Here is a 144179-nt window from a genome sequence, read left to right as displayed (position 1 = left end):
AATTTTATCGGGAGACCAAAACCAATTCCTCCTCTCGGTCCCTATCGTAGCCTCTTATTTATAGAGTTCTATACCCACCTATACCCACCTTCTATACCCACCCAATAGGGGCCGGCCAAGCTAGCTTGGGAACCAAGCTAGGGTCGGCCTAGGTATATTATTGGGTGGCCGGCCCTAGCTTGAACCCAAGCTAGTGGGGGCCGGCCAAATTAAATTAAAAAGGGATTTTAATTTTAATTTTTATTATTATGTGGAAGATATAATTTAAAGAGAATTAAAATTAAAATATCTCTTTTGTAAAAGATCTATATAATATTAAAGAAAGAGATTAGATCTCTTTCATTATTTGTAGATTGGAGAGATGTTTTATTTTTTCTTTAAAAATTATTCACATGTTGATAAAATTAAAATTAGAGAAATTTCCTTTTATCAACCATGAAGAGATTTTAAAGAGAAATTTTATTTTTTAAAATTTCCGGAAACAAATTAGGAAGTTTTAATTGTTGATTAAAACTTGTCCAATTTGTTCTCCAATGATGTGGCCGGCCATTGAAGATTGATTTGGAAAATTTATTTTATTTTTCTAAATTAAATCAAGTCAAGGAAATTGAGGAAATTTTATTGTAATTAAATTTCCTAATTTGCCTAGGCCAAGGAATATAAAAGAAGGGGTGAGGGTGCCTTCATGAGAGACAACCTCTATTATTTTCTCTCCCTCTTTTGTTCCTTGGTGTGGCCGGCCATCCTCTCCCTCTCTTCCTCTTGTGGTGGCCGAACCTCTCTCCCTTCCTTGGAGCTCTTGTGGTGGCCGGATACTACTTGGGGAAGAAGAAGAAGAAGGAAAGAAAGCTAGCATCTCTTGGAGCTTGGTTAGTATTTTGATTTTCTTCCTTGGTGAAGGTTCCTCTTTGTTGGCCGAACCTAGCTAGGAGGAGAACAAGGTGATTGGTGGTTTCTCATCTCGGAAGATCGTTGCCCACACAACGTCCGAGGTTAGAAGAGGAATACGGTAGAAGATCAAGAGGTTTTTTCTACAAGGTATAACTAGTAATTTTTATTTCCACATCATGCTAGTTATTTATGGAAATAATACCAAATACAAGAGACTTACGTTCTAGTATTTCGAATATGTTTTTCGATGTTGTGTTCTTTTGTTTTCTTTCTTTTCCTTGTGATTTGATTGTTCTCTTTGGTTAACCTAAAGTTATTTTAGGAAATTAAATATTAGCTTTCTATTAAAGGTTTTGTCTTGTCGGTGGTGGTTGCTCCCATATCCAAGAAGGCCATGTGCCTCGCCACGTCAGTACTGGGAACCTTTTATGGAAATTAATATTTAATGGAATTAATAACTTAAGGAGACTTGGGTCGAACGTGTTAAGTTCCGTAGGAGATCCAAGTCAAAACCTAAAAGAACAAATAGATTAAGTTTTGGATCAAACGTGTTAAGTTCCGCAGGCGATCCAAAATTTAATTTAAAAGGACACATGGTAGCTAGGAAAAGGTTCAGACCTTTGTACAAAATTTTTGTACAGTGGAACCTCTAGGTTTTCCGAGTAGCAACCAACAAAGGGAAGGAGGGAGGAGGAAGAGGAGAAAATGAATTTTCTTCTTTAATTTCCCCTTTTATTCATCATGAGAGGAGGAAGGGATAATGCACTTTTCCTTCTCCTTTCTTTTACTTCTCCTTAATGAAAAGAGGAAGCAAGAATCCTCTTTTCTTTTGAGTGGAAGAAGGCTACTCTAACTTCTCCTTCTAAATGAGAGATGTTCTTTTCTTACTCTTAACTATATTGTCACTTCTCTCTCTAACAATAACTTCTCTTGGTCTATTGGTTAACCCATACATGCATCTAGTAAGAGATCCAAGGTTCAAACCTTGGTCATCTCTTTTTGGTTCTATTTTTTATTATTTTTGCAAATTTACACATAAGGCCTATTTTTATCCATGATAAAAAAAAATGTCTAAAATCTTGCTAAGTACTCTATGGGTGTACAATGTGTATGTAAAACCTATGGAAGAATGAATCACGCTCAAGATGATTGCCCTTTGGGAGCCATTTCTGCACAAATAGATCAACTTGAGCAGTGTGACACAATAATGAGTTATAATCAGAGACAAAATCATATGTATTCCAACACATAAACCCTAGATTGAAGAATCATCCAAACTATTCTTACCGGAACAACCATGATCAAGGACCATCCACAGGGGCAAGGCCAAGTTACCAACCTGGACAACAAAGCTATCAACAACAATCATCACAAGGAAATTAACTATCTAGGATAGAAAAGTTGCTTGAGGAAAGTCTTACCAGATAAAAGGAAATGAAGAATAAAATCAAGCAGCTTACTCAAAGAATGGATAACACTGAAAAACATCAAATGATGCAAGATAGCCAAATTGTCCAGATAGCTTCATCATTTTCAAGAACACTAGAAGCATTGCCAGGCAAACCTGATGTAAATCCAGTGGAACATTATAAAAGAATAGAACTCCATAGTGAACAGACATTGGGAGATACCCAAGTGACTGCTCTAAAAGGGATTAACATTCAAGAAGAGCCCTCTCCTCCCACATCTAACCCAGTTTAGATCCAAGAAGATGAGGAGATTACCAAGAAGGTTGAAGGGACTCTTCCACTTCCATTACAAAGTCAAACAATCCCTTTTCCACAAACACTAGCAATGACACACAAGGATGAAGAATTTAGCAAATTTCTAGAGAAGGTCAAGGAGATTTGTATTGAAGTCCCTTGATGCTCTTCAATAAATGTCAAAGTTTGCTAAATTTTTGAAGGATATCATGTCAAATAGAAGAAAGAAAGGAGAGTTTGAGATCATAGCATTGAAGGAAGAATGCAACGCTTTATCCGTGGCAACCACTCCTCCAAAGCTTCAAGACCCTAGGAGCTTCTCTATCCATTGCACAATAGGCATTGAATTTATATAAAAATCTTTTTGTGATTTAGGGGTAAGTGTTAGCCTCATTCTATATTCAGTTTGTAATAAGTTAGGTCTTAAAAACTTTAAACTTACTAGTACGACATTTCAGTTAGCTTATCATTCATGAAGGTACCCAATGGGTATCATCGAAGATGTGCTGATAGAGCTGGGTGGTTGTATCATACCCATAGATTTTGTTATTTTAGACATGGAAGAAGATCCAAAGATCCCAATCATTTTGGAAAAACCTTTCCTTGTGATTGCTGAGCCATTATTGATGTGAAGAATCATAAACTATCTCTAGCCATTGGTAAGGAAAGGTTAGAATTTGATTTATCTGAATTCCCTAATGATGTCTTTTCTTGTCTTGTTAGCATTGGCGGCAAGAGTTGGGAGAAGGCCCCCAATGAATAATAAAAAGTACATATGCCCTACAAGGGCAAGAATGAAGGAAGAGTCAGCTGCACCAACCCAAGGAGGGAAAGCTACGCCTCCATGGGTATAATCTGTATCAAGGGAGATGGAGTCAAGCTAAAGACCTAAAACAAGTGCTTATTAGGAGGCAACCCAAGGGTTTTTTAGTTAGTTAAGTTTTAAAATTTCTTCTCTTAGTTAGTTTATCTAAGTGTTTATTTATTTTGTTAACAAGTTGTGAGTCATCTCCATGAGCTGGTCATGATCATCCCATGGGTGTGAATGCATTAGTGAAGTCAAAAAGGAGAAAACTCAACCCTTGTACACTTTACAGAGTCGGCCATGTGACTTCACACGGTTGTGTGACACAAATAGAGTTGGGAGAGTATCAGGACATGTCATACCACATGACCATGTTGTAACACCCGAAAATTCTCAAAGTAATTTTAGAAATATTCTATGATTTTTCTGGAATTTTAGAATATTTTTATGGAATTTTTGGAGAAGCATAAGTAGCAAAATTAAGTAAAAAAATGTAAAATAGCCTAAGCAGGAATTGAACCCGAGACCTAGCGAACTCTATGCCTTATAGATGACTTTAGTAACCAAGTGGCCCCAGCAGGGGTGTGCTGAAAGGAAAGGAGAGCAATTATATTTAAGGTTTAGTTGGGGTGTAATTATCACTTAATATAAATAGGAAATTTAAGTGGGAGATTTTATTTTTAACGACAACTTCTCCTCACCCTCAAACCCTCACCGCCGAACCTCTCTATCCCGCACCCTCTCAGCACGCCAACCTCAAGGAGACCTAGGGTTCAATCCCTAGGGTCGTAGGAACACTTTCCGGTGACAACTCCGGCACGAGAACGTTCCCCTCCACGAGAAGGAAGCATAGACGCAAGAGGATCGCCGAAATGATCATCTTCTCCGGAAATCTAGCGATGAGATTATAAGGGAAATTAGCGCAGGATGTAAGTAACCCCTCACCTGTAGTATAAGTAGCTAATTACATGTTTTATACCCCTAGTTCGTATTTATGTTCTCAGTTTAGCTATATGTAGAATTAAAGCACACCAAGTGCTTGATAAAATGCCTAGTATAGTAAAATGATACAGTAGGCATTTTGATAGCTCAGTTAAATGCCATAGGTGCATTTTAAATAGCATACTTAGTCTTGCCTCAGTTTATACGGGACTACGGTTCAATTGGTGGGCTCCCATAGTCGCCTCTAGGTTCAGATAACCTAGCTCTAGGTTCAGATAACCTAGTAAAAACAAAGATAAGATAAAACAGTTATAAACAGTATTTTACTTTATCAGTGGCATTGTACTGGACTTTAGTTGTCCTTGGGTTGGGCTCCCATAGTCGTCCCTAGGTTTAGATAACCTAGTAACCCTACTAGATTCGGGATTTGCTACCTCGGGCCTAGTTAGGGATGCGCACACATCAAGTATAGTTGCCGAGCCCATCAGCAGTATGTTTAGTATTTTTACCTATTTACGAAAATAGTTTTCAAACTTCACAAAACAGATAAGTGAATTCAGTTTAGCTTCATTTCAACTTTCTATTGATATAGCAGATAGATTTATGTTTAGTCCTTGATTGCCATGATTTACATGCTCATGTGCCATGTTTTAGCATTTCTAGTATGATTCTCAACTTGCATATCAGCATAGCATCTTTTAAAAAAGCATGATTTCTGCAAATGCATGTTTTTGTGAGGTAGATGGTTTCTTACTAAGTTCCCAAGCTTATAGTTGCATTTTCCTTATACTGCAGATAAGGGTAAAGGAAAGATGGAATAGCGGAGGCTGGAGGCAATGCGATGAAGATGTGTGTGTGAGGAGGAACCTGGAATAAAGATCCTTGGGGGAAATTAGCAAATTAAGAACTTAGTACTTCTTATAGTATTACTTTTCTGCACTTTTAGATGTTAAGTGTCTTGATTCATGAGAGTATGCACTATGTTATGCGTAGATTGTTATTTGTCATGATTGTAGATAGCTAACCATGAGTAATGGCATGCCCAGTAGTAGTGTGGTGGTTGTAGTTGAATTTCTGAAAATTATGTATGAGGTCGGGTCTGATTTCTGCGGAAATCAGAAACCCAATCGATCAGCCGATCGATTGAGCTGTCCTCAATCGATCAGCCGATCGATTGGGAGAAACTCCCCGTGCACAGAATGCTATTGAATCGATCAGCTGATCGATTAAGGAATCCTCGATCGATCAGCCGATCGATTGAGACGCGACTTTCGCGTACAGAGAGCTGTGGCATCGATCAGCTGATCGATTGACCATGGATCGATCAGCTGATCGATTGGGAATTTAATCCCGTGAACAAAGAGCATTTGAATCAATCTCTGGATCAATTGACCAGATTGGATCGATCAACCGATCGATCCAGTTTTGACCCCGTGCACAGTAGCGAGTTGAATCGATCAGTGGATCGATCAGACAACTCTAATCGATCAGCTGATTGATTGGAATGTCTAATTTCAGCTAGAAGTGCCAAAATTCAGATTTTGACCAAATAGGAAGTTAAGTTCCCTCCTTTAGCATATGTACAACTTCAGAAGTATACTCTAAGAATAATTTCCAGAGTTCTTAGTAAATAGTAAAGACTTTTATTTAGTTCAGTCTTATTCTTTTCCACACAAGAATAGTTAGCATAATGTAACCCCCGTCCTTACAGCCTAGACAGTAGGAGGCGGGGCCTTATATATTGGTATCAGAGCAAGTTCCATACTTCCTCCTCACACACATCAGCATTGAACCTGCAGCTTCCAAGTAAGAATATCCCTCACTTTAATTATGTTTCTTGCTTTCATGTTTATAGATAACTAAAGCATGTTTAGTTTATATATGATCGCATCTAACTAGATAATAGTAGTTATGTAAACATGATTGTATTAGTTATGTATGTCCTCTATTTCTGTAGAAAATGATACGAGGACGCCCAGCTAGAAAGACACCAGCTACTGAGCCCCAGCATGAGGCAGACAGCTCAGTGCCTCCCCCAGACCTTACAGCAGTAGTGGCTCAGTTACAAAAGCAACTAGCTGAACAGCAACAGGAGATAGCCACCCTAAGGGCTAATCAGCAGAACACTCCCAATGTCACTCCAGAACCTAACCTAGCAACCCCAGTAGTGATAGAGGTTCCACCAGTCCAACCTGCAGCACCAGTAGCCCCAGCAGTAGGGGCAAGGAGAGAAGCTTACCTGATCCAGTGGCAGAAAATCAAGCGAGAGAATTTCTCAGGCACCAGTGAACCATGGGATGCCCAAGCCTGGTTCAAAACACTGGAGAGTACGATGGAGCTTCTGGACTGGCCGGAGTATGAAAAGGTGAAATGCGCCTCCTTCTGCCTGACAGGAGATGCACATATGTGGTGGGAGAGGATTAAAGTGAAGTGCCCAGTGAACCAGATGACATGGGCCAACTTCGAGAGAGAATTCTTTGAAGAGTTTTTTAACATGCGGGTCACAAACCGCCACTATGACGAGTTCACTTAATTTCGTCAGGGCAACCTTTCAGTTGAGGAGGCCGTGAAGAAATTCAACAGACTGGCTCGTCTATGCCCTGAACTAGTCAGCACTGAAAGAGAACGAGTCCGATTGATGCTCAAATTGTTAAGGCCAGAAATAGCAATGAATGTGGCCAGCGGTATTCATAGGCCGCAAACTACTGAAGAACTACTAAGTAGTACTCTGACCACCGAGCATTACTAGAACAACATCAAACAGCGGAAGCAAGTCATTTCAGAGTCTAAAGACCAAGGAGGCTCAGGCACTCAGAAACACCAAGGTCACAACTCTAACTAGAAAGGGAACTTCGGTAACAAACATAAACCAGGGAGTTACCCAAAAGGTGGACCAGCTAGTAAATAGCCTAGCTATCCCAAGTGCTCTACTTGTGGGAAATTCCACCCAGGAGTCTATCGCAAGGGCACACGGGGATGCTTCGAATGTTGCCAAGAAGGGCATATGGCTAAGCCATTCCCAAACAAGACCAGTCTCCCTCCACCACAGTCGATCCAGTACGGAGGTAACCCAGCGCAGTTACATTAGATGCATGCTGCTATAGATGGACCACACATCAGTCAGGGCAGACTAGAAGCCCCCGCATGTAACGCCCCGCCCCTTCCTGCTCAAACTGACGGGGGTTACCTTTCTTTTTCTTCTTATCTTACTTACTTACTTACTTGTTAATAATCTTTTCTACTTAAAACAGCGGAAGTCTTGTTTATAGTATATTATTTTTTTTTCTTTTTAAAACTTTTCTTTTACTTTTCAAATCATCATCACTAACTACCTATCATATAAAGTCACATAGCATGCTTAACATAAATTTAAGCCATAATACTAATAAGCATGATGAAATGTCATGGAGTCATAAAAGAACGACATAAGCATAATTCTTATTAGATAAAAGCAGGTCTTTCTCTTTTAGCCGAGCCACTACTACACACGTCCTTCTTGCCCCTCCTGCTGCTCCCTTAGGACACCCATTCCTTGCCTTTATCTGTGATACAAGGAAAGTAAGCTATGAGCATACAAGGCTCAGTAAGATCCTTCCTACTCACAAAAACCGTAAAGCATAGCATATTCATAAGGCATAAAGCATAAAGATAACTCATCATATCATGTATAGAAGCATCATATCGTAACATAATCGTAAGGTATCATGGCATATCATAAAGTGCATCCTAGTATAACTTAACATAATCGTAGTATCATGGCATATCATAACATAATCATAAAGTGCATCCTAGCATAACATAACATAATCGTAGTATCATGGCATATCATAACATAATCATAAAGTGCATCCTAGCATAACATAACATAATCATAAGTATCATGGCATATCATAACATGATCATAAAGTGCATCCTAGCATAACATAACATAATCATAAGTATCATGGCATATCATAACATAATCATAAAGTGCATTCTGGCATATCATAACATAGTCATAAGTATTATGCGAGATGACTTTCTAAAACATGTATCATGAAAAATATATGCAACATGTCTTTTGAAAACTTATTACATACATACTTAAACATAATCTCAATATGATTAGGGCCCCGGCTTGTACCACATACATAAATGCGCGCGTCCTATCTAGGTCCAAGGTAGCAAGTCTCGAACCCTACAAGGCATACATACTAGGCCCGTTTCTTAGTCCATCAACCTAGGGGAACTTAGGAGCCCATCCCTAACGAGGCCCGTTTCTTAGTCCATCGACCCCGGGGCCCTTATGGAGCCCACCCTTGGTACAAGCCATATAAAGTAAAGTAGCATGACATACATATCATGGTTCTTATTATCTCATGCATATCATATTTCTTAACGTATCATATCATACAAGATTTGGGCACACAGCTCATCATAATAGCATGCATAATTTGGGCACACCGCACATCATAAATACATGCATAGTTTGGGCACATAGCTCATCATAAAAGCATACATAATTTGGCACACAGCTCATCATAAATAGCATGCATAATTTGGGCACACAGCACATCATAAGGGTTATCAACATGCATAGATCATGAGCATACATAATTAAACATAGAAGCATAGCAAGCTCTTATCATATCATGAACATTGCATGTGAGACACAAGGGAATCATATTTAGGTCTCTAACCCTAATATCATATAGTGGTCGAAACATATAGTTGTGACTTAGGTTAAAAATCAACATACAAGCATGTGAACCCTAAACCAATATCATATCATGTATCACAAGGAACATCATGAGCATGCTTAGTTTAGGTTCTAGGTTTCCTAAGCTTAGAAATCTTGTCATGGTCGAATCTTATCAAGCATTACATTGGGTAAAAAGCAACATACAAGCATGTAAACCCTAAATCAATATCATATCATAAATCATGAGGAACATCATAAGCATGTTTAGTTCAGGTTCTAGGTTTTCTAAGCTTGCAAACTCATCATGGCCGAATATCATCAAGTATCTCATTTGCTAGAAAATCAATATACAAGCATGTGAACTCTAAACTAACATCCTATCATACATCATGAGAAACAACATAAGCATGGTTAGTTTAGGTTCTAGGTTTTCTAAGTCAATAAACCCATCATGGCCGAATATCATCAAGTATCCCATTTGCTAGAAAATTTCATATACAAGCATGTGAACTATAAACTAACATCATATGATACATCATGAGAAACAACATAAGCATGTTTAGCTTAGGTTCAAGGTTTCCTAAGCTTATAAACCTACCATGGCCGAAACCTGTTAATCATGGGACTAGGTTTCATGTGGCATAAAAGCATGAAAAACCCTAAACCAATTTCATAGCATTTATTACAAGTAACATCATAAGCATAGTTAGGTTGTGTTCTTAGTTTCCTATGCCTTTAACCTAGTTGTGGCCGAAAGTTCATAAAGCATGAAAAGTTCTAATCAACCCTACAAGCATGAGCATGTCATCTTAACTTCATATTTTTGTCTTAAGGAACATCATGGCATGCTTAGTTTAGGTTTAAAGTTCTCCTAGGCCCTAAAACCTACCATGGCCGAATATTCATGAGCATGGAATAAAATTCTAATCAACATACAAGCATGAGCATATCATGTTAACTACATATCTTGTCTTAAGGAACATCATGGCATGCTTAGTTTAGGTTTAAAGTCCTTCTAGACCCTAAAACCTACCATGGCCGAATGTTCATGAGCATGAAATAAAGTTCAAATCAACATATAGGCATGAGCATATCATGTTAACAACTTTCTCATCATAAGGTACATATCATAAAACAAAAAGGAGCATGCTTGGTTTGAGTCTTAACTTACCTATTTCCTTTATTCATGCTTGGCCGAGAGTCTAGGGATATGATTCTAAGTTCTAACCAAACATCTTAACATATAAACATTAGATAAATTCCCTACCATAAGATACATGTTACAATAAACATATTGAGCATGTCAAACTTGGATCTTTACATTTCCTAGGTCCTTCTTTTCTCTTTTTTTTTTCTTGGCCGAAAGTTCCATGAAGGTATCCTAGGTTTTTTTTTTTTGGCAACCTAATCTCATAGAAAATACATAAGCTATTGTACCACAGGTGAGGGGAAACTTACCACCTTTCGCTTGTGGTTTTTCTTAAGGAAAAAGGTACCCTAGGTGCAAAGGAAGGAGAGAGCTTCTTCTTCTTGCACTTCCTTTTGTTTCTCTTGCTTGGAAGGGGTAGATCTTGAAGGCTTCTTCTCGTAAATTAGTTTTCTTGGAGAGGAAACTTAGCTTAGCTTTTGGAATAAGGAGAGGGAGGGCTCTTGGTTTCGGTGGAGAATGAAGAAGGAGAAGGAAGGAGGAAGAAGAAGAATTAAATCCCTTGCTTTTCTTCTCCCAATCCTATTTATTCCTATGTAAATGAAGCATGTCTTCATTCATTCCCTCAACTCCTCTTTTCCCTCATTCCTTTAATCCCACGAAAATAGAGGGAGGGAGGGAAGTAGGCAATTTATCTTTTGTTTGCTTCTTCTCTTAACCAAGAGGAAGGGAAGGTAAGCAACTTGGTTTTCTCTTGCTCTTTTACTTAACCATCTTCTCTCCTTTAACTACCATTTCCATTCTCTTTTATTCACTTATCATTCATTACTCTAGTGGTTACAATCCACTAATTTAACTCTATTACTTGTGGGAGGTTCAAGGTTCAATCCTTGACCTCACCTCTTCTTATTCTATTTTGGTTTCTATTTTTCCTTTTCTCTTATTCTTTTTATTTTTATGCTCTAAAGAAAATAACACCCATATACTTATCTTATAATTTTGTGGGTGTTACACCGCAGCCACAATAAATGCGAGGATCTACTCACTCACCAAAGAGGACGTAGCGAATGCCTCGACAGTTATTACATGTCATATTAGTATTTTACGGCAAAATGCAACTGTCTTATTCGATACTGGGGCAACCCATTCTTATATATCCAGGGCATTTGCCGAAAAGTTAGCAATACCTCCAGATGTACTCAGTGGCCAATTTCTGACAACACTACCATCAGGAGAAATCATGGCATCCATGCACTGGCTTCGAGCAGTGCCAGTCATTATAGCAGACAGAGAGCTTTTTGGTGATATGATAGTGCTAGATATGACTGACTACTATGTCATCTTGGGAATGGACTTTTTAATCAAGTACGGTGCCTCCATAGAATGTCGTAAATAGAGAGTTGTATTCCAACCTGAAGCAGGAGTACAGTTTGGGTACATCGGAGAACCAAAGAAAAAGGCTAAGAAGTTTCTCTCAGCTTTGAAAACATAGAAACTATTGGATTCGGGATGTACGAGATTCCTAGCACATGTAGTCAGTACCAGTCAGGACAAGGACCGGAAGCTAGAAGAGGTCCGAGTCGTATGTGACTACCCAGCAGTCTTCCCTGAGTCGTTACCAGGCTTAGCACTAGACAGAGAGATTGAATTTGAGATAGAACTTATCCCCGGTACAAATCCCATCTCCAAAGCACCCTACCGCATGGCTCCAGCAGAATTAAAGGAACTTCAGGAGCAACTACAGGAGTTGCTCGACAAGGGTTTCATACGTTCTAGTCACTCACCATGGGAGCGCCTGTATTGTTCGTGAAGAAGAAGGTCGGGAGCATGCACCTGTGTATAGACTACCGGACACTAAATCAAGTCACGATTAAGAACATATATCCTCTTCCCAGGATAGACGACCTGTTCGATCAGTTAAAGGGAGCAGCAGTGTTCTCTAAAATAGATCTCAGGTCAGGATATCACCAAGTGAGAGTTAAATAAGGTGATATACCCAAGACTACTTTCAGGACCAGGTATGGACATTATGAGTTCGTAGTCATGCCCTTTGGTGTGACGAATGCTCCAGCTACCTTCATGGACCTCATGAACAGAGTATTCAGAGAATACTTAGATAAGTTTGTCATCGTATTCATCAATGACATTCTTATTTATTCCAAAACTCAGGAAGAACATGCAGAGCACCTGAAGATAGTATTGCAGACCCTTCAGCAGAACCAGTTGTACGCCAAGTTCATGAAATGTGAATTCTGGCTTGATCAGGTATACTTTCTGGGTCACATCATCTCGAAGGATGGTATCATGGTAGACCCCAGTAAGATAGAGGCTGTGAGTAACTGGAAGAGACCTAAGAATGCCAGTGAAATAAGAAGCTTTCTAGGACTAGCAGACTATTACAGAAAATTTGTAGAGGATTTCTCCAGGATAGCCTCCCCACTGACAGCTCTCACCAGGAAGAACAGACAATTTCAGTGGATAGAGGGCTGTGAGAACAACTTCATGGAGCTCAAAAGAAGATTAACTAGTGCACCCATTCTGACTCTGCCAGAGAACACGGACAGCTTTGATATTTACAGTGATGCCTCTAAGTTGGGACTGGGAGTAGTACTGATGCAAAATGGCAAGGTGATCGCCTATGCCTCCATACAACTCAAGGATTATGAGAAGAATTACCCTACTCATGACCTTGAGCTTGCAGCAGTTGTCTTTGCCCTTAAAATTTGGAGACATTACTTATATGGAGCTCAGTGTAGAGTGTATACAGATCATCAGAGTCTGAAGTACTTCTTCACTCAGAAGGATTTGAATATGCGACAGCGCAGATGGCTCGAGCTGGTCAAAGACTACGACATAGACATCCTCTACCACCCAGGAAAAGCCAATAAGGTGGTGGACACACTTAGAAGGAAGTCCAGTGCTACCTTACTGTCCCTAACATCCATATCACCGCCCCTACAAAAGGTGATTACAGATTTCGGTCTCGAACTTATAGTAGGACGACTCTCTACTATGACCTTAGCATCTACCCTACTTGGTGACATCCAGACAGCTCAGGATCAGGACCCTGAAATTCAGAAAATCAAGCAAGGGTTAGCAGAATCAGAAAGTGGAGAGTTCAGAGTGTCCGATAGAGGGTTAGTGTATTTTGGTGACAGATTATGTGTTCCAGATCAGGAGGAACTACGAAGGAAGATCCTAGACGAGGCTCATAGGACTCCTTATGTGATGTATCCTGGTTCCACCAAAATGTACCAAGACCTAAAGAAACATTTTTGGTGGCCTGGGATGAAAAGAGACATCGCTAGATATGTCAGTACCTGTCTAACCTGTCAGAGGGTCAAGGCAGAACACCAGAGACCAGGAGGAGATCTACAGCCTATTCAGATCCCAGAATGGAAGTGGGAGGGTATTTCCATGGATTTCATAGTGGGACTACCCAGAACCACGAATGGTTTTGATGCCATTTGGGTAATAGTCGACAGATTGACTAAATCAGCCTACTTCTTAGCTATCAGGATATCCTACTCCATGGAGCAGCTAGCTCAGTTGTATCTCAAGGAGATTGTCAAATTGCATGGAGTCCTACGGACCATCATTTCAGACAGAGACAGTAGATTCACATCACACTTCTAGGAGTGTGTGCAGTCAGTATTGGGTACCAAGTTAAAGTTTAGCACAGCTTTCCATTCTCAGACAGATGGTCAGACGGAGCGAGTAAATCAGGTACTTGAGGATATGCTCCGAGCGTGTGCCTTAGACTTTAAGGGAAGTTGGTGCAAATATCTGAGTTTAGCAGAATTTGCATACAACAATAGCTATCAGGCTACCATCAGCATGGCACCCTACGAGGCTCTCTACGGTGTAGATCTCCAATCTGCTAGTATGAGAGTGGTGAACAGAAAAATCTAGAACTTCAAACAAATCTAGTAGCAAATACCACAACAACTATACAGCAGTTCCGCCAGAGGATAGAGACAGCTCAGAGCCACCAAAAAAGCTATGCTGATACACAGCGTCGACCCTTAGAGTTTTCAGTTGGGAATACAGTATTTCTCCGAGTGGCTCCCATGAAGGGAGTAATGCGTTTTGGAAAGAAGGGAAAATTAAGTCCCAAATATGTGGGACCATACCTTCTCACCAGAAGAGTTGGCAAGGTAGCATATGAGCTAGAGCTACCCCAGGAGATGTCAGCTATCCATAACGTATTTCATGTCTCTATGCTGAAGAAGCATATCCCAGATGCCACCCAGGTGATTGATCCTCAGTCGGTACAAGTCTCCGAAGACCTCAACTATGACAGTCGGCCTATTCAGATAATAGACCGAGCAGTTAAGAAATTGCGGAATAAGGAGGTACCATTAGTAAAAGTCATTCGGCAAAATCACACAACAGAAGAGGCAATTTGGGAGACAGAAGCTAGTATAAGGCAGAAGTACCCAGAGTTGTTCTAAGTTCGAGGATGAACTTTTAATAAGGTATGGGGGATTGTAACACCCGAAAATTCTCAAAGTAATTTTAGAAATATTCTATGATTTTTCTAGAATTTTAGAATATTTTTATCGAATTTTTGGAGAAGCAGAAGTAGCAAAATTAAGAAAAAAAAATGTAAAATAGCCTAAGCGGGAATTGAACCCGAGACCTAGCGAACTCTACGCCTTATAGATGACTTTAGTAACCAGGTGGCCCCAGCAGGGGTGTGCTGAAAGGAAAGGAGAGCAATTATATTTAAGGTTTAGTTGGGGTGTAATTATCACTTAATATAAATAGGGAATTTAAGTGGGAGATTTTATTTTTAACGACAACTTCTCCTCACCCTCAAACCCACACCGCCGAACCTCTCTCTCCCGCACCCTCTCAATACGCCAACCTCAAGGAGACCTAGGGTTCAATCCCTAGGGTCGTAGGAACACTTTCCGGCGACAACTCCGGCACGAGAACGTTCCCCTCCGCGAGAAGGAAGCATAGACGCAAGAGGATCATCGAAACGATCATCTTCTCCGGAAATCTAGCGAACATATTGTAAGGAAAATTAGCGCAGGATGTAAGTAACCCCTCACCTATAGTATAAGTAGCTAATTACATGTTTTATGCCCCTAGTTCACATTTATGTTCTCTGTTTAGCCATATGCAGAATTAAAGCACACCAAGTGCTTGATAAAATGCCTAGTATAGTAAAATGCTACAGTAGGCATTTTGATAGCTCAGTTAAATGCCATAGGTGCATTTTAAATAGTATACTTAGTCTTGCCTCAGTTTATATGAAACTACGGTTCAATGGATGGGCTCCCATAGTCGCCTCTAGGTTCAGATAACCTAGCTCTAGGTTCAGATAACCTAGTAAAAAGCAAGATAAGATAAAATAGTTATAAACAGTATTTTACTTTATCAGTGGCACTGTACTGGACTTCAGTTGTCCTTGGGTTGGGCTCCCATAGTCGTCCCTAGGTTTAGATAAACTAGTAACCCTACTAGATTCGGGATTTGCTACCTCGGGCCTAGTTAGGGATGCGCGCACAGTAAGTACAGTTGTCGGGCCCATCAACAGCATGTTTAGTATTTTTACCTATTTACGAAAATAGTTTTCAAACTTCACAAAACAGATAAGTGAATTCAGTTTAGCTTCAGTTCAGTTTTCTATTGATATAGCAGACAGATTTATGTTTAGTCCTTGATTGCCATGATTTACATGCTCATGTGCCATGTTTTAGCATTTCTAGTATGATTCTCAGCTTGCATATCAGCATAGCATCTTTTAAAAAAGCATGATTTCTGCAAATACATGTTTTTGTGAGGTAGATGGTTTCTTGCTAAGCTCCCAAGCTTATAGTTGCATTTTTCTTATACTGCAGATAAAGGTAAAGGAAAGATGGAATAGCAGAGGCTGGAGGCAATGCGATGAAGATGTGTGTGTGAGGAGGAACCTGGAATAAAGATCCTTGGGGGAAATTAGCAAATTAAGAACTTAGTACTTCTTATAGTATTACTTTTCTGCACTTTTAGATGTTAAGTGTCTTGATTCATGAGAGTATGCACTATGTTATGCGTAGATTGTTATTTGTCATGATAGTAGATAGCTAACCATGAGTAATGGCATGCCCAGTAGAAGTGTGGTGGTTGTAGTTGAATTTCTGAAAATTCTGTATGAGGTCGAGTCTGATTTATGTGGAAATCAGAAACTCAATCTATCAGCCGATCGATTGAGCAGTCCTCAATCGATCAGGCGATCGATTGGGAGAAACTCCCCGTGCACAGAATGCTATTGAATCGATCAGCTGATCGATTGAGGAATCCTCGATCGATCAGCCGATCGATTGAGACGCGACTTCTGCGTACAGAGAGCTGTGGGATCAATCAGTTGATCGATTGACCATGGATCGATCAGTCAATCGATCGGGAATTTAATCCCGCGAACAAAGAGCTTTTGAATCGATCTCTGGATCGATTGACCAGATTGGATCGATCAGCCGATCGATCCAGTTTTGACCCCGTGCGCAGTAGCGAGTTGAATCGATCAGTGGATCGATCAGACAACTCCAATCGATCAGCCGATCGATTGGAATGTCTGATTTCAGATAGAAGTACCAAAGTTCAGATTTTGGCCAAATAGGAAGTTAAGTTCCCTCCTCTAGCATGTGTACAACTTCAGAAGTATACTCTAAGAATAATTTCCAGAGTTCTTAGTAAATAGTAGAGACTTTTAATTAGTTCAGTCTTTTTCTTTTCCGCACAAGAATAGCTAGCATAATGTATCCCCCGGCCTTACACCCTAGACAGTAGGAGGCGGGGCGTTACACATGTGGACCTTGCGGAAAGAAAGAAGAAGGCGGCCTGTGATTTCACACGGTCGTGTGAACCCAGTCGAGAGGAAGAATGGCATGGTCGTGTGACTTCACCTAGTCGAGAGGAAGAATGAAACAAACACGCCCCATGTCAATCGACCTGACCGTGTGGATTTGTCCGAAAAGAGGAAGAAACAGGCTATGCCACCCGACACGGTCGTGTAAAGAGGCCCTTGACCGGGTCGTGTCTATAAGACACGGTTGTGCCGAGGCTGTGTCCACCACACACCCTTGCCAAGATCAACTTCTTCACTCATTCTTTCTCCCCAATCCATTTCCTCCTCAATCCCTCTTCCTCCACCTCACAAATCTAGATCTTGGACTGTTCGGTTTTTCGGGCCGCAAAAACCGTCTTTTGCGTTGCTGAAACCCCGAAATTCCCATGCCACGGATCCGTGCGAAGATTAAAATTTCGTAAAACTTCGAGTATGAGTTTTCTAACCTAGATCTAAACTAGATCTACAAAGGAGAAGAGTTTTACCCTTGATGCGAAGCCCTTCGCTTAATCCCGCTCGTCCAAAGTTCGCCGGATCTCGAGAGTATCAAAGTAGATACTCCTCTATGTGTATCCACACATGCAAGAGATGGAGAGAAACCACTAGGATGTGCTAGCTCCGTTGATTGGTTCGGCTAAAGAGGAGGAGAGGGAGAGAGGTTGAGTGCTTGAGGAAGAAGGAGGTTACTCACCAAATGAAAAACTCCCAATTGAATTAAGTGGTCGGCCACAATGAAAAGAAGGCTTTTAAACCTCCATGGGATATCAAGAGTCACAACTCTTGGTCTCCCTCATGAGGTGGCACACACATGTGCTAGCCTTCATGATGTGGCACATCATTATTGGCCCACTTAATGTCAACTCACCAATGAGGTGGCAAATGGCCAAGTCAAACTTGACCCTTCATCTTCCTCTCAAGTCAAGTCAAACTTGACCACTTCTCTCCCATGGTTGATCAAATCTAACCATTGGTTCAAGTCAATTTTAATTTAATGAATCTCTATTCATTGAATTAAATTAATTAAATGAGTCTAAGTCCAAATTAGACTCACTTAACACATGAACCAAATTGAGTCCAACTCAATTAGCTCAATTTGGATTACTCTTAATCCAATTTGGTTTATCACATGAACCTAATCCTTTAGGTTCATCAAATGAACCTAATCTCCATCTAATTTCCCTTTGTGTGTCACCCTATAGGTTCTTGTAACGTTGGCAATGCTCCTAATCCCATTTAGAAGCATAAGTAATGAGCGGTATCTAGCAACACATCATTACTACCCAAGTTACAAGAATGTTGACATCCAACATCACCTTGTGACTACTAATTGTGACTCCTCACAATATATGACATTGTCCTTCTATCCTTGACATCTAGATTGATCAATGTGAGGCATAGACCATGTCATCCTCTAATCAATCTAAATCTTGAATCCCAAGTAGACTCACTCAATCAAATGAGCTCAACATCTCATATTGACTCATTTGGGCATGACCATGCACTTAGTGGTCTCACTCTATCAAGAATATCGATGTCACTCCCGTCATATAGGAGGGATAGATCACATCTACATCACTCACATCCCTCCGCATAATTTGTTACATACCCAGTAATCACCTTTATAGTCCACCCAGTTACGGGTGACGTTTGACGAAGCCAAAGTACGTAACTCCTTATGTAGGGAACCATGGTGACATCAGGTCCAAGGACTAATAATCATATTAATAGCCACATGAGAAAGTATATGACACTCATATAACGATCCATGATACTTTCTCATGGCGGGTCATTCAGTATACATTCTCCAATGCATACCCATGTGTCAACTTGATATCTCCATATCCATGACTTGTGAGATCAAGTCATCGAGTTGACCTACATGCTAGTCTCGTCGCATTAATATTGTCCCTGAATGTTAATACTTGATTAGGAATGATTAAGAGTAGTGTTCCCTATATCATCTCACTATTAATTCAACCAATCGATTGATATAGGTAAGAACCTTCTACTTAAGGACGCTATTATACTTAGTTATTTGGCACTAATACAAGTAAGTATAATAACCAAAAACAAATGCCTTTATTTATATACAAGAATATGATACAACGAGTCCATACAATAATCATCAAATGATTGGCTCTAGGGCTCTAACTAACAATCTCCCACTAGCACTAGTGCCAATCAATGTAGGCTTTAAGGCCTAATGACCTAGTGTGACCATCATGCTTTCTCTGTGCCAAAGCCTTGGTCAAGGGATCTGCGATGTTAGCCTCTGTGGGTACTCTGCAAATCTTCACATCTCCTCTCTCGATAATCTCTCGAATGAGATGGAAGCGCCGTAGTATGTGTTTGGTCCGCTGGTGTGAGCGAGGTTCCTTAGCCTGTGTTATTGCTTCATTGTTGTCAAAATAGAGCTCTATGGGATCAGCAATGCTAGGAACCACCCTAAGCTCGGTAATGAACTTGCGGATCTAAACTGCCTCCTTTGCTGCTTCTGATGCAGCAATATACTCGGCCTCTGTCGTAGAATCATCTACTGTGTCCTTCTTCAAACTCTTCCAGCTCACAGCACCACCATTTATACAAAACATGAACCCTGACTGCGATCGATAATCATCCTGGTCGGTCTGGAAGCTGGCATCATTGTAAACCTTTACAGCTAGCTCGTCATCGCCTCCATATATCAATAAATATTCTTTAGTCCTTCTTAAGTACTTTAGAATATTCTTGACCGCTATCCAGTGACTTTCACCTGGATCTGACTGGTATCTGCTCATCATGCTCAAAGCATACGAGACATCAGGACGAGTACATAGCATGGTGTACATGATAGATCCTATGGCTGAGGCATAAGGGATCTGATCCATGCGGTCTCTCTCCTCTCTAGAAGAGGGACCTTGAGTCTTCGAAAGACTCACGCCATGTGACATCGGCAGAAATCCCTTCTTGGAGTTCTGCATGGAAAACCGAAGGAGTACCTTGTCAATATATGTACTCTGACTTAGGCCAAGGAACCTCTTTGATCTATCTTTATAGATCTGTATGCCTAGAATGTGGGATGCTTCACCTAAGTCCTTCATTGAGAAACAAGTCCCTAGCCAAGTCTTGACAGACTGTAGCAAATGGATGTCTTTCCCAATGAGTAGTATGTCATCCACATACAATATAAGGAAGACAACTGTGTTCCCTACAACCTTCTTGTAGACACAAGGTTCATCTTCATTCTTGATGAAACCAAACTATTTGATTGCATCATCGAATCAAAGATTCCAGCTCCAAGAAGCTTGATTTAGTCCATAAATGGACCTATGCAGCTTGTATACTCTGCTAGTATGCTGTGGATCTACAAAACTCTCAGGTTGTGTCATGTACACATCCTCGAGCAGGTTTCTATTCAGAAACGTGGTTTTGACATCCATCTGCTAGATCTCATAATCGTGGTACGCTGCAATAGAAAGCATGATCTGAATGGACTTAAACATCGCTATTGGAGAAAAGGTTTCATCATAGTCAATACCATGAATCTGCTTGAAACCTTTAGCTACCAAGCGACCCTTATAGATAAGTTCATCCATGTCAGTCTTTCTCTTAAAGACCCACTTACACCCTATGGGTTTGACCCCTTTAGGTGGATCAACCAAAGTCCATACTTGGTTAGTGTACATGGATTCCATCTCAGATCTCATGGACTCTAGCCATTTCTCGGAATCTGGACTCATCACAGCTTCTTGATAGGAGGTAGGGGCATCCTCAATGAGCACAACATCATCATGATCAGATGAGAGAAATGAATATCTCTCAGGCTGACGACGTACCATATCAGATCTGCGAAGAGGTAGGTCTACTTGAACTGGTTGTTGTTCCTCAACTCCTTGTGGAACAAAATCATCCACAACACTTTGTGGTTCCAGTTCAACTTCCATCGAGGCTTCAGTGATATGGTCCATATCTTGAACTTCTTCAAGATCTAACGTACTCCCACTAGTCTTTCTAGAAACAAAGTCCCTTTCTAGAAATACCCCAGTCTTAGCCACAACTACCTTGTGTTGATTGGGAATGTAAAAGTAATATCCCTTCATTTCCTTGGGATATCCAATGAAATAGCACTTGTCGGATTTGAGTCCCAATTTGTCCGAGACTTGACGTCGAACGTAAGCCTCACAACCCCAAATCCTCATAAAAGACACCTGGGCATCTCTCCCAGTCCATATCCTATATGGTATCTTTATTACAACCTTAGATGGAACAAGGTTGAGAATGAAGGTTGCTGTGTCTAGAGCATAGCCCCAAAGATACATAGGAAGATGTGTGTGACTCATCATAGATCGTACCATATCTAATAAGATATGATTCCTCCTTTCGGATACACCATTCCACTGTGGTGTTCCAGGAGGAGTGAGTTGAGATAGAATCTCACACTCAGCTAGATAGTCACGAAACTCATGGCTAAGGTATTCACCACATCGATCTGATCGAAGTATCTTAATATTTTTGCCAAGCTGGTTTTGTACTTCATTCTTGAATTCTTTGAACTTTTCAAAGGATTTTGACTTATGTGTCATCAGGTACACATAACCATATCTACTGAAGTCATCAGTAAATGTAATGAGGTACCTATAACCACCTCTAGCAGTGACATTGATAGGGCCACATACATCACTATGTGTAAGACCTAACAAGTCAGTCGCTCTCTCATTGTGTCCACTAAAGGGAGTCTTGATCATCTTACCTAGAAGGCATGACTCGTATGTCTCATATGATTCAAAATCAAATGAGTCCAGCAAACCATCTTTATGGATCTGGGATAAGCGTTTGTCATTTATATGACCTAAGCGACAGTGCCAGAGATTGATTTGGTTTATGTCATTTGACTTGAACCTCTTGGTACTAATGTTATAGATAGGGTTCTCAAGATCTAGAATATAGAGTCCGTTTATCAGAGGTGCACTACAATAGAACATTTCATTTTAATAAACTGAACAATATTTGTTCTTTATAATAAATGAAAAACCTTTCTTGTCCAAACAAGAAACTGAAATTATGTTCTTAGTTAAAGTAGGCACATAACAACATTCATCTAATTCTAATACAAGCAAGGTAGAGATGGATGATAAGTTCTTACAGCAATAGCAGCAACCCATGCTCCATTGCCTACGTGTAGGTCCACCTCGCCCTTCATCAATGGCCTGCTATTTCTCAGCGCCTGCACATTAGTACAAATGTGAGAAGCACATCCGGTATCTAATACCCATGATGAAGAAATAGATAGATTGACTTCTATAACATAGATACCTGAAGTGGAAGTCTCACTTCTCTTCTTCTTAAGATCTTTCAGGTACACTTTGCAGTTCCTCTTCCAGTGCTCGGTCTGACCGCAGTGGAAGCAGGTAGCATCCTTGGCGACCCCTCCTTTGGGTTTCAGTGCCTTGCCTTTGCCCTTGGCTTGGGACTTTCCCTTACCTTTAGGCTTGCCCTTGCCTTTGCCTTTTTGCACCATCAAAATGGAGTTGGGCTTCACCTTCTTAAGGTTGAGCTCAGCAGTTCTTAACATGCTAAGCAGCTCAGGTAGTGGCTTGTCAATTTCGTTCATGTTATAATTTAGAACGAATTGACTATAGCTATCTGGCAAGGATTGTAAGATCAGATCAGTGGCCAGCTCTTGGACAAGTGGGAATCCCAACCTCTGTAGATTTTCTATGTACCCAATCATTTTGAGTGCATATGGGCCTACGGGAGTCCCATCTTGCATCTTGCATTGAAACAGTGCCTTAGAAATCTCGAATCTCTCGTGCCTCGCTTGTCCTTGATATAGTTGACGAATATGTTCAACCATATCATAAGCGCCCATCAACTCGTGTTGCTTCTGAAGCTCAGAGTTCATGGTCGCGAGCATAAGACATGACATATCTAATGCGTCATCTTGATGCTTCTTGTAAGCATCACGGTCAGCTCGCGTGGCAGTGGCAGGGAGGTGCCTTTGGAATGGGTTGATCCAGAACGTACAGTTTACGTTCTTGTGTGAGAACGATTCTCAGGTTCTTGTACCAGTCCAGGAAATTTGCTCCGTTGATCTTGTCCTTCTCAAGGACGGAACGCAGGGAGAAAGAGTTCGTATTTGACGTCATGGTTATCTACAACAAAAAAATACAGAAAAATAAATATCATATTCTATTAATCATTTAATTAGGCCTTTTAATTAAATGATGCTCCCACTAAATTCTATAATTCATGTGGGACAAGATCCATATCATACTACGCCTTGAGTTAGCTTTGGCTAAATCGTCCAAGACTTAGTATGATCGGTAGGTAACTAATTACTAATTACATCTCTATGCAACTCTTGTTTATAGGATCAAGATCCGCATTTATATTAAAACTCGAGTTAGCTTTGGCTAATACGCCCAAGAGTTAATATAAACATGATTTTAACCTATCTACCAACCATTGGAAAATGCCTATAGTTAAACTCGATCCAATTGAGTTAACTAGTTACTCAATCTAATTGAGTTGTACTCACCCATGCGTTGATAGGCGGGACCAAAATTGTCTCTCCGTACCCTACCAAGATAATATGTGTTGCTCTGCTTTGGCAGATTCAACAACAACATGTGATCGAGGTAGTGATAGGTATCACGACATGGTAGGCATTATGAGTTGACACGATTGAGATAATCTAATCGTTAGGGTGCATCATGTATGCGATTTAGATCTAATCTAATCGTTAAGGCGCTAATTAATTACTATTCTAGCATGCATCACATATACACACACAAGCAATTAATTAAATATTTTATGATTAGTCATGGCCCTACTATGATCTTCTCAAGCCCATGAGAAGATCGGATGGTCAACCTAAGGTCAATAGCTTCTCAAGCTCCTTCCTTGACCACCTTGTGTTGCTCGCGCCCTCCTCGTAACTCCGTCTCGAGTGGATCTACCACCGCTCCAATTTGTACATTACAAAGGTGAAATTAGAGTTACATTCGAGTCTAAACTATTTACAACAAGAATATAAAAATAAGAAAGGCACGACGCGCAGGTCGCGTATCATATACAACACGCACATCACAGAAAATGGCACGCAGGCCATAATATGAATTACAACACAAATTTCCAATCTAATTGGGTCTTTTGGGCCATGACCATCACAAAATAATGCATAATTCTAAATTATGTAATTTCTATAAATTTCTATAATTTTTCTTATAATTTTTACAATTTTTATGAGTAAAAATTTCTGGCGGTCCCGTTTAGCGATTTTCGGGCGCAATCACGGAATGAATCCCCTTGCGGAGTTAGGGGCAGCACCCCTACCCGCGATATAACCATCGCGAGTGTTTCTAAGCGATCCTACAGTGCCTTAGTTCACTGTCCCAAAACGATTTGGGGCGAAAACTTGCCGTTTCGGAAATATTTTCTCGGTAGTCGAAGCCTACAAGTGTCTAAACACTTGTGCTTCGTTTCTACGAGAAAAATACCCATAAAAATACCAAAAATCATAAATTCACAGAAAGTTACAGATCTGTAATTTTCATAAAAATATAAATTAAAACTCATACTCGGTTCGCACGTGGGTATGATACCACTGTTGGGTTTTTCGGGCCGCAAAAACCGCTTTTTGCGTTACGAAAACCCCGAAATTCTCATGCCACGGATCCATGCGAAGATTAAAATTTCGTAAAACTTTGAGTATGAGTTTCCTAACCTAGATCTAAAATAGATCTACAAAGGAGAAGAGCTTTACCCTTGATGCAAAGCCCTTCACTTAATCCCGCTCGTCTAAAGTTCGCAGGATCTTGAGAGTATCAAAGTAGATAGTCCTCTATGTGTATCCACACAAGAAAGAGATGGAGAGAAACCACTAGGATGTGCTAGCACCCTTGATTGGTTCGGCCAAAGAGGAGGAGAGGGAGAGAGGTTGAGAGCTTGAGGAAGAAGAAGGAGGTTACTCACCAAATGAAAAACTCCCAATTGAATTAAGTGGTCGGCCACATTGAAAAGAAGGCTTTTAAACCTCCATGGGATACCAAGAGTCACAACTCTTGGTCTCCCTCATGAGGTGACACACACATGTGCTAGCCTTGATGATGTGGCACATCATTATTGGCTCACTTAATGCCAACTCACCAATGAAGTGGCAAATGGTCAAGTCAAACTTGACCCTTCATCTTCCTCTCAAGTCAAGTCAAACTTGACCATTTCTCTACCATGGTTGATCAAATCTAACCATTGGTTCAAGTCAATATTAATTTAATGAATCTCTATTCATTAAATTAAATTAATTAAATGAGTCTAAGTCCAAATTAAACTCACTTAACACATGAACCAAATTGAGTCCAACTCAATTAGCTCAATTTGGATTAACATGAACCTAATCCTTTAGGTTCATCAAATGAACCTAATCTCCATTTAATTGCCCTTTGTGTGTGACCCTATAGGTTCTTGTAACGTTGGCAATGCTCCTAAACCCATTTAGAAGCATAAGTAATGAGCGGTATCTAGCAACACATCATTACTACCCAAGTTACAAGAATGTTGAGATCCAACATCACCTTGTGACTACTAATTGTGACTCCTCACAATATATGACATTGTCCTTCTATCCTTGACATTTAGATTGATCAATGTGAGGCATAGACCGTGTCATCCTCTAAACAATCTAAATCTTGAATCCCAAGTAGACTCACTCAATCAAATGAGCTCAACATCTCATATTGACTCATTTGGGCATGGCCATGCACTTAGTGGTCTCACTCTATCAAGAATATCGATGTCACTCCCGTCATATAGGAGGGATAGATCCCATCTACATCACTCACATCCCTCCATATAATTTGTTACATACCCAGTAATCACCTTTATAGTCCACCCAGTTATGGGTGACGTTTGACGAAGCCAAAGTACGTAACTCCTTATGTAGGGAACCATGGTGATTTCAGGTCCAAGGACTAATAGTCATACTAATAGCCACATGAGAAAGTATATGACACTCATATAACGATCCATGATACTTTCTCATGGCGGGTCATTCAGTATACATTCTCCAATGCATATCCATGTGTCAACTTGATATCTCCATATCCATGATTTGTGAGATCAAGTCATCGAGTTGACCTACATGCTAGTCTCGTCACATTAACATTGTCCCTGAATGTTAATACTTGACTAAGAATGATTAAGAGTAGTGTTTCCTATATCATCTCACTATCCATTCAACCAATCGGTTGATATAGGTAAGAACCTTCTACTCAAGGACGCTATTATACTTAGTTATTTGGCACTAATCAAGTAAGTATAATAAACAAAAACAAATGCCTTTATTGATATACAAGAATATGATACAATGAGTCCATACAACAATCATCAAATGATTGACTCCTTTCCTTGTGATTGTTGAGCCATTATTGATGTGAAGAATCATAAACTATCTCTAGTCATTGGTAAGGAAAGGTTAGAATTTGATTTATCTGAATTTCCTAATGATGTCTCTTCTTGTCTCGTAAGCATTGGCAGCAAGGTGGATGCATATAAAACTGAGGAATAAAATTTTCATCCTTATGGGAGGCCGTTGGATGCAACACATAATTCGGCAAGGGTTGGGAGAAGGCCCCCAATGAATAATAAAAAGTACATATGCCCTACAAGGGTAAGAATGAAGGAAGAGTCAACTGCACCAACCCAAGGAGGGAAAGGTGTGCCTCCATGGGTATAATCTGTATCAAGGGAGATGGGGTCAAGCTAAAGACCTAAAACAAGTGCTTATTAGGAGGCAACCCAAGGGTTTTTTTAGTTAGTTTAGTTTTAAATTTTCTTCTCTTAGTTAGTTTATCTAAGTGTTTATTTATTTTGTTTACAAGTTGTGAGTCATTTCCATGAGCTGGCCATGATCATCCCATGGGTGTGAATGCATTAGTGAAGTCAAAAAGGAGAAAACTCAACCCTTGTACACTTTACAGAATTAGCCATGTGACTTCACACGGTTGTGTGACACAAATAGACACTACAAGAAAAACCCTCATAGACATCGGTGGAACAACAACGGTTTTAAGCAAAAACCGATGTCTTTGAGTATTTTACACCGATTTTTCTAAAAACTGGTGTCTATGAGCGCAGATTTTTGCTCATAGACATCGGTTTTTTAGCTGGTGTCTATGAGCGCCTTTTTTTTTGTTAATAGACACCGGTTTTAACAGCGGTTTTTAAAACCCGGTGTTAATGAACAAAAAAAAATAATTTAATTTTTTCACCGGCCAAAATTTACAACACTTCACAAAATTCCCTCCAAACCTAAACCAATATCGTGCCCCTTCTCTCAGCCTAAACCTAAACCTCAGCCTCATCTCCCTCTTCCCCTTCCGCCGCCTCGCCCTCGGAGATCTCTCCGTCGCCGTCCCCTTCGTCTGCAAGTCCTGGTACCGCGCCTCCCTCGACCCTAGCTGCCGGCGCCGCCTCAACTTCCGCTCCCTCGATTTCACGCCCTGGAGCCCTTTCTCCCGCGCCTTTGCGCTCCGCTACTGCCTCCACTCCCCCCTCTCCTTCTCCGCCTTCCTCCGTTTCACCCTCCACTGCTCCCGCGGCGTCGTCGACCAACTCGCCTTCCCCCTTTCCTCTGCTGTCTCCATCCACGACCTCGCCTATGCCTCTGTCAAGTGAGTCTACGCCTCCTTCTGGTTTCGTCGCCCTCATCGCTCACTACCTGTTCGACGAATTTGCTCATCGATTATTAGTGCAGATGCCTGAGATTGAAGGCGCTGGCTTTGCCGGACAACCTGATGCTGGAGGACGACCTTCGAATCCCGGAGCTGGTGCGGCGGTGGAAGGATCTGGAGCATCTGGAGATGGAGATAGTTGGCATCTTCACCCCGCCCATCCTCTCTTCCTCACGCTCCTGCAATCTGTCCTTTGCTATCCCCATCTCCCTCCCCAAACCTTTGTCTTTCGCCACCACTTCCCTCCCGCGCCTTCACTCACCTCCCTCGCGAAACCCGGGGCCTTTCCGTGCCCAAGTTAGTGTCTCCGCTGCTCAGAAGACGAAAGATAGGTTGCCAGCCAACCTCATTGTGACGGAGACCAAAGGGCCTCACTCCACTGTCTGTACCTTTCCTTTTTCTACCTTTTAAATCGTTTTTACTTCTAATTGATCTGATAGTCAAGTGGAAGTGGTAGTCTTGCTTCAAGGCTATAATTTTCTTACTTTCTACCTATCTTCTTGTATAATTTGGAAATATGTTTGTTTGTTCATCTGGCAATTGAAATGAAGAGGCAATCTTGCTTCAAGGCTATAGCTTTCTTGCTATCTCTCTTCCCCTTGCCTGAGTGCATTCAATCGATTGTTAGTCCTACAAGTTCACGAGAATCAATTTGTCCAGGAAGTATGGTTATGTCAATTCCCTGATAGCTCATCTTATTTGCAGATTAGGTTAAATGTAGAAGTTCCTCCAGCAATAAGCCAAGAATGTTACGGAGAAGTCTTAGATGAATTTTCTAAGAAGGCAAAGGTATTATTTTCAGTATGCAGTCATTTAAGGGGTCTATTACTGTTATAGGATGAATAGGAATTCATCTGTAGGATAATTTTGTACTTAAATTATTTTCCATTTTCTGTTTTGATCATTATCACTCTATAGTAATCAGAAAAATTTGAATATGCTACCTAACTTTTACTAAGCCCTCTGGGCTCTGACATATACTAATCTATATTTCTTCTTTCTTTCTTTGGAATGTCAAGGAATTCAATATTGTTCTCCCCTTTTATCTTTTCATCCGATCCAAGTTTGTTGACAGTTATGTTTTCCAGTACCTGTTATTTACTTATTTCCACTTAAAGCATGATTGGAATTGCTTGTACTGGGGTTTAGTCATTTCTATGCTGAACTAAAGTTGAGGGAAGACCATGCTAAGTAAAAATGGCCTTTTAAATGTCACTGGAAGCTTCTTCTCTTTTTCTACCTTCTGTCTCTAGTACTAGATTCTAATTCCTTTATCTACCTTTTCTTCTTGAATACTCATTATTGAAGTAGTATGTTGTGATGCCATGCAATTCCTGATAAAAAACCTTATTCATACAGGTTCCTGGCTTTCGGCAGGGAAAGAAAGTTCCAGAAAATATTCTTCTAAACTACATTGGTAGACAGAACATTCAACAAGCTGTAGTTGAGGCAACTTTGAAAAAAACTCTTCCACATGCTATGTCTTCCGTACGTGAACATAACATTAGCTTGCCAACTTGTAGTAGAAGGCAGTCATTTATCCATCCAATATTATGACAAATTTCTGTTGAAATAACGGGTAGAGATTGTTGTCATACTTTTTTATTAATCCACTAGCATAAATCTTTTAATTGGTAGAAATTACCTTCAATGTCATTATTGTTTTAAGTGCCAATCCCTAGAAGTGGCAATGGGCATGGGCTGAGCGAGATGTGGCCAGCCCGCATTCCATGCCTAATCGGAACTATTTATGTGGCCAATATTCTCGGACGTTGCTGGGGATGTAACTATTTATGTGGATGGCCAATCGTTCCTATTGCACAAGGTATACATTCTTAAACTGGCTCTGCAGACATATCTTGATATTGTTTTTCATAACTTCCTTTTCAATTTTTGCATATTGTTGTCCAAGTTCCCTCTGGTTTCACGAAGTGGAAAAATCTGGAAAATGGTAGTTGAATCCAGGGAGCCAGACCTTTCCAGATTAGAGCTTCATGAGGAGATATGACTTGCGTGTGTGAACAATTTTTATCTTCTTTGAATTTTTATATATGACTTGCGTGTCTAGCAGGTCTGGATAGAAGATATCATGTGTGAACAATTTGAATACCACTGCTTTATATGTTAATAAATTTGAAGAAATATAACAACGGCTGGCTATACATAGTATAATCTCATCATGGTCTAAGGCCTTCATCAAAAAATGGTTCAGCATCAAAATCAAAGGTCAGGAGAGCCATGTCGACGAGATTGATAGCAAAGGTATGCCTGGTTTCTTCTTCTTGTTCAATTCCAGAAACCCTAGTCGACGAGAATAAAGTGCACTTGTTTGCCTGCTTTTCTCCCTAGTCGTCTTCATCTTGTCGACAAGATGATTTATTTGTCTGTTTGCTGGAGAAAATGATACAACAGTTAGAGGAGTCTGATGTAGCTTATTGGCACTTGTTTGCCTACTTTTCTCTCATCTTTTTTCTATTCCTAGCTTTCAAAGCATTTGTCTATCTTAGACTTGTTTGTTTGACAGAATCAATATGATTTTCTTCCTTTATAAAGAACCAAGGACAATAAAAATTGTCACAAACAATTTGGTGAGGAGATCATGGCCTCTGTGAAAGCATGTGCTCCATATTTCTATATGATTGTGTCCCAGTTCGCATATGCTGGATCCAGCATCCTCGGCAAGCTTGCATTAGGACAAGGACTAAGTGCACTTGTCTTCGTAGTGTACAGGCACCTTATTGCCATGCTCATCTTGGCTCCTCTTGCTTATGTGCTCGCAAGGTTCAAGGAGCATGTCTCATTAGAATTTTTGAGAATAAGATATATGACTACAAATTGAATGTTTTTAAACTCATCTCATGGTTGTAGGAATCGAAGACCCAGCTTCTCATTTGGTGTCATGCTAAAAATATTCATTCTTGCTATGTTGGGTATAACAATTCAGCAAAATGTATACTACGTTGGACTCCATCTCATTTCTCCAACTGTTGCTAGTGCCTTGGGCAATGTCATTCCTGCTTTTACTTTCTTATTGGCAATTGTACTGAGGTTGATTCAAATATTAATTCCAAGTAATTTTACAGTGAATTTAGTTCATTCAAATATCATTCTATATTTGGTCTTTTTTTGCTCAGGATGGAAATGCTCAACTTGAAGACTGTAAGAGGGAGGGCCAAGCTTGCAGGGGTCATCTTCTGCATCACTGGTTCCCTAATCTTCACATTTTGGAAAGGTCATTTTGTTGGGGGCCTTTGTTACTTCACCTATGATCCAACTTCATTAAGAAAGTCCTGAGAAAGGCGATGCCTGGCTTAAAGGCTCTGCTCTTATGCTATTCGGCTATTTTGCATGCAGTGTATCACTTGTTGTTCAGGTATTGTGTCAATGGTGTCCCTTGTGTTGTCACATGTATCGCTTTTGATGTAAAAAGAATGTTTGGGTATTTTATGGATATTGTTGTAAGAAGATTATTTATATAATTTGTGAATATTTGTGTATTTTATGGATATTATTGAATGAAGAATATTTGTACAATTTGTGAATATTTGTGTATTTTTTTTTTTGTTATTGTCGGTTTTAAAATCAAATCTGTGCTGTTAAAATATATACATATTACATCGGTTTTCCACCGATGTAAAACCGGTGTTATAAAGTAATATTACATCGGTTTTACACCGTTGATGAAACGGTGTCGTTAAGTGATACTACACCGGTTAATAACCGATTGAAGACCGGTGTCGTTAAGTGATACTACACCGGTTTTAACCCGATGTCTAAAATGGCAGACTTTTAACATCGGCTTCATAGACATCGGTCGAAAATCAAATAGACACCGGTGGAAAACCGATGTCTATGAGCGATTTTGTTGTAGTGAGAGTTGGGAGAGTATCAAGACATGTGATACCACACAGCCATGTGGACCTTGCTAAAAGAAAGAAGAAGGCGACCTGTGATTTCACATGGCCGTGTGAACCCAGTCTAGAGGAAGAATGACATGGTCGTGTGACTTCACCCAGTCGAGAGGAAGAATGAAACAAACACGCCCCATTTCAATCGACACGACCGTGTGGATTTGTCCGAAAAGAGGAAGAAACAGGCTGTGCCACCCGACATGGTCGTGTAAAGAGGCCCTTGACCGGGTCGTGTCTATAAGACATGGTGTCCCGAGGCCTGTCCACCGCACACCCTTGCCAAGATCAACCTCTTCACTCATTCTTTCTCCCCAATCCTTTTCCTCCTCAATCCCTCTTCATCCACCTCATAAATCTAGATCTTAGACTCCCCTCTTCAAGATCCAAATATAGATCTAGACTTAAAACTCAATTTCAAATCCAAGAATCCCTCATCATCTTCTCCTCATTCTTCCTCAAGAACTACTTCTTCTCACAAGATCTTTCCTCCTTTTTCTTCAAATCAATCACTTTCCCTCACTTATCTTGCCATCATGTCTCATCTTTTGAAAAGAATTTAAAGAGAAAGTGGTAGATCTAGTGAAGGAAAAGAACTGGGAAGGGATCAAAGCAAGGAAAAATCTACATCAAAGGGCAAAGGCAAGAGGATGGCACACGATGAAGGTAACGATAATGAGCAACATATTATTTTTATAAATGATAAGCATAAATCTGGATATGATTCTCTTGTTGTTAGAAAGATTGTGTATACTAGATATATGGATCCAACTATCATGGATGTTTTGGGAATTAGGGATGATGTAGATTGGATGATTAACTCTTTTGATTGGGATGATATGATGTACTCACATCTACCAACATATCCCCGCCTTGTCCTTGAATTTCTAAATTCAATTGATGTCCACTTCTCTTCTGAAGATGATTATATTGGTAGTATCAATTTTAGATTAATGAACCAAGAATTTCAGTGGATATTTAGTGATTTTAATAATTATTTTAGATTGCCTACCGGTGGCGCTCGAAGGTTTGATTCTAGTTTTGATTGGAATAGATTTTGGACCTCTATTATTGGGTCAAACAATCCTTATGAACCTTCTAGACCTAAAGCCTCTCACATGCAAATCCCATATTCAGATACCTACACAATGTTATGAGTAAAATCATTTTTGGTAGGAGGGATAGTGACGGGATAGTTAAAAAAGTAGAACTTTACTCCCTTTGGGTTATGCTCAATAAAATGATCAATCGGATATTATGGTGGAAGAATATTAAACATCTTGGAAGATTCGAGAGGTCATCAATGGCCAACAAAGTATTAAATTAATAAAATATTAAACATATATGTAAATTTGGCCAATTGTCAATAATTGACCAAATATCAAGATGGAAGGGCACTAAGTGAAATCAAATATAGAGGTAAATTTGATTGATCATTGATATTCGATTAAATATTAAGTTCAGATGAAATTTAACATAAGAATAATTTTGTCTGGTTACAAAAGGCCGGGCAAAAGTTTTTAAATGAATAAATGATAATTGTAAAGATGATGAAATATTTCTGAACAAACAATTTAACTCTCCAACAATAAAACTCCACCAATCAAAGCCAACATTAAAAACCATATAAATTGCTGAGTATTCACTAAATATAGACAACAACAAAGAGAAATCCATGGTTATAACATCATACGGAAAAAATTAACATTCAGGATTATTCTATACTGAAAACACAGATTGAGAGCAAATTAGGGAATAGATCAGGTGGTATGGTAGTGAGTAGTTCCTGACGGTCAAGAAAGTTAGCGGGAGGATCAGAAACTAGAAGCCCTTTCATTTTTAGTTGCCTTATGCCTCCCTCAACCCCATGGGTGAAAGCTTTGGTGATGCAGGTAGCAATAGGAGCATTAAACTCAGAAGATTCCAAGAGGGCTCTTGTCCTCTTTTCAAATCACTCAACTTCCCCTGCTTGATAGGCTACTAAAGGATCTTGGGAAGTGTTTGATTCAAGCTCCTTGGAGGTCAGCTCTGCTTTAATCGAAGCTAAGGATTAACCTAGGGAAGTTAACTCAGAATTCTTAGATTCTAGAGTAGCATCCCTAGCAGCTAATTCCACACTCAACGCGTGTAGTTGGGATAACAATAGAGCATTCTCGGTAGCATATGTTGTTGGTTGCTACTCGGAAAACCCAATGGCTCCACTGTACAAAAATTTTATACGTGATCTGAACCTTTCCTAGCAAACATGTGTTCTTTTAAGTTAAACTTGTATCTCCTGCGGAACTTAACACGTTTGATTCCAAGTTTAACTTATATGTTCTTTTAGGTTTAGATTTGGATCTCCTGCGGAACTTAACACGTTTGATCCAAATCACCTAGGTTATAAATTCAATTAAATATTAGTTTCCAAAATTGGCTTCCAGTGCTGCATGGCGAGGCACTTGGCCTTCTTGGATATGGGAGCAACCACCACCGACTAGACAAAGCCTTTTAAGGAAAGTTAATATTTAATTTCCTTATATAACTCTAGGTTAACCAAAAGGAACAATCAAATCACAAGGAAAAAGAAAAAGAACACAACATCAAAATTAAATTCGAAAAACAAGAATCGAATGCCTCTTGTATTTGGTATTTATACAAAGAAAAATTAACTAGTATGATGCGGAAATTAAATACTAGTTATACCTCTTCCTTGTATGCTAAAAACCTCGAGATCTTCTGTTGTATCCCTCGCCTCCTCTTAGACGTTGTGTGGGCGATGATCCTCCAAGACGAACACCACCCGGAAAGCTTCTCCTCCTTCTCTAGAATTCGGCCACCACCACCACAAAGGAGCAAAAGAGAGCAAAGGGAAGAGAGGGAGAGGGGTCGGCCACTTGATGATCTCCAACAACACAATATCAGTTGTTATGTTTTTCAAGGCCTCCCCTTCCCCCCTTTTTATATTAGTTTCCCAACAGAAAATTATGGAAAGAGTTTTTATAAAAAATTAGACTCATTCCTATTTCCTTTTAATTTTTTCTTTTTCTTTCCTTTTAATTAATCAATCCTAGATTGATTTATTAAATAAACAACAATTTGTTGATGTTTAATTATTTGACCGGCCCCTTGCTTAGGCACCAAGCAAGGTGACCGACCACTTATTAAAAGGGAAAGAAAGAAATTTTTTTTATAAAATTTAAAAGAAGAAAACTTCTAATAAAATTTTACAAACTCTTTTTTTTTTCTAATGTGTATATTAAAAGGAAAGTTTTAAAATTTAAAACCAAGTTTTAAAATTTAAAACATCTCTAATAATATTTCTTTTTAAAAGAAAGTTTTATAAATTTTACAACTCTCTTTTAAAACCTTGTGGCCTAATTTAAATTAGGAAAATTTTATAAATTTTTAAAATCTCTATTTTTACAAATTGTAAATATCTGAGGAAATTTAAAAATTCAAAAACATCCTTCCTAATTTAAATATTACGGTCGGCCCCCTTACCCAAGGCAAGGGCCGGCCACTTCTAGAGAATATGTGGCCGACCATTGCTTGGTCACCAAGCAATGAACCGACCCCTTCTTGGACACCAAGATAGACTTTTCTTTGGATGGACTTGAGGCTTTATTGAGGCTACAACAGGGACCTAGAGGAGAAATTGGTTTTGGCCTTCCGATAAGCTTGAGTATCGCGTGCTCGCCCCGAACACACAACTCAAGTTCATCAATAATAACTCATTCCACTAGAGAGTTATTACTGCACTACCGCACCAATCCCAAATTACATTATGGGCTCCTTCTTATCATGAGTGTGTTAGTCTCCCTGTGTTTAAGATTACGAATGTCCACTAATTAAGTGAGTTACTGACAACTCATTTAATTAATATCTAGCTCCAAGAGTACTACCACTCAACTTTATTGTCATGTTGGACTAGGTCCACCTACAGGGTTTAACATGACAATCCTTATGAGCTCCTCTTGGGGACATTCTCAACCTAGATAACTAGGACACAGATTCCTTCTATAATCAACAACACATACTATAAGTAATATCATTTCCCAACTTATCGGGCATATTGATTTATCGAGCTAAACCTCACCCTTTGATAAGTCAAATAAATAAATATTAAATATACATGCTTGTTATTATATTAGGATTAAGAGCACACACTTCCATAATAACTAAGGTCTAGTTCTTTTACTAAGTCAGTACAAAAAGAACTTACCTAAATGATCCTACTCAATACACTTAAAGTGTATCAGTGTAATTTATTAGTCAAGATAAACTAATACTTAATTACACTACGTCTATTCTGATGGTTTGTTCCTTTCCATCTTAGTTGTGAGCAACTGTTTATAATTTATAGAGAACCGACAACATGATCTTCTAAGTGTGACTTCACACTCCATGTTATCTACTATATAAATTAATTGAACAATTACATTTAACAAATAAATGTAAACATTTGACCAATGTGATTCTTTATTTCAAAATAAATGTGTACAAAAGCTAAACTTTTAAGTATACACTCCAACAATCTCCCACTTATACTAAAAGTCTAAGCTGCCATATCGGTTGCCATACACCTAATTCCCATCCCCTCCACATGCCGATCAAAAGCTTTCGCCGGAAGGGCCTTAGTGAAAGGATCTGCCAAGTTATCTGTTGATGCTATCTTGGCGATGACAACTTCTCCTCGCTTGACAATGTCTCGTATCAGGTGGTACTTGCGCTCTATATGTTTACTTGCCTTATGGGCTCGTGGTTCCTTCGAGTTTGCAACTGCTCCACTATTATCACAATAAATTGTGACGATCTTGGGCAAACCAGGAATCACATCTAAGTCCATTAGAAAGTTCCTGAGCCATATAGCTTTTTTGGCTGCCTCAGAGGCTGCCACATACTCAGCTTCCATGGTTGAGTCTGAGACGCATTTCTGCTTAACACTCCTCCATGCAATGGCTCCACCTCCTAAAGTAAACACATAGCCTGATGTAGACTTACTGTTGTCCCTATCTGATTGGAAGTCCGAATCCGTGTAACCCACAGGGAGTAAATCGTCTACTTGGTAAACTAGCATATAATCTCTAGTCCTTCTCAGGTACTTTAATATATGCTTTACTGCAGTCCAATGTCCTTGTCCAGGGTTACTTTAATATCTGCTAACCATGCCCATGACAAAACAGATATCAGGTCTCGTACACAACATTACATACATAAGGCTTCCTACAACTGAAGCATAAGGAACTTCTTTCATGTCCTCAATCTCCATTGATATTTTTGGAGACATCTCTTTAGATAAGGCTACTCCATGCCTAAAAGGTAAGAAACCTTTCTTGGAGTTTTGCATGCTAAAACGAGCAAGGATTGTATCTATATATAAAGCTTGGGATAGGCACAACATTCTTTTCTTGCGATCCCTTATAACTTTGATCCCAAGGATGTGTGCACATTCTCCTAAGTCCTTCATATCAAATTGTTTGGACAACCATACCCTTACATCTGATAATATCTTGACATTGTTGCCAATTAACAAAATATCAACTACGTATAGTACAAGAAATACCACCATATTTCTGTTACACTTCTTGTATACACAAGACTCATCCGGACACTGAATAAATCCATATGACTGGATTACTTCATTAAACCGGATGTTCCAAGATCTTGAAGCTTGCTTCTGTAACACCCCACCCTCCTCGCTACTGGACTGTGAGGGCGGAGTGCTACTGGACTACTAACTTTACTTAACTATCCTTATTCACATGTTGAGAGTAATTCCTAAAACTCCCGGAGAACTCAAAACTTACAATTAACTAGCAGCGGAAGACTAAATGACTCATCTAATACATTCTTAATATATGATAATCTTAATAAATTCTTATGCTAGGTCCCAAGGCTTCTATAGTCCATGCATCACACATCCATCCGCACCTCCTTGTCGCATTCCTTTGCTATAACTTTTCCTTTCCTTTATCTGCAGTAAGAGGAAGTGCAATCTATAAGCAAAATTTGCTTAGTAAGCACTATCTAACTCACAAAATCACGAATATGCATGTATACGAAAAGAACTAGAAACTATATGCTCTAAAAAGAAATAAAGCATAAACATAACTGCTCATGTCAAACTAATAGCAAAGAAAACCTAAGGAATCTACTCATGTAATTCTAATAGCTAATCATGCTACTCATCTAATAGGTAAATATGAAAACTACTCATCCACTAGATAAACATGGTAGAATAAAGAACTAAACTTACTGATTTTCAGAACTATGTGAAAACTTATTTTACTTGTTCAAACTTAATCTTTAATACTTTATGTTTATGTAAAACTCGTTTTACTTGTTCAAAAACTTATACTTATAATACTTCAAAATAATAATCAACTTCTTCTTGGGCCCAGGCGTAGTACCATCTTAGGCGCGTTCCCTAATAGGTTGGGGTAGCGAGCCACCAATCCTAAAAGAGCAGACCTCGGTCTACCAGGGCCAAGACCTCGGATTTGAACACCTGGATTTGTTTAACGACAACCTCGGAAGTCGGGTACTAGCCTCTTCTTAAAAATAAAATACTTATAATCTTAATTACTTCTTATTTAAATGCCTTGGCATTTTAATAGGCACCTTGGGTGCCTAAAACCCCTAAAGTCTTAACTTTGGGATCTACTTAAGGCCCCGGCCTTTTCTTTCTTTTCTTTATCTTTCTTATACTTTTCTTTAAAAGAATGCTTCTTACAAAACTAAAATGTTTAAACAAATTCTAACACTGAAATGCTTAAACAAAATCTGCATACAAGTTTAAACAGAAATCTGCATATTAAGCTTAACTAAAATCTGCCTAATAAGCTTATCTAAAATCTGCATACTAAGCTTATATAAAATCTGTATACTAAGCTTATCTAAAATCTGCATACTATGCTAGTCAAAATTCTACATACTATATTAATCAAGATTCTACATTCTATGCTAGACTATTTCTGCATACTATGCAAACATAAATTCTGCACTATAATACTTATCCAAACTGCACTATAATCTTTTTCTTTAAAAACTGCACTATAAGTTCCACCAAAAATCTGTACTACAAGTTCCACCAAAAATCTGCACTATAATTTCCACCAAAAATCTGCACTACAAGCTCTAAAGAAATCTGCATTTTAAGCTCTAAGAAATCTGCACTATAAGCCTACATAAAAATCTGCACTATAAGCTTAATTAAAAATCTGCACTATAGGCTTAATTAAAAATCTGCACTATAAGCGCTTCTTATGCTTCGAATTCAAGAAGAACAAAGGTCCGAAACTACTCCTACTACAGGTGAGAAGCACTTACCTTGATTCTTGGACTCACAACCGAACAAAAAGGGCTTCTAGGACCTTGGCCGGCCGCCGGAGACGATGCCCTAACTCCCTTTCATTTTCTGCCCGGGCTCCGCCATCGTACGCAGAAGAGAAGGAGAGAATGGTTTAAGTCACGGGAAAACAGAGCATCAACTTATCCCTTTTTATAACTTAATATTTCTGTTAACTCCTTAAATAAATTCGCTATCTTTTCTAAATAGACAAATCCAACATCAACTTATCCCTTTATAATATTCTGTTAACTATCTTAAATAAATTCGCTACCTTTTCTAAACAAACAAATCCAACATCAACTTATCCCTTTTATAATCCAATATTCTGTTAACTATCTTAAATAAATTCGCTGTCTTTTCTAAATAGAAAAATCCGTTTGCCCACCTGTGTAACGACCACCCTTCTTACTACTACTACACTCTAAGGATGACCGTTACTTAACTACTAACTCTACTTAACCGGTATGATTAAAAATCACATGGAAACCCTACCGAAAAATTTCGACAGAGTCTCCCCTGTACCGGTGACCAAATCAACAATACAAACAAACTATACTCAGCCACAGGCGGCTGGAACATATATTTTCACAACCAAAAGGAATAACATCACCACGCAGTTTAATGAAATCAATGCATGCAAGTAATAAATAGCGGGAACAAAATAAAAACATACAGTTAACTAACAGCGGAAGACTAAATGACTCATCTAATACATTTTTAATAAATTCTTAAACTAAGTCCCAAGGCTTCCATAGTCCTGGCATCACACATCCCTCGAACACCTCCTTGTCGCCTTCCTTTCTATATCTTTTCCTTTCCTGTATCTGCAGTAAGAGGAAGTGTAGTCTATAAGCAAAATTTGCTTAGTAAGCGCTATCTAACTCACAAAAACTCAATATGCATGTATATAAATAAAAACATGCTAAAACTGAATGCTAACATGTAAAGCTACTCATGCTCATAAATAGCAAATAACAGTAAGCTAACTCATGCTCTTCTAATAGTAAAGAAACATACTGAAAGGCTAAACATGTAAGACAAGTCTATACTATCATGCTAGCATAAAGAATTTAACTTACTGAATTCTAAACACTTTCTGATTCTTATTAAACTCACTTAAAAACTTATTCTTTTATTTCACTTATTTAAACTTATTCTTTAATACTTGTAAACTTTTGTAAACACATTGTTTTATTAGTTCAAAATCTTATACTTATAATACTTCAAAATAATAATCAACTTCTTCTTGGGCCCAGGCGTAGTACCATCTTATGCGCGTTCCCTAATAGGTTGGGGTAGCGAGCCACCAATCCTAAAAGAGCAGACCTCGGTCTACCAGGGCCAAGACCTCGGAATTGGACACCTGGATTTGTTTAACGACAACCTCGGAAGTCGGTTACTAGCCTCTTCTTAAAAGTAAAATACTTATAATCTTAATCACTTCATCTTTAAATGCCTTGGCATTTTAATAGGCACCTTGTGTGCCAAAAATCCCTCAAGTCTTGACTTCGGGATCTACTTAAGGCCTCGGCCTTTTCTTTCTTTTCTTTATCTTTCTTATACTTTTCTTTATCTTTCTTATACTTTTCTTCATCTTTCTTATACTTTTCTTATAAAAGAATGTCTCTTACAAAACTGAAATGTTTAAACAAATTCTAACACTGAAATGCTTAAACAAAAATCTGTATACATAACATAAATCTGCATGCAAAGCTTAACAAAAATCTGCATATTAAGCTTATCTAAAATTTGCATACTAAGCTTAACAAATCTGCATACTAAGCTTATCTAAAATCTGCAAGCAATACTTGCGAAAGTCTGCATATCATACAAGCTTAAACTAAATCTCAAACTTGTTAGAACTAAAAACCTTAAATCTTGCTACAACAGAACTAAAAGAAAGAGAGCAAGGAATGCATGCTACTCAATAATCTCTAGCTATTCCAAAGCTGTACAGTGTAATCCGGAAGCAAAGAAAACAAAGCACACTAATTACTCTTAAACTTCTAGCCGTTCTAATGCTGTACAGAAAATCTAAAGCAAGGAAAACATTATAATTCAATACTACTCATGCTATTCTAGTAGTAAGGAAGCTACCCATGCTTAACTAATAACACATAGGGAAAGTCTAACAACTTGCTAGAATAAAGAGAGATTATAACCTGCTGAACTGGAAATAAGAAACTTGAAAACTGAAGCTATAAAAACTAATCACCAACTAAAAGCTAGGGTTCGGATGGAAGCAAGCCTAAGCACAATCTGATGACTAGAATTCGGATCATAGCCATTGAAACAACCAAGGTACAAACTGAAATCTAGCTTGCCAAACTACAAACTGAAAATTTGGCACAGCTGAAACTTTAAAAGAAACAATCGAATCCCTTTTAGAAATGCTACAACAGGACACTCAAATTGCAACTACTCAGCAATACATGATCCGAAAACACAAGAAAAACGATTTGCGACAGCAACCCTAATCTATCCTTCTTCACAGGACAAGTTCGGAACACAAAAGAAATAGAAATCCGAAGCTATCTTACTGCAGGTGAGTAAGCGACTTACCTTGCTGTTCTTGAGCTTACTACCGAAGGAGAAAGGTAGCTCTAGGGTTTCGGAGGAGCTCACAATCTCGGCCTCTTCCCTTCGTGTCCGCGCTCACGGGCTTCTTCTTCACTGTCGCTCGAGAGGAGAAGGCGCACGGGAGGAGGAGATAGAGGTGAAGCCCTTAGCCCTCTTCTTCGTTTCTGCCCGAGAGAAGCCGACGCCGTCGCTCGCGATCGGGAGAGGAAAGGAGAGGAAAAGGGTTTTCGGTTTTGGGAATTTACCACCTCAACTTATCCCTCTTTATAATCTTCATATTCTGTTAACTTGTTAAATAATTTTCCTACCTTTTCTAAACAGAAAATTCCGTTTGCCCACCTGGTCAGCCGGCTTTTACGCGAGTTAAAGGTCGCGTGTTCGAACTCTGCTCGGCTCCCTTTTATTTTGGTATTTCTATTCCCAAAAACTGCTTATATAGATTTTATTCCATACTATATTAACAAAACTTTCGCAGACCAGCTGGTTGGCTGAGTCCGGTTAACATCTGGTTCGGGTCTGAGGTCTTGGGTTCAAAACTCAGCTTTAACACTTTTATTTCTTCTTTTTTTTTTTTTTTAACTTCTTCCTCTTGGTAAAAATACCAAACGAACTCCAAAAATTGCATAAAAATACTCTATAAATTCCTAAAAATCTCTAGAATTTTTCTAAAATATTTATAGATTTTAATAAGGACTTTTAGGACTCCAAATCGTGAAATTTGGGGTGTTATAATTCTCCCTACCTTATAAAAAGTTCGTCCTCGAACTTAGAATAATTCTGGATATCTCTGTCTTATACTGTCCTTACGCTCCTAAGTAACTTCCTCATGCTTCTGGTTCTAAATGACTTTCACTAATGGTACTCTTTGTTCTTTAGTCTCTTAACTTCTCGGTCATCTATTATTCATATTGCATCGTATCCATTAATGGTCTTTGGAAGACTTGATATCTTCCCTATCCTTTCTAAACATACTTATGCATATGAATATAAGAGAAACAAAACTAAAATTGTCTCTATTCTTCCTAAGCATATGTATCGAAACATAGAAAATTAAAACATGAATTGTCTTCTTTCCTAAGCACATATAAGCAGGTACTCTATACTACAAATAATAAAGAAAGCATAAAAGAAAATTAAATACTTTCTTACTTGAAGACGGCAAGGATGGTGCTGATGTGTGATGCTGGAGAATGGGAACTGCTCTGATACCAACTGTAACGACCACCCTTCTTACTACTATTACACTCTAAGGATGACCGTTACTTAACTACTAACTCTACTTAACCGGTATGATTAAAAAACACATGGAAACCCTACCGAAAAATTTCGACAGAGTCTCCCCTGTACCGGTGACCAAATCAACAATACAAACAAACTATACTCAGCCACAGACGGCTGGAACATATATTTTCACAACCAAAAGGAATAACATCACCACGCAGTTTAATGAAATCAAAGCATGCAAGTAATAAATAGCGGGAACAAAATAAAAACATACAGTTAACTAACAGCGGAAGACTAAATGACTCATCTAATACATTTTTAATAAATTCTTAAACTAAGTCCCAAGGCTTCCATAGTCCTGGCATCACACATCCCTCGAACACCTCCTTGTCGCCTTCCTTTCTATATCTTTTCCTTTCCTGTATCTGCAGTAAGAGGAAGTGTAGTCTATAAGCAAAATTTGCTTAGTAAGCGCTATCTAACTCACAAAAACTCGATATTCATGTATATAAATAAAAACATGCTAAAACTGAATGCTAACATGTAAAGCTACTCATGCTCATAAATAGCAAATAACAGTAAGCTAACTCATGCTCTTCTAATAGTAAAGAAACATACTGAAAGGCTAAACAAGTAAGACAAGTCTATACTATCATGCTAGCATAAAGAATTTAACTTACTGAATTTTAAACACTTTCTGATTCTTATTAAACTCACTTAAAAACTTATTCTTTTATTTCACTTATTTAAACTTATTCTTTAATACTTGTAAACTTTTGTAAACACATTGTTTTATTAGTTCAAAATCTTATACTTATAATACTTCAAAATAATAATCAACTTCTTCTTGGGCCCAGGCGTAGTACCATCTTATGCGCGTTCCCTAATAGGTTGGGGTAGCGAGCCACCAATCCTAAAAGAGCAGACCTCGGTCTACCAGGGCCAAGACCTCGGAATTGGACACCTGGATTTGTTTAACGACAACCTCGGAAGTCGGGTACTAGCCTCTTCTTAAAAGTAAAATACTTATAATCTTAATCACTTCTTCTTTAAATGCCTTGGCATTTTAATAGGCACCTTGTGTGCCAAAAATCCCTCAAGTCTTGACTTCGGGATCTACTTAAGGCCTCGGCCTTTTCTTTCTTTTCTTTATCTTTCTTATATTTTTCTTTATCTTTCTTATACTTTTCTTCATCTTTCTTATACTTTTCTTATAAAAGAATGTCTCTTACAAAACTGAAATGTTTAAACAAATTCTAACACTGAAATGCTTACACAAAAATCTGTATACATAACATAAATCTGCATGCAAAGCTTAATAAAAATCTGCATATTAAGCTTATCTAAAATTTGCATACTAAGCTTAACAAATCTGCATACTAAGCTTATCTAAAATCTGCAAGCAATACTTGCGAAAGTCTGCATATCATACAAGCTTAAACTAAATCTCAAACTTGTTAGAACTAAAAACCTTAAATCTTGCTACAACAGAACTAAAAGAAAGAGAGCAAGGAATGCATGCTACTCAATAATCTCTAGCTATTCCAAAGCTGTACAGTGTAATCCGGAAGCAAAGAAAACAAAGCACACTAATTACTCTTAAACTTCTAGCCGTTCTAATGCTGTACAGAAAATCTAAAGCAAGGAAAACATTATAATTCAATACTACTCATGCTATTCTAGTAGTAAGGAAGCTACACATGCTTAACTAATAACACATAGGGAAAGTCTAACAACGTGCTAGAATAAAGAGAGATTATAACCTGCTGAACTGGAAATAAGAAACTTGAAAACTGAAGCTATAAAAACTAATCACCAACTAAAAGCTAGGGTTCGGATGGAAGCAAGCCTAAGCACAATCTGATGACTAGAATTCGGATCATAGCCATTGAAACAACCAAGGTACAAACTGAAATCTAGCTTGCTAAACTACAAACTGAAAATTTGGCACAGCTGAAACTTTAAAAGAAACAATCGAATCCCTTTTAGAAATGCTACAACAGGACACTCAAATTGCAACTACTCAGCAATACATGATCCGAAAACACAAGAAAAACGATTTGCGACAGCAACCCTAATCTATCCTTCTTCACAGGACAAGTTCGGAACACAAAAGAAATAGAAATCCGAAGCTATCTTACTGCAGGTGAGTAAGCGACTTACCTTGCTGTTCTTGAGCTTACTACCGAAGGAGAAAGGTAGCTCTAGGGTTTCGGAGGAGCTCACAATCTCGGCCTCTTCCCTTCGTGTCCGCGCTCACGGGCTTCTTCTTCACTGTCGCTCGAGAGGAGAAGGCGCACGGGAGGAGGAGATAGAGGTGAAGCCCTTAGCCCTCTTCTTCGTTTCTGCCCGAGAGAAGCCGACGCCGTCGCTCGCGATCGGGAGAGGAAAGGAGAGGAAAAGGGTTTTCGGTTTTCGAATTTACCATCTCAACTTATCCCTCTTTATAATCTTCATATTCTGTTAACTTGTTAAATAATTTTCCTACCTTTTCTAAACAGAAAATTCCGTTTGCCCACCTGGTCAGCCGGCTTTTACGCGAGTTAAAGGTCGCGTGTTCGAACTCTGCTCGGCTCCCTTTTATTTTGGTATTTCTATTCCCAAAAACTGCTTATATAGATTTTATTCCATACTATATTAACAAAACTTTCGCAGACCAGCTGGTTGGCTGAGTCCGGTTAACATCTGGTTCGGGTCTGAGGTCTTGGGTTCAAAACTCAGCTTTAACACTTTTATTTCTTCTTTTTTTTTTTTTAACTTCTTCCTCTTGGTAAAAATACCAAACGAACTCCAAAAATTGCATAAAAATACTCTATAAATTCCTAAAAATCTCTAGAATTTTTCTAAAATATTTATAGATTTTAATAAGGACTTTTAGGACTCCAAATCGTGAAATTTGGGGTGTTACAACCTGGTCAGCTGGGTTTTGACCAAGCCAAAGGTCTTGGGTTCAATTCTCGGCTTGGACATTTTTTTGTCGAAACTTCCTTCGTTTAATAAAAATACCAAACGAACTCCAAAAATTACATAAAAATACTCTAAAAATTTCTAAAAATCCCTAGAATATTTCTATAGCATTTTTAAATATTTTTAAATTTCTTTTAGGACTCTAATTGAGGAAATTTGGGTCGTTACAATTCCCCATATCTTATAAAAAGTTCGTCCTCGAACTTAGAATAATTCTATAGCATGTTCTCTACCTTGTAGATGCATTAGTTAGCGTCCATAATCTAATATACTAAGGAAAACCACATCAAAGGTATCTTAGGACCTCTTAACCTACATACAATGAACATAAGCATAAGTAGTGACATAAGCATGACAGCATAAATGTAAGCATGGTAGATGAACTAAACATAATGATAGACTCGATCACAAGCATGTCCATATGCATAGGCAAAAACATAACATGAACATAACGTAGACCTAAACATAAACGTAAATATAAACATAACATGACTTGAACATACTTGCATGCATACTCATAAACATACTATTGTGGTGGCCTAGTTGCACTTAGTAGTACCATAACATAAGTTGTTGATCAGACAACTACCCTAGCGCTAGGTTGGTAGGGGTCCAAACTTAGGACCGGAGTTCCCCTTTATTCTGGCGCGCTCACCGGGCTTAGGTCCCCGGATCATACCACCACCTGAATATCTTGTTTGATTCTGGCGCGCTCACTGGGCTTAGGTCCCCAGATCATACCACCATCCCAGAATATATCTTGTTTGATTCTGGCGCGCTCACTGGGCTTAGGTCTCCAGATCATACCACCATCCCAGAACATATCTTGTTTGATTCTGGCGCGCTCACCGGGCTTAGGTCCCAGGATCATACCACCATCCCAGAACACATCTTGTTTGATTCTGGCGCGCTCACTGGGCTTAGGTCCCCAGATCATACCACCATCCCAGAACATATCTTGTTTGATTCTGGCGCGCTCACCGGGCTTAGGTCCCCGGATCATACCACCATCCCAGAACATATCTTGTTATGTAAAAGAAACTAAGCTGAATTCTTAACTTTATAAGCACTTCTAAACATCTCCCTATTCTTTACATATAATCTAATACTTCTAAGGATTTCTCTTTACTGTAAAGAATAAAGAAAAGCATACTAAAAATTAAATACTTTCTTACTTGAAGACGGCAAGGTTGGTGCTAATGTGTGATGTTAGAGAATAGGAACTGCTCTGATACCAACTTGTAACACCCCACCCTCCTCACTACTGGTCTGTGAGGGTGGGGCGCTACTAGACTACTAACTTTACTTAACTAATATTGCACACATGTTGATGGTAATTCCTAAAACTCTCGGAGAACTCAAAACATACAATTAACTAGCAGCGGAGGACTAAATGACTCATCTATTACATTCTTCTCAACTCTTTGTTAATAAATTCTTATGCTAGATCCCAAGGCTTCTATAGTCCAGGCATCACACATCCATTCGCACCGCCTTGTCGTCTTCCTTTACTATAGCTTTTCCTTTCCTTTATCTGCAGTAAGAGGAAATGCATCTATAAGCAAAATTGCTTAGTAAGCGCTATCTAACTCACAAAACTCGAGTATGCATGTAAGCTGAAAGAAATCTAGAAAATGAATGCTCATCTAATAGCAAACGAAACATATAATACTGAAATACTAAACATGTAATCAAATCTAAACAACATGTCAGTATATAAGAAAGCTAAACTTGCTGAATTTTAAACTTATGTGAAGCTTATTTCTTTTGTTTGAAAACTTATACTTTAATACTTCAAAATAATAATCAACTTCTTCTTGGGCCCAGGCGTAGTACCATCTTATGCGCGTTCCCTAATAGGTTGGGGTAGCGAGCCACCAATCCTAAAAGAGCAGACCTCGGTCTACCAGGGCCAAGACCTCGGAATTGAACACCTGGATTTGTTTAACGACAACCTCGGAAGTCGGGTACTGGCCTCTTCTTAAAAGTAAAATACTTATAATCTTAATTACTTCTTCTTTAAATGCCTTGGCATTTTAATAGGCACCTTGTGTGCCTAAAACCCCTAAAGTCTAGACTTTGGGATCTACTTAAGGCCTCGGCCTTTTCTTTCTTTTCTTTATCTTTCTTATACTTTTCTTTAAAAGAATGCTTCTTACAAAATTAAAATGTTTAAACAAATTCTAACACTGAAATGCTTAAACAAAATCTGCATACAAGTTTAAACAGAAATCTGCATATTAAGCTTATCTAAAATCTGCATACTAAGCTTATCTAAAATCTGCATACTAAGCTTATCTAAAATCTGCATACTAAGCTTATCTAAAATTTGCATACTATGCTAGTCAAAATTCTGCATACTATACTAATCAAGATTCTACATTCTATGTTAAACTATTTCTGCATACTATGTAATCATAAATTCTGCACTATAATACTTAACCAAACTGCACTATACTCTTTTTCTTTAAAAACTGCACTATAAGTTCCACAAAAAATCTGTACTACAAGTTCCACAAAAAATCTGCACTATAAATTCCACCAAAAATCTGCACTATAAGCTCTAAAGAAATCTGCATTTTAAGCTCTAAGAAATCTGCACTATAAGCCTACATAAAAATCTGCACTATAAGCTTAATTAAAAATCTGCACTATAGGCTTAATTAAAAATATGCACTATAAGCGCTTCTTATGCTTCGAATTCAAGAAGAACAAAGGTCCGAAACTACTCCTACTGCAGGTGAGAAGCACTTACCTTAATTCTTGGACTCACAACCAAACAAAAAGGGCTTCTAGGACCTTGGCCGGCCGCCGGAGACGATGCCCTAACTCCCTTTCATTTTTTGCCCGGGCTCCGCCATCGTACGCAGAAGAGAAGGAGAGAATGGTTTAAGTCACGGGAAAACAGAGCATCAACTTATCCCTTTTTATAACTTAATATTTCTGTTAACTCCTTAAATAAATTTGCTATCTTTTCTAAACAGACAAATCCAACATCAATTTATCCCTTTTATAATATTCTGTTAACTATCTTAAATAAATTCGCTACCTTTTCTAAACAAACAAATCCAACATCAACTTATCCCTTTTATAATCCAATATTCTGTTAACTATCTTAAATAAATTCGCTGTCTTTTCTAAATAGAAAAATCCGTTTGCCCACCTGGTCAGCTGGGTTTTGACCAAGCCAAAGGTCTTGGGTTCAATTCTCGGCTTGGACATTTTTTTGTCGAAACTTCCTTCGTTTAATAAAAATACCAAACGACCTCCAAAAATTACATAAAAATACTCTAAAAATTTCTAAAAATCCCTACAATATTTCTATAGCATTTTTAAATATTTTTAAATTTTTTTTAGGACTCTAAATGAGGAAATTTGGGTCGTTACAGCTTCAGTCCATAAATGGACCGATTAAGCTTGCACACTAGATGCTCTTTGCCCTTTTCAATGAACCCTTCTGGTTGTGTAACACCCAAGCAATTATAGGATATGTATATGAATATTATTTTTTCCTTAGAGCATAGAAATGAAAAGAATAAGAGAAAAGGGAAAATAAAAAAAACAAAAATATAGAATAAGAAGAGGTAAGGTCAAGGATTGAACCTTGAACCTCCCACAAATGATGGAGATAAATTGATGAATGATAACCACTAGGATAAGGAGAAATATTTGGATAGAAAGGAATGAAAAATTTAGTTAAAGGAGAAAAGAAAACTAAGCAAAAAGAGCAAGAGAAAACCAAGTTGCTTACCTTCTTTACCCTCTTGGTTATGAAAAGGAGCAAGCAAAAGAAGAATTGTCTACTTCCCCCCCTCTCTCTATTTTCGTGGAAATTAAAGGAGTGAGGGAAAAGAGGAGTTGAGGGAATGAATGAAGACATGTTTCATTTGGCAAAGGGATAAATAGGTTTAGAGAAGAAAAACAAGGGATTAAATTCTTTTTCTTCTTCCTCCTTCTCCCTTCTTCATTCTTCACCGAACCAAGAAACCCTTCCCTCCCCTCATTCCAATAGCTAATTTAAGTTCTTCTCCAAGAAATCTAATTTTTGAGAAGAAACCTTCAAGTTCTAGCCCTTCCAAGCAAAGGAAACAAAAGGAGGTACAAGAAGAAGAAGCTTCCTCCTTCCTTGGCACCTAGAACACTTTTCTCTCTAAGGAAAACCACAAGCGAAAGGATGTAAGTTTCCCTCACCTGTGGTACAATAGCTCTTGTTTGTTCTATGAAGATTCGGTTACATAAAAAGAAAAAAATCTAAGAAAACTTCATGAAGAATTTCAATCAAGATAAGACCAAGGGAAGGACCTAAGGAATGTAAAGATCTAAATTTTTTACATACTCGATATGTTTCTTGAAACATGTAATTTATGGTAGGGATTTATCCCATGTTTCTATGCTAGAATGTTTAGTAGAACTTAGATCCATGGTCCTAGATTTTCGGCCAAGCAAGAATAAAAGGATTAGGTAAGTTTAAGCCTCAAACTAAAACATGCTCCTTTGTTCTTATGATAGATGCCCTATGATAATGGTATTGTTAACATTTTCTCCTACTTGTTATGTGGATTGGAACTTCATCTCAAGCTCATGAATATTCGGCCATGATAGAACTAAGGGCCTAGGAGAGCTTTAACTTAAAACTAAGCATGCCATGTTTTCCCTAAGATAAGATATGAAGCTATTATGATATGCCCATGATTGTATGTTAAGTTGAACTGTATTTCATGTCTATGAAGGTTCGGCCATGTTTAGATTTAAACCTAGGAGAGTTTAAAACAAGTCTAAGATACTCATGACCTTCTTGATGAAATGATATGAAACTAACTTAATGTTTTATGTTTATTTGTTGCATGGAAATTTGGTTATATGCTTGATAAGTTTCGGCCACATCATGTTAAGGGCCTAGGAAACTTAGAACCTAACTCAACTATGCTCATGTTATTCCTTGAAATATTTGCTATGAAAGTTGTTTAAGGTTCTCATGCTTTTAGGACACTTGAACCCTAGCTTTAAGTCCTACAAGTTTTGGCCACATCATGTTTAAGGGCCTAGGAAACTTAGAACCTAACTCAACTATGCTCATGTTATTCCTTGAATTATTTGCTATGAAAGTTGTTTAAGGTTCTCATACTTTTAGGACACTTTAACCCTAGTTTTAAGTCCTACAAGTTTCGGGCACATCATGTTTAAGGGCTTAGGAAACTTAGAACCTAACTCAACTATGCTCATGTTATTCCTTGAAGTAATTGTTATAAAAGTTGTTTAAGGTTCTTATGCTTTTAGGACACTTGAACCCTAGCTTTAAGTCCTACAAGTTTCGGCCATATCATGCTTAAGGGTCTGGGAAACTTAGAACCTAACTCAACTATGCTCATGTTATTTCCTTGAAATGTTTGCTATGGAAGTTGTTTAGGGTTCACAAGCTTGAAGGATAATTTTTAACCCAATATATGCTTGATAAGATTCGGCCATGATAAGTTGTAAGCTTAAGAAACCTAGAACTCTACCTAAACATGCTCATGATGTTTTCTTATGGTATATGGAATAATACTTGTTTAGGGTTCACATGTTGGTATGGAGTTTTTTACCTAAAACCTAATTTATATGTTTCGGCCATTATAAGACATTAGGGTTTGAAATCTAATTATGTTTCCCATGTACCTTATATACCATGTTTATGAGATTGCTATGCTTCTATGTTTAATTATGCACACTTATGATCTATACATGATGGAAACTCTTATGCTATGCTGTGTGTTATTTATGGTGAGCTGTGTGCCCAATTTATGCATGATATATGTGATGAGCTGTGTGCCCAGGTTTACATGCTATTTATGATGAGTTGTGTGCCCAAACTATGCATGTATTTATGATGTGCTGTGTGCCCAAATTTTACATACCATTATGATGAGCTGTGTGCCCAAAATTCTATATGGTATGATATGATAAGAAATACGATGTACAAGAAATGATAAGAACCATGATATGTATGACATGCTACTTTACTTTATATGGCTTGTACCAAGGGTGGGCTCCATAAGCACCCCAGAGTCGATGGACTAAGAAACGGGCCTCGTTAGGGATGGGCTCATAAGTGCCCCTAGGTCGATGGACTAAGAAACGGGCCTAGTATGTATGCCTTGTAGGGTTCAAGACTTGCTACCTTGGACCTACATAGGACGCGCACATTTATGTATGTGGTACAAGTCGGGATCCTAACTATGTTATGATTATGTTTAAGTATGTATGAAATAAGTTTTCAAAGGACATGTTGCATATACTATTGCATGAATCATGTTTTTGAAAGTCATCTTGCATAACACATTATGATTATGTTACGATATACCATGATGCCTATGATTATGTTATGTTATGTTAGGATGAACCTTATGATTATGTTTTGATATGTTATGATCATGATCATGTTATGCTAGAATGCACTTTATGACTTTATGAGGATATGCCATGATACCATATAATTATGTTATGATATGATGCTTCTATACATAATATGATGAGTTGTCTTTACGCTTTATGCATTGAAGCTTTATTTATGCTATACGGTTTTTGTGAGTAGGAAAGGATCTTACTGAGCCTTGAGTGCTCACAGCTTACTTTCCTTGTACCACAGATAAGGGCAAAGAATGGATGTACTAAGGGAGCAGTAGGAGGGGGCAAGAAGGACGTGTGTAGTAGTGACTTGGCTAAAAAAAAAAAGGAAAACCTGCTTTTAATTAATAAGAATTATGTTCATGTTGTTTCCTTTATAACTCTATGACACTTCATCATGCTCTTTAGTATTATGGTTTAAGTTATGTTAAGCATGCTATGTGACTCATACGATAGGTAGTTGATGATGATGTGTAAAATAAAAATAAAAATAAAAATAAAAGAAAGGTTTAAAGAAAAAAAATATATATATGCTATAGATAAGACTTCCGCTATTTTAAGAAGAAAGAATAAGTAACCCCCGTCAGTTTAAGCAGGAAGGGGCGGGGCGTTACAGTTTGGTATCAGAGCCAGGTTTAGCCTTTTCACTACACACATGTCAAGCCTCCATCCTGCCACTCCAAGTAAGAATCTATATGCTTAAAATTAATTCTTCTATGATGCTTTAATATTATGCATGATTTCTTATTTTGTTTTTATGATGTTAAGTCACAATCGTAGTTTAGGTATGCATGATGGTAGGATATGAATAATAACAATCTTATTTTGGCCTAGATAGAAATAACGATAATTTATTGTTATTTAATGAAGATAAGCATGGCTAGGAGACGTACTACCCGAGCAGACGAGACACCGACTCCACCAGATCTGACCCAGGTATTCACCGATCTCCAGCGTCATATCACGGAGCAACAACAGCTGATCACTACGTTAATGGGTCAACAAGGAACTCCTGCCACCCCGCCAGTAAATCAGAATGCAGTGTCCGTCGTGCCAATAGTTGCACCCGTACCACCGATAGCCCCTGCCCCAGTGGTCAGACAGGAGACCTACTTGATACAGTGGCTAAGGCTGAAGCCGGAAAATTTCTCAGGTACTTGCGAGCCATGGGACGCTTAGGCCTGGTTCAAGACAGTGGAAAACATAGTGGAATTACTCGACTGGCCCGTAGCGGGAAAGATCAAGTGTGTATCATTTTGTTTTTCCGGAGACGCAAGGATGTGGTGGTAAAAAGTGAAAGCAAAGAGACAGATTAATCTGATGAACTGGACGGACTTCGAGACAGAGTTATTCGAGGAGTTCTTCCATATGCAAGTGACGAACCGGCACTATGACGAGTTCACCGTGTTTCAGGAAGGTGACCTATCAGTGAACGAAGCGGTAAAACGCTTCAACCGTTTGGCACGCCTATGTCCAGAATTGGTTCACACAGAAAGAGAAAGGGTCAGACTGATGTTGAAGATGCTTCGACCCGAAATAGCACTGAACGTGGCCGGCGGAGTTAATAGACCTCAGACTACAGAGGAATTGGTCAGCAGTGCCCTCATCACAGAACATTATCAGAACGCAATGAACGGGAATAAGAGTCAGACCCGAACGGAAGGACAGAGACCCTCAGGTAATAAAGCAAGCTGGAAAGGGACCTCCACTGGAAAAAGGAAATAATGGGACAATGCAAAAGGTGGCTCAGTGAAGAAGCAACCGAAATACCCTCAGTGCACTATTTGCGGAAAGCTGCATTCCAGAGTATGTCATAAGGGCACAAGAAGGTGCTATAATTGCGAAGGGGAAGGACACCTGGCCAGAGACTGCACCAACTGGTTCCAGGCACCACCCCAGCAGAACAACCAAAACAAGAATACCCCCTCACAACTACATCAGATGCAAACTACTATTGAGGGAACACCGATTAGCCAAGGGAGATTGGAAGCTCCACCAACTACAACGAACGCCAGGGTTTTCTCGCTTACTAAGGAGGATGTGGCAATCGCCTCTACTGTCGTCACAGGTCAGTTACCTACTTTTAGTCAATATACCAAAGCAATATCTAATGCTAAAGGCGAACCAGGGCTCGAAATTATTGGGAAACCGAGAGATATTACTAGTCAATGGATCGAAAATATGTCCAGGCAGCTCTCTACCATGACCATAGCACCCACATTATTCGATAATCTATTAGAGAAACAAACCAGTGACCAAAGTCTCCAAAAGATTAAACAAGAAACCCTAGAAGGAAAGAATGACGAATTCCGGATCGTGGACAATGGAATATTATACCTCAGGGATCGATTATGTATTCCCGGGGACCCAGAGTTGCGAAGAAGGATACTAGAGGAAGCTCATTCAACGCCCTATGCAATGCACCCAGGATCCACCAAAATGTACCAAGATTTGAAAAAGAAATTCTGGTGGTCCGGTATGAAAAGAGATGTGGCTCAGTATGTCGGTACTTGCCTGACCTGTCAGAGGGTTAAAGCAGAACATCAGAGACCGGGAGGATTACTGCAGCCTGTCCAAATTCCCGAATGGAAATGGGAAGATATCTCTATGGACTTTATAGCAGGATTACCCAAGACAACAAACGGCTATGACGCCATATGGGTAATTGTGGATAGATTAACTAAATCCGCCCATTTTCTAGCAATCAAAATGACTTATTCAATTGACCAACTGGCTCAATTATATGTCAAGGAAATTGTTAGGCTACATGGGATCCCGAAGACCATCATTTCAGACAGAGATGGTCATTTCGTTTCACATTTCATGGAATGCATCTAGAAGACTCTTGGTACGAAGCTATTATTCAGTACTGCCTTTCACCCTCAGACCGACGGACAAACAGAAAGGGTTAATCAAGTGCTAGAAGATATGTTACGGGCATGCACATTAGACTTCAAGGGAAGCTGGAGCCGATATTTATGCCAGGCGGAATTTGCCTACAACAATAGTTACCAGGCTACTATTGGGATGACACCTTACGAGGCTCTGTACGGGAGAAAATGCAGATCCCCTATATGTTGGTACGAAGGCGGTGAAAAGAAGGAGATGGGATTCCAAACCGAGTTCATCGATAATACCACCCAGGCTATATAGAACATCCACCAACGAATAGAAACTGCTCAGAGTCGACAAAAGAATTATGCGGACAAGCGACGAAGGCCATTGGAATTCAGTGTTGGAGACCTAGTATTTCTCAAAGTAGCTCCTATGAAAGGGGTAATGAGGTTTGGTAAGAAGGGAAAGCTAAGCCCACGTTATGTGGGACCCTACGGAGTTCTGAAAAGAATCGGCAAAGTAGCTTATGAAATAGAGCTGCCTCAAGAGGTCAGCCATTCATAACGTGTTCCACGTTTCGATGCTAAAGAAATGCATTCCGGGTACGGATCAAGTAATCGAACCACGGGCAGTACAAGTGTAAGAGGACCTAACTTACGAGAGCCGACCAATTCAGATATTGGATCGAGAGGTCAAAAGACTAAGGAACAAGGAAGTACCCTTAGTAAAGGTTCTGTGGCAAAACCAACGAAGCGAAGAAGCCACGTGGGAATGAGAAGATGATATGAGACAGAAGTATCCATCACTGTTCTAAGTTCGAGGATGAACTTTTTATGAAGTATGGGGTACTGTAACACCCATGAAATTATAGGATATGTATATGAATATTATTTTTTCCTTAGAGCATAGAAATGAAAAGAATAAGAGAAAATGGAAAATAAAAAAAAAATAAAAATATAGAATAAGAAGAGGTGAGGTCAAGGATTGAACCTTGAACCTCCCACAAATGATGGAGATAAATTGATGAATGATAACAATTAGGATAAGGAGAAATATTTGGATAGAAAGGAATGAAAAATTTAGTTAAAGGACAAAAGAAAACTAAGCAAAAAGGGCAAGAGAAAACCAAGTTGCTTACCTTCTTTTCCCTCTTGGTTAAGAAAAGGAGCAAGCAAAAGAAGAATTGTCTACTTCCCTCCCTCTCTCTATTTTCGTGGGAATTAAAGGAGTGAGGGAAAACAGGAGTTGAGGGAATGAATAAAGACATGTATCATTTGGTAAAGGGATAAATAGGTTTAGAGAAGAAAAACAAGGGATTAAATTCTTTTTCTTCTTCCTCCTTCTCCCTTCTTCATTCTTCACCGAACCAAGAAACCCTTCCCTCTCCTCATTCCAATAGCTAAGTTAAGTTCTTCTCCAAGAAAGCTAATTTCCGAGAAGAAACCTTCAAGTTCTATCCCTTCCAAGCAAAGGAAACAAAAGGAGGTACAAGAAGAAGAAGCTTCCTCCTTCCTTGGCACCTAGAACACTTTTCTCTCTAAGGAAAACCACAAGCGAAAGGATGTAAGTTTCCCTCACCTGTGGTACAATAGCTCTTGTTTGTTCTATGAAGATTCGGTTACATAAAAATAAAAAAATTTAAGAAAACCTCATGAAGAATTTCAATCAAGATAAGACCAAGGGAAGGACCTAAGGAATGTAAAGATCTAAATTTTTGACATGCTCGATATGTTTCTTGAAACATGTAATTTATGGTAGGGATTTATCCCATGTTTCTATGCTAGAATGTTTAGTAGAACTTAGATCCATGGTCCTAGATTTTAGGCCAAGCAAGAATAAAAGGATTAGGTAAGTTTAAGCCTCAAACTAAAACATGCTCCTTTGTTCTTATGATAGATGCCCTATGATAATGGTATTGTTAACATTTTCTCCTACTTGTTATGTGGATTGGAACTTCATCTCAAGCTCATGAATATTCGTCCATGATAGAACTAAGGGCCTAGGAGATCTTTAACTTAAAACTAAGCATGCCATGTTTTCCCTAAGATAAGATATGAAGCTATTATGATATGCCCATGATTGTATGTTAAGTTGAACTCTATTTCATGTCTATGAAGGTTCGTCCATGTTTAGATTTGAAACCTAGGAGAGTTTAAAACAAGTCTAAGATACTCATGACCTTCTTGATGAAATGATATGAAACTAACTTAATGTTTTATGTTTATTTGTTGCATGGAAAATTGGTTATATGCTTGATAAGTTTCGGCCACATCATGTTAAGGGCCTAGGAAACTTAGAACCTAACTCAACTATGCTCATGTTATTCCTTGAAATATTTGCTATGAAAGTTGTTTAAGGTTCTCATGCTTTTAGGACACTTGAACCCTAGCTTTAAGTCCTACAAGTTTCGGCCACATCATGTTTAAGGGCCTAGGAAACTTAGAACCTAACTCAACTATGCTTATGTTATTCCTTGAATTATTTGCTATGAAAGTTGTTTAAGGTTCTCATGCTTTTAGGACACTTGAACCCTAGTTTTAAGTCCTACAAGTTTCGGGCACATCATGTTTAAGGGCTTAGGAAACTTAGAACCTAACTCAACTATGCTCATGTTATTCCTTGAAGTAATTGCTATAAAAGTTGTTTAAGGTTCTCATGCTTTTAGGACACTTGAACCCTAGCTTTAAGTCCTACAAGTTTCGGCCATATCATGCTTAAGGGCCAAGGAAACTTAGAACCTAACTCAACTATGATCATGTTATTTCCTTGAAATGTTTGCTATGGAAGTTGTTTAGGGTTCACAAGCTTGAAGGATAATTTTTAACCCAATGAATGCTTGATAAGATTCGGCCATGATAAGTTGTAAGCTTAAGAAACCTAGAACTCTACCTAAACATGCTCATGATGTTTTCTTATGGTATATGGAATAATACTTGTTTAGGGTTCACATGTTGGTATGGAGTTTTTTACCTGAAACCTAATTTATAGGTTTTGGCCATTATAAGACATTAGGGTTTGAAATCTAATTATGTTTCCCATGTACCTTATATACCAAGTTTATGAGATTGCTATGCTTGTATGTTTAATTATGCACACTTATGATCTATACATGATGGAAACTCTTATGCTATGTTGTGTGTTATTTATGATGAGCTGTGTGACTAATTTATGCATGATATATGTGATGAGCTGTGTGCCCAAGTTTACATGCTATTTATGATGAGTTGTGTGCCCAAACTATGCATGTATTTATGATGTGCTCTGTGCCCAAATTTTACATACCATTATGATGAGCTGTGTGCCCAAAATTCTATATGGTATGATATGATAAGAAATACGATGTGCAAGAAATGATAAGAACCATGATATGTATGACATGCTACTTTACTTTATATGGCTTGTACTAAGGGTGGATTCCATAAGCGCCCCGGGGTCGATGGACTAAGAAACGGGCCTCGTTAGGGATGGGCTCCTAAGTGCCCCTAGGTCGATGGACTAAGAAACGGGCCTAGTATGTATGCCTTGTAGGGTTAAAGACTTGCTACCTTGGACCTACATAGGACGCGCGCATTTATGTATGTGGTACAAGTCGGGGTCCTAACTATGTTATGATCATGTTTAAGTATGTATGAAATAAGTTTTCAAAGGATATGTTGCATATACTATTGCATGAATCATGTTTTTGAAAGTCATCTTGCATAACACATTATGATTATGTTACGATATACCATGATGCCTATGATTATGTTATGTTATGTTAGGATGAACCTTATTATTATGTTTTGATATGTTATGATCATGATCATGTTATGCTAGAATGCACTTTATGACTTTATGAGGATATGCCATGATACCATATGATTATGTTATGATATGATGCTTCTATACATGATATGATGAGTTGTCTTTACGCTTTATGCATTGAAGCTTTATTTATGCTATACGGTTTTTGTGAGTAGGAAAGGATCTTACTGAGCCTTGAGTGCTCACAGCTTACTTTCCTTGTACCACAGATAAGGGCAAAGAATGGATGTACTAAGGGAGCAGCAGGAGGGGGCAAGAAGGACGTGTGTAGTAGTGACTTGGCTAAAAAAAAAAGGAAAACCTGCTTTTAATTAATAAGAATTATGTTCATGTTGTTTCCTTTATAACTCTATGACACTTCATCATGCTCTTTAGTATTATGGTTTAAGTTATGTTAAGCATGCTATGTGACTCATATGATAGGTAGTTGATGATGATGTGTAAAAAAAATAAAAAATAAAAAATAAAAGAAAGGTTTAAAGAAAAAAATATATATATATGCTATAGATAAGACTTCCGCTGTTTTAGAAGAAAGAATAAGTAACCCCCGTCAGCTTAAGCAGGAAGGAGTGGGGCGTTACAGGTTGCTTCATATGGATGTTTTCTTCAAGACTTCCATTAAGGAAAGTTGTCTTGACATCCATTTGCCAAATCTCATAATCCATATAAGCGGCAATGGATAAAAGTATCCTGATAGACTTAAGCATAGTTACCGATGAAAAGGTCTCCTCATAATCAATTCCCTCTTTCTGAGTGTGCCCCTTCGCAACAAGTCTTGCTTTGAAGGTTTCTACCTTCCCATCTGTCCCTCTTTTCCTTTTATAGATCCACTTGCATCCAATGGCTTTTACACCATCAGGTGGTTCTACAAGCTCCCAGACCTTATTATAATACATAGATTCTATTTCGGAATTCATTGCTTTTTGCCAAGATACTGCATCTATATCTTGGAGTGCTTCATCATATGTCCGGAGATCTGGTTCATGTTTGCCTGGGATTAAGTCCGAAGACTCACCCAAAAACATGAATCTCTCGGGCTGCCTTACAACCCTCCCACTACGACGAGGCACCGTCTGTGATTGTGTATCATGTGTGACACGTGTTGCAGTCTCTTGTGGTACTTCATCTTGTACTATTGGTACTGAAGTAGATGTGTCCTCTCTAAGTTCTTCTAGAACAATTTTACTAATGGGCTTGTGATCCATTATATAGTCTTCTTCTAAAAACTGGGCATTGGTGATAACAATGACCTTCTGGTCTTTAGGACTATAAAATAAACCGCCTTTCGTTCCTCTGGGATACCCCACAAACATACGAACTTCTGTACGAGATTCTAACTTATCAGCATCATGTTTCAGCACATGTGCTGGACTACCCCAAATTCGAATATGTCTTAGACTGAGCTTCCGCCCATTCCATAATTTTGTGGGAGTAGAAGATACTGATTTAGAAAGTACTAAGTTCAGAATGTGCGCTGCTGTTTCCAGAGCGTATCCCCAAAATGATTTTGGTAATTCTGAATAACTCATCATCGATCTAACCATCTCCATAAGAGTCATATTCCTTCGTTCTGCCACACCATTCTGTTGGGGTGTACCAGGTGTGGATAATTGGGATTGAATCCTGGCCTCTGATAAGTAATTCCTAAACTCTCCTAAGAGGTATTCGCCACCACGATCATGTTGGTGCAACCTTAGGTCAAGGTTGACCTGGTTGACCTAACTCGAGTTGACCTGACTCGAGTTGTATTTTGATGTTTGACGAGAATAGAAAAGTTCTATTCTGATGTTGGACGAGAGTAGAAAAGTTGTATTCTGATGTTTGACAGAATACAAAATTTGGGAGATTGTGGGTGCAATCTTTGGTCAAGGTTGAGCTAGTTGACCCAAGGTGAATCGGCTTGATTTTGGAAAGTTCTGGTGAGTGAAGCCAGGCAAGGGAAATCCAGATAGGTCAAGGTTGACCAGACATCTGGTGAAAAGTCCAAGAAGGGAGCTTGGCACGGGAAAAGTCCAAGTATGAAGACTTGGCACGAGAAAAGTCCAAGTATGGAGACTTGGCACGGAAAAGCCCAAGCAGGGAGCTTGGCACAGGAAAAGTCCAAGTATGAAGACTTGGCACGGAAAATTCCAAGCAGGGAGCTTGGCACGGGAAAAGTCCAAGTATAGAGACTTGGCACGGAAAAGTCCAAGTATGGAGACTTGGCACGGGAAAAGTCCAAGTATGGAAACTTGGCATGGGAAGTCGGAGAGGGCTTGGTAGCTCGTTCTCCGGACTAGGTTGGAGAGGGCTCGGTAGCTCGTTCTCTGGACCAGACGAAGTCGGAGAGGGCTCGGCAGCTCGTTCTCCGGACTAGGTCAGAGAGGGCTCGGTAGCTCGTTCTCTGGACCGGATGAGGAAGTTGGAGAGGGCTCGGTAGCTCGTTCTCCGGACTAGGTCAGAGAGGGCTCGGTAGTGTTGGGGTTGCAAGGTTGCAAACATAGTCCCACATTGAAAACACATGGAAAGATCATGGGTTTATAAGAGAAAGATATCTCCATTGGCATGAGGCCTTTTGGGGAGAGCCCAAGAGCAAAACCATGAGGGCTTAGGCCCAAAGTGGACAATATCATGCAATTGTGGAGATATCTAAATTCTTTTCGATCCTACAATTGGTATCAGAGCCCGAACTGCCAGAAGGTTTAACCGCCGACTGTGCACAAGAGCTATGGTCTGATTGAACCATGTGAGTACAATATTAACCTCGAACAAAGAAAGTGGGGGCTCCTATGTTCGGATCAAGAGGACCAGACACCAGGCAGGAAGTCCTAGTTGCGGCTAGGCAAGGAAGTCCTAGTAGGTCGGGTAGACCGAGGGGCAGGAAGTCCTAGTAGGTCAGGTAGACCGAGGGGCAGGAAGACCTGGTGGGTCGAGGATCGGACGTGGGAAGGCCATGGTCCTTTGTTTGAGGGGGGGATTGTTGGGGTTGCAAGGTTGCAAACATAGTCCCACATTGAAAACACATGGAAAAGATCATGGGTTTATAAGAGAAAGATATCTCCATTGGCATGAGGCCTTTTGGGGAGAGCCCAAGAGCAAAACCATGAGGGCTTAGGCCTAAAGTGGACAATATCATGCAATTGTGGAGATATCTAAATTCTTTTCGATCCTACAGGTAGCTCGTTCTCTGGACCGGACATGGAAGTCGGAGATGGCTCGGTAGCTCGTTCTCCAGACTAGGTCAGAGAGGGCTCGGTAGCTCGTTCTCTGGACCGGATGGAGTCGGAGAGGGCTCGGTAGCTCGTTCTCCGGACTATGTCAGAGAGGGCTTGGTAGCTCGTTCTCTGGACCGGACGAAGTCGGAGAGGGCTCGGTAGCTCGTTCTCCGGACTAGGTAGGGTTTAGGGCTGGGAGCTCTAAACATGGATCGGTCTGGTGACCGATCCAGTGATACGCTGGTTGACTGATCGGTCTGGTGATCGATCAATAACCAAACAGTGTGTTTCTGTGAATTACCTGATCGGTCTGGTGACCGATCAGAAGCGAAGAAGATCGGGAGAAGAAAGAGGGGGATCGGTCTGTGGACCGATCCACCTGAGTCCTGATTGGTCCACAGACCTATCAGAGAGTTTGGCAACTCTCTGTGAAGCATGTTGATCGGTCTGGGGACCGATCAGCATAGGTCCTGATCGGTCCCAAGACCGATCAGAGAAGGTCTGGACCGATCAGGGTGGAGCCTGATCGGTCCAGGCCCTAGCCGTTGCGACACAACGGCTAGTTTATGTGTCTTCTTCTTCGCAGGTTATATAAAGAGGTCGAGGGCTTCTACAGTGAACTCTTCTTCTTCTTGGTTCCTTCTGCTCTTACTGAGCTTTGCTGAGCTCATACTTCTTGAAGCTTCAAGTGAGCTTCCTTCGGCTGGTTCAGTTGCTGTTGGGCATCCGTGAAGTTGTTGCTTCATCAACGGACTCCCGTCGACGAGAAGGCAAAGTGTTTTTACATTCGTATTACTTTTTGTTTCTTGCTTTCCTTCTTATACTCCTATCTTGCTGTTGCAAGAGATTGTGGCGAGGTTTCTCCACCCAGAAGGAGTTCATATTAGCCGGTTATCCGGGGTCTCATCCACCGACGGATTGATAGGCTTCGTCCACCTTACGGACACGCCGAGGAGTAGGAGTATCATCTCCGAACCTCGTTACATCGCTGTGCTTGAGGTTTGATTTCTCCATTTACGTTTCTGTTGTTATTTTTCCGCTGCGCTAACTTGACTTGTAGAAAGAAACGCGAATTTGGGGTCGGCTATTCACACCCCCCCTCTCTAGCCGCATCCGTCGATCCTAACAAGTGGTATCAGAGCAAGGTTGCTCTTCGTCGGATTAACACCCGGGGGAGCACAAGCTAGAGAATGGATCAACTCGGAGAAGACATCACGATTCCACCCTTCTACGAGTGCTGTGACTTCGCGTATTGGAAGGTAAGAATGAAGTATTTTCTTATGACTAACCTAGCAAATTGGAATTGTGTACAAGTAGGTTTTATTCCTCCGGTGGATAGAAAGGGAGAACTTCTCAAGGAAAAGAAGTGGACGAAAGAACAAATCCACCAATCCACAATCAACGACGAGGTAACGAAAATCCTTGAATTTTCATTACCTAGTGATATCTTGTGTAAGATAGGTAGATACAACAATGCCAAGGAGTTGTGGAACAACTTGGCTAAATTCCATGAGGAGAGCTCCAATTCAAGTCATGAAGAGGTGTCAAGTGAGCCAAGTAGCTCACATCATGGAGGTAAGGAATTAGAAGTTGAGGGCTACTCAACATCTATGGAAGAAGAGGAGGAGAGTTCTTCTTCAAGATTGGTGCAAGAAGAAGCTTCTACCTCCGGAAGGGATGAAGAAGAGAGATTACATCCATCCTCAACCCTAGGTAACTCAAGCGATTTAATTTCAAGTAAATTACATATAATGTGCTTTGAGTGTAGGGAATATGGGCATTACAAGAGTAAATGTCCAAAGAGGATTAGGAAGACTCCACCGGCACCAAAGGTCAAGGAAGCCGGAGTCCCGAAACGCAAGGGCAAGGAGCACGTGGTGTGCTTCCAAAGCAAGCGAAGGGGACATTATAGAAGTCAATGTCCGAGGGGGAGGCAACCTCACAAGGACAAGAGACCAAGCACATCTATAGGGGGAGCTAAGGCAAACCCTAAGGTATTCTCTAAGGTACATTCTTGCAATTCTAGTAGGATGCATGCTAGTAGCCTTATTGCTATTGTCAATAATAATAAGCATGATAACGATAGTAACCGATACACGTGCTTAGGTGCCAAACATGTTAGCCTAGATAAGGACAATACTAGGAAAACCAACCCTAGAATTAACTCATCTAAGGTTAAGGAAAACCTAGGTAGGAATCCCAAAACAACTAGACATATGCCTAGGTATACCTCAAAGAAAAATGACAAATTAAAACTTGAGGTATTAAAAAAGGAAAATCAAGTCTTGAGGTCAAGACTTGACACCTTAGAAAAGACCCTTAAGAATTTAGCGAAGTCAACTCTAGGGTCTAAGGGTCAAAAGCAAAAGCCCAAGGACATGAGAGGTTTGAGTCACAAACCTAAGTCTCAAGTGGTCAAACTCACTTATCATAATGTTCCATTCGATTATGGAATAAGACCTAGGGCTAGGAAGACCATCACCAAGGTCACAAGGGGAGTCACCCCTAGAGTTGATCTTGATGAGTCCCAAATGGCCAAGGCTTTAAAGCCTAATAGGGTCATTAGGAGGGTTGCTAGGGAAGTCATCCCTAGTGAATATTTAGTGAACCCAATGAGCTCAAATAGGTATTGGGTTCCTAAGAGCATGATTCCATCACGCTAGATGGTTTAGGGTGTGCCAACCTTACTTGAATAGGTAGTTAACCTAATCATGGCAAAAGGTGGCACTTTAGGAATTTTCAAGGTGTAATCAAGCTTTGAAAATGAAGTGGAAAGTTATTCCTATGGTGATTAGGATGTGCCAATCACATTTGAGGAGTCTTCTAGGGTCAATCTAATTGGCACATAGTGATCTAAAAATCTTTAGTATATGATTTTAGGTTTATTACACTTAGGAATATGGAATTTATGGCAAAATGATCAAAATTATCAAAAATGACAACTAAGGCTAGAATTAGGTTTTTCTATACCTTTATATATTATTTGCCATGTATTGTTTGCCATATGCCATGTCATGATATCATATTTAATTCATTATCATTTGAAATGTCATGATAATACTTAGGTTAGCTATATGTCATGCCTTATTTAAGTTTCATACTTTATGACATGACATCATGACATTGGCACATGTTTTTACTTATGATATTATTTTATGCCATGTCATCATCTCTTGCATTTATCAATTAATTTGATTTAAGGATAAAAACACAATTTGATATGGAGATCAAATTGTTGTTTAGAAAATGCATGAGAACTTAGATTAAGATGACCTAAACCATATCTCACATCAAAATTGACTTGGATGTGTTTGATACACCTTAGATGTGTGTGAGATATTAGGATCATGAGTTAGGATCAAGGTACATAGTTCTTGTACCTAGATGAGCCTAATTCAAAATGGAGGATCATAGGGAAAGCTTGCGTACAAGTCATGTACACTTAGCCCTAAGATTGTGGTCCTAAATTGAATGGTTTAAAATCATTTCAAAATTGATTTGAAAAACCTTGATGAAGCTTTTCTAGTGATAGCATTCATCATTGAGCAAGTTGATACAAAGTTGAGGTAAACTTGAACTATTTCAAAGTTTTTAAACTTTGTATCAAGATTTGAAAATGGAAGTTATTTTCATAGAAAACTATTTTTCCATGATAGTATATGTTATGAGGAATGTATTCTCAAAATTTTATAATTTTTGGAATTTTCTGTAATTTTGTAGGGGTTTCTGAATTTCGAAAGGAAGAAATTCAGAAATCAGAAATCAGACATGTGTGACCGATCAGGAGGTTCCCTGATCAGTCCAGGGGATGCTGGATCGGTCACTGGACCGATCCAGGGAGATCCTGATCGGTCTGGTGACCGATCGGGCGTGCCAAATTCTGTCTGAAATTTCTGAAATTTCAGCTGGAAGTTGGTATTTTAGATTTCTAAAGGTTTGAAACTCTCCAAGACATTGTTGGTGCAATGGTCAAGGGGGAGTTGACCTTTAGGGGGAGGTTTACCTATTAGTCAAGGGGGAGTTGACTTTTAGGGGGAGTTTTTACTCTAAAGACTTGAATGATATGGGATTATCACTAAGTTGATTGTTGACTTTAGTATCAAGGGGGAAATTAAGGGTTTCATTAAGTTTCGAGGACGCGTTCCCGGGAAGGGAACATTAGGCGTCGATCCGGCTTAGATCCATTTCAGATATCTAAGTCGAGATCGTGACTAGATTCCGGTCTCAGAAAGACGGAATCTAAGTCATACTTTTTTTGTTAAATTCATTGTGCTAACAATCTGTGTTGCAGGGTATATTTTGCCTCGGACTAACCTTGTTTTGCAGGAGAAGGAATCTCTGGAAAAAGGTGGTCCGGGCGCCCGGAGGCAAGTTTTATCCTCTGCGTCGCCTCGCCACGTGGAGCATCCTGACTGGACTTGCCACGTCGCACCAGGGCGCCCGGAAGGGATCCAGGCGCCCGGAGCAGCATATAAAAGAAGCCCCAGGGGTGGAGCTTCCATAATACATCTCTTAGAATTCCCAGATTGCTTTGCTGCTCTGTGCTCCAGTGACGCTAACAAAGCTCCAACAACACGCCCTTGCTCCTTAAGTTTTCTTTTCTGTCGGTACAGCTTTGTGCTTTGTTTCATTAGCATTTCTTGTACTCTTTTTGTAATCACATTCGAATTTCTAGTGATTGCCCAACGAAAGTGGTCAAGGACCACGGGCCTTCGAGTAGGAGTCGTCACAGGCTCCGAACGAAGTAAAATCAATTGTGTTCATTTACTTTTCCACTGCGTACTTTTACACTCGAGTTTTTGAATCGATATTCCCCCCCCCCCCCCCCTCTATCGAACGATCACGGTCCTACAATATGTGCTCGACCAGACAAGAGTCCGCCCGAGCTTAAAGGCATTTATCCTTATATAATATTCTCAGTATCTTACCGGCCAACCATAGGCCGAGTGAGTGTCCCCGCGCTCATATGTGCTCAACCGGGCAAGAGCTCGCCTGAGCATAAAGGCATTTAGCCTTATATAATAATTTCAGTATCTTACCGGTCGACCGTAGGCCGTGTGAGCACCCACGTGCTAATCCATGCTCGACCGAGCAAAGCCTACCTGAGCATAAAGACATTTAGCCCTATATAATATTCTCAGCCTAGTACTGGCCGACCGTAGGCCGAGTGAGCGCACCCTCGCTTATATATGCTCGACTGGGCAAGAGCACGCCCTAGCATAAAGGCATTTAGCCTTAAATAATACTTTCTGCATATGACCGACCGACTGTAGGTTGAGCGAGCACCCATGTGCTCATCCATGCTAGCCCGGATAAAGCTCGCTTGAGCATAAATGTATTTATCCTTATATATAACTATCAACATATAACCGACCGACTACAGGCCGAGCGAGTACCCACATGCTCATATATGCTTCGCTGGACAAAGCCCACTCAAGCGTAAAGACAGGTTTAATAGCAAATAGTCTTAACAGCATATACAACTGGCTTGAATGACCGACCGAGATATATTTAACAGAAAGTATTCTCAACAGTACATATGACCAACTTGAATGACCGGTCGAGATAGGTTTAACAGAAGATAGTCTGAACAGTGTATACAGTCGGCTTGAACGACCGGTCGAGATATATTCAACAGGAAGCACTCTTAACATTATATATGATCGACTTGAACGATCGACCGAGATATATTCAACAGGAAGCACTCTTAACATTATATATGATCGACTTGAACGATCGACCGAGATATATTCAACAGGAGGTATTCTTAATAGTATATATGACCATCTTAAATGACCAGCCAAGACATATTCAGCAGGAGGTATTCTTAACAGTATATACGACCAGCTCAAACGATCAGCGGAGACATATTCAGTAGGAGGTATTCTTAACTGTATATATGATCAGTTTAAACAGTCGACCGAAACATGTTTAGTAAAATATTTCACAGGAAATATCTTCTAGAAGGTTCTTCAATTATGATAACGTGGCCCCATTATAAATACAAGTCATAAACAACTCAAGGGGTACATCTGGGGTACAAAAAAGATTCCTTAAAGGATTATTGCATGAAGTGTAAAGGATGACTTCATCTCCTAATAAACTCTAATAAACCGGGGATCACCTCTTGACTACAGAGGTCATGTGAGGTGGTATAAAAAGGGGGATCTTCTCCGTTGGCAAGGTACTCAATTTCTAACATCAAAACTCCATTTCACTTTAGTTACTATTTTTCTTCTTCTTCTTCTTCTTCTTCTTCCATCTTTGAGAGGAACTAACTTGAGCGTCGGAGGGCCTAGTCAGGGATCCCCACCTCGGTCTTAGGTCACTAACGCTTTGTTGGCTCGTCTCATTGTGCGTAGGAGCGTTGAGGAGTCTCTTCAGATCTTCGGAGTTCATCTTCATCGGAGGTCATCATCATTCATTAGAACCAGCGCTCATCTCCGCAGATCTCAGTTAGGATCATTTGTGAAATAGCTAGATCATCTCTAAAATTAAGTAGATAAGCCTCAATAGACAAATTTAAGGAAAAGCAACCTAATCCATCAACCAAAAATAACCATGCACTATGTTCAAAGAACTAAGGAGGCCAAGGAAGAAATGCCCACTTTTATCTGTTGATCGTGCTAAATAATTTCACATCGACATGCTCATCTCGAATCAAAGTTCTGTAATTACATAATACATAGATTTAGCTAATTACATACGAATTAAATAGCTAAATCAAATCCCCAAACTTATATAGGATAAACCTCATTCGACCGATCATTAATCAATTCCTAATTAATCATTAACTTCAATTAATCTCATTCGTTAATCAAATTAAGGTTAGTCATCTTATCATCTCTAATTAATCCAATGATTAAACCAAACCCCTCATGAATCAACCATGCAACTAATCTCGATTAATAACCTACTAACCAAAATAATATAGGAAATAATGGTTTAAATTATGTAAAACAAATTTCAGATTCTCAACCCATCTCCTCCTTATCAACCAATTAAATCAACCTACTATGGAAATGACCACAATTCTAAATTCATTACTGAATAGATCTCACCTCATTTCCTACATGTAACCATTTGATGAAGAGATTGAGTGTTGCCAGGAGTAGAAAAACCTCTGGTGTCACAATGCCTTGCTCTTCTCCCCAAGACTGAATCTGACTGGCATTCTCAAGCACGCCAAGAATTGTTTCTCTCATTCCCCCACGACATAGAAATGATCTCAGAGGACAAATCTAGCACAAATATAGGGATGATAGCTCACGGTGCAAAAAATAAGAAATTCCTATTACTGACGAGTGCAGAGGAGGAGTAAGCTAACTGCAGGGATCTAGGGCACCACAACAAGCCCCTACGCATACTTGTAGAATGTCGGCTCGAGGTGAATCATCGACTGTCGACTGGAGGGATCTAGGGCACAATGATGGTGTGGCATCGGCCTGATCGAGCGTCAACACCAAGCATAGATCCGGTGAAATCAACGGTCATGGGGAGTGGAGTAGGGAGGGGATGAAGGCAATGACCTTTGATGATAGTGGCTCCACTCAAGTCCACAAGTGAGAGGCCTCACCACTCTCCCTCGTGTCGGCTCCTCCCTACTGGCAACGACATCGCTGAGTGGTGGTGGCGACGACCAAGAGAGGAAGAGGGGGAAGATCGGTGTCTTGTGCGAAGAAGAGTATCGAGATTGAGAGTGTGCAGCGAATGAAGAGAAGAGTAGAAGTTATACCCAAAATTAAACTTAGTTTTAATTTAATTAAATACTAAGTTAATTTTTCAATCTACTTCTAATTTAATTGGATATTTTAAATAGGTTTTCTCCAAGCTCAATATATCCATCTCCTTAAAACATATTGATACGGTGCATAATGGTAGGGTCTGGTCAAGGGGACGTGGCAATCATAAGTCAAGGGGACGTGGCAATCATAAGTCAAGGGGACGTGACAGTCATAAGTCAAGGGGACCTGACAGTCATAAGTCAAGGGGGCGTGGCAGTCAGAGGTCGAGGAGGTGTATCACTCCACAGAGGGGCTATAATTTTAAAGTCGCTACCCAGTTAACACTCGGTCGGGAGGCCCAAGTTGGGAATTTAGACAGGTTACTCGAGCGAGAGGCTTAGGTCAGGAATTCAGACAGGTTGCTCAGTCGGGATGCCTAGGTCGGGAGTTCAGAATGGATGCTCGATCAGGATGCCCAGGTCAAGAATGCAGAATGGTTGCTAGGTCGATATGTCCAAGTCAGGAATTCAGACAGGTTGCTCGGTCGGGATGCCCTGGTCAGGAGTTCAGAATGGATGCTCAGTCAGGATGCCCAGGTCAAGAATGCAGAATGGTTGCTAGGTCGATATGTCCAGGTCGATAAGTTAGACTGGTAACATAAGGAACAGGGAAGGAGGAGAAGGAACCATCTCTACCGGCCGGGTTTTCTCACAACAAACTTATATTTAAGAACTTGATGCACTTGGTCGGGATATAGCGGACTACTCAGATGCACCCAGGTTAGGCTCGTCGAGTGCTAGTTGTCAGGAGTTCTCTTGTTCATGCCCGATCAACAAAAATGACAACAGAGTTAGAGCATCGTAACTACCTGTCAGAGAATATCTACTATGTGTCAGGGTATATTCTAACAATCTATGACTAGTTGATAACAAAACCTTCCTCTGACCTATAAAAGGATGCCAAGAGTCACCCATCGCCAAACAAGGTCTGACACTCGACATTCCCTGACACTTGCCAGAAGCCTTAAGTACACATGGTCATATAAAAAGGGGTGTCCTCTCCCTTGCGCAAGTACACTCACTAACTTTTTCGCATCTGTCTTCTAATTTCTGCATTTTACTGCTCTTCTGGAGAAAAAGTACCTGACTTGAGTGTTGGAGGGCTTGCTCTGGGGACTTTTTCCCTGGTTCTTGGTCCCTAACGTGGAGGGGGCTCATCTAAGTGTGTGCAACAAACTCTCGCTTCACCATCCTCATCATCGCCCCTTGTCAACATCTCGTGTGAACCTACCCTCGAAGTACTGAGGGTCTTCGTCACATTCCGTCAACACCAGCAATAGCGTAGCCGGCCTTCATCTGACGCAGATTCCAAACGGGATCAATTTGGTGCTGTCTATGGGAAACACTTACCTGTTCTGGAACGTGAAGATGGAAGAGACCGGCAGAATCAACATCACTATGACAGCAGGAGAATATGAGCTCTTCAAGGTGGCCAAGAAGCGGACGGCTTCAGCAAGATAAACTGCTATTTCTCGACCGCACAAACTACTCGAAGTTTCCAAAGAACCCACAAAATTTCTAATCGGGGATCTAAAAAAAGCAACCTGAGGAGTTTCCTCCCTCCTTCTACAGGGAGGCCAGTCTAGGTTTCTATTAGCGGGACCCTGAGTGCTACAATCCGAAGAAAGAACAACCGCAAGCTTCTCGTGTTAGAGTGTATACTAAAAGCCTGACTTTTGTAAACATTTATTTTGAAATAAAGAACCACATTGGTCAAACGTCTACATTTATTTGTTAAGTGTAGTTGTTTAATTAATTTATATTATAGATAACATGGTGTGTGGTGTCACACACAGAAGATCATGTTATCAGTTCTTTATAAATTATAAACAGTTGTTCACGACTAAGATGGAAAGGAACAAACCATTGGAATAGTCGTAGAGTAATTAGGTATTAGTTTATGTTGACTAATAAATTACACTAGTACACTCTAAGGGTGCGTTTGGTTCGGGGTTATTCTTGATAACCTTGGTTATCCATCCAAGGTTATCAACAAAAACCTTGTTTGGTTTAGGTATTCTATGATTCCCGAGTAATGTTCCATGCCCGACACGTCAGCAAAAGGGTCATGCAGCCCGGAATCGGAAACCCTCAAAAAACTAAGGTTTTTCTTGATTCCGGGGTTAACGAATTTTTTTTACCAAAAATACCCTCCGATAAGAAAAAACATGAAAAAAAGAGAAAAAATGTAAAAAATATTAAAAAATGTAAAAAAAATAAAAAATGTTTAAAAAAATTTATTTTTTTAAAAAATAAATAATTTTAAAAAATAAAAAAATTTAAAAATATAAATTTAAAAAATAAAAATAAAAATTTTAAAAATAAAAAATAAAAATTTTAAAAAATTTTAAAAATTTATTTTTAAAAATAAAATAAAAAATAAAAAATTTTAAAAAATTTTAAAAATAAAAAATAAAATAAAATTAAAATTAAAAAATATAAAAAAAATAAAAAAAATAAATATAAAAAATATAAAAACATTAAAAAATAAAAAAACACATAAAAAAGTAAAAAAATATACAGGAAAAAGAAAAGTAAAAAAACATTAAAAAATAAATAATAATAATAATAATAATAATAATAATAATAATAATATTATTATTATTATTATTATTATTATTATTATTATTATTATTATTATTATTATGTATAGTTGGTTTTGTAACTGAGGGTAATACGGTAAAATATTAAACTAGGGTATTCATTAAAATCTTCAAACAAACAAGTTTTTGTTACATTACCTAGGTTGAACCAAACAACATTGGTTATGTTTTATTCCCCATAACCTTGGTTATGTGATTACCTGGTAATCACATAACCAAGGTTATACATGATGACTTGAACCAAACGCACCCTAAGTGTATTGAGTAAGACCATTTAAGGTAAGTTCTTTTAATACTGACTTAATAAAAGAACTAGACCTTAGTTATTATGGAAGTGTGTGCTCTTAATCCTAATATAATAACAAGCATATATATTTAGTATTTATTTCTTTGACTTACCAAAAGGTGAGATTTAGTTCGATAAATCAAAAGGCCCGATAAGTTGGGAAATGATATTACTTATAGTTTGTGTTGTTGATAATAGAAGGAAATTGTATCCTAGAAATCTAGGTTGATAATGTCCCCAAGAGGAGTTCATAAGGGTTGTCATGTTATACCCTGCAAGTGGACTTAGTCCGACATGACGATAAGGTTGAGTGGTACTACTCTTGGACTAAGATATTAATTAAAGTAAGTTGTCAGTAACTCAATTAAATTATTGGGCATTCGATATCTTAAACACAGGGAGACTAATACACTCATGATAAGAAGGAGCCCATAATGTAATTTGGGATTGGTGCGGTAGTGCAATAATAACTCTCTAGTGGAATGAGTTATTATTGATGAACTTGAGTTGTGTATTCGGGGCGAGCACGAGATACTCGAGCTCGTCGGGAGGCCAAAACCAATTTCTCCTCTAGGCCCCTGTCGTAACCTAAATGAAGCCTCAAATCCACTCATGAAAAGTCCATCTTGGTGTCCAAGAGGGGGTCGGCCCATGGCTTGGTGACCAAGCCATGGGGGTCGGCCAGTTCCTCCTCAAAAGGGTCGACCCTTTGCTTGGTGCCCAAGCAAGAAGGGGTCGGCCACCATAATTTAAACTATGAGAGGTGTTTTGAATTTTTTTTAAATCTTCTCTTTGTAGATAACTACAAGTTTTAAAAGAGGGATTTTAAATTTATAAAAACTTATTTGAATTAGGCCACAAGGTTTAAAAGAAAGTTTTAAAAGTTTTATAACTTTTCTTTTTTAACCATCCACATGGTTTTTAAAAAGAAAGTTTTAGATTTAAAACTTTCTTTTTTTTGTAACTATGTTAAAAAGGAAATTTTAAATGAGAAGTTTTAAATCTTAAAACTTGTTTTAAAATTTTCCTTTTTTAAAACATCCACATTAGGAAATTAAAAGAGAGCTTGTAAAATTTTATAAGAACTATCCTTCTTTGCTTATAAATTTTTTTACAAGATATATTTTTCTTCTTTTAAGGGCTGGCCACCCTTGCTTGGTGCCCAAGCAAGGGGCCGACCATTCAATCAATTAAGAGGAGAAAAAGGAATTAAAAAGGAGGAAAAAAAAGACAAGAGGAAGATTTTATTTTTTGTAAAATTCTTTTCTTATTTACCTTGGGCAAGTATTATAAAAGAAGGGGAGGAGAGGCCTCATGATGATCAAGTCTTATTCTCTTGCATGTGCTCTCTCTTGCAGCCGACCCTCTCCCCTTTCCTTTCCCCTTGCTCTCTTTTATTCCTTGGTGGTGGTGGTGGCCGAATTTTAGAGGAAGAAGGTAGAAGCTTTTGGGTGGTGTTCATCTTGGAGGTTCGTCACCCACACAATGTCCAAGAGGAGGCGAGGAATATAGTAGAAGATCAAGAGGTTGTTGCATACAAAGAAAGGTATAACTAGTAATTATTTTCCGTATCATGCTAGTTTTTCTTTGTATGAATTCTAAACACAAGAGACATATGATTCTAGAGTTTCAAATTTATGATTCGAGTTTGTGTTTTTTTTTATTTTTCGAATTTGTGATTTGATTATTCTTTTTGGTTAAACCTAGAGTTATATAAGGAAATTAAATATTAGATTTTTTTATAAGGCTTTGTCTAGGCGGTGGTGAATGATCCCATACCCAAGAAGGACTAGTGCCTCGCCATGCAGTCCTGGAAGCCAATTTTGGAAATTAATATTTAATTGAATTTATAACATAGGTGGATTTGGATCAATAATATTAAGCATCGTTTGCGATCCAAGTCTAAACCATTAAGAACAGATAAGTTAAATTTGGAATCAATAATGTTAAGTTCCGTTTGCGATTCCTAATTTAATTTCTAAAGAACACAATAGGTTGTTTAGGAAAGGTTTGACACTTGTACAAAATTTTTGTACAGTGGAACCGGTACGATTTTCCTAGGACCAACCAACACCCCGCCCAGGGACTCTAAGAAAGGAAAAGCTATCGTTCTTAGGGAAGAACTTGGAGTGGAGCTGGAAGAGAAAGTGCACTTCTCCATAAGTGTATTAGTGTTGGGATGTATACTATAAGTCTAGCTTTTGTATGAACATCTATTTTGAAATATTTTGAAATGAGAATCACTTTGGTCAAATGTTTACATTTTATATTTATAGATATGTCAATGCAGTTGTCCACTTAATTTATATTGTAGATAACATGGTGTGAGGTGCCACATAGAAGATCATGTTATCGGTTCCTTATAAATTATAAATAGTAGCTCACAACCAAGATGGATTGGGACAAATCATTGGAATGGTTGTAGTGTAATTTGATATTAGTCTATCTTGACTATAAAATTACATTAGTACACTATATGTGTATTGTGCAGGACTGTTTGAGGTTGTTTGATTTGTACTGACTATATAAAAGAATAGAACCTCTGTTATTATAGATGTGCGCCCTCTTAATCCCTATATAATAACAAGCATGTATACTTAGTATTTATTTCTTTAACATATCAATGGGTGAGATTTATTTGTTAAATCAATAGGCCCGATGAGTTGGGAAATAGTACTGTTTATATGGAGTGTTGTTGATTATAGAAGGAATCTGTGTCCTAATTATTTAGGATGATGATGTCCCCTTGAGGAGGTCATAAGGATTATCATGTAAACCCTACAGGTGGACTTAGTCCAGCATGATAATAAAGTTGAGTGGTACTACTCTTGGAATCATATGTTAATTAATTGAGTTGTCAGTAACTCATTTAATTAATCGACATACGATATCTTAAATACAGGGAGATTAATGCACTCATGATAAGAAGGAGCTCATATTGTAATATGGGATTGGTGCGGTAGTTCAATAATAACCCTTTAGTGGTATGGGTTATTATTGATGGACTTGAGTTGGGTGTTCGGGGCGAACATAGGAAGCCCATGTTAGGAACTATATCGCTAAACACGCCGAAAAGTGCAGCGGAAAAATAAGTTCCTATCCAGAAGATCCATGCAAAAGGAAACCATATACTTAGTACTAATTTTCTACATGAGAAAGTAATACCTTTGTTGTGTGCCCTTCGCAATCCCGACAGCAACGTTTCTTTAGGATGTAGATCTTAGCGCAATCAACACGTCTGCGCCTCTATGGTATCCACACGAACACGTTCTCCGTCCGTCTCACGAACTCACGAAATGGAGAAAGAAACAACCAAAGGTTGTGCTAGCAACCTCTTGTGGAAGTTTTGGCCAAGAGTGGAAGAAGGAAAAGAGCAAAAGCCAAAAAGAGCACACCCACCCAAAATGTCACTTCATCTATATAAGGTGACTTCACAAAAGGGTTACTTTACCAAATATGTTACTTCACCAAAAAGATTACTTTACCAAAAAGGTTACTTCACCTAAAGGTTACTTCACCTAAAGGTTACTTTTACAAATGGCTTTTGTATTCATCCAATGAATACAAAATATTTTTATCTCTTGATCTTCCTTTTGATTAATAATATATTAATCTCTATTAATATTCATTAATCTTAATGGGTTGGATTGAGAATATTAGATTAACCATTAACCCAATAAGTCATTAACCCAATAAACCAATGAGTCTAACCCATTACTCAATAGGTCTAATCTGAATTCATTCGAGTCTAACTCAATGTGTATAATTTGAATTAAACTTAACCCCATAATCCATCTCCAAATCTGTTAGGATGTATACTAAAAGCCTAGCTTTTGGTATAAATATTTATCTAGAAATAAGAATCACATTGGTCAAATGTCTACATTTATGATAAATGTAGTTGCTCAATTAATTTATATTATAGATAACATGGTGTGTGGTGTCACACACAGAAGATCATGTTATCGGTTCCTTATAAATTATAAACAGTAGCTCACGGCCAAGATGGAAAGGAACAAACCATTGGAAGGTCGTAGTGTAATTAGGTAGTAGTTTATCTTAACTATATAATTACACTAGTACACTTAGAGTGTATTGAGTAGGACCATTAGAGGTCGTTTCTTTTATACTGACTTTATAAAGGAATAAAGACCTCAGTTATTATGGAAGTGTGTGCTTTTAATCCTAATATAATAACAAGCACATATATTTGATATTTATTTCTTTAATTTATCAATGGGGGAGATTTAGTTCGATAAATCAATAAGCTCGATAAGTTGGGAAATGATATGTAACGACCGCCCTTCTTACTACTACTACTCTCTAAGGATGACCGTTACTTATCTACTAACTCTACTTAACCGGTATAATTAAAATCCCCGAAGAAACCCTACCGAAAAATTCCGGCAGAGTCTCCCCTGTACCGGTGACTATAATCATTAATACATGACATAATATACACAGCCACAAGCGGCTGGAACACATATCAATCAACCACGCAATTTATATATCAAAAAGAAGCACAATACCAAGGAAAAATCAACTCTAGCAAATACACGACAAAACAAACCAAATAATAACATGCACAAGTTCTAAATTCGTTAAACACTTAAACCAAAACATTCTAAATAAATTCTGGTTCAATCTCTTAGTCTACTCCATAGTCCAAACATCACACACCATCCGCGCCACCTTGTCACCTTCCTTGCTATATCTTTTCCTTTCCTATATCTGCAGTAAGAGGAAGTGTAGTCTATAAGCAAAATTTACTTAGTAAGCGCTATCTAACTCACAAAATCACGAATGTGCATGTATATGAAAAGAACTAGAAACTATATGCTCTAAAAAGAAATAAAGCATAAACATAACTGCTCATGTCAAACTAATAGCAAAGAAAAGTTAAGAAATCTACTCATGTAATTCTAATAGTTAATCATGCTGCTCATCTAATAGGTAAACATGAAAACTACTCATCTACTAGATAAACATGGTAGAATAAAGAACTAAACTTACTGATTCTTAGAACTATATGAATCTTATTTCATTTGTTCTAAACTCAATCTTTAATACTTTATGTTTATGTAAAACTCGTTTTACTTGTCCAAAAACTTATACTTATAATACTTCAAAATAATAATCAACTTCTTCTTGGGCCCGGCAACTGTGCTTTTACTTTTGTAACGACCCGACCCATTTGGCGGCCCATTTGACGGCCCATTTGGCGACCCTCAGGTCGTCGGCCGTGCCGTTACTACTAGGTTATCTGAACCTAGGGACGACTATGAGAGCCCAACCCAAGGACAACTGAGAGTCCAATACAGTGCCACTGATAAAAGTAAAATACTTGTTATCTTTTAATACTTCTAATATATAATGCCTTGGCATTTTAATAAGCACCTTGTGTGCCAAAATCCCTAAAGTCTTGACTTTGGGATCTACTTAAGCCTTGGCCTTTTTCTTTCTTTTCTTTATCCGTCTTATACTTTTCTTTATATTTCTTATACTTTTCTTAAACCCAAAATACTGTTAGGGTACTTTCGTATGCATCTATGAATGAAACTAACTATGTAACACATAACCATGCATAGAATACAAAAGAAATCTGCACATACAATACTTATCAAAAATCTGCACAAATGCTTAACAGAAATCTACATACTAGCTTGATAAAAATCTGCATAATAGCTTAACAGAAATCTGCATACTAGCTTAACAAAATCTACACTTGTTTAACAGAACTTCTGCAAAGAAACTTAACAAAAGAAACATATTCTGGCTAGTACAGATTTTCATCGTCTCTCAAACTTCCTTTCCATAATATGACTAATACACAGCTTATCTGGAATTCACTCGATAAAGATATTATAACTTGTAATCCATTTAAAATTCCAGAATCAGCCAAGCACAGATGTTATCCATATACTTGAATGGAAGTAACATAACTAAACCTCAAACTCAGATTCAACATAAGCAATTTATCTAAACCTCATGCTCAGATTTAATGTAAGCAAATTATCTAGACCTCATGCTCAAATTTAATATAAGCAAATTATCTAAACCTCATGTTCAGATTAAAGAACCTCAAATCTGTATACTCACCTCTGTCCTGATCAACCACAATTTCTTCACTGAATCTTATCCATATTGCTTTATCTAATATATGAAAAGTCCCTTTACTTAAATCAGTACCTTCTGGAAAACAGGCTTGATCTTTTCTATTACAGTAAGGAAAAATCTAAAATTGAGGTTCATGGCAGCATAACACGAAAATCTAAATCTGAAATGCCACTAAAGATCCAACTGAATTCTTCCACAACTAAACTTGTTCATACTCAACGCATAATTCAACTATGTAACTTGTTCACAGCCCATACGTTTACTAAGCAACAGAAACTTTCCAGCATCCTAAATTCTTTAACACAAATCTGCACTACTAAGAATTACATAACAATCCAATAACATAAACCTCAACATCAATGAAAATTGATTTACAACTTATTCCTAATTCTGAACATCAATATACTTAATCCTTACAACTTCTTTTCCCTCTCTAAGAATCACGGCAGAACCTGAAATCTGCAGCAATCCTAAATCATCTAACAGCAACTAGTAAGAATCCATGTTCATAGCAATTCAGTGGCCAAACCACAATAATTGAATCTATACCAAGCTGTAATAATTCCAAAGCCAAGAAGAAAACTAATTCCCTAACAATCCACAATTCTTTACAACATAATCCATAAGCCACAAATACAAATACAAATACAAATACAACAACAAGAAGCAAGGATCATATCATGAGCAATAAGTGCAGCAATCGAAAACCTCCAAAATCTGTCCCAATACGTGCATAACGAATTTAAGAACATAACTCAAGAATACATCAAAACTCTCGGCAACAACATGGCAGCAAACAAAATCCCTAAATTAAGCAACAAGGTCCAAAGAAATTAGGCACAAGCTAAACAACGAAAACCCTTTTCCCTTTTCTTTGAAGCACACGGCAACAAACAGATCCAAAAGCTGAAACGCAAGAAAATTCAAGCAAAGCTTCGGAAACCAGGAGAGGAATACAAAATATGCTTCGGAGCTATCTTACTGCAGGTGAGGAAGCTACTTACTATGCTTTCTTGGACTTACTGCCGAGAGGGAGAGGTTGCTAGGGTTCCGGGAGCTTACAAGCTTCCGGCCTCTTCTTGTGCCCGCGTGGTCACCGTGCCGAGAGGGGCTCGGATCCGTGAAGGACTCGCGGAGGAGGGCGCTCACCGGCTGCAGGAGTGGAGCCCTAACGCCGGCTTCGGTCGTCTTCATTTTCGCCCGAACAAAAACGCCGTAGCGAGGTGAGGGATCGAGAATTATGAGAGGAAATTTTAGGTTTTCGAATCCTCCGCTGCGCACTTTTATTTCCAATTTATTTTACTGTTCCTAACTACTACTTAAATATATATCGCTCCATATATAATTAACAAAACATCTGTAGACCAGATGGTTTGGCTGAGTTCGTTAAGACTTGGGTTCGGGAAACCACAACCCTTGACTTGGTCAAAACTGCAGCCAACCAACTCTTCCGCGAATATTTCGTGAAAAGGTAGGGTGCGAGATATATATATATGTTATGATTGAAACCTTAGTTATAAGAAGAGAGAACTTAAGTTTTCTTTTTCCCCGAACCTTTCTCACCTTTTCTCCTCTTCCCTTCTGCGACGGCGCCGATTCTGCCGAGTGAAGAAAACGAAGCCCTAGCTTCATTTCCGGTGGGTGGCGAAGGCGTTCTCCGAAGGTTCCTTCACCGTCGTGATTCTTCGTCGAGGAGGACCCGTGAGCACGAAGAAGAGCCAAAGAACTTGAGTTTTCTCTGAACCCTAGCAGCTCCTCTTCCCGGTTTTGAGTCCAAGGATAGGTAAGTTGCTACTCACCTGCAGTAGGATAGCTCTGAGGTTTAATTCTTGAATTTCTCCTTGTTTCCGAAGCTTTGCATGAATTTACTTGTGTTTTCAGTTTTCGGATCTATTTTGTGCTGTTGCCGTGTGCTTCAAAGAAAGGGAATAGGGTTTGTTGTTTGTTTAGCATAAGATAGGCAGCAATGGTTTTCTTTTCTTTTGTGAGCTTACTGTCGTGGATTTCAAAAGAGAACATGGGAATTTGAAGTGCTGCCGTGAGTTTCAAGGGGACAGAGAATGGAAGATTTACAAGCCTTGATCCAAGATGTTTTTTTTGTTGGCTTTAACATTTAAAAGTGTAGAACAGATTAGGATGTAGAAACAATCCATTATGATGCTTAGAGGTCTTAATTTGTCCCCTGATGATACCTGGATGTTCCCATTAATTGCTTATGATATATTGATAGTAAGTACATTGGTTGAAGTTTAGCGTTGGGTCCTCTATGAGATCACTGCTGTTAACAGTGTTAATCTATATGCATGAAACACCTTAGTATTTGTCTTTCTTCTTGATGGACCAAGTAGAGAGGAGCAGGATCATTTTAGTGGATCTGAACTTATGATGCTTGAGTAAATGTTCTTCCAATATGCACTTAAGTTATTTGGATTGAATATTCATAGTTTACAATTCCAATTAGATCACTTCTTCATATTGGTTTGAAGTAGGAACGGACTTAAAAAGTAAGGGAAATTGGAGTAAATATCATTCTAATCATAAATAGATCATGTTGATGATGAAACAGAAAGTTTAGGAAGCAGTGGTTGATATTAGATGAGTGGGGAAATTGAGATAATTGAAATCAATTTGGAAGTTTTAATGTAGTTTAGATCTCCTCATAGTGCAGTTTTAAAAGATTATAGTGAAGTTTGATTAAGTCTTTAGAGTGCAGATTTTTATGAGTATAGTATGCAAATTTTAATAAGCAGATTTTTATAAGTATAGCATGCAGATTTGTATAAGCCTAGTATGCAGATTTTAATAAGCAGATTTTCATAAGTATTGCTTGCAGATTTTGATAAGTATTGCATGTAGAATTCCAATCTTAAAATAGATTTTTATTAAGCTTAATATGCAGAATTTTATTAGCATAGTAGACAGATTTTTGGTTTAAGCATTTCAAAGATTGAATTTTTTTAAACATTTCAGTTTCTTTTAAAGAAGTATTCTTTTAGAAGTATTAACAAGTATAAGAAAGATAAAGAAAAGAAAGAAGAAGGCCAAGGCCTTAAGTGGATCCCAAAGTCAAGACTTTAGGGATTTGGGCACACAAGGTGCTAAAGAAAATGCCGAGGCATTATATAGAAGTATTAAAATATAACGAGTATTTTACTTTTATCAGTGGCACTGTACTGGACTCTCTGTCCTTGGGTTGGGCTCCCATAGTCTTCCCTAGGTTTAGATAACCTAGTAGTAACGGCTCGGCCGACGGTCGACGACCATAGGGTCGCCAAATGGGCCGCCGAATGGGTCGGGTCATTACAAAAGTAAAAGCACAGTTGCCGGGCCCAAGAAGAAGTTGATTATTATTTTGAAGTATTATAAGTATAAGTTTTGAACAAGTAAAGCAAGTTTTACATAAGTATAAAGTATTTAAAGAATAAGTCTTTAAACAAGTGAAATAAGATTCAGAAGGTGTTTAGAATTCAGTAAGCTTAGTTCTTTATGCAAGCATGATAGTATAGACTTGCCTTACATGTTTAGCCTTTCAGTATGTTTCTTTACTAATAGAAGAGCATGAGTTAGTTTACTGTTCTTTGCTATTTATGAGCATGATTAGCTATACATGTTTAGTATTTCAGTTAGTATGATTCCTTTGCTATGTATGAGCATGAGTAGCTTTACATGTTAGCATTCAGTTTTAGCATGTTTTTATTTATATACATGCATATCGAGATTTTGTGAGTTAGATAGCGCTTACTAAGCAAATTTTGCTTATAGACTACACTTCCTCTTACTGCAGATACAGGAAAGGAAAAGATATAGAAAGGAAGGCGACAAGGAGGTGTTCGAAGGATGTGTGATGCCAGGACTATGGAAGCCTTGGGACTAGGAAAGAAGTTTTAGTTTAGTTTTTATTGTCTTTTGCTATGTTAGGAGTATTTGAGATAGTATTTGTTATTTTGATATGATTAGGACGTAGTAGAAGAATTGTAATCTTGTGTGATGATTTCTTGTGTTGTTTTCTTTAATTTGGATTTATTATACTGCGTGGTTGATTGATATGTGTTCCAGCCGCTTGTGGCTGAGTATATATTGCATGTATTGTTGAATAAGGTCACCGGAACAGGGGAGACTCTGTCGAAATTTTTCGGTAGGGTTTCCATGTGATTTTTAATCATACCGGTTAAGTAGAGTTAGTAGTTAAGTAACGGTCATCCTTAGAGAGTAGTAGTAGTAATAAGGGTGGTCGTTACATGATATCACTTATAGTGTGTGTTGTTGATTATAGAAGGAAACTGTGTTCTAGTGATCTAGGTTGAGAATGTCCCCAAGAGGAGCTCATAAGGATTGTCATGTTAAACCCTGCAGGTGGACTTAGTCCGACATGACGATGAAGTTGAGTGGTACTACTCTTGGAGCTAGATATTAATTAAGTGAGTTGTTAGTAACTTACTTATTTAGTGGACATTTGTTATCTTAAACACAGGGAGACTAACACACTCATAATAAGAAGAAGCCCAAAAATGTAATTTGGGATTGGTGCGGTAGTTCAATAATAGTTCTCTAATGGAATGAATTATTATTGATAAAATTAAGTTGTGTGTTCGGGGCGAACACGGGATGCTTAATTTTATCGGGAGACCAAAACCAATTCCTCCTCTCGGTCCCTATCATAGCCTCTTAATTATAGAGTACTATACCCACCTATACCCACCTTCTTACCCATCCCATAGGGGCCGGCCAAGCTAGCTTCGAGACCAAGCTAGGGTCGGCCAAAGTTTGGTTCATGGGTGCTTCAAGGTGGTCGGCCCTAGCTTGGGTTCAAGCTTGGTGTGGCCGGCCCAAATTAAAATAAAATTTTTCTTATGTGGATAACATGATTTAAAAGAGAGTTTAAAAATTTAAATCTTTCCTTTTATAAGATTCTACAAAAGATTAAGAGAAGAGTTAAATCTCTTTCCTTATTTGTAGATTAAAAGGTTGATTTTAATTTTGGTAAAAACTTTCCTTTTTAACCATGTTCATGATTTAAAAGAAAGTTTAAAAATTAATAATTCTCTTTTATTAGTTTCTACAAAAGATTAAGAAAAGATTTGATATCTTTCCTTATTTGTAGATTGAAAGGAGATTTTAATTTTTAAGATAACTTTCCAGAAATTATCCACATGTTTAAAGAAAGATTTAATTTATAAAATTTTCTTTTATTAACCAATCATGAAGGGATAAAAATTATTTGAGAATTTTTTAAAATTTTCCGGAAACAAATTAGGAAGGTTTTAATTCTTGATTGAATTAAATTTCCTTTGTTTAATTGGTGTGGCCGGCCATTGTTATGGAGAAGAGAAAATTATTTTTAATTAAATAAATTTTCCTTTTCAATGGCAAAAGAATTAAGGAAGTTTTTTATTAAATTTTCCTTAATTGCCAAGACCAAGGATTATAAAAGAGGGGGTAGAGGTGCCTTCATAAGGTAATCTCTATTATATTTTCTCCCTCTTTTTCTTCCTTGGTGTGGCCGGCCATCCTCTCCTCCTCTCTTCTCTTTGATGGCCGAACCTCATCCTTCTTGTGGAGATTCATATGGTGGCCGAATCAAGTTTACAGAAGAAGAAGAAGAAGGAGAGAAAGAAAGCTTTGTTTCTAGCATCCCTTGGAGCATGGTGGTGGTGGTCGAACCTCTTCATCCTAGGAGAAGTTTTGATGGCCGAAACTTGCAAGGAAGAAGAAGGTGCTTGGTGGTTCTCATCTCAGAAGATCGTTGTCCATAGAACGTCCGAGGTTAGAAGAGGAATACGGTAGAAGATCAAGAGGTTTTTCTAGAAGGTATAACTAGTATTTTTCCTTTCCGCATCATACTAGTTATTTTTGGAAATAATACCAAATACAAGAGGCATACGATTTTAGTGTTTCGAATTTGTTTTCGATGTAGTGTTCTTTTGTTTTTCTTTTCCTTGTGATTTGATTGTTCTTTTCGGTTGACCTAAAGTTATTTTAGGAAATTAAATATTATTTTTCCTTAAAAGGTTTTGTCTAGTCGGTGGTGGTTGCTCCCAAATCCAAGAAGGCCATGTGCCTCGCCATATCAGTACTGGGAACCAATTATGGAAATTAATATTTAATGGAATTAATAACTTAGGTGATTTGGATCGAACATGTTAAGTTCCGCAGGAGATCCAAGTCAAAACCTAAAAGAACAAATAAATTAAACTTTGGATCAAACGTGTTAAGTTCCGCAGGCGATCCAAGTTTAATTTAAAAGAACACATGGTAGCTAGGAAAAGGTTCAGACCTTTGTACAAAATTTTTGTACAGTAGAACCATTAGGCTTTCCGAGTAGCAACCAACAATTGGTATCAGAGCTAGGGTTTTACCTCTGTGTATTTGGTATTAGTTTAATTATGCACATGTCATACATAATTTAGGCAGGATAATAGTAGGATGTGCTAACTTTATGGATGCAGGATCCAACTATTATGGCTTATAGTTATTATGTGTGTGATTGGACCCTTGGACATGTCAAGGGCATTTTATTGTGTGTGCATAATTGTATTATAAAATACAGCAGGAGCTGTATTTAGTTTTATTAGGATTTTATCTTTTGATCTAGTTACATGTACATTCCTTTTATGGAATATAGGATCGATGGATGTAAATTTTATTTTATGTTCGATCTAGTTTACATGTACATTCCTTCGAGGAATATAGGATCGAAAAATGTAAAATTCTATTTATGTCGTGGATCGAATCTTGCAAGGCGTGGAATCTTTTGAGGACCAGAGGCGCAGCGGAACAAGGAGCAAGATGGATGCGACAACTAGATCCAGTGGCGGTGGCCAAAGATGCCAGCAGCTAGGGTTGGCGACACACGGAGGACAGCAATAGATAAAAGCCATAATAGTTAAAAATTAGTTTTTCTATTTATTGCTTTTTATGCTGTGTTGTGTGTGCTTGTTAGTATGCATGTTAGGTAGACTAGCATTGGCAAAATTCCTTACTTTAAATAACTAAGTGGGAGAGGGATTTATTTTTAAATAAATTCCACGGTCTCGATTACTGGTTTATAAGTGATGCAACAAGCTTGCGCGTTGGCTCTGAGTGCCTTCCTCTATATCGGATGAGCTTGTTTGCGGATCACTAGCTTAAACTTCCATTTTGGATGACTATAGGAAGTTAATTAAGAGCATGTGATCTTCCCCATCGGAAGGGACACAATCTTATTAACGGACTTAGTGTCAAGTAATGGTATACACTTAGGCACGTCTAATAGTATCCTCCCCATCGGAGTCACTGCTATTATTTGTGTGACCGAAGAAAACCAACTATTGATTTGTCAAATAAATAAGTTGACAAGATAATAAAATTAAAAACCCCTCTTACAAATGTTTTATTTTGTATACGTCCACACTATCGTGGCATACAAAATTCACGGTGTTTGAGGTAATTTTATTTGTCATAAAGATTTATTAACAAAGATAATTAATGGGTAAACCCCTCCTCTTACAAATGTTTAATTTTGTATACGTCCACACTATCGTGGCATGTAAAATTTACGGTGTTTGAGGTGTTGGTGAATTTAAATAATATTGTTTGAGGAATGAATGTTATTTTAAATTCAAAAGTTTTGACCAAATATTTGATCAAAGACAGATCAATTATTAATTTTATTCGTCACAAAATAAAGTTGACGAGATAATAAAATTAATGGATGAAATCTCTTCTTTGATTTTGTATACGTCCACACTATCATGGCATACGAAATTCATAGGGATTTTAAAGAATTGATCTTGACCAAATATTTTTGTGATTCTAAGGATTTAAAATGTTTGTCAATCCCCTAGTTGTTATATTATAGAAAAGACTTAGTAGTCCCAATTGTAATGATTGGAAATAGGACTTGGACATTAAGGTAGACTGTCTTCTTAGAACTAAGAACAATTTAGGTGTATTTAATTCATTAGTTGAAACATGTCTAGTGGTGTTATCTACCAGAACCTGAAGTGTAGATACAGATGCCATTAATCATGTCTGCAATTCATTGCAGGGTTCCAGGAAACCCGACAACTAAATGAAAATAAAAAAACACCGTCCACATGGGCACTACTGCAAAAGTAGCAGCTGTTGCAGTGGGAGAGGTTTATTCTCTAATAGGAATAAAATTTGGATTATTAGAAATTGTCTTTACATACTAAGTTTAGAAAGAACCTAATTTCAGTTTCTAAACTATTATAGAATAGATATCGTATCTATTTTGATAATAAAGTTGTTATCAAGAAAAATAGGGAAGTTATCTATTCTGGTATGTTGGTTGACAATTTATAATCCAATAACTCCCACGATGCAACAAATGGAAATTAGTAACACATCTTCTAACTTTAAGAGAAAGCAACCTTTGGAAATGAACCAATTATATCTTTGACATCTAAGGCTAGGTTATATTAACTTAAGTAGGATTCATTGGTAGCTGATGAACTTTTGGGTTCATTAGTAGTGGAAATCTTTCCAACCTGCGAGTCTTACTTAGAAGGAAAATAACTAAGAAGCTTTTAAGTCTAAGGGGTATGGAGCCAAAGATATATAGGAATTGGTTCATTCTGATTTGTGTGATCCTATGACTATCCAGACAAGAGGTATTTTCAAATATTTCGTCTATTTTATAGACAACTATTTGAGATACGGATACATTTACTTGATGTACCGCAAGTCTAAATGCTTTGATTAGTTCAAAGAGTACGAGGCTGATGTAGAGAAACGTCAAAGTAAAAGTATCAAGGAACTATGGTGAGATCGTAGTGGCAAGTACCTTTTTGGGAGAATTTAGGAGTCACTTATCAGAAGTAGGGATTCAATCCCAACTAACTACACCTGGTATACCCCAATAGAATGGTGTAGAAAAAGGAAGGTATAAGACTCTTATGAAATAAGTAGATTGATGATGAGTTATTTAGAAAATTACCAAATTTATTTTAAGGATATACTCTGGAAACGGAAGTGAACATAGTACCTTCCAAAGTCAGAACTCTCTACTCATATAGAATTGCTGAATAGGCGTAAGCCTATTTTGAAGCATATTCGGATTCGGGTAGTCCAGCACATATGCTGAAGAGAGACAATGATAAGTTGGACAGGAATTTACTTGTTTGTGGGTTATCCTAGAGAAATGAAAGTAGGTTTATAGTCTTAAAAATCAGAAGGTCATTGTTAGCATCAATGACCGATTTTTAGAAAAGGACTATGTAATAAACCACGTGCCCATAAGAAAATTTGTTCTTAAGGAAATAATAAAAGACATGTCTAATCTAGTACAAACTGTACAAGATGAGATACCACAAGGAAACTGCAACACGTATCACAAATGATACACAATTGCATAAAGTGCCTCGTCATAGTGGGAGGGTTGTTAGGTAACCTAAAAGGATTCATGTTTTGGGAGAGTTTTTGGACTCGATCCCTGGAGGACATGAACCTGATCTCCGGACATATAACGAAGCACTCCAAGATAAAGATGCAGCATCTTGGCAAAGAGTAATGAATAATAGAATTAGAATATATGTATTCTAATAAAATATGGAAGCTTATAGAACCACCAAATGGTGTAAAAGCCTTTGGGTGTAAAAAGGTCTATAATAGGAAAAGAGAGATAGACAGGAAGGTAGAAACTTTCAAAGTAAGGCTTGATGAAAAGGGAAACTTTTTCACTAGCAGCCATGCTTAAGTCTATCCGGATTCTTTTATCTATTTGGCAAGTGGATGTCAAGACATCATTCTTTAATGGAAGTCTTGAAGAAAGAATCCATATAAAGCAACCAGAAGGATTCATTGCAAATGGCTAAGAGCATCTTGTGTGCAAGCTCAATCAGTCTATGGACTGAGGCAAAGCTTCAAGGTCTTGGAACATCCGGTTTATCAAAGTAATCCAAACCTATGGATTTATTTAGTAACCGGATAAGTCTTGTGTATACAAAAGGTGTGATGGAAACGTGGTGGTATTTCTTGTACTATACGTAGATAATATTTTTTGTAGTTGAAAACAATATCAAAATGTTGTCAGAAGTAAGGGTATGGTTGCCCAAACAATTCGATATAAAGGACTTGGGAGAATGTATATATTCTTGAGATCAAAGTAATAAGGGATCGCAAGAAAAGAATATTTTACTTATCCCAAGCTTCATATATCATAAAAATCCTTGCTCATTTTAAGCATGCAGAACTCTAAGAAAGATTTCTAACCTTTTAGGCATGGAGTAGCTTTATCTAAAAGAGATGTCTCCGAAGACATTAAAGGACATGAAGGCAGTTCCTTATGCTTCGGCTCTGGGAAGCCTAATGTATGCAATGCTGTGTACGAGACAGAATATCTGTTTTGTCATGGGCATACTTAGCAGATATCAAAGTTACCCTAGACAAGGACATTAGTTTGCAGGAAAGCATATATTGAAGTACCTTAGAGGCACTAGAGTTTATATGCTAGTTTACAAGGCAGCTATTTTGGTCCCTGTGGGTTGCATGGATTTTGACTTCCAATCGGATAAGGACAATAATAAGTCAACCTCGGGGTTTTGTGTTTACTTTAGGAGGAATAGTCATAACTATGGAAGAGTGATATGCATAGGTGTTTTTCTGGACTCCACCATAGAAGCTTAGTATATGGCAAGCCTCTGAGGTAGCCATAAAAGCTGAATGACTCAATAACCTTAAGATAGACTTAGATATGATTTCTAGTTTGCCCAAAGATTATTACAATTTATTGTAATAATATTGGTGTAGTAGCAAACTCGAAGAAACCATAAGTCTATAAGGCAAATAAACATAATAGAGCGCAAGTACCACCCAATACGAGAAATCGTATAAACCAGGAGAAGTTGTTGCTGCCTAGATTGCATCAGATGATGACCTATAGATCTTTTCACTAACGTCCTAAAGGCAAGACCTTTTGATGGGCATGTTGAAGGGTTGGGAACCAGATGTAAGGTAGCAGATATGGCAGCTTAGTCTTTTAGTATAAGTGGGAGATTGTTAGGATGTATACTAAAAGCCTAGCTTTTGGTATAAATATTTATCTAGAAATAAGAATCACATTGGTCAAATGTCTACATTTATGATAAATGTAGTTGCTCAATTAATTTATATTGTAGATAACATGGTATGTGGTGTCACACACAGAAGATCATGTTATCGGTTCCTTATAAATTATAAACAGTAGCTCACGACCAAGATGGAAAGGAACAAACCATTGGAAGGTCGTAGTGTAATTAGGTAGTAGTTTATCTTAACTATATAATTACACTAGTACACTTAGAGTGTATTGAGTATGACCATTAGAGGTCGTTTCTTTTATACTGATTTTATAAAGGAATAAAGACCTCAGTTATTATGGAAGTGTGTACTCTTAATCCTAATAAAATAACAAGCAAATATATTTGATATTTATTTCTTTAATTTACCAATAGATGAGATTTAGTTGGATAAATCAATAAGCCCGATAAGTTGGGAAATGATATCACTTATAGTGTGTGTTGTTGATTATAGAAGGAAATTGTGTCCTAGTGATCTAGATTGAGAATGTCCCCAAGAGGAGCTCATAAGGATTGTCATGTTAAACCCTGCAGGTGGACTTAGTCCGACATGACGATGAAGTTGAGTGGTACTACTCTTGGAGCTAGATATTAATTAAGTGAGTTGTCAGTAACTTACTTATTTAGTGGACATTTGTTATCTTAAACACAGGGAGACTAACACACTCATAATAAGAAGGAGCCCAAAAATATAATTTGGGATTGGTGCGGTAGTTCAATAATAGTTCTCTAGTGGAATGAATTATTATTGATAAAATTAAGTTGTGTGTTCGGGGCGAACACGGGATGCTTAATTTTATCGGGAGACCAAAACCAATTCCTCCTCTCGGTCCCTATCGTAGCCTCTTAATTATATAGTACTATACCCACCTATACCCACCTTCTTACCCATCCCATAGGGGTCGGCCAAGCTAGGGCCGGCCAAAGTTTGGTTCATGGGTGCTTTAAGGTGGTCGGCCCTAGCTTGGGTTCAAGCTTGGTGTGGTCGGCCCAAATTAAAATAAAAGGATTTTTATTTTTTAAAATTTTTCTTATGTGGATAACATGATTTAAAAGAGAGTTTAAAATTTTAAATCTTTCCTTTTATAAGATTCTACAAAAGATTAAGAGAAGAGCTAAATCTCTTTCCTTATTTGTAGATTAAAAGGTTGATTTTAATTTTGGTAAAAACTTTCCTTTTTAACCATGTTCATGATTTAAAAGAAAGTTTAAAAATTAATAATTCTCTTTTATTAGTTTCTACAAAAGATTAAGAAAAGATTTGATATTTTTCCTTATTTGTAGATTGAAAGGAGATTTTAATTTTTAAGATAACTTTCCAGAAATTATCCACATGTTTAAAGAAAGATTTAATTTATAAAATTTTCTTTTATTAACCAATCATGAAGGGATAAAAATTATTGGAGAATTTTTTAAAATTTTCTGGAAACAAATTAGGAAGGTTTTAATTCTTGATTGAATTAAATTTCCTTTGTTTAATTGGTGTGGCCGGCCATTGTTATGGAGAAGAGAAAATTATTTTTAATTAAATAAATTTTCCTTTTCAATGGTAAAAGAATTAAGGAAGTTTTTTATTAAATTTTCCTTAATTGCCAAGACCAAGGATTATAAAAGAGGGGGTAGAGGTGCCTTCATGAGGTAATCTCTATTCTATTTTCTCCCTCTTTTTCTTCCTTGGTGTGGCCGGCCATCCTCTCCTCCTCTCTTTTCTTTGATGGCCGAACCTCATCCTTCTTGTGGAGATTCATATGGTGGCCGGATCAAGTTTACAGAAGAAGAAGAAGAAGGAGAGAAAGAATGCTTTGTTTCTAGCATCCCTTGGAGCATGGTGGTGGTGGTCGAACCTCTTCATCCTAGGAGAAGTTTTGATGGCCGAAACTTGCAAGGAAGAAGAAGGTGCTTGGTGGTTCTCATCTCGGAAGATCGTTGTCCACACAACGTCCGAGGTTAGAAGAGGAATACGGTAGAAGATCAAGAGGTTTTTCTAGAAGGTATAACTAGTATTTTTCCTTTCCGCATCATACTAGTTATTTTTGGAAATAATACCAAATACAAGAGGCATACGATTTTAGTGTTTCGAATTTGTTTTCGATGTAGTGTTCTTTTGTTTTTCTTTTCCTTGTGATTTGATTGTTCTTTTCGGTTGACCTAAAGTTATTTTAGGAAATTAAATATTATTTTTCCTTAAAAGGTTTTGTCTAGTCGGTGGTGGTTGCTCCCATATCCAAGAAGGTCATGTGCCTCGCCACGTCAGTACTGGGAACCAATTATAGAAATTAATATTTAATGGAATTAATAACTTAGGTGATTTGGATCGAACGTGTTAAGTTCCGCAGGAGATCCAAGTCAAAACCTAAAAGAACAAATAAATTAAACTTTGGATCAAACGTGTTAAGTTCCGCAGGCGATCCAAGTTTAATTTAAAAGAACACATGGTAGCTAGGAAAAGGTTCAGACCTTTGTACAAAATTTTTGTACAGTGGAACCATTAGGCTTTCCGAGTAGCAACCAAAAAATCAACAAGTTCTTTGTGTGTGACCCAATAGGCTCTCGTAGCATTGGCAATGTATCTAAAATCATTTTAGAAATATAAGCAATGAGTGGCATCTAGCAAAACATCATTGCTACCCAAGTGACGAGAATGTCGAGATCCGACCTAATCTTTCCGTGTCTATTATCTTGTATGACTCAATCCTTCTATCCTTGATATCTAGATTGATCAATGAGGCATAGAACGTGTCATCCTCTTATCAATCTTTGTGTTTCTTGATCTCTAAGTAGACACACTCAATCAAATAAGCTCAATATCGCATATTTACTAATTTGAGCATGGCCATTTATTCTTGTGTCCTACAAATCAAGGGGCCCACAGATATCACTTCCATCATATGGAAGGGATAGATCACATCTACATCACTTACATCCCTCCGCATAATTCATTGCATAGCCAGTGATCGACTTTATTGTCCACCATGTTACAGGTGGTGTTTGTCGATACCAAAGTACACAACTCCTTATGTAGGGAACTGTAGTGACTTCAGGTCTAAGGACTATTCATACCAATAGTCACATGAGAATGTTTATGACACTCATATAATGATCCATGAAACATTCTCATGGTGAGTCATTCAGTATATATTCTCTAATATATACCCATGTGTCAACCTGATATCTCATATTCATGACTTGTGAGATTAAGTCATCTGTTGCCCTTCATGCTAGTCTCAACGCATTAATATTGTCCTTGCATATTAATGCTTGACTAGGAATAGTTAAGAGTAGTGTTCCATATATATCTATAATATCTCACTATCAATTCAACCAATTGATATGTTGTAGATAAGAACCTACTACCCAAGGACATTATTATACTTATTCAATTGGCACTGAACTAAAATAAATATAATAACCAACTTTGCCTTTTATTAATAATGATATATGATACAAAATGAGCCTTTTACAATCATCTCATAATTGGTACAAGGGCTAATACTAATAGCCCAAGCCCATCAAAAGGCCTAAACCAATTCCTCCTCTAGGTCCCTGTTGTAGCCTCTATATAAATCCTCGCATCCACCCAACAGAATTCGGTTATAGAAAGGGAGATTTTTTTTTCTAAATAGAATTATGTTATTTTTCTTTCTTTGTAATCGACGACAAGGGTTATAAAAAGGGGAGGTGGCGCCCCCTAAACATAAGTTTTCCGCAACTCTCTTGCTTAGGGTCGGTGGCACAAGGTTCTCCTTCTCTCTTGCTTAGGGTCGATGGCACAAGGTTCTCCTTCTCCACCTTAGGGCCAGCGACACAAATCTTTTCCAACTCCACCTTAGGGTTGACGGCTTGGAGGAGAGGAAGAAGAGGAGAGGGCGCCCATCCTAGAGCCTCCTTTTGGTGGTCGGCAGTTTGGAAACAAAGAATAGAAGAAGGGTGGTTTTTGTCTTGGTAAATTGTCACCCACACGACATCCAAGAAGAGGAGAGGAATACAGCAGAAGATCAAGAGGTCTTTAGCTATAAAGGAAAGGTACAACTAGTTCTTGAATTCCACTGCATAATTAGTTTAGTTTTCTTTGTATCGATTTTGAATATCAACACAAGAGGCCAGCGATCTTGTACTTCGATCAAGGTATGCTTTGATCCATCAAGAACTTGCTTGATTGATCAAACATATGTCTGATCGAACATCCGAGTTGCTAGGAAAAAGTTCTGTACTTGTACAGTTTTTGTACAGGGAAATTGAAACAGAACGGAATTTCAGCGCCTTCAAGTGATATCAAAGCATGTTCTCTGATTCTGTGTGATTGGTTTTCGGTTAAATTATGCATTGCTCATATATAAGTTTAGGCAGGATAATAGTAGGATGTGCAAGAAAGATTAACTCTGTGGTTGCAGGCATCCTAGATCCAACTATTATGGATTTTTGTGTTTGTGTATGATTTGAACCCTCGGGCATGTTGAGGTTGTTTTATATGCATGATTGTAATAATTAAATGCAGCTGGTCACTGTATTATTATTATTATTTACATTCTGTTCTGTAACGCCCCGCCCCTTCCTGCTCAAGCTAACGGTGGTTACCTTTCTTTTCCTTCTTATCTTATTGATCCTGTCTGAGAAGCTGGACAAGACGGAGATCCGGAAGAAAGAAACCCACCGTATTGATGAAGAATAATATCGTGCCGATGGAGAATAAAGTCTGCAAAATGCCGATCCGAGAAATCCAAAGCGGATCGGGAAAGAATAAAGTCACCGGAGATTTTCCTTATATGAAGACCCGATGACGAAGAAAAACGCCTACTCTGAAGATAAGAAACTCCGATCCGAAGCTTCCAAGACTTCCTGCGCACAAGAGACCAATCAACACTATCATCAGTGACCTAAGACCGGGGTGAGAATCCCTGGCTAGGCCCTCCGATGCTCAAGTCAGTGATCTCTCTCGGTGTGGAAGAAGGAGGAAGAAGATGATGGACAATAGCTTGAAAAATTAGGGTTACGAATGTGCGCAATAATGTGAATTTTTTTTGCCAACGGAGAGGATTCCCCTTTTTATACCACTTCATATAACCTCCGTAGTCATGAAGTGGACCCCGGTTTGTTAGAGTTCGTTATGAGATGATGTCAGCGGCGTACTTGCAGTAGATGACTTTTAAGGAATTTTTTTTGTACCCCAGATGTGTAACGACCACCCTTCTTACTGCTACTACTCTCTAAGGATGACCGTTACTTAACTACTAACTCTACTTAACCGGTATGATTAAAAATCACATGGAAACCCTACCGAAAAATTTCGGCAGAGTCTCCCCTGTACCGGTGACCATATTCAACAATATATGCAATATATACTCAGCCACAAGCGGCTGGAACACATATCAATCAACCACGCAGTATAATAAATTTAAAATAAAGAAAACAATACCACAACTCATCACACCATATCATAATTCATCTACTATGTCCTAATCACATCAAAATATCATGTACTATCTCAAATACTTCTAACATAGCAAAAGACAATAGAAACTAAAATAAAACTTCTTTCCTAGTCCCAAGGCTTCCATAGTCCTGGCATCACACATCCTTCAACCACCTCCTTGTCGCCTTCCTTTCTATATCTTTTCCTTTCCTGTATCTGCAGTAAGAGAAAGTGCAGTCTATAAGCAAAATTTGCTTAGTAAGCGCTATCTAACTCACAAAAACATGAATATGCATGTATACAGAAAGATCTAGAAACTATATGCTCTAAACGAAAGTAAAGCATAAATATAACTGCTCATGTCAAACTAATAGCAAAGAAAAGCTAAGAAATCTACTCATGCAATACTAATAGCTAATCATGCTATACAAGGATAAAACTGCATGCTAGGAATAAAGCTAAACATATGAAAGCTGCTCATCCAATAGATAAACATGAAAAACTACTCATCTACTAAATAAACATGGTAGAATAAAGAACTAAACTTGTTGATTTTAGAACTATATGAAACTTATTTCATTTGTTCTAACTTAATCTTTAATACTTTATGTTTATGTAAAGCTCGTTTTATTTGTTCAAAAACTTATACTTATAATACTTCAAAATAATAATCAACTTCTTCTTGGGCCCAGGCATAGTACCATCTTATGCGCGTTCCCTAATAGGTTGGGGTAGCGAGCCACCAATCCTAAAAGAGCAAACCTCGGTCTACCAGGGCCAAGACCTCGGAATTGGACACCTGAATTTGTTAACGACAACCTTGTGAAGTCGCGTACTAGCCTCTTCTTAAAAGTAAAATACTTATTATCTTGTTTACTTCTTTAAATGCCTTGGCATTTTAATAAGGACCTTGTGTGCCAAAAATCCCTAAAGTCTTGACTTTGGGATTTATTTAAGGCCTTGGCCTTTTTTTCTTTCTTTTCTTTATCTTTTTTATACTTTTCTTAAACTCAAAATACTGATAGGGTATTTTCCATATGCATCTATGAGTGAAACTAACTAGGTAACACACAATCATGCATACTTAAGGAAAATCTAAAGTCTTGTACTACAACGCTTTCCATAACTATCTATTAGCAAATCTGCACTGCTAAAGAAACTAAACACTTTAAGCAAATCTTCACTACTATGCTTAACAAAATTTTGTCCTACGATGCTTAATCAAATTCTGCATACAAAGCTTAGAAAAATCTGCATACTAGCATAGAAAAATCTGCATACTAAAATTCTGCATTATACACTTAAAGAGTAGCTGTTCATGCTTGTTAAAGTAGCGAAGAACCTACAACTGCAATGCTAATAGCTACGGTTGTTCATGCTTATCAATGCACGAAAACTAAATTTGCCATGCTAAAAAAAACAAGGCTGATCATGCTTCTTAAAACTGTAATAAAACATCTAAACAGAAACTCCAAAGTGGGGTTGTTTGTGCCCATTTCTTAGCTAGAACTAATACTTATACTTTAACAAAGGGTTGTCCTTGCCCATTAAATAACACTAAAAAGGTCTAAACTTGTTAGAACTTGAAACTCTAGCACTTCCGAAATTCTTTATGGCTAAATCCGAAGGTAAAGTTTCCATCCTTAATTTACGTCATCAACATTTGATCATCTTTTCAGAATCTAACAATCCCTTAAATCTATGCATTTTCTTCCCATAAATCAATCAATATGATATCTATCTCAATTCATGGTTTCAAGGTTATTACAGAAATCACTATATGCTTAAAAACTTGTCATACTTACAACCTTTTTCTTTTTCAGTTCTAAATCTTTGTTATTTAAACAATGCAAGGAACACAAAGCAGCATATCCTTAAACTGCATCAAATCTGCATGCAAGCTCTAAAACTAGTATAGGATTAATGGGTTGTTCTTGTTCATCATATAGCACAAGAGGAATGGGTTGTTCTAACTAATTAAGGAAGCATAAGAAACTAAATCTGAAACTGAAATCTCATACTTATATAGAGCAATAGAATCCTCAAGCATGTTTCAGCAGTAATGTAAAGAAGAGGGTAAAATCTTGAAACTACTCTTATCTCTAACAACTAATTCGAAACCTATATAGAACTTGTTCAAATCCAGTGCATCTCAAAACAAAACAGTAACTTGCTATCTGTCCAAAAGGAAATAATCAACATCTAAAGCCAACACTTAAAACAGAACCAATTTGAATTCATGTTATACCCTTTTAGATTTGCCCACCAGATCATAACTAACTCAAAACCAAGGGCACATTCGATTCTACCTCTAATCACCCAGCTATTCCTCTTTCGTGTTCCTTTCCTCCATGAAAACCAGAAACCATCAAGTAATATACAACCACTATTAATATCTATATATGTTAGCAATTTAATTAGCAGAAAAGCTTCCATGAATCCCATACATAGCTCAAAACAGACCCAATTAAACCTGCTCAAGACTTAAAGCAAAAACTATATAAACTGATCCATTGATTCGGCAGAATTGCAAGGAAGAGAAATCTATTCTAACACCAAGGCAGGTATTTCGTGGTCTATTAAATACCCAAAAGAAATCTAATCCAAAACCTGTAAAATTCCATATTTGACTTATCGTGCTCATAAAAATTCAACAGAATAATCTACATAGAAACAAATCTGAATTCCATCTACAAAGCTTGAAGAAACCAAACCACATGCTAAGCAAACAAATCTATCTCCTTTCTTTGAGATTCTCGGCAGCAGCTTCAACAGGAGGCAAAACTTCGGAAACAAAGAAAATAACAAGAAATAAACTTCGGAGTTATCCTACTGCAGGTGAGTAGCAACTCACCCCTTGTTCCTGCACTTACAACCGACAGAGATGACCTCTAGGGCTTCGGAGGTGTGGCTGTTCCGGCGAGCCCTTGACACCCGTGTACTCTCCTCGACGAGTTGACCACCACCGTGTGAAGATCTCACAAAAAAAGATGCTCGGCCAACCGTCGAAATCGATGCCCTAGGCTCAGTGTTGTTTCCGCCCGAGCACAGGAACGGCGTCGTGCGTGAAGAATCGGGAATTATGAGAGAAAAGTTTAGGTTTTCGAAATAAGATTTAAATCTGATACCTTAGGTTATTTTCGTTTCTAACTTTACCTAATATACTTGTCGCTGCGTATCTGATCAGCAAAGACCGCTGGTGCAGTTGGTCCGTTGAGTTTTGCTCGAAGCCACAGGTCTGGGCTTCGATTCTCAGTCGCGCCCCTTTTATTTCCAATTTATTTTACTGTTCCTAACTACTAGTTAAATATATATCGCTCCATATATGATTAACAAAACATCCGTAGACCAGTTGGTTGGGCTGAGTCTGTTAAGACTCGGGCCAAGTCTGAGGTCTTGGGTTCAAAACCCGGATTCAACATATATATTTATTATTATTTATTTTTATTTTTTTAAAACTTCTTCCTCTTGGTAAAAATACCAAACGAACTCCAAAAATTTCGTAAAAATACTCTAAAAATTCCTAAAAATCTCTAGAATTTTTCTATAGCATTTCAAAATATTTTTGAATTATTTTTGGAGCTCAAAATGAGGAAATTTGGGTCATTACAAGATGTACCTTCTTTGTCGTTTAGTACCTGCAAAATAATCTGGAAACATATTTCCGGCCAAAAAATATATAACACCTGTCATGCATTTATATTTTATAGATATCCTCATTAATTATCTTCTTTGAAATATTTATTTATGATCCTTTCTCATGCTGCTTCTATTTGCACCCTTTTTATGTTAATAAGCTGCATTTTATCCAGTATCTTTCCAAGGAATTGATCGACCGGCCCGTACTGGCTCTCCCCTTGAAAGGATATGTCCCAACCGATATTAGCCTATATTCATCCTGAAGGTATGTCCCGGCCGATATTAGCCTACTCCCTTTAAAGTATATATATCTTCCTCCTGGGAGGTGTATTTCGGTCGATATAGGCTTACCTCCTATCGGGGTATGTCCCGATCGATATTAGCCTACCTTCATCCTGGAGGTATGTCCCGGTCGATATTAGTCTACTCCCTTTAAAGTATGTATATCTTCCTTTTGGGAGACGTATTTCGGTCGATATAGGCTTACCTCCTATCGGGGAATGTCCCGACCGATATTAGCCTATATTCATCCTGAAGGTATGTCCCGACCGATATTAGCCTACTCCCTTTAAAGTATATATATCTTCCTCCTGGGAGGCATATTTCGGTCGATATAGGCTTACCTCCTATCGGGGTATGTCCCGCCCGATATTAGCCTACCTTCATCCTGAAGGTATGTCCCGGCCGATATTAGCCTACCTTCATCCTGAAGGTATGTCCCGACCGATATTAGCCTATCTCTTTTGTTTTTCCTTCCTCCTTTCCTTTCCTCATCGGGAGACCCACAAAACCTAACCCATATCACTAGCCTTCCCTTTAAGTCTAGTCGAAGGAGGTGTAGACGACTGACTAGACATAAGTATGGTCTTGTCCTTTCCTACTCGTGACTCTGCTCCAGATATTGAAATGACCTCACGGATTTTGTGTACCACTATTTCTCTAAACCAAGTATAGTGATCCTGTGAGCCTTTTGCTTCTTTAAATAGGCTTACAACCTTCTCTTCATCCACCACCCATCTCAGTTCTTTTCCTTCCTTGTCATCTCTTATTTGTTAAGGTTATGGTCTCGGATCCTCCCCTTTGGGGGCGATTTTTGTTGGACCAGGTGAGATCTATATATGAGTTTATTGGGATTTTTGCTCCGACTACCTCTAAGGTTCAAGGGATTGTCTTAAGAGATGATACCTCACCATTTATATTTTTCATCCAAAGATGCTGATGCTCTGAAGGACTCAAGAAACTTCAGAGAGATTTTTGCTACTCATAGAGGGGCAGCCAAATGACCCAAGGGTGCTGTGTGAAGGGCACAACACATGTTACCCTTGGGTTATACTTGGTCGCTTCACTTGCCGAGCTCTAGGGCTTGAGAGGGGAAGTGGTTTTTATATTTATTTTTCCATCATGGAATGAATAAATGTTTCCCTGTCTCGTTGCCCTTGAGCTTTTCTGGTTTTGTTGCTTTCTTCGTCCCGGGCGAAACATTGCCACTTGTGCGCCTTGACAAGCTCAAACGAAGTGAGATATTTCCATCTTTGCTCCATGGTAAGTTTGAATCCAGTGGGACTGAAATTTTCTGAGTGTTCTAAGAGCTTATGTTTGTAATATTTGTTATCTATCTGAGGTTTACTGTTCTGAGGAGAAATGTGATGTGGTGTACTTGCTCAGATTCTAAGTGTAAAAACAAATTTTTGTATCAAATTAAATGGTTCTATTGAATCCTTCTGTAATTTACCAGATTAAATGTGATATGGAATTCATCGTTCCTTGGTGTATCTTGTGTGTTATTTCTCATAGCTAAGGCTATCTTAACTGTTGGGACATCTTCACATTATAACTAATGTTATACCAACCAATATTGTCTTATTGATCACAGTCAACACTATACTTATCTAGCATAATCACAGTTATATTAGTATAAAATTGCTTTGATAAATATTAGTTTGTATCTTATAAGGATATTAGTTTAAAATTGGTTATTCCCCTAAATCTCCAACCTTAAATGTTTTTGTCTTTAGCCTGGGTTTAGTCAAAAGTTCAATCCTTTTTATTTTATTATACCCAGTTATTCACGTCTTCTTTCGAAGCTTCCTAGCTAGTGATTGGTTCTTCTTCAGGTGAGAGAATGTTGAAAATGTACCCCAAGACGCTACCAACCCCAGCGTGATCCGACCTGTCACCTCTGATATAAATGTTTTTAAGATGGTATGACACACACTTTTTCTGACCGCCACGTCACGTGGGTCTTCTGCCTTTCTATTGTGATCCTCCGCGCCTGTTGCAAAAAATGTTTTGATTTGACGACGGTTGTGTGTCTTCCAAACCCTAAACCCTTCGCCTCCTTTTAAACTTTATCCCTTCTGTTCTGTTCTAGCGTTCTTTTCTTGTGGCAGTCTTCAACCAAATCCTGGGCTCACCGTTTCTCGACGATCTCTTTTCTTGTCTTCAGTAAGTAATCTGTTGCTTCACTAGCCTATACTTTTGTCCATGGCTGCAGAAGCAATTGCTCCTTGGTATGTCCATATGTCTTCCTCCTTTGATAAGAATGCTAGATTATCCATCCGTTGCCAATATGAAATTCCTGGGGAATATAGCATCATAATCCCAACACCGAATGATCGACCTCATCGTCCCCCTGATGACTGCGTGACTTTTTTCAGGGACCATTTGATAGGGGGCTTAAGGTTCCCCATTCCTCCTTTCTTGATTGAGATAAGTCGGTACTTTGATATTCGTTTGCAGCAGTTCGCCCCTAATGCATTTCGTTATCTATGCAGTACTTACATGTTGTTTCGCCTACGGGATATTCCTCCTACTCCTCAAAATTTCTTCATGTTTTCTTATCCCAAGTGCTCAGAACCGGGTGTTTTCCTGTTTTATTCACGAACTAAAATGGTTCTTTTTGAGGGTATGCCTTCATCTCTCAAAGCTTGGAAATCTCATTTTTTCTTCTTAAAGTTTCTAGGACCTATTCCTTGGTCTCATGCTTGGAAATCTTTTTTGCCCCCCTTGCCCGACGTCAAGGAGTTTCATCTTCACCCTTCTTTCCCCCTCTATTGTGAGAAATTGTTAAATCATCGGCTTTCCATTCTTAAGTGGCTACGGGTTGATCTCCTATACTTGTTTGGTTTAAGCCCTGTCAGACCTGATACTCTAGTTCCTTTAGGTAATACCTTATTTCTTTCTCCTTATTTTTAACTGACTGAACTGTTGTTCTTTTTTCTGTAGTGGATAGCTTTTATGATGCTTTGATTGACGAAGACTACGTGTGGAAGAGGGTATTCTTCGCACCAAAGAGGCTGAACTTCTGGCTGCAATTGCTCTTCTTCCTCCAATCGAAGAGCCAGCTCCTTTGGCTGAAGTGTCTAGTTCTTTGGGTACTCTTGAAGCTCTTGAAGCTCCTAGAGACCCTTCTGCGGAGATCCTTCCCAATCCTGTACCCACTGTTACTTCTCCAGCAGCTGCCACCGTTTCTTCCTCTACTACTCTCCCCGTAATCGAACTCACATCTCCTGATAGCCCCAGTAAATTGATAACTGAAATTTCCACGGGCAAGCATCCAGGGCGTAAACTAACCAGGGCTCCCCTTCAAAAAGGAGGCTCATTCTTCCTGCTGATGAGTTGGTTTCAGAAGGCTTTGCTTCGGTTGACCTTCCTTCTGATGAGCCAACGCTGGCGGAGCTTTATCTCGCTCTTAATTTTCCTACCTCGCCTTTCTCCAGTGCCAGCGCTTCTGGGGATGTTTCCTTTACTTTTCCTCTATCTATACCAACTTCTGGATCTTTACCTTCCTCGTCTTCTTCTTACTTAGTCTTTGCTCCCCCTTCTATTCCTACTTCTTCCTTCTCGACTGGTTCCTCCGCCATTCCTGTTCTCCCCATATTATTAGGTGGTTCTTTTGCCAATTCTTGGGACATAAGTTCGTCCCCTTTTTGAAGAGCTCTCTATTCCTGAGGCAATTGATCGCTTCTCTCATAAGGAGAATCAGGTATATGCTTGTTAGCGCCTATTTTCTATTTCTCAACTATTATCTTATGGCTTTCTGTTGTACTTCCAGCGATGGATAGAAAATATGGGCTTTTCTCGACTACTGCACAACTTATACACTGAGAATAAGAAGTTGAGATTTGAAAATGATAAGCTAAAACAAGAGGTTGCTGAGTTATCTTCTGCTGCGTTTTCTGCTGCCGCCAAGAAACAACTCGAAGCACAAATTGAGAGTCTTCAGACGAAATTTAAATCGGCTACTGACCTTAACCTGGAGTTGACTTCTAAACTTGGCGAAATAAAGGGTAATTATGAAGCAAAACTAGCTGAGAAACTCAAAGCGCTGCAGCTGAAGGAAGATGAAATAACTTCCTTGAACACCTCTCTTAACTCAATCAAGACCGAAGTTTCTGCAAAAGAAGTCGAATTGAAGACTTCTCAGATGGCTCTGGTGGTTTACAAGGGTGACGAAGATGTTCGTTACAGGGAGCGGGCCACTGCCATGATAGAGTCTCCTGAATTCAACAGGCCGATTGTGAAGTCCATCTTGTCAGCCTTTACTGCCGGAGCTCAAGGGGCAATTCAGCAATTAAGAGAAGAAAGTTACTTATCTCGTGACCCTCCTCCTAATTTCTTAAACCGACGCCGATTGATTGAGAACAAACCCCCTGATCTGTACCCTAAGTTGACTCTGATTTGAATTCAAACTCTTGTAAAGAAGCGAGCTAAAACTGTGTAATGACAATTTCACATAACGCGGCTTATTCTCCTTTTGTTATCAACTTCACTCTTTCTCAGGGTAGTTATCTGTTTTATATAAATGTGTCTACTGTTGCTCAACTTGCCACCATACGATCTCTCCCAACAGATTATCATGTCTTAGATCATTTCTTTATGATCGAATGATATATATCAAGATTGATAAATATCGCCCGATATTTCATAGCGCAGTTGTGTCTCTCTCGATTTGACACAGTTTCATCATGATGTCCATAATATTGGTCGATTTATTTTACTCGACCGATTTACTCCTATGTCTTCATACGTCTTTCTCATGTATTAATCGAATCTCATGGGGTTTTATTATAGTGTATATTATTTGACTCATTATGATAAGCCTTTGGTCGATACATTTGGGCGACCTTTGTCTCGGCCGATTTATCAGAACCGCCCGATTCTTATCTATGAATCTTACTTAGTAATTTTCGACCGGGTTCTTTCTGCTAGTAAATACCTTACGCTTAATTTTTTCCTCCTTTTATTATGCCAATAATCTGAACTTTAATGTAGAGTTCGTCAAAAATTATTTTCGGGGAACCTCTACACACTTTTCAAGGAAGATCACTCAGCTTTACTTCTTTCTTTTGTTTTTATTCTTTAATGCCATTACTCATTTATGACGATTGGCATTCTAAGTACCTTTTTACTCTCCTTTTTCCTTCTGCTGTTTATGTTTGGGGATTTTAGCACAGGGTCAAAAGAAACATAAGGGTTTTACGAAGTTTTCTTCCGCTTTTCTCGTCTCTGTTCTTCTTCCCTGATTCCTCTTCCTTTCATTGTGCTTTTTCATGGCAACTTCCCCTCCAGCATGGTTTCTCTCGTGTACTTCCAACCTTATAGATACAGAAGAAGTGGATTTACAAGCGACCTATGGTTTTCCTTCTTATATCATCCATCCCGCTCCTCATGAGGGTCCATATCTTCCTCCCTTAGGGTGTATCTCTATTTTCAGATATCAAGTCTTACAAGGTTTTCGATTTCCTCTTCATTCTTTCTTTTGTGATGTTAGTCTTTATTTCAATATTCCACTAAATCAATTTGTTCCTCAATCCTTTTCTATCCTCGTGGGTTTTATCGGGGTATCTAAACTGTTGGATTTTCCCCTATCTCCCCGTCTCTTTCATCATTTCTTCATTCCCCGGCCGGTAGATGTTGGTGTTTTCAAGTTCCAGTCTCGTGCCAAGGCCATTTTGTTCAACCGCATTCCTCCTAGGCGGAATGGTATCACAAATTTTTCTATATGCGTCTCCCTTCTCCTCCTCCGTTTCCCATTCACTGGATATATGACTTACCTCCGCCTCCTAGCACTCATAATCTCCTCAACGATCCTTCCATTACTCTTGCTTTATCTAAATTGAGGGGAGCAAAATTTAGTTTGCCGCATCTAATTGAGGAGGGTCTGATGTTTCCCTTTGGGATAGACAATATTGACACTCCTTTGGATAGCTCTTTCGGTAGGTATAATCATTTTATTTCGCCTTTGCTAATTAGCATATCTTTTTTGACAACGGTGTTTATCCTCTGTATTTTAGCTGATGCTCTTCTTCCAGCTTTTATGTACAAGAATTCTGCTATGACTAAGTCTTTTGTCAATAATCTCAGAGAAGAATGGTTGCGCGCCTGCCGATCCAATCCTAATTCCTCCACGTTGGGCTTGCTTTACGAAGAAGAACGACGGGCAGAAGCTGTAGCAATCATGGAAGAGGAGGAAGAAGAACCTTTTGTTACCTTAGTTAAAAAGCCAAATCTCACTAAGGACTCTCCCTTTGGCGATTTCTTTGGCACTTTTATGCAAGCTCCTCTTGTCCAGGCACCTATTTCTCTCGAGAGAGGTAAGGCACCGATAACTCCCACCCATATTATCTCTAATCCGGCTCTTAGGATGATGAAGCCCGGCCTACTTATCCCTTCTTCTTCTTCTATTATTTCAGCTCCTCCTGCTTCTGCTTCTGAGCTGGCCGTTATCCCTCCTGTGTCCTCTGCGTCCTTGGCATTGGCCTTGCCTCCCTTGGCTTCTAGGCCTCGAGCGAAATGGACACCTTGTCGGCGATCTTCTCCGAGTGTCATTCCTTCAGCCGTTATTGTTCCCACAACCGCAACAACCCCTCCTACACTGTTACCTTCTACTCCATCTAGTTCTTCCCCTACTCCTCTTGTTTCTACTATCCCTTTTCCTTCTATTGCATCCTCTTTTTCTTCGCCTCCTGCTTCCTCCCTTTCCCGTCCTTTATTCAAACTGGTCGTGGGCTTACCTTCTCAGTTAGGACAACCCTCTAGTCCACCTAGCTATGGAACTTTGCAACTACAAGGCCTATTAGCTGAATCTTGGCTACAAGGTCAAGAACAATTAAGAGGCCTTAGTCTTCCCCATCGAGCTGATCGCCACAGTCGTCAAGCAGTAGCTGTAAGGATCTCTAATTATATGCTATCAATTTTATATCCTCATTTCTAACTATATTATCCTCTTATTTAGTTCCTTGCCTCTAGTTTACACATCAACCAGCTACTTACGGCTAAGGATCAGGAGAACCAAAGATTAAAAACTCAACTAGAAACGTTGAGGGCTACTTCTCCTTCTTCTAGTAGCGATTTGGCTCAGTTACAAGAGAAAGTGACCCTACAAGATCAACAACTGGGGACCTTGAACCAAGAATTGGAGGAGTGCCAGTAATTATTAAAAGATAAAGAGCTGGCCAAAAGAACTTTGGAATTACAGGTGGACCGACTACACTCTGGTCTTCGGCTGGAGATTGCTCTAAAAGAGAAAGCTCTCTTAGATGCTTCTCAAAAAAGTCTTATTTTAGAGAATGTAGAGAAGCTCCATAATGCCTGTCTTTCTGACCAAGCTCAGGACTTAGCCTATCATGATTTCATTCTCCTACAGGAACAAGAGCAGAGAAAAGCTCAAGATGTTGAATTATCATTGCTCCAGAAGGAATTGGAGTAGCTTAAATCAGAGAAGGATGCTTTGAAAGATCAGAACGCAAAACTACAAGCTGATTTTCAAAGTTACAAGGAGCAAGAGAAGAACCGGTGGGAGGAATGGCATCAGACTTATTTATAGTCTTCAGCCTTTGCTCGGGAATTCGTTCGTAGGATAGTAGGTGCTCTAAATCATTCTGTATCGGGAGTTCTTCAATAATTAAGAGAGGGTGGTTACCTACCTAAGGAACCTCCCCTTTCTTTTATAAACCGTCGCAGGCTTAATGAAGAGCTACCCTCAGATTTAAAAGGCCCTTTTCTGAATGTTTAAGGAGATCATTCATAAAAGACTTGTACTAAAAGAACTGATAATGAAAAGAAGTGTCATTAAAGCTGGGTAATTAGGTACTTGCAGTATATAAGAAATTCTTGATACTTACTTGCTTCTTTATCATGCTAGTTTAAGAATACCCCTTCTGAAATGCTTTTGAGTATTGAGTATAAACTTTATTCAAGAACTCCTGGCTTATCTCGTGAAGTTAAGCCTTGTCCTGATGAATTCTTCTTCAGACAACATCTGGTATACTTCATAATTCCAAACGAATGCATAATTTCAATTGATCTCTAGATAAAGCACTGTGTAAAATTCCTGAGTTCCAAGCTGAATATATTATTCCAGGCGAATTTTAAATAAAGACTTCCAAATGGATGGGCTTCCAAATGAATAATGTATCATATGTGTATCATCCTTTTTGAATCCCAACCTCATGTCCGAATAACCCCGGTCGATTAGGCCTTGAAATTATAAGATTCCTTACTCAACTGTGCTCTGCGATGGTTTAGTCTCCGGTTCCTCCCATGAAGACCCGTTCGAGTTACTTCATGAGATTTACCGGTCGACTTATGTTCTGAGATGGTTTAGAGTCCCCGGTTCCTCCTATGAAGACCCAACCGAGTTGCAGCATAAGATTTCCCGATCGACTTTTGATCTCAACTGGTTTAGAGTCTCTGATTCCTCCTATGAAGACCCGTCCGAGTTACTTCATAGAATTTCCCGATCGAATTTTGATCTCAACTGGTATAGAGTCTCCGGTTCCTCCTATGAAGACCCGTCCGAGTTGCTTCATAGAATTTCCCGATCGACTTTTGATCTCAACTGGTTTAGAGTCTCCGGTTCCTCCTATGAAGACCCGTCCGAGTTACTTCATAGAATTTCCCGATCGACTTTTGATCTCAACTGGTTTAGAGTCTCCGATTCCTCCTATGAAGACTCGTCCGAGTTACTTCATAGAATTTCCCGATCGACTTTTGATCTCAACTGGTTTAGAGTCTCCGGTTCCTCCTATGAAGACCCGTCCGAGTTACTTCATAGAATTTCCCGATCGACATTTGATCTCAACTAGTTTAGAGTCTCCGGTTCCTCCTATGAAGACTCGTCCGAGTTACTTCATAGAATTTCCCGATCGACTTGTGATCTTTGATGGTTTAGAGTCTCCGGTTCCTCCAATGAAGACCCGTCCGAGTTACTTCATAGAACTTCCTGATCGACTTTTGATCTCAACTGGTTTAGAGTCTCCGGTTCCTCCTATGAAGACCCGTCCGAGTTACTTCATAGAATTTCCCGATCGACTTTTGATCTCAACTGGTTTAGAGTCTTTGGTTCCTCCTATGAAGACCCGTCCGAGCTACTTCATAGAATTTCCCGATCGACTTTTGATCTCAACTGGTTTAGAGTCTCCGGTTCCTCCTATGAAGACCCGTCCGAGTTACTTCATAGAATTTCCCGATCGACTTTGGATCTCAACTGGTTTAGAGTCTCCGGTTCCTCCTATGAAGACCCGTCTGAGTTACTTCATAGAATTTCCCGATCGACTTTTGATCTCAGCTGGTTTAGAGTCTCCGGTTCCTCCTATGAAGACCCGTCCGAGTTACTTCATAGAATTTCCCGATCGACTTTTGATCTGTACCGGTTTAGAGTCTCTGGTTCCTCCTATAAAGACCCGTCCGAGTTACTTCATAGAATTTCCCGATCGACTTTCGTCTTATGCAAAAATATGATATTTGTACTAACCTCGTGACAGTTTTTAAGTTTTCTTGACTTTTCTTGGGGGGAGCTGAACAGGCCTCTAGGATTTCCCCCTATTGATTGCTTGAAATAGAAAATAAAGGTTCTCTTGATATTTATCAATCTGCATGAATCATATTCATTTCCAGTGGTGATATTTGTCTTGCCTGGTTCTCATTAAAAGAAGTAAAGTACATGATCTACAGGTAGACTTGTCCTCAGTTCACCAGGGACTTCAAATAATCGTGAACACATTCTTAAATAGTATGATCTAATCAGGTTCGATAAGTCTATAAATGATTAGCGCTCCAAGGGTGCTCCAAAATTCTCCCTTCAGCATCTTGGAGATAGTATGAGCCTGATGCGAACTTTTCTACCACTCTGTAAGGTCCTTCCCATTGTGGCGCCAACTTACTGACATCTCCGACAGGTTTAATTCATTTCCACACCAAATCCCCTACTTGGAAAAATCTGGGGAAGACTCTTTTGTTATAGTTCTGTCTCATCCGCTGTCGATATGATACAAGACGAGTAGCAGCTTTATCTCTAACTTCTTCTATCAAATCTAGCTCCATGATTTGTCGACCCTCATTGTCCCCATCATATAATTGTCTTCTGTCGGATTCTACTTCCACTACGATGGGAATTACTATTTCTCCTCCGTAGACTAATTGAAAAGGAGTGATGCCTGTAGCTACTCGAGGCGTTGTACGATATGCCCAAAGAACACTGGGTAATTCATCTACCCAGCTGCCTCCGACATGATCTAATTTGGTCTTTAAACCTCTTATAATTTCCCTATTGGTTACTTTACTTGACCATTACTTTGTGGATAAGCCACAGAGGTGAAGGCCTGAGTAATGCCGTAGCTATTGCACCTGTCTAAAATCCTATCTCCTTGGAATTTCCTTCCATTATCAGAGACCAATTTATGAGTGATCCTGTCTGAGAAGCAGGACAAGACGGAGATCCGGAAGAAAGAAACCCACTGCTGGTGGAGAAAAATACCTATAGAGCACCGATCCAAGAAACCCAAAGCGGATCGGGGAGATGAAACCTCAAGAGTGTCCTCTCGATGCAAGATACCAATGGCGATGAAGAGATCCGATCGAAGAAAACCCAGATCCGGAGCTCCCAAAGCTTCCTGCGCACAAGAGACCAACCAACACTACCGTCAGTGACCTAAGACCGGGGTGGGAATCCTTGGCTAGGCCCTCCGACGCTCAAGTCAGTGATCTCTCTTCGTGTGGAAGAAGGAGGAAGAAGATGATGAACAGTAGCTAGAAAAATTAGGGTTATGAATGTGCGCAATAATGTGAACTTGTGAACTTACCTTGCCAACGGAGAGGATTCCCCTTTTTATACCACTTCATATAACCTCCGTAGTCATGAAGTGGACCCCGATTTATTAGAGTTCGTTATGAGATGACGTCAGCTGCGTACTTGTGGTAGATGATTTTTAAGGAATCTTTTTCGTACCCCAGATGTACCTTCTTTGTCGTTTAGTACCTGCAAAATAATCTAAAAGCATATTTCCCGCCAAAATATAACACCTATTATGTATTTACATATTACAGATATCTTCATTAATTATCTTATTTGAAATATTCATCTATGATCCTTCCTCATGCGTCTTCTATTTACACTTCTTTTCATGTTAATATTCTATATCTCTACAAGGTATTGATCGACCGGCCCGCACTGGCTCTCCTATTGTAAAATACGAGAAAAAGGCGAATAATAATAAGGGAATTTTTCGGAATTTTTGGAAATTTTTCGAGAATTTTTCGGAGCTCGTACGGACGAGTTGACGGGGATAAAAACGGGGTCCGGAAAAGCCTATTTATGTTACCCCATTTAAATGAGGAAAAGTTGAATTTCTTAATTCCTTTTTCTTTATTTATTTTCCCTTTTCTTTTTTTTTCTTTACTTCCTCTCTTCCTCGCCGAAAACACCTGCACGCCGAGCCTTCTTCCCCGCGCAAACCTTCTGCCCTAACCGCCTCTCCCAATCGGCGATGCAAACCGCCGTCTCCTCTCGCGGATAAACCCTCGGCCAAGCTCGCTTTCTTCTTCTTCTCCCCTTGCCCTAACCGGCGCCGACGCCGACTCTGTGCCCTTATTCTATCGCGACGCCAAATCCTCTTCTTGTTTCTTCCCGAGCCGTCCCTGTGCCCTAGCCGTCGGCAACACACAGAGCAGCGCCGCACACCCCGGTGCCCTAGCGCCGATCACCGTGTAGCGTCCTTTCTTCCTCTGCCTTAGCCGGTCGACCCGTGACCCTCTCCGACCGATTCGGCCAGTTTACCGGTGCCCTAGGTTGGCTTCACAGCCGGCTTACTTCTTCCTCCCTCGGCTCGTGACATCGCTTCCTCTGTGTGCCACTGCCGAGGCTCTTCATCATCGGCATAGAGTTATCACAGCCATATCCGAGCCGATCCTCTTTACTTCCCTCCGTGCCCTAGCCGGATCTTGGAGGTAAGCAGTGTACCGTGTGGGTTGTTGAGGTAATCTGGTGGTGGAGTCTTCTTCCGGCGGTAACCAATTAGGGTTGAGGATCCCCCGGAAGTGGACTGTGGAGTTTCTCTAAACCATACGGGAGGAAGATTCCAGCAAGGAAGCTTGGTTCCAGTAGGTCTTCTTACCGGCAGTACTCAAACCAGCATCACCAGTGGGTTGGATCAAGAGCAGAGGTTTGAATCAAGGTAAGAAGTAGAGTAATTGTTACATGTTGATGAGTTAGGTTCATGTATTGGATTAGGAATATATTGGATTAATCCATGTTTAGGTATGTTCTTGATACCTACTGATAATTTATTCATCATTAGGTTGTGTAGAATAATTAGGTTATATGGATTTAGGTTTTGGATTTTTATCAAAAAGGTTGTTTGGGGTTAAGGTAATTAACCCTAATTAACCGTTAGAAAGATCAAGAGAAATGGTTTAGGGTTTATCCCTAAATTTTTATTTAGGATTTACTTAGTTGTTTGTTTGTATTCTAGCTAAATAAAAGTAAATGTATTTTTGTATACACAGGACTTTGACGCGAGACGAGTATCTCGGAGTCAGATTGGACCTTTCTATTTTCGGAGGTGGGTACTTTTGACTATTTGTCTTTGATATGCTTAGTAATGAAAATAATATGTTGCATTAATTGTGTTTCATATTTGTTTCGGTTAATCACTGCCCAATACATGTTACCTGTTTGATTGGTTGTTTGATTGCATCTCTTATTGATCTTGTACCTGATTTATCATGCTCACGGGTAGTGATATAACCATGTTTCACATGTTCAGGACCTAGGTTTGATACCTTATTGATCAGTATATCTTGATTTGATCTATTCACTATGGTGCCCATTGTTATATGTCCAGAGGTTGGTTTAGTATATTACCATGCTTAGTGACATGCACCATTTGCATGATCGCATGTTGTGCGATAGATTGCTCCATTATTGTCGAGCACTTTGCCAGTTTTCATCACTGTTCGGTGCTCCGTTGTGACGCTCACGGGTAGCGTGACAGTTGACTCTTCCGGTGCTCGTTGATCCGCTCATGGGTAGTGTGACGCAGCGTGTAGCACGTTAGAGATTCCTCCCCGTCATAGTGTACCGGGAGATGAGAGCATTGCGCTCCCCTATTTATGATTTGGGGTAGGAGTACGTATGTACTCCGACAGCATCCCGTCCACTCGATCACTCATCAGGAGTAGTGTTGCTGAGTGCACGGTTGTCACAGCCCTACCCACTTGGTCCCACTTTGGTTGTGAGTTGGCTGACTGGCGTCAAGGGTGACCATGACATTGGCATCATATGCATGATGCATTTATTGTTTGTGATTGTGTTTGCTGCATTTATATGCTGCATATTGTTTGGATACCTATGTTTGACATGCATACAGGTCTTCTATACCTTTCGGACTGTTTGTCCTTATACCGGGTCCTGGTTAGTACAGATTCTCTCCTGTCTTCTTCGGTTTGCATTTACCTTTATCTTTATCAGGAGACTGTACGCATGATTAGTGCTAGGTGTTATTTCTTTACTTTGCATATCAACTGTACCTGCTGAGTGTTGGACTCACCCCGCCTCCATTGTTGTTATTTTCAGGTTGATGCTGTCAGGAGGGAGTTCCAGTCGCTAGTCCCCACAGCACGTAGTGCTAGATCTCTGCAGACCTCGATGGTTTATATATCGTTTAGTTTTGTTTTTCATTTATTGATTATGTGTGGACTTGGTTTGTTTGGATACTTGGTTGTTGTATGGATTTTTGTGATGATGATGGATTTTTATTCGATGTGTTTTTTTTTTACTACGTGCCTGCCTGGACGGCAGAAGAGGTGAGTTCGTCGGTTTTGAGCTTTACGAGTGTAGTTGAGTAGGGTGGTTTTTGAGTCAGAGTATTACTACTTTGTTTGATTATATATAACTGCGTGGTGATGTTTCATTTTGTTGTTATTATTCCAGCCGCCTATGGCTGAGGTATTTGTGAGATGTAGAAAAGTTTCAGATTGTCCACCGTACAGGGGAGATGCTGCCGAAATTTTCTCGGACAGGGACTCCTCTGGGGTGTGACAATTTAGTGGTATCAGAGCCAGGTTATACGATCTTTTGTTTTCGTATTTTTGATGTTTGGGATAACCTGATACCAATTTATTTACTTGGTATCAGAGCGCCAAGTTTGGCGATACTTGTTGGATTTTTATATTATGGATTTTTGAGATTTATCTGATACCAATTTATTGGTATCAGAGTGGGTTATGATACCTGCTTTTGGTGTTCTGGATTTTTGGATGTCTATTTCGGTTTGTACGGATTTCCGTTATGGTTATGTTTTGGACTTCCGTTTCGGATTTATATGGATTTTCGGCGATTTCCTCATTCGGAATTTTGAGGTCAGAAATTGGGGACTGGACAGCGACGGAACATCTCCAGACAGCAATTAGGTATGATGTTTAATTTTATAGTTTATGACATGTATTAGGATTCTTTATTTAATACTTGTCTGGTTGTTGTAACACATATTACATGTGATAGGTTAGCCATTGAGCATGGTTGACCTTAATAGAGATCAAGGATTATAGTCTCTGATGATTTTATATATCTTACCACCAGTAGTTTTAGTTTCTGTTACTACTAGTAGGAGTTGGAGGCACATACCAACCTCTGATATTGTTTGATGGGTAGTGGATGATACCTATATATTCCTGTTGACTTAGTTAGTAGAGTTTTTATACTCATATCTTTTGGATATTAGAGTACCCGATACGATGAAAATTGGTCATTTGGGGAGTTATCATGTTTGATCATTGTTGAGAAAGGTTTAAGGTTGAGGGATATTGTGTGATCAGATATTGTGATATGTTCATTTCTAATGATTTATGAGAGTAAATGTTATGTGGTTGTCGGATGATCTATTACTAGATATTGTTTTGATGATTTATTAGTGGATAACTATTTTGATGATATATTATTTGGGTTGTCGTTGATGGTGACATAGTGAGTGTAAACTATTCTGATGATCTATTATTTGGGTTGCCGTTGATGGTGACATAGTGAGTGTCATGTATGATATTCACAGGTTTGATGATTGTAATTCGTGATCAGATTATAAATTGGGTGCTAGAGAGTTTATGGTTTAGAGTGCCTATGAGATTTTAATAAATTTGGTTAGTTGTGGTTAGTTAACAGGATGATAAAATTGATGTTTACTTCCTCTGATATTGGACTATGTGGATAAATAATGATTTGATGTTTGGAATATTAATTTGCTCTCATGGGGAGTAGAGACTTATTCATCTGATATTATGTGGGCTGATATTTTTTAGGATAAAAATAAAAGTGTCTTGATGTTCTTGAATTCTGACTTTATCTTTTGGGTCGTACACATTTATACATATGATTATTGCGGGTTTCTAGTAGATTATACCCGAGTGGATAGGCATACATGTCTGATTGTTTATTGGAGGTATTTGTCAATTAAAAACTATGTTGTGGAATGTGCACATATGTTTGAGTGTTTTATTGGATGTATCTTATCGATCTAATCTGAGTTGTGATATGTGCAGATGTGTTGGGTGTAATATTTGAAGTATCTTGTTCATTATATGATTGTTTTGAGAGTATACTTGTGTCGATTATGATTTGTTGGAAGTATTATGTTGATTATACTCTTGGCATAGGTGTATATAGGTCATGTGAGTGTTGTTTGAGGTGTTTTGTCGATTATACCTATGTTGGTATATGCACACGGGTTCGGTGTGCATTGTTGGAGGTATCACGATGATTTATACCTATGTTGTGAGTATGTTTGGTGTTACTAATTGGAGGATTATGTCGATCATACATATGTTGTGTGTGCATCTGTGACAGATGTATAGTAGGTAGCATCATGATGATTCTACCTATGTTAAATGTAGGATGTGGAGTGTCTACATTATATCATTTGTTGGATTAACTCATCAACTAATTCTCCTATCAGTGGATGACCCACTAGGATGCTGATAGAGTTGATGATGGATTTGATTAGTTTACTAGGTTGTTATAGCCTAGGCTAACCACAGTGATTTGTGGTAGAGAGATCTTGTACATTCTCTAGCTGGATAGTTAGGTTCCTTGGGGTACTTATGTATTATTTTGTGGTGAAGAGTTGCTCCCACATATTACGAATTGCTTGTAGCGAAGCATTGCCCCTATATTTATTGCGATACATATTTTAGATTATTTGTAGTGGAGTGTTACTCCTACATATTGAGGATTTCTTGTGGTAGAGCGTTGCTTCCACATATGTGGTATTTTATGTGATGGAGCGTTGCTCTCACACTGGAGGATCTATGATTAGATGTTTTATATCGTTGGTGATCATTTTCAGACTTATTGTCAGGGATCTTATGGTTAGAAATGTCTGTGATATGGACATAATGGGTCATGATTTTGCCACTAGGGTTTGGGAAACCTTAGATGTTTTCAGAGACTTGATGATTTTGGTATTCCTAGGATATTGGATCAGAATTCGTTATCGTTATTGATGATGTGGTGTTTTATTCTTGATCTGAGGTGTATCACGTACACTATCTTTGCATAGTTCTAGAGATGTTTCGACTGAAACGTCTAGATGTGAAGATCAGTAGTGCGTATTTTGGTTGTCTTCTGTGAGATGTTTGAGACACACGGTCATCAGTAGGAGTATACCGTGGTTCCACAGGAGATCGAGGTTGTTACCGTTGGAAGTAGACGGAGTCTATAGAAGAGGCTCGCAACTTCCTTTGTTTAGCTCGATATTTCCGGAGATACGTTGAGGGTTTCTCTTGGATAGCTATGTCACTGACACGTCTGACCTGGAAAGGCGTGAAGTTCACTTGGACTAAGGATGACAAGACCAACTTCTAGGAGTTGAAGCGGAGACTAGTGTCGGCTCCGATTTTGGTTTTATCTTCTGGAGAGGACGGATATGTCCTCTGCACCGACGCATCTATTCAGGGTTGAGCGCTGTTCTGATGCAGCACGATATGGTAGTCTCCTATGCTTCTCATCGGTTGAAGTAGCATGAGAAGAACTACCCTGTACATGATCTGGAGCAAGTCGTCATTATTCTTGTCATGAAGATTTGGCGACATTATTTATATGGCGTTACATTTGAGATTCTCACTGACCCTAAGAGTCTCAAATATCTGTTTACTTAGAAGGAGCTTAATCTCCGACAGAGGAGATGGATGGAGTTCCTGAAGGATTTTGATTGTACCATTAGCTATCACCCGGGGAGAGCTAATGTGGTTGCCGATGCGCTTAGCAGAAAGTTCGGAGGAAGTTTAGCTTGCCACCGAGTTGTGGTCACAGATTTGATTTAAGGTTTCTCCGATTTGGTCCTTGAGGGGTAAGGACAGACAGAGTAGGGTACTTTGGTACCATGGGTGCTCAGTCGTTGATCAGGACAGGGATACGAGAGCCATAGGCTGCTGATCAGTATTTGCAGTTTGTTTACAGCCAGATAGCTTCCGGGCAGCAGACCGAGTTCACACGAGACGAGGAGAGTGTTATACACTACCGAGGCAGATTTTGCGTGCTTCAGTCTCATCCGGTCTTATAGGAGTTACTTTCGGAGGCTCATCGCTCATGATTTGCTGTCCACCCAGGCGGTACCCGTATGTACCAAGATTTGAGATGTTTCTATTGGTGGAACGACATGAAGGACGACATGAAAGAAGACATCGCGGATTTTGTAGCTAGATGTCTTGTCTGTCAGCGAATGAAGGCCGAGCACCAGAGACCTGCCGGCTTACTTCGGCAGATTCCTATTCCTGAGTGGAAATGAGAACATATTACTATGGACTTTGTGGTGGGATTGCCGAGGACACGACGAGGCTATGACGCGATTTGGGTTATCGTTGATCGAGTAACCAAATATGCACACTTCTTAGCGATCCGGAAGACTAATTCCCTGGATCGATTGGCAGATCTGTATTGTCGAGAGATCATCAGATTACATGGTGTTCCTTTGACTATTATTTCAGATAGAGACCCCCAGTTCACGTCTCGTTTGTGACAGAGTCTGCAGCAGGCCTTGGGCACGCAGCTCTGTTTCAGTACAACTTTCCATCCGCAGACAGATGGACCATTAGAGCGGACTATTCAGACTCTAGAGGACTTGCTGAGGTCTTGTGTATTGGATTTTGGAGACAATTGAGAGGACCACTTGTCATTGGTAGAGTTCGCCTACAACAACGGTTTGCATTCGGCTATCCGGATGACACCGTTTGAAGCGTTGTATGGTAGTCTTGGTCGGACATCCACCCTCTGGGATGAGGTTGGGGAGAACAGTTGTTGGGACCTTGTAGAACTCAGCATGAGGCAGAGTTGATCCGTACTATCAGACGGAGAGGGTCAGAGGCATAGGACTGCTAGAAGAGTTATGCTGACCGGAGTCGGAGACTTTTAGAGTTCTCCATTTGCGACCATGTATTTCTGCGAGTTTCACCCACGAAAGGCGTGAAAAGATTTGGCCTCAGAGGTAAGCTAGCTCCGCTGTACATTGGCCCTTTCGAGATCTTGGAGAGGATCGGAGCGGTAGCTTACAGACTGACACTACCACCATCCCTGTCAGGCGTGCACGATGTATTTCACGTATCCATGCTGAGGAGATACGTGCCCGACCCGACGCATGTGCTGGCAGATATTCCAGTTCCAGTTCAGCCTACCATTACATATGAGGAGGTTCCGGTACGGATTCTCGACCGGAAAGAGCGTCAGTTGTGGAACAAGACTATCCGGCTGGTTAAAGTCGGATGGCAACATCATTCGGACGAGGAGGCTACTTGGGAGCTTGAGGATGCGATCCGAGCTCGATATCCCCATCTTTTTACGTGAGGTATGTGATTTATTTACCGTTCAGCATTTATACTCTATATCTGTTGTTAGTACTTGCTGATGGTAGATAACGAAATTTGGGGACCAAATTTTTATTAGTGGGGGAGAATGTAAAATATGAGAAAAAGGCGAATATTAATAAGGGAATTTTCTGGAAATTTTTGAAATTTTTCGGGAATTTTTCGGAGCTCGTACGGACCAGTTGACGGGGATAAAAACGGGGTCCGGAAAAGCCTATTTATGTTACCCCATTTAAATGAGGAAAAGTTGAATTTCTTAATTCCTTTTTCTTTATTTATTTTCCCTTTTCTTTTTTTTTCTTTACTTCCTCTCTTCCTCGCCGAAAACCCCTGCACGCCGAGCCTTCTTCCCCGCGCAAACCTTCTGCCCTAACCGCCTCTCCCAATCGGCGATGCAAACCGCCGTCTCCTCTCGCGGATAAACCCTCGGCCAAGCTCGCTTTCTTCTTCTTCTCCCCTTGCCCTAACCGGCGCCGACGCCGACTCTGTGCCCTTATTCTATCGCGACGCCAAATCCTCTTCTTGTTTCTTCCCGAGCCGTCCCTGTGCCCTAGCCGTCGGCGACACACGGAGCAACGCCGCACACCCCGGTGCCCTAGCGCCGATCACCGTGCAGCGTCCTTTCTTCCTCTGCCTTAGCCGGTCGACCCGTGACCCTCTCCGACCGATTCGGCCAGTTTACCGGTGCCCTAGGTTGGCTTCACAGCCGGCTGACTTCTTCCTCCCTCGGCTCGTGACATCGCTTCCTCTGTGTGCCACTGCCGAGGCTCTTCATCATCGGCATAGAGTTATCACAGCCATATCCGAGCTGATCCTCTTTACTTCCCTCCGTGCCCTAGCCGGATCTTGGAGGTAAGCAGTGTACCGTGTGGGTTGTTGAGGTAATCTGGTGGTGGAGTCTTCTTCCGGCGGTAACCAATTAGGGTTGAGGATCCCCGGGAAGTGGACTGTGGAGTTTCTCTAGACCATACGGGAGGAAGATTCCAGCAAGGAAGCTTGGTTCTAGTAGGTCTTCTTACCGGCAGTACTCAAACCAGCATCACCAGTGGGTTGGATCAAGAGCAGAGGTTTGAATCAAGGTAAGAAGTAGAGTAATTGTTACATGTTGATGAGTTAGGTTCATGTATTGGATTAGGAATATATTGGATTAATCCATGTTTAGGTATGTTCTTGATACCTACTGATAATTTATTCATCATTAGGTTGTGTAGAATAATTAGGTTATATGGATTTAGGTTTTGGATTTTTATCAAAAAGGTTGTTTGGGGTTAAGGTAATTAACCCTAATTAACCGTTAGAAAGATCAAGGGAAATGGTTTAGGGTTTATCGCTAAATTTTTATTTAGGATTTACTTAGTTGTTTGTTTGTATTCTAGCTAAATAAAAGTAAATGTATTTTTGTTTACACAGGACTTTGACGCGAGACGAGTATCTCGGAGTCAGATTGGACCTTTCTATTTTCGGAGGCGGGTACTTTTGACTATTTGTCTTTGATATGCTTAGTAATGAAAATAATATGTTGCATTAATTGTGTTTCATATTTGTTTCGGTTAATCACTGCCCAATACATGTTACCTGTTTGATTGGTTGTTTGATTGCATTCTTATTGATCTTGTACCTGATTTATCATGCTCACGGGTAGTGATATAACCATGTTTCACATGTTCAGGACCTAGGTTTGATACTTTATTGATCAGTATATCTTGATTTGATCTATTCACTATGGTGCCCATTGTTATAAGTCCAGAGGTTGGTTTAGTATATTACCATGCTTAGTGACATGCACCATTTGCATGATCGCATGCTGTGCGATAGATTGCTCCATTATTGTCGAGCACTTTGCCAGTTTTCATCACTGTTCGGTGCTCCGTTGTGACGCTCACGGGTAGCGTGACACAGCGTGGTAGCACGTCAGTTTGACTCTTCCGATGCTCCGTTGATCCGCTCAGGGGTAGTGTGACGCAGCGTGTAGCACGTTAGAGATTCCTCCCCATCATAGCGTACCGGGAGATGAGAGCATTGCGCTCCCCCATTTATGATTTGGGGTAGGAGTATGTATGTACTCTGACAGCATCCCGTCCACTCGATCACTCATCAGGAGTAGTGTTGCTGAGTGCACGGTTGTCACAGCCCTACCCACTAGGTCCCACTTTGGTTGTGAGTTGGCTGACTGGCGTCAGGGGTGACCATGATTGGCATCATATGCATGATGCATTTATTGTTTGTGATTGTGTTTGCTGCATTTATATGCTGCATATTGTTTGGATACCTATGTTTGACATGCATACAGGTCTTCTATACCTTTCGGACTGTTTGTCCTTATACCGGGTCCTGGTTAGTACAGATTCTCTCCTGTCTTCTTCGGTTTGCATTTACCTTTATCTTTATCAGGAGACTGTACGCATGATTAGTGCTAGGTGTTATTTCTTTACTTTGCATATCAACTGTACCTGCTGAGTGTTGGACTCACCCCGCCTCCATTGTTGTTATTTCCAGGTTGATGCTGTCAGGAGGGAGTTCCAGTCGCTAGTCCCCACAGCACGTATTGCTAGATCTCTGCAGACCTCGATGGTTTATATATCGTTTAGTTTTGTTTTTCATTTATTGATTATGTGTGGACTTGGTTTTTTTGGATACTTGGTTGTTGTATGAATTTTTGTGATGATGATGGATTTTTATTCGATGTGTTTTTTTTTTTACTACGTGCCTGCCTGGACGGCAGAAGAGGTGAGTTCGTCGGTTTTGAGCTTTACGAGTGTAGTTGAGTAGGGTGGTTTTTGAGTCAGAGTATTACTACTTTGTTTGATTATATATAACTGCGTGGTGATGTTTTATTTTGTTGTTATTATTCCAGCCGCCTGTGGCTGAGGTATTTGTGAGATGTAGAAAAGTTTCAGATTGTCCACCGTATAGGGGAGATGCTGCCGAAATTTTCTCGGACAGGGACTCCTCTGGGGCGTGACACCTATCGTGGTATGTCTCGACCGATAGTACCCTACCTTCATCATGAAGGTATGTCCCGACCAATATTAGCCTACTTCCTTTAAAGTATATAGGTCCTTCTCCTGGGCGGCGTATTTTGGTCGATATAGACTTATCTCCTATCGGGGTATGTCCCGACCGATATTAGTCTACCTTCATCCTGAAGGTATGTCCCGGCCGATATTAGTCTACTTCTTTTAAAGTATATAGGTCCTTCTCCTGGGAGGCGTATTTCGGTTGATATAGACTTATCTCCTATCGGGGTATGTCCCGACCGATATTAGCCTACCTCCTTCCTGAAGTTATGCCCCGGCCGATATTACCCTACCTTCATCATGAAGGTATGTCCCGGCCAATATTAGCCTACTTCCTTTAAAGTATATAGGCCTTTCTCCTGGGAGGCGTATTTCGGTCGATATAGATTTATCTCCTATCGGGGTATATCCCGACCGATATTAGCCTACCTCCTTCCTGAAGTTATGTCCCGGCCGATATTACCCTACCTTCATCATGAAGGTATGTCCCGACCAATATTAGCCTACTTCCTTTAAAGTATATCGGTCTTTCTCCTGGGAGGCGTATTTCGGTCGATATAGACTTATCTCCTATCGGGGTATGTCCCGACCGATATTAGCCTACCTTCATCCTGAAGGTATGTCCCGGCCGATATTAGTCTACTTCTTTTAAAGTATATAGGTCCTTCTCCTGGGAGGCGTATTTCGGTCGATATAGACTTATCTCCTATCGGGGTATGTCCTGACCGATATTAGTCTACCTCCTTCCTGAAGATATGTCCTAGCCGATATTACCCTACCTTCATCATGAAGGTATGTCCCGGCCAATATTAGCCTACTTCCTTTAAAGTATATAGGTCTTTCTCCTGGGAGGCGTATTTCGGTCGATATAGACTTATCTCCTATCGGGGTATATCCCGACCGATATTAGCTTACCTCCTTCCTGAAGTTATGTCCCGGCCGATATTACCCTACCTTCATCATGAAGGTATGTCTCGGCCGATACTTAGCCTATCTTTTTTGCTTTTCTTTCATCCTTTTCTTTCCTCATCGGGAGACCCACAAAACCTAACTTATATCACTAGCCTTCCCTTCAAGTCTAGTCGAAGGTGGTGTAGATGACTGACTAGTCATGAGTATGGTCTTGTCTTTTCCTACCCGTGACTCTGCTCCAGATTTTGAAATGACCTCACAGATTTTGTGTACCACTGTCTTAGTAAATTAAGTATAGCAATCCTGTGAGCCTTTTGCTTCTTTAAATAGGGCTACAACCTTCTCTTCATCCACAACCCATCTAAGTTCTTTTCCTTCCTTGCCACCTTTTATTGCTAAGGCTATATTCTCGGATCCTCCCCTTTGGGGGCGATTTTTGTTGGACCAGGTGAGATCCATATATGAGTTTGTTGGGATTTTTGTTCCAGCTACCTCTGGAGTTCAAGGGATTGTCTTAAGAGATGAAGCTTCACAGTTCAGATTTTTCATCCAAAGATGTCGATGCTCTGAAGGACTCAAGGAACTTCAGAGAGATTTTTTCTACTCATAGAGGGGCAGCCAAATGACCCAAGGGTGCTGTGTGAAGGGCACAACACATGTTACCCTTGGGCTATACTTGGTTGCTTCACTTGCCGAGCTCTAGGGCTTGAGAGGGGAAGTGGTTTTACATTTATTTTTCCATTATGGAATGAATCAATGTTTCCCTGTCTCGTTGCCCTTGAGCTTTTCTGTTTTTGTTGCTTTCTTCGTCCCGGGCAAAACATTGCCACTTGTGCACCTTGACAAGCTCGGACGAAGTGAGATATTTCCATCTCTGCTCCATGGTAAGTTTGAATCTAGTGGGACTGAAGTTTTTTGAGCGTTCTAAGAGCTTATGTTTGTAATATTTATTATCTATCTGAGGTTTACTGTTCTGAGGGGAAATGTGATGTGGTGTACTGGCTCAGATTCTAAGTGTAAAAACAAATTTTTGTGTCAAATTAAATGATTCTATTGAATACTTCTGTAATTTAGCGGATTAAATGTGATATGGCATCTATCGTTCCTTCGTGTATCTTGTGTGTTATTTCTTATAGCTAAGGCTATCTTAACTGTTGGAACATCTTTACATTATAACCAATGTTATACCAGCCAGTATTGTTTTATTGATCGCAATCAACACTATACTTATTTAGTATAACATTACTTTGATAAATAGTAGTTTGTATTTTATAAGGATATTAATTTAAAATTGGTTATTCCTCTAAATCTCCGACCTTAAATGTTTTTGTCTTTAGTCTGGGCTTAGTCAAAAGTTCAATCCCTTTTATTTTATTATACCCAGTAATGCACGTCTTCTTTCGAAGCTTCCTAGCTAGTGATTGGTTCTTCTTCGAGTGAGAGAGTGTTAGAAACGTACCCCAAGACGCTACCAACCCCAGTGTGATCCGACCTATCACATCCGATGTGAATGTTTTTATGATGGTATGACACATGCTTTTTCTGACTGCCATGTCACGTAGGTCTTTTGCCTTTCTATTGCGATCCTTAGTGTCTGCTGAGATACCAGTGTCTTGATCTGACGACAGTTGTGTGCTTTTCAAACCCTAAACCCTTCGTCTTCTTTTAAACCTCGTCCTTTCTTTTTTCTTCTCTAGAGTTCTTTTCCTGTTGCTGCCTTCAACCATATCCCGGGCTCACCGTTTCTCGACGATCTCTTTTCTTGTCTTCTGTAAGTAATCTGTTGTTTCACTAGCCTATACTTTTGTCCATGGCTGCGGAAGCAATTGCTCCTTGGTATGTCCATATGTCTTCTTCCTTTGATAAGAATGCTAGATTATCCATCCGTCGTCAATATGAAATTCCTAAGGAATATAGAATCATAATCCCAACACCGAATGATCGACCTCATCATCCCCCTGATAACTGCGTGACTTTTTTCAGGGACCAGTTGATAGGGGGCTTAAGGTTCCCCATTCCTCCTTTCTTGATTGAGATAAGTCGGTACTTTGATATTCCTTTGCAGTAGTTCGCCCCTAATGCATTTCGTTATCTATGCGGTACTTACATGTTGTTTCGTCTACGGGATATTCCTCCTACTCCTCAAAATTTCTTCATGTTTTCTTATCCCAAGTGCTTGGAACCTGGTGTCTTCTTATTCCAGTCGCGAACTAAAATGGTCCTTTTTGGAGATATGTCGTCGTCTCTCAAAGCTTGGAAATCTCGTTTTTTCTTTTTAAAGTTTCCAGGACCTATTCCTTGGTCTTATGCTTGGAAATCTTTCTTGCCTCCCTTGCCCGATGTTAGAGAGTTTCATCTTCTTCCCTCTTTTCCTATTTATTGTGAGAAGTTATTAGGTCACCGACTCTCTATCCTGAAATGGTTGAAGGTCGATCTTCTATACCTATTTGGTTTAAGCCTCGTCAAACCTGATACCCACATTTCTTTAGGTAACATCTTGTTCCTTTCTTCTTGCTTTTAACTGCCTAAATTGTTTTTCTTTTCTATACAGTGGAGAGCTTTTATGATGCCTTGATTGACGAAGAAATATGCGTGGAAGAGGACCTGCTTCACGCCAAGGAAGCCAAGTTTCTGGCTGCTATCACCCCTCCACCCTCAATCAAAGAGTCGGCTCCTTTAGCCGAAGTACCTAGCTCTTCAGGGGTTCGTGAGGCTCCTGAAGGTTCTCCTGGGGATCCTGCTGCAGAGATCCTTCCCAATCCTGTACCCACTGTTACCTCTCCAGTGGCTGCTGCTGTCTCCTCATCTGCCTCTCTTCCTCTCATTGAGCTCACGTCTCCTGGGAGCTCTGGTAAATTGATAGCTGAAATTTCCACAGGCAAGCGTCCAGGACGCAAACTAACCAGGGCTCCTCCCTCAAAAAGGAGGCTCATTTTTCCTGCTGACGAGTTGGTTTCAGAAGGCTTTGCTTCTGATGAGCCGACGCTGGCGGAGCTTTATCCTTCTCTTAATTTTCCTGCCTCACCTCTCTCAAGTGCCAGCGCCTCTGGGGATGTTTCTTTTACTTTTCCTCTATCTATACCAACTTATGGATCTTTACCTTCCTCGTCTTGTTCTTATCTAGTCTTTGCTCCCCCCTCCATTCCTACCTCTTCCTTCTCGGTTGGTCCCTCTACCATTCCTGTTCTCCCCATATTACTAGGGGGTTCTTTTTCCAGCTCTTGGGATGAAGTTCGTCCCCTTTTTGAAGAGCTCTCTATTCTTGAGGCAATCGACCGTTTCTCTCATAAGGAGAATCAGGTGCGTTTACTAACGCTTGCTTTCTGTTTTTCAACTGTTATCTTATGGCTTTTCATTATACTTTCAGCGATGGATAGAGAATATGGGTTTTTCTCGACTACTACACAACTTGTACACTGATAACAAGAGGTTGAGATCTGAAAACGATAAGCTAAAACAAGAGGTGGCTGAGTTATCTTCTGTTGCATTTTCTGTTGTAGCCAAGAAACAACTTGAGGCTCAGATTGAAAGTCTTGAAGCACAATTTAAACTGGCTACGGACCTCAACCAAGAACTAACTTCAAAACTTGGCGAGCTAAAAGATAATTATGAAGCGGAATTGACTGAGAAGCTCAAAGCCCTACAACTGAAAGAGGATGAGGTAGCATATCTGACCACCTCCCTTAATTCAGCTAAAGCCGAGGCTTCTGCCAAAGAAGATGAATTAAAGACCTCTCAGATGGCGTTGGTAGTTTACAAGGGGAACGAGGATGTTCGTTACAAGGAACGAGCCACTGCCATGATTGAGTCTCCCGAATTCAACAGACCGATCGTGAGATCCATCCTATCTGCTTTTACTGCAGGAGCTCAAGGGGCAATTCAGCAATTAAGAGAAGAGAGTTACTTATCTCATGATCCTCCTCCTAATTTCTTAAATAGACACAGACTGATTGAGAACAAACCCCCTGATCTGTACCCTAGGCTGACTCTAACTTAAATTCAAGTTATCGAGGCTCTGTAATGATAGTCCGATAAGCTCGTGTGACTCTGATTATTCCCTTTTGGTTGTTAATCTTACTCTTTCTCAGGATAACTATCTGTTTTATGTAAATGTATCTAATGCTATTTGGTTTATAATCACGCGACATTTCCCCACGGGTCGTTTCTTGATGATCAATCGGTATATATCAAGATTGATAAATACCGCCCGATATTTTATAGCTTAGTTATGTCTCGCCCGATTGGACATATTTCTATCATGGTACTCCTAATATTGGTCGATCTATTTTAATTGATCGGCTTACCCTCGCTAGTTATCTATTCTGCATGAATGTGTCCAATGTTGCTTAGTTTGTCATCATACCATCTTTCCCAACAGCTCGTTTCTTGATGACTGGTCGATATATATTAGGATCGATAAATATCGCCCGATATTTCATAGTTTAGTCATATCTCGCCCGATTTTACACAGCTTTATTATGCTATCCTTAATATTGGTCGATTTATTTTACTCGACCGGTTTACCCTTGTGTCTTCATATGTCTTTTTTAACATAGTAATCGAGTCTCATGGGATTTTATTATAGTTTATATTATTTGCCTTATTATAATAAGCCTTCGGTCAATATATTTTGAGTGATCTTTATCTCGGGCGATTTATCAGAACCGTCCGATTTTTATCTACGAACCTCGTCTATTAACTAATATCTGATGCTCAACTTCTATTTCATTACACCCATGCCTTAAACTTATAGTTACTGTACTAATTTTTCTCTGTCCTTGTCAGGGTTTCCTAAGAATACTTCTAGGGAAACTCACACCTTTTCCGAAGTAGATTTTTTAACTTTACTTCTTTCTCTTGATTTTATTCTTTAATATTATTACCCATTTATGACGATTGATATTCCAAGCACCTTTTACTCTCCTTTTTCCCTTTTGCCGTTTCAGCTTAGGGGTTTTAGCACAGGGCCAAAAGAGAGATAAGGGTTTACGAAGTTTTCTCCTGCTTTTCTCCATCTCTCGTCTTCTTTCTTGATTCTTCTTTCTATGACTGCTTCTCCCCATGGCGGTTTCTTCTCCTGCGTGGTTTATCTCATGCTCTTCCGACCTCATAGATACAGAAGAAGTGGACTTACAGGTAACCTATGGTTTTCCTTCCTATATCATCCGTCCCGCTCCTCATTAGGGTCCATATCTTCCTCCCTTAGGATGTATTTCTATCTTCAGGGACCAAGTCTTACAGGGTTTTAGATTTCCCCATCACCCTTTTTTCTGCAATGTCAGCCGTTATTTTGATATCCCGCTCAACCAGTTTGTCCCTCAATCTTTTTCTATTCTAATGGGTTTCATTGGGGTATCAAAATTGTTAGATTTCCCCTTGTCTCCCCGTCTTTTTCATCACTTCTTCACTCCTCGCCAAGTAGATGTTGGCGTTTTCAAGTTCCAGTCTCATCCCAAGGCCATTCTGTTTAACCGCATTCCTCCTCAAGGTGAATGGTATCGTAAATTTTTCTACATGCGTCTCCCTTCTCCCCCTCTGTTTCTTATCCAATGGATACATGATTTACCTCCGCTTCCTGACACCCACGATCTTCTTAACGATCCCTCTGTTGCTTCTGCTCTACCCAAACTGCGAGGAGCAAAATTCAGTTTGCCGCATCTAATCGAAGAGGGCTTGATGTTTCCCTTCGGGATAGGCAACATTAACACTCCTTTGGATAGTTCCTTTGGTGGGTATAATTATTTCACTTCGCCTTTACTGATTAGCATACCTCTTTAATAATGGTGTTTATCCTCTATATTTCAGCTGATGCTCTTCTTCCAGCTTTTATGTACAAGAATTCTGCTATGACTAAGTCTTTTGTCAATAATCTTGGAGAAAAATGGTTGTTTGCTCGCCGATCCGATCCTAATCCCTCTACTTTGGGCTTGCTTTCCGAAGAAGAACGACGGGCAGAGGGTGTCGCACTCATGGAGGAAGAAGAGCCTTTTGTTACCTTAATTAAAAAGCCAAATCTCACTAAGGACTCTCCCTTCGGCGATTTCTTTGGCACTTTTGTGCAATCTCCTCTTGTCCCGGCGCCTATTTCTTTTGAGAGAGGTAAGGCACTGATAACTCCCACCCATATTATCTCCAATCCTGCTCTTAGGATGATGAGGCCCGGTCTACTTATTCCTTCTTCTTCTATTATTTCAGCTCCTCCTGCTTCGGCTTCTGAGATGGTCGTTATCCCTCCTGTGTCTTCTGCATCCTTAGCATTGGCCTTGCCTCCCTTGGCTTCTAGGCCTCGAGCAAAACGGACACCCTGCCGGCGATCTTCTCCAAGTGTCAGTCCTTCAACTGTTAGTGTTCCCACAATTGCAACAACCCCTCCTACACTGCTACCTTCTACTCCATCTAGTTCCTCCCCTGCTCCTCTTGCTTCTACTATCCCTTTTCCTTCTATTGCATCCTCTTCTTCTCCGCCTCCTGCTTCCTCTCTTCCCCGTCCTTATTTAAACTGGCCGCGGGCTTACCTTCTCAATTGGGACAGCCCTCTAGTCCACCTAGCTATGGCACTTTGCAACTACAAGGTTTATTGGCCGAATCTTGGATGCAGGGTTATGAGCAACTAAGAGGCCTTAGTCTCCCACATCGAGCTGATCGCCATAGTCGTCAGGCAGTGGCTGTAAGTATTCCTAGTTATATATTATCAACTTTGTATCTTCATCTTTAACTTACATTATCCTTTTGTTTAGTTTCTTGCCACAAGTCTACATATCGACCAACTACTTACAGCTAAGGATCATGAGAACAATAAGTTGAAAGCTCAACTGGAGACATTGAAGGCTGCTTTGCCTTCTTCTAACAATGATATGGCTCAGTTGCAAGAGAAGGTGGCCTTGCAAAATCAACAATTGGGAACCTTGAAACAAGAATTGGAGGAATGCCAACAACTGTTGAAAGATAAAGAGCTTGCCAGAAGGACGTTAGAATTACAGGTGGATAGGCTACTCTCTAGTCTTCGACTAGAGATGGCTTTAAAAGAGAAAGCTCTCTTAGATGCTTCCCAGAAAAGTCTTATTTTAGAGAAAGTAGAGAAGCTCCATAATGCCTGTCTTTCTGACCAAGCTCAAGACTTAGCCTCTCATGATTTCATTCTCCTACAGGAACAAGAGCAGAGGAAAGCTCAAGATGTTGAATTATCATTGCTCCAGAAGGAATTGGAGCAGCTCAAATCAGAGAAGGATGCTTTGAAAGATCAGAACGCAAAACTACAAGCTGATTTTCAAAGTTACAAGGAGCAAGAGAAGAGCCGGTGGGAAGAGTGGCGTCAGACTTATTTAAAGTCTTCAGCCTTTGCTCGGGAATTCGTTCGTAGGATAGTATGTGCTCTAAATCATTCCGTATCGGGAGTTCTTCAACAATTAAAAGAGGGTGGTTACCTACTTAAGGAACCTCCCCTTTCTTTTATAAACTGTCGCAGGCTTAATGAAGAGCTACCCGTAGACTTAAAAGGCCCTTTTCCGAATGTTTAAGGAGATTATTCATAAAAGACTTGTACTATAAGAACTGATAGTGAAAAGAAGTGCAGTTAATACTGAGTAATTAAATACTTGCAATGTATAATAAATTTTTGATACTTACTTTCTTCTTTTTTAGGCTGACTTGAGAATATCCCCTTTTTTTAAAATGCTTCCGATCATTGAGAATGGATTTTATTCGAGAATCCCTTGTTCACCTTTTGAAGTTGAGCCTGGTCTTGACGAGTCCTCTAATCTCCAATGTGCTTCGTATCTCCAAAAGAATAAATAAGCCTGTGTGACTTCAGGTGAGAAACTATATAAGACTTCTGAGTCCCGGGCTAAGAATAATATCTTGCGTGAATTTTAAAAGATCTCCATATAAATGGGCTTCCAAATGAGCCACGTGTCATATGTATGGAGTCTTCCTTGACTCTCGGCTGATTAGGCTTTGAAATCAGGAGATTCCTAGATTGATTATGTTCGGTGATGGTTTAGAGTCTCCGATTCTCCACATGAAGATCCGTTCGAATTACTTCATAGAATTTCCTACTCGTATTATGTTCTCTGATGGTTTAGAGTCTCCGGTTCCTCCTATGAAGACCCGTCCGAGTTACTTCATAAGATTTCCCGATCGACTTATGTTCTCTGATGGTTTAGAGTCTCCGGTTCCTCCTATGAAACCCGTCCGAGTTACTTCATAAGATTTCTCGATCAACTTTTGATTCCTGATGGTTTATTGTCTCCGGTTCCTCCTATGAAGACCCGTCTGAGTTACTTCATAAGATTTCCCGATCAACTTATGTTCTCTGATGGTTTAGAGTCTCCGGTTCCTCCTATGAAGACCCGTCCGAGTTACTTCATAAGATTTCCCGATCGACTTTTGATCTCTGATGGTTTAGAGTCTCCGGTTCCTCCTATGAAGACCCGTCCGAGTTACTTCATAAGATTTCACGATCGACTTTTGATTTCTGATGGTTTAGAGTCTCTGGTTCCTCCTATGAAGACCCGTCCGAGTTACTTCATAAGATTTCCCGATCGACTTTTGATTTCTGATGGTTTAGAGTCTCCGGTTCCTCCTATGAAGACCCGTCCGAGTTACTTCATAAGATTTCCCGATCGACTTTTGATTTATGATGGTTTAGAGTCTCCGGTTCCTCCTATGAAGACCCATCCGAGTTACTTCATACGATTTCCCGATCGACTTATGATCTCTGATGGTTTAGAGTCTCCGGTTCCTCCTATGAAGACCCGTCCGAGTTACTACATAAGATTTCCCGATCGACTTTTGATTTCTGATGGTTTAGAGTCTCTAGTTCCTCCTATGAACACCCGTCTGAGTTACTTCATAAGATTTCCCGATCGACATATGTTCTCTGATGGTTTAGAGTCTCCGGTACCTCCTATGAAGACTCGTCCGAGTTACTTCATAAGATTTCCTGATCGACTTTTGATCTCTAATAGTTTAGAGTCTCCGGTTCCTCATATGAAGACCCGTCCGAGTTACTTCATAAGATTTCCCGATCGACTTTTGATTTCTGATGGTTTAGAGTCTCCGATTCCTCCTATGAAGACCCGTCTGAGTTACTTCATAAGATTTCCCGATCGACTTTTGATTTCTGATGGTTTAGAGTCTCCGGTTCCCCCTATGAAGACCCGTCCGAGTTACTTCATAAGATTTCCCGATCGACTTATGATCTCTGATGGTTTAGAGTCTCCGGTTCCTCCTATGAAGACCCGTCCGAGTTACTTCATAAGATTTCCCGATCGACTTTTGATCTCTGATGGTTTAGAGTCTCCGGTTCCTCCTATGAAGACCCGTCTGAGTTACTTCATAAGATTTCCCGATTGACTTTTGATTTCTGATGGTTTAGAGTCTCCGGTTCCTCCTATGAAGTCCCGTCTGAGTTACTTCATAAGATTTTCCGATCGACTTTTGATTTCTGATGGTTTAGAGTCTCCGGTTCCCCCTATGAAGACCCGTCCGAGTTACTTCATAAGATTTCCCGATCGACTTATGATCTCTGATGGTTTAGAGTCTCCGGTTCCTCCTATGAAGACCCGTCCGAGTTACTTCATAAGATTTCCCGATCGACTTTTGATCTCTGATGGTTTAGAGTCTCCGGTTCCTCCTATGAAGACCCGTCTGAGTTACTTCATAAGATTTTCCGATCGACTTTTGATTTCTGATGGTTTAGAGTCTCCGGTTCTTCCTATGAAGACCTGTCCGAGTTACTTCATAAGATTTCCCGATCGACTTTTGATTTCTGATGGTTTAGAGTCTCCGGTTCCTCCTATGAAGACCCGTCCGATTTACTTCATAAGATTTCCCGATCGACTTTTGATTTCTGATGGTTTAGAGTCTCTGGTTGCTCCTATGAAGACCCGTCCGAGTTACTTCATAAGATTTCCCAATCGACTTTTGCTTTCTGATGGTTTAGTGTCTCCGGTTCCTCCTATGAAGGCTCATCCAAGTTACTTCATAAGATTTCCCAATCGACTTAATTCTACCTAAAAATATGATATTTGTACTAACCTTGTGATGGCTTTTAAAGTTTCTTGGCTTTTCTTGAGGGGAGCTGAATAGGCCATTAAGATTTCCCCTTGTTGATTGCTTGAAATAGAAAATGAAGGTTCTCTTGATATTTATCAATCTGCATGAATCATATTCATTTCCAGTGGTGATATTTGCCCTGCCTAGTTTTCATTAAAAGAGGTAAAGTACATAATCTGCAGGTAGATTTGTCCTCAGTTCACCAGGGACTTCAAATAATTGTGAACACATTCTTAAATAGTATTATCTAGTCAGGTTCGATAAGGCTGTAAATGATTAGCACTCCAAGGGCGCTCCAAAATTCTCCCCTCAGCATCTTGGAGATAGTATGAGCCTGATGCGAGCTTTTCTACCACTTTGTAAGGTCCTCCCTATTGTGGCGCCAACTTACTGACATCTTCAACAGGTTTAATTCGCTTCCACACCAAATCCCCTACTTGGAAAAATCTGGGGATGACTCTTTTGTTATAGTTCTGTCTCATCCGCTGTCGATATGATACAAGACGAGTAGCAGTTTTATCTCTAACTTCTTCTATCAAATCTAGCTCCATGAGTCGTCGACCCTCATTGTCCCCATAATATAATTGTCTTCTGTCGGATTCTACTCCCACCTCGATGGGAACTACTACTTCTCCTCCGTAGACTAATTGAATAGGAGTGATGCCTGTAGCTTCTCGAGGTGTTGTACGATATACCCAAAGAACACTGGGTAATTCATCTACCCAGCTGCCTCCGACATGATCCAATTTGGTCTTTAAACCTCTTATGATTTCCCTATTGGTTACTTCTGCTTGACAATTACTTTGTGGATAAGCCACAGAGGTGAAGGCTTGGGTAATGCCGTAGCTGTTGCACCAGTCTAAAATCCTATCCCCTTGGAATTTCCTTCCATTATCAGAGACCAATTTATAAGGAATGCCGAATCTGTAGATTATATTTTCCCATAAGAATTTAATGACTACATCTTCAGTAATCCAAGCAAGTGGTTCTGCCTCCACCCATTTAGAAAAATAGTCCACTGCTACTAATAAGAACCTTCTTTGGGCAGCTGCCATAGGAAACGGACCTACTATGTCCATGCCCCATTGATCAAAGGGACATGAAACTATAGAGGTTCTTAATAACTGTGTGGGATGATGTGATATATTTTGATGTTTTTGACAAGAAATACAAGTTCTTACCAACTTGTTGGCATCTTCATGTAGAGTGGGCCAAAAATAACCTGCTAACAGAATTTTGCGAGCCAGAGATCTCCCTCCTATATGACTACCACATGAACCTTGATGAACTTCTTGTAAAATAAACTGTATATCTTCTGTGCCAATACACTTGAGTAAAGGTCTGGAAAAAGCTCTTTTATATAATTGTTCTCCTATCATAGTATACTGGGCAGCTCTTTTCTTAAATACCCTGGCTTGTTCTGTACTACTGGGAAGAATACCTTGTTGTAGATATAATATGATCTGAGCCCTCCAATCACTTTGAATTTCTACTTCAGCATGTCTTTCAATACAAGAGACCAACAAAGTTTGTTCTACGGGCCTATCTAAACTCCGTGGCACTATAGCAGAAGCCAATTTAGCCAATTCATCTGCTACTTGATTTTCAGATCTAGGAACCTTTTGTATATTTACTTCTTCAAACTGGGACTTCAACTTATCAAATGCTTCAGCATATAACTTAAGCCTATCATTATTGATTTCAAAATTACTTGATAATTGTTGAGCTGCTAACAGAGAATCAGAATAGATAAGGACTCGAGCTGCCCCTATATGCCGAGCAGCTTGCAGGCCGGCTATTAAGGCTTCAAATTCTGCTTCGTTGTTGGTAGCTCTGTAATTCAACCTGATGGAGAGTTGAAGTATGTCTTTTCTTGGAGATATAAGAAGAACACCAATTCCGCTACCCTGTCTAGTTGAAGAACCATCCACATAAACTTTCCAGGTGTTTTCTTCCTCGGGGCCTTGAACTTCTATAATGAAATCTGCTAGAGCTTGTGCCTTGATGGCCGAGCGAGGTTGATATTGGATGTCATATTCCCCAAGATCAGTTGTCCATTTGATCAACTGTCCTGATGCCTCTGGGTTGAGTAACACCCGTCCAAGAGTACTGTTAGTTAATACAATAATCTCATGTGATAAGAAATATGGGCGCAACCTCCAAGCAGTCAATACTAGGACATAAGCTAATTTTTCTAGTGTAGTGTATCTACACTCAGATCCTTTTAATAAATGGCTAGAAAAATATACAGGTTGTTGCTCCTTTCCTTCTTGTCTGACTAATACAGAGCCTACGGCGTTTTCATTAGTCGACAAATATACCCACAGAGTCTCTCCTATTATAGGTTTAGCCAACACAGGGAGAGTAGCCAAATAATCTTTCAATTCTTGGAAAGCCTTATCACATTCCTCATTCCACTGAAATTTATTAGTCTTTCTGAGTATTTTAAAGAAATGAAAACTACGATCAGCCGATCTAGAAATAAATCTAGACAAGGCTGTGATTCGGCCTGTCAATCTTGAGCTTCCCTCATATTGCGCGATGGCTCCATGTTCTGCAGTGCCTTGACCTTGCTCAGGTTGGCCTCTATCCCTCGTTCGGACACCATATATCCCAGGAATTTTCCTCCCTTCGCGCCGAACAAGCATTTGCTTGGATTTAACTTGAGCCCATATTGTCTTAAGGTCTCACAAGTTTCCTCTACATCCTTGCACAGATCAGCAGCTTGAAGAGACTTAATTAAGATGTCATCAACATATACTTCCATATTTCTACCAATCTGCTTCTGGAAAACCTTATTCATAAGCCTTTGATAAGTTGCCCCTGTATTTTTTTGTCCGAAGGGCATAACATTATAACAATAAGTACCTTCAGATGTTATAAAACTGACCTTTTTCTGATCCTCTTTAGCAAAAGGAACTTTATGATAGCCTTGATAAGCATCCAACATAGAGATATATTCGCATCCAGCGGTCGAGTCAACAAGCTGATCAATCCTGGGTAATGCATAATAGTCCTTCGGGCAAGCTTTGTTGAGATCCTGAAAGTCAATGCACACTCGCCATTTATTTCCTGGTTTAGAGACTAACACTACATTGGCCAACCAGCTTGGAAATTGTATTTCCCTAATGTATCCTGCCTCCATAAGTTTGGTTATTTCTTCTTTGAAGATCTGATTTTGTTCCGTGCTAAAACTTCTTTTTCTTTGCATGACCGGGCGGGCATCTGGGAAGACATGCAAGGAATGTTCCATGATGGTAGGAGAAACGCCCGAGACTTCTTTGGGAGTCCAGGCAAATACATCCTTATTCTTCTTTAGGCATTGTACTAATTCAGCCTTCAGAGTAGGCTCAAGATCGGCCGCAATATACGTATTAGCTTCAGGTCGACCGGCCTAGATCTGAACTTCTTCCTTCTCTTCATAAACCAGGACGGGTTGTTTTTCCCTAATGGCGTTAACCTCCATTCTTTGAATCTTTCGGGCGGTGTTAGCTTCAGATCGAATTATCTCTACATAACATTTTCGGGCTGTCTTCTGATCGCCCCGTACCTCTCCAACTTGATCATCCACAGGAAACTTGATCTTCTGACAAAAAGTAGAAACGACCGCCCTAAACTCGTTTAAGGCAGGTCGGTCCAATATCACATTGTAAGAGGATGGAGCGTCTACCACCATAAAATAAGATCTCCTGGTTCTCATCAGAGGCTCTTCCCCCAGCGAAATGGCCAACTTTATTTGACCTAAAGGTTGTACTTCATTGCCCGTGAATCCATACAGAGGAGTAACAATTTGTTGAAGTTCACTTGGATCAATTTGTAGCTGATCGAAAGCCTTCTTGAATATAAAATTGACGGAACTACCCGTGTCTATGAAGGTACGAGCAATGGCGTAGTTAGCTATCACAACTTTGATGATCAGGGCATCATCATGAGATATTTCTACCCCTTCAAGATCTCTTGGCCCGAAACTTATTTCAGGACCGGCTGCTCGTTCCATGCTGCACCCTACTACATGAATCTCCAATCTTCGGGCATGTGCTTTTCTGCCTCTATTAGAATCCCCATCAGTAGGTCTGCCCGCAATCATATTGATATTGCCTCGAGCAGCGTTGTTTCTGTTTTCTTCCTGTCGAGTCATCACAGCTTCAGAAGGTGCTTTTTCTTATACTTGACTGGTACTAGCCGGGACTGGTATTGCCTCTTGCCGAGGTTCGACCGGGCGATATTCCAGTTTGAGTGGACTTTGTTGCCTGGGATATTACTATCGATAGTAGTTCTGCCTCTGATTCCGCTCCCGATTAGCTCGTTTATTTCTCAAAACAAAACAGTCTTCAGTATGATGACTGCTAGTTTTATGATACGTGCACCATCTCCTCGGTGCCTCCGGTTGTATCTCCACGTGTTGTACAGCTTGTGGATGATACTCTGGTTGTCGATGAGGTGGATGAGTTACTCTAGGCCCTCTTGGTGGAGGCACGGGGGTCGGAGCTTTCTCCTTGACCTGGGTAGGGGAAGAGGTAGGACCTTCCTTCCTACGAGCAGCTTGAGCTTCTTCTACATTAATAAACTTAGTAGCCCACTCAATCAAGGAATCAAAATTAACAGGGGGATTTCTTACCAAATCTTTAAAAAAATCATTATCATTTAAACCTTGAGAGAAAGCGCTTACTAATATTTCAGTAGTAGCATTAGGTACATCAATAGCTACCTGATTGAACCTTTTGATGTATGCTCGGATAGACTCTTTAGACGCTTGCTTGATTGAAAACAAACTCCAAGGAGTCTTATGATACCTTTTGTTGCTGGAGAAATGGTGTAGAAAGACTTTCTTGAAATCTTTAAATTTCCGAATAGATTTTTCTGGTAATCTCTTGAACCAGTGCTGTGCAGCTCCTCCGAGGGTAGTGAGAAACATCCGACACTTCACTCCATCAGAGAATTATTGTAATAATGCTACGTTCTCGAATTTCAACAGATGATCTTCTGGATCTGTTGTTCCAGTATATTCTCCGATCTGCAGATTTTGATACCGCTTAGGAAGCGGATCATCCAGTACACTTTGAGAGAATGGGACCTTCTCTAGTTAGCTGTCACTAGTTATCATTTTGAGCTTACGCTTTTCTCTATCTGGTGCTTTGCCAGAGGACTCTTGGAACACGGGCCTCTTGCCCCCTTGATCCAAGGGAGTATGAAGAAAGGCTCGTGGGCGTCTTGCCGGAGAAACAGCAGCTGGAGGAAAATATGCATGTTCTTCTTCTTCCATCTCTTTTCCTTTCTGATGCTCGGTGGTCGATATTGCTGGATGATGAGCCGTTGGTAGAGTAGCTCCAGTGTGGGCTTGCAGTTGTTGTTGTTGCTGTTGTAAGGCTTTCTGAACATGAGAATTGATGAGGAAATCCAAATCCTCACGACTGATAGTGAGTATGTTTGATTTTCCGGCTTCTTCCATCCTGTAGTCTCAGATTCAGGTGAAGTTCCCACAGACGGCGCCAAATTTGATCCTGTCTGAGAAGCTGGACAAGACGGAGATCCGAAAGAAAGAAACCCACTGCTGGTGGAGAAAAATACTTATAGAGCACCGATCCGAGAAACCCAAAGCGGATCGGGGAGATGAAACCTCAAGAGTGTCCTCTCGATGTAAGATACCAATGGAGATGAAGAGATCCGATCGAAGAAAACCCAGATCCGGAGCTCCCAAAGCTTCCTGCGCACAAGAGACCAACCAACACTACCGTCAGTGACCTAAGACCGGGGTGGGAATCCCTGGCTAGGTCCTCCGACGCTCAAGTCAGTGATCTCTCTTCGTGTGGAAGAAGGAGGAAGAAGATGATGAACAGTAGCTGGAAAAATTAGGGTTATGAATGTGCGCAATAATGTGAACTTGTGAACTTACCTTGCCAACGGAGAGGATTCCCCTTTTTATACCACTTCATATAACCTCCGTAGTCATGAAGTGGACCCCGATTTATTAGAGTTCGTTATGAGATGACGTCAGCTGCGTACTTGTGGTAGATGATTTTTAAGGAATCTTTTTCGTACCCCAGATATACCTTTTTTGTCGTTTAGTACCTGCAAAATAATCTGGAAGCATATTTCCCGCCAAAATATAACACCTGTTATGTGTTTACATATTACAGATATCTTCATTAATTATCTTATTTGAAATATTCATCTATGATCCTTCCTCATGCGTCTTCAATTTACACCTCTTTTCATGTTAATATTCAGTATCTCTACAAGGTATTGATCGACTGGCCCGCACTGACTCTCCTATCGGGGTATGTCCCGACCGATAGTACCCTACCTTCATCATGAAGGTATGTCCCAACCAATATTAGCCTACTTCCTTTAAAGTATATAGGTCCTTCTCCTGGGCGTCGTATTTCGGTCGATATAGACTTATCTCCTATCGGTATGTCCCGGCCGATATTAGCCTACCTTCATCCTGAAGGTATGTCCCAGCCGATATTAGCCTACTTCTTTTAAAGTATATAGGTCCTTCTCCTGGAAGGCGTATTTCGGTCGATATAGACTTATCTCCTATCGGGGTATGTCCCGACCGATATTAGCCTACCTCCTTCCTGAAGTTATGTCCCGGCCGATATTACCCTACCTTTATCATGAAGGTATGTCCCGGCCAATATTAGTCTACTTCCTTTAAAGTATATAGGTCTTTCTCCTGGGAGGCGTATTTCGGTCGATATAGACTTATCTCCTATCGGGGTATATCCCGACCGATATTAGCCTACCTCCTTCCTGAAGTTATGTCCCGGCCGATATTACCCTACCTTCATCATGAAAGTATATCCCGACCAATATTAGCCTACTTCCTTTAAAGTATATAGGTCTTTCTCCTGGGAGGCGTATTTCGATAGATATAGACTTATCTCCTATCGGGGTATGTCCCAACCGATATTAGTCTACCTTCATCCTGAAGGTATGTCCCGGCTGATATTAGTCTACTTCTTTTAAAGTATATAGGTCCTTCTCTGTGAGGCGTATTTCGGTCGATATAGACTTATCTCCTATCGGGGTATGTCCCGACCGATATTAGCCTACCTCCTTCCTGAAGTTATGTCCCGACCGATATTACCCTACCTTCATCATGAAGGTATGTCCCGGCCAATATTAGCCTACTTCCTTTAAAGTATATAGGTCTTTCTCCTGGGAGGCGTATTTCGGTCGATATAGACTTATCTCCTATCGGGGTATATCCCGACCGATATTAGCCTACCTCCTTCCTGAAGTTATGTCCCGGCCGATATTACCCTACCTTCATCATGAAGGTATGTCCCGGCCGATACTTAGCCTATCTTTTTTGCTTTTCTTTCTTCCTTTTCTTTCCTCATCGGGAGACCCACAAAACCTAACCCATATCAATGAGGAATGCCAAATCTGCAGATTATGTTTTTCCATAAAAATTTAATGATTGCATCTTCAGTAATCCGAGCAAGGGGTTCTGCCTCTACCCATTTAGAAAAATAGTCCACTGCTACCAATAAGAACCTTCTTTGGGCAGCTGCCATAAGAAACGGACCTACTATGTCTATGCCCCATTGATCAAAGGGACATGAAACTATAGAGGTCCTTAATAACTGTGTGGGATGATGTGATATATTTTGATATTTTTGACAAGAAATACAAGTTCTTACCAACTTGTTGGCATCTTCGTGTAGAGTGGGCCAAAAATAACCTGCTAACAGAATTTTGCGAGCCAGAGATCTCCCTCCTATATGACTACCACATGAACCTTGATGAACTTCTTGTAAAATAAATTGTATATCTTCTGTGCCAATACACTTGAGTAAAGGTCTGGAAAAAGCTCTTTTATATAATTGTTCTCCCACCATAGTATACTGGGCAGCTCTTTTCTTAAATACCCTGGCTTGTTTTGTACTACTGGGAAGAATACCTTGTTGTAGATATAATATGATCTGAGCCCTCCAATCACTTTGAATTTCTGCTTCAGCGTGTCTTTCAATACAAGATACCAACAGAGTTTGTTCTACGGGCCTATCTGAACTCCATGGCACTATAGCAGAGGCCAGCTTAGCTAATTCATCAGCTACCTGATTCTCAGTTCGAGAAATTTTTTGCATACTCACTTCTTGAAACTGAGACTTCAACTTATCGAATGCTTCAGCATATAACTTAAGCCTGTCATTATTGATTTCGAAATTACCTGATAATTGTTGAGCTGCTAATTGAGAATCAGAATAGATAAGGACTCGAGCTGCCCCTATATGTCGAGCGGCTTGTAAGTCGGCTATTAGAGCTTCATATTCTGCCTCATTGTTGGTAGCTCTATAATTCAACCTGATGGAGAGTTGAAGCTTGTCTCCCCTTGGAGATATAAGAAGAATACCAATTCCGCTGCCTTGTCTAGTTGAAGAGCCATCTACATAAACTTTCCAGGTGTCTTCTTCCTCAGGACCTTGAACTTCTATGATGAAGTCTGCTAGAGTTTGTGCCTTGATGGCCGAGCGAGATTGATATTGGATGTCATATTCCCCAAGTTCAGTTGTCCATTTGATTAATCATCATGATGCTTCTGGATTGAGTAACACTCGTCCAAGAGTACTGTTAGTTAATACAATAATCTCATGTGCTAATAAATATGGGCGCAACCTCCGAGCAGTCAATACTAGGGCATAAGCTAATTTTTCTAGTGTAGTGTATCTACACTCAGCTCCTTTTAATAAATGGCTAGAAAAATATACAGGTTGTTGCTCCTTTCCCTCTTGTCTGACTAATACAGAGCCTATGGCATTTTCATTAGCCGACAGATATATCCACAGAGTCTCTCCTACTATAGGATTAGCCAACACAGGGAGAGTAGCCAAATAAGCTTTCAATTCTTGGAAAGCCTTATCACAGTCCTCATTCCACTGAAATTTATTGGCCTTTCTGAGTGTTTTAAAGAAATGAAAACTGCGATCGGCCGATCTAGAAATAAATCTAGACAGGGCTGTGATTTGGCCTGTCAATCTTTGAGTTTCCCTCATGTTGCGTGATGGCTCCATGTTCTGCAGTGCCTTGACCTTGCTCAGGTTGGCCTCTATCCCTCGTTCGGACAACATATATCCCAGGAATTTTCCTCCCTTCGCGCCGAACAAGCATTTGCTTGGATTTAACTTGAGCCCATATTGTCTTAATGTCTCGCAAGTTTCCTCTACATCCCTGCACAGATCAGCAGCTTGAAGAGACTTAATTAAGATGTCATCAACATATACTTCCATATTTCTACCAATCTGCTTCTGGAAAACCTTATTCATAAGCCTTTGATAAGTTGCTCCTGTATTTTTTAGTCCGAAGGGCATAACATTATAACAATAAGTACCTTCAGATGTTATAAAACTGACCTTTTCCTGATCCTCTTTAGCCAAGGGAACTTGATGATAGCCTCGATAAGCGTCCAACATAGAGATATATTCGCATCCAGCGGTGGATTCAACAAGCTGATCAATCCTGGGTAATGGATAATAGTCCTGCGGGCAAGCTTTGTTGAGATCCCGAAAGTCGATGCACACTCGCCATTTATTTCCTAGTTTAGAGACTAACACTACATTAGCCAACCAGCTTGGAAATTGTACTTCCCTAATGTATCCTGTCTCCATAAGTTTGGTTATTTCTTCTTTGAAGATCTGATTTTGTTCCGCTCTGAAACTTCTTTTTCTTTGCATGACCAAGCGGGCATCTGGCAAAACATGCAAGGAATGTTCCATGACGGTAGGAGAAATGCTCGAGACTTCTTTTGGAGTCCAGGAAAATACATCATTCTTCTTCTTCAGGCATTGTACTAATTCGGCCTTCAGAGTAGGATCAAGATCAGCCGCAATATACGTAGTAGCTTCAGTTTGACCAAACCAGGACGGGCTGCTTTTCCCGAATGGCGTTAACCTCCATTCTTTGAATCTTTCGGGCGGTGTTAGCTTCAGATCGAATTATCTCTACATAACATTTTCGGGCTGTCTTCTGATCGTCCCGTACCTCTCCAACTTGATCATCCACAGGAAACTTGATCTTCTGACAAAAAGTAGAAACGACCGCCCTAAACTCGTTTAAGGCAGGTCGGTCCAATATCACATTGTAAGAGGATGGAGCGTCTACCACCATAAAATAAGATCTCCTGGTTCTCATCAGAGGCTCTTCCCCCAGCGAAATGGCCAACTTTATTTGACCTAAAGGTTGTACTTCATTGCCCGTGAATCCATACAGAGGAGTAACGATTTGTTGAAGTTCACTTGGATCAATTTGTAGCTGATCGAAAGCCTTCTTGAATATAATATTGACGGAACTGCCCGTGTCTATGAAGGTATGAGCAATGGCGTAGTTGGCTATCACAGCTTTGATGATCAGGGCATCATCATGAGGTATTTCTACCCCCTCAAGATCTCTGGGCCCGAAACTTATTTCAGGACCGGCTGCTCGTTCCATGCTGCACCCTACTACATGAATCTCCAATCTTCGGGCATGTGCTTTTCTGGCTCTATTAGAATCCCCATCAGTGGGTCCGCCCGCAATCATATTGATATTGCTTCGAGCAGCGTTGTTTCTATTTTCTTCTTATCGAGTCATCACAGCTTCAGAAGGTGCTTTTTCTGATACTTGACTGGTACCGACCAAAACTAGTATCGCCTCTTGTCGAGGTTCGACCGGTCGATATTCCAGTTTGAGTGGACTTTGTTGCCTGGGGTATTGCTGTCGATAATTGTTCTGCCTCTGATACCGCTCCCTATTAGCTTGTCTATTTCTTAAAACAAAACAGTCTTCAGTATGATGACTGCTAGTTTTATGATAAGTGCACCATCTCCTTGGTGCCTCTGGCTGTATCTCCACATGTTGTACAGCTTGTGGACGATACTCTGGTTGTCGATGAGGTGGATGAGTTACTCTAGGCCCTCTTGGTGGAGGCACGGGGGCCGGAGCTTTCTCCTTGACCTGGGTAGGGGAAGAGGTAGTACCTTCCTTCCTACGAGCAGCTTGAGCTTCTTCTACATTAATAAACTCAGTGGCCCGCTCAATCAAGGAATCAAAATTAACAGGGTGATTTCTTACCAAATCTTTAAAGAAATCATTATCATTTAAACCTTGAGAGAAAGCGCTTACTAATATTTCGGTAGTTGCATTAGGTACATCAATAGCTACCTGATTGAACCTTTTGATGTAGGCTTGGATAGACTCTTTAGATGCCTGTTTAATTGAAAATAAACTCCAAGGGGTCTTATGTTACCTCTTGTTGCTGGAGAAATGGTGTAGAAAGACTTTCTTGAAGTCCTTAAATTTTCGAATAGACTTCTCTGGCGACCTTTTGAACCAGCGCTGTGCCGCTCCTCCGAGGTTAGTGAGAAACATCCGACACTTCAATCCATCAGAGAATTGTTGTAATAATGCTACGTTCTCGAATTTCAACAGATGATCTTCTGGATCTGTTGTTCCAGTATATTCTCCGATATGAAGATTTTGATACCGCTTAGGAAGCGGATCATCCAGTACACTTTGAGAGAATGGGGAGATGACCTTATTTGGTGAGCTATCACTAGTTATCATTTTGAGCTTACGCTTTTCTTTATCTGGTGCTTCACCAGAGGATTCTTGGAACACAAGCCTTCTACCCCCTGCTCCATGGGGGTGTGAAGGAAGGCTCGTGGACGTCTCGTCGGAGAAACAACGGCTGGAGGAAAATACGCATGTTCCTCTTCTTCTAGCTCCTTTCCTTTCCGATGCTCGGTAATTGATATTGCCGGATTATGAGCTGTGGGCTGAGTAGCTCCAGTGTGAGCTTGAAGTTGTTGTTGCTGCTGTTGCAAGGCTTTCTGTACGTGAGAGTTGATGAGAGGATCCAAATCCTCATGACTGATAGTAAGTAGGTTTGATTTTCCAGCTTCTTCCATCATGTAGCCTCAGATTCAGGTGAATTTCTCACAGACGGCGCCAAATTTGATCCTGTCTGAGAAGCTGGACAAGACGGAGATCCGGAAGAAAGAAACCCACCGTACTGATGAAGAATAATATCGTGCCGATGGAGAATAACGTCTGCAAAATGCCGATCCGAGAAATCCAAAGCGGATCGGGAAAGAATAAAGTCACCGGAGATTTTCCTTATATGAAGACCCGATGACGAAGAAAAACGCCTACTCTGAAGATAAGAAACTCCGATCCGAAGCTTCCAAGACTTCCTGCGCACAAGAGACCAATCAACACTATCATCAGTGACCTAAGACCG

General features: G+C 39.5%; 1 protein-coding gene across 1 annotated transcript; it reads left to right on the top strand.

The window, feature by feature from the left end:
- Nucleotides 1-30315: 30315 nt before the first annotated feature.
- LOC121979430 (WAT1-related protein At5g07050-like) lies at nucleotides 30316-31010 on the top strand. Its single transcript, XM_042531420.1, has 3 exons — nucleotides 30316-30497; nucleotides 30585-30764; nucleotides 30851-31010. Exons 1-3 carry the CDS (start codon nucleotides 30316-30318, stop codon nucleotides 31008-31010), a joined length of 522 nt encoding a protein of 173 aa, XP_042387354.1.
- Nucleotides 31011-144179: the final 113169 nt, after the last annotated feature.

Source organism: Zingiber officinale, chromosome 5A (genome assembly GCF_018446385.1).
Source record: "Zingiber officinale cultivar Zhangliang chromosome 5A, Zo_v1.1, whole genome shotgun sequence".
Classification (NCBI taxonomy): domain Eukaryota; kingdom Viridiplantae; phylum Streptophyta; class Magnoliopsida; order Zingiberales; family Zingiberaceae; genus Zingiber; species Zingiber officinale.
The sequence above is the reverse complement of the archived record's forward strand: the minus strand, read 5'-3'. Positions and strand labels throughout refer to the sequence as shown.

Excerpts from the sequence above, each read along its gene's own strand:
- LOC121979430 (XM_042531420.1), top strand. The coding sequence starts at position 30,316 with ATGGCCTCTGTGAAAGCATGTGCTCCATATTTCTATATGATTGTGTCC. Across the intron at positions 30,498-30,584 it reads CTTGCTTATGTGCTCGCAAG|GAATCGAAGACCCAGCTTCT; the intron begins GTTCAAGGAGCA and ends TCATGGTTGTAG. Across the intron at positions 30,765-30,850 it reads TTATTGGCAATTGTACTGAG|GATGGAAATGCTCAACTTGA; the intron begins GTTGATTCAAAT and ends TTTTTTGCTCAG.